A 121,896-nucleotide genomic window follows, 5' to 3' on the forward strand; every position below is an offset into this window, starting at 1 on the left:
TTTCACATGGAATGGAGCTATAGGGATTTTAAGATATGCAAAACAACTTTATTTTATACTTCCATTTTTTTTGTACTTAGAATGTCACAAATTAAATTTTAATTATTAAAATTAAAATTTTAATATTTTATCAATAAATTATACGTTCCGATCAAATCAATTGCATATGATAAAAAATAAAACCTTAAGTAGATGTGTCCCTTGGGATGTAACGAACTCTTTTTTATAACAAATATAATTTCGAATTCATCGAGGGTTAAATCAAGATTGTGAAAATGTTGTCGTGATTTGTTTTAGCCTGAACCCTTATCAGTTATATTTTCAATGAGAATCCATGAATAATTTACTACGTATCAACAAACTACAAACTAATACCGTGATTGATCAAAAACTGTCAGTAAAAAGGAAAAAAAAAAACTATATAGAACAGAAACTGGCACACATTAGCGTGCTTCAATGCACATGGCTAAGCACACAAGCCCATATATAGACATAGAGATATAGTTATCCCAAACTTTGTCTCTTTAGGTTCTATAGCATAGCCATCTCCCACATGCATGTAATAAATTAACGTATGTTTTTTTTTTTTTTAATATACTTTGAGATTATAAGGGATTCAATTGTAATTACAAAAAGTAAAATTTTAATATTTTATCAGTAGATTATTGATAATCTTTTTAGAAAGTAAGAAAGAAAGACTATACTTTTAATATTTGTTTAAATATCTGATTTGATTAACTAAGTTCATTTTCCTAGATAGGGTGGAATGAATGATTGGAACATATATTTTAATTTTCAGGATTCATTGGTAATGCAGGCAGGAGAAAGATGATGGTATATGTCTGGAGCAGGACGATGTGATGTGTTTAAGAAAGTGGGTGGTCCAGGAGAGTGAGCTTTGAGGCCCATTTAAGGATCTCAACTCATTCGGCCCAAAAGGGCCTAGGATCCCAATAAAGTTTAGAACACAACAGGCTTAGTGCCCTTTTGCCAGCCTGCCCTTCCTTCCCTGTAGCTAAAAACCCTAACAAAACCCACAACATCGCTCTTCGTTGTCAGCACCAAATTCCAAAGGAAAAAATTGTCCAATAACAATGAATGTAGTAATAGCATCATCTTCGATCGATTGCGGCATCGGTTGCTGGGACCTACAAACAGGGGCGGAGCAACTCCGTTACAAGACTTGCGCCTCTCCTCCACACGGCCTCACCTCCGTTGGTTGCCGTTTCCTTGCCTGCTCTCAACTTCGCGACCCCTCTGCCACCTCCGGCCACGTTTTTTATTGGTCATGGTTCAAGGTTTACTCTCTTAACATCTTCTTCAACTCTTTCCCCAAACCCTTTTTTTTTTGTTATTATATTTTCTTTTGTTTTTTCATAGCCTCAAGCAGAAGTTAAAAGCTTTCCCGCGGAACCAATTAAACCACTCGCTGCTAATAGCGAAGGTAGTTACATTGTTGGTGGAGGTTCATCTGGTGATATTTACTTTTGGGAGGTTAAATTCAATTCCTTTATTTACTTATTTATATTATTTTGAAGTCATTGGCTTGATTTGTTGATTAAAGCTAAGGTTTTTAGGTGGTATTTGTTTCACAATTTAGGTTGCAACGGGTAGGTTGTTAAGGAAATGGCATGCTCATTACAGGGCTGTTACATCCTTGGTTTTCTCCGAGGATAATTCGCTTCTCATCTCTGGATCAGAGGATGGATGCGTTAGAGTTTGGTCGCTTTTCATGTACGTGCTTCGTTTTAATCCTTGCTCCTATTTTCAGATACGAATTGCATATGTTATTTGATTATTGTGGTTTCTAATTGTAGATAGTTTTGTTTCCGATGTTTATTGTAAATTAGAATATTTGATGATGTTAGAAGGCAGCAGGCAAGTCATCTCTATGAGTATAGTTTTACAGAACATACGCTGCGTGTAACTGATATTGTAATGGGTTATGGTGGAAGCAGTGCAATTATTGTGTCGGCTTCTGAGGACCGCACATGTAAGGTTTGTTCTTCTTTTAGTTCAAGCCCAAATGCATGAATGTCTTGAGAGATTGGTAATTGAGGTGTTCTTCTGGATTGTGCATTAGAACGAAAAGATGGAAGCTTTTGGTGGCAAGTTATTGGCATTGGCATTGTCATTTAACCTATATATAGTATTTTTATCAGTAAATTGTGTTTTTGAACTGGTAATTGTAAAGCTAAGAAATGTCATGTGATGAAGGTAATATTTTCTGATTGGGAGATTGATGGTGAGGGATACTCCTAAATATTTGCTTAGCCATAGCATGGGTTGCTTGAGCAACAAATTTATATGGATTTAACTGTAAAGAGATACTTTCTTAGTGGAAATTAATGGACATTATAGTTCGTCACAATTTTGTCTGTGTTTTTATGACTAATCTATCATGCTGGTAGTAGAACCTTATTTCATGGAATATGTTCGACTTCATTTTGCAATTACCTGACTTGTTTGTGATGCAGTCTTTGTGCTAATATATGGCCTTAACCTTTCTATCTACTAGTTAGTTTGTAAAGGGTTCCTGATTTAATCTGCATTGCTAATAGGTCTGGAGCTTATTCAGGGGGAGATTATTAAGAAACATTGTGTTTCCATCCATCATTGATGCAATTGCTCTAGACCCTGGTGAACATGTCTTCTATGCGGGCAGTCGAGATGGTAAAATCTATATTGCTGCACTTAATGCTGAAAGTTCCCCTAGCAGCAGTTATGGATTGCACATCATTGGTTCACTATCTGATCACAGGTGTTATTTTGTTATTTGTTTTGGTTTTACCCATCTTTACAATATTTTCTTAAGTAATTCTGGCAGGGTAGTCTATAATGGTTCGTGTCATATCACTTTATACTTTCTTTTAGTCCTTAAAATGGTGCTATGCATGTACTCTTTACTTGTTGAAATCAACTAACTGTTTTATGGCCCAGCTTCCAAATTCTATAATTCATCCCCTAGATTGAAATGGACTTTATAAATAGTTCAAATTGTTATGCATCAAAAAAGAAGAAAAAGTTAAAAAAAAAAAAAAGCAATGCACACCTACATTAAGTTGCTTGTATGTCATAATTGTAGTTGTAGACTAACTAACAATATTGATGATTGATATTTTATATTGTGCGTTCCTCATTAAAATTTTAAATGACCTCTTGTTATATCGTTCTTACCCTTTTTACTGACAGTTTTATAATCTTATATTTGAACAGTAAGCCTGTTACATGCTTGGCCTATAGTGCAGAAGGAAATTTGCTACTATCTGGATCAGAGGATGGTTTGGTTCGAGTTTGGGATGTGAAAACACAAAACATCATTCGAATGTTCAGACATGCAAAAGGTTCCATTCAAACAACTAGATATATTTCTTGTTTTCAATGCAAGGCGCTGAATGGATTGCAAACTTTTGGTCTTTAACTTATATGCACGCTTACCGTTCACTTTTGCATCTTCCTCAAAATAAATCTCATATGAAAAAGCATAAATTCTGTTTCCTCACATTCCATGTTGTCCTTTTTTTCTTCCATGCTGCATGCATAAATATATTACTACTATCTTAAAGAAGGAAAATGGAGGGAATACAAAACATTCTATTGAGCAAGCAGTGAAACATTCAAAGGGAGAACCATGAAAGAGAAATGGAAAAGTAGACTAAGTAGTCAGGCAAGGTATGAAAAAATGCATTGTACATCCTGAAGGATTATCAGTTTTGAGCCGCTTGAGCTTTGGCACTTGGCTAAGATTTTGAAAAGTGCTGAGAATGACATAAGATTTTGAAAAGTGCTGAGAATGACATAAGATTTTGAAAAGCATTAATCTCCAACTCTTAAATAGAGTGCTTCGTTAATAGATTCATGCTCATGATCAACAAACCAAAGAATATAGCATAAGTGGGAAATTTATATTTTAATTTGCTAAAGCTAGATTTTATTACACAGGTATATTATCCTATTTGAGCTTATGATTTGTTTTACAAAATTTTGCATTTAGTGCTTCATTCTTCTATTTGGTGTGGCTTTTACTTTTCCTCTTTCCTACTATACCTTCACATGATGTTCTTTATTATTCACTTGCAAATCATTTAACTGATGTTCAATAATATTCAGGCCCTGTGAACAATATTCTCATTGTTAGACGTCCACTCCCCCTTGGTCGGGCAGGATCAAAAGAGCAAGCTTCCTCCAGAAGGCATGAAACATCACTTCCACCTCCACTAGAAAAATATGCAAATTCAACCGATGAGGACATGGATAATAAGGCTATCATTACTCTCCCTGCTACTAGTGACCTCCCTTCATACCTTAGTGCTCAGCTAATCAATGATCACGTTAAAGAGCTTCAGGTTTTCTTTACTGCTTATGGCATGCTTATGGACCATATAATTATTATGGTTTCATTTTCACTTGTTAGTGCTTATTACCAGGCATCAAGCAGGCCATCTTAATTTTGTTAACTTTATGTACTTTTAATAATTTGCTATATATATATATATAATTATATTCCATCTACTTGACACCTTTGTCTAACCTCTTCATCACCCCTTGTCTGCAGCAACAAAGCTCTTCTGCTGCAGCTGAAATGGAAGTGAAGAGACTGAAGCTTGATTGCAAAAGATCTATGCAGATGGTTCAGCAATTGAAAAACGTTTATGACAACTTGCAGGAATTCTGCGTCAATGAGCTCTTAGATGGAGAACAAATGGAAGGATCTGAAGGGAAGTCACTTTGAGACACTTTTTACGAACAAACCACAAGTTTTCTTGTTATGACAAAGACAGGTGTAACCCCCTTCTTTGCTTTAGTTCTTTGACTTTTTTTTTCTCTTTTCTAATTTTTATTGGAGAAGTAGTTTTCATATAGCTAGTTTCTTAAGTTTATGATAAACTACATTGTATCAATTACAAACAAGGATATCATAGCCAATTTTTGTGCCTTAATTATGAAGCATATTCTAGAAAGATTATGAAGATTCATGACAGATATGCAAAACGTTCTCTTTTATGAGTAATGTTCCTGCTATGCAATCCCTTTCAGTTGGTCGGAATTATCTTGGCAGCAAAACAACAAAACTGAGAGCACGTGCAATGCTAATGTGACTGCAAAGTTACTCTAATTTCCCTTCCATGGATTTAAAAAATCGTGATGCATCACAGACATTCAAGTATGAGATTTAATAAGATAAACTACAGATTGTATTTATAAATGTTGAAATAAAATTTGGATGTAATAATTTTTTTATTTGCTTTTCAATAATTGTTAGTATTTGATATTCAAGTTCTCCAAGAGAGGATAAACATTCGGAAGAGACATTATTAAAATTAATGCTATTTGAGTAAAATATACATGCACCCTTAGCATGTGTATAATAATTTAATTGTTTTCAAATAATTAATGTTATTGTTAGGGGCATTTGGTAATCCAAAAGATATAATGGTATTTTTTCTTCTTTAAAACCTTTAGTAGACAATTAGGGATATTTTTATCATTTTTATCATTTTTATCATGCTTAGTGTCATATTAACTTGGCATTGTCCTTATTTTCTCCTAATGGTCCCCCACAGCTTACTTATAAATATGAAAGTCCAAGCACCATTAAGGCAAGTTGAACTTTTTTTTTTTTCTTCCTACTTTTTTTACCTAAATCTTTTTTATTTATGTATTGGAATGGAAATGCAGGGGATACACCTTGCCTTTGCCTCTAACTGTCATTCTCTTTTGTTTTTCCATAAACACCCTCAGATTGGAGCTTGACACAAACATTTGGCATGCCAAGTAAAGGCTCTTTTTTTTTCATTAATCGACATAAAGCAATGCCGTTAAGGAAGAAAACTTTAGAAAAGGGAGAGATAGTTGTCTCGGCTAGAATAGAAACCAACCGTAGTCAGTATTCCATCCGATCGACCCAATCACAAGCGAACCTAACCATGGAACAATTTCGAGCCTTGACTGAATAAATATAGGTTCTCAAGCAAATGTTACAAACCATAACTCCACTTCAAATTTCAAAAGCACTTGATTTAATCACACATGATTGAAGAGCTATTGTTAGACAATCGAGCTACGAAAAGGTGGAAGTTTCTTCAGCTTCCAAAGAATAGAAGTACAAAACCCCAACCCACCATTACCTTAGCCACAATTCAACACAAGCTACGATCCAAAAATCCAAACAAATAAACCCTGAACCCTAACTGAATAAAGATTTAGAAGCTCAAATACAGGCCATGAAAAAATAGCTAAAAACGACAGTAGTAGCTTTTAAAGATAAGCTCAAGTTTTTGGAGATCTCATCATTCACCAAAGAAATTGACAAAGCCATGCCTTTTAAAGGATTTAAGATACCGACCTTGAAAACTTATGATGGTATTTCTTACTCATTTAATCATTTAGAATTTTATAGAACTAACATGATGATGTAAAAGGCAGACAAGGCTTTAATGTGCAAAGGTCTAGCCACTACACTAAAAAGCACAACTCGATCCTGGTACAATAGCCTAGAATTGGCATTAATTATGACATTCAAAGAGCTTAACCATTCTTTATTGTCCAAGTTTGTGAGTAGCCGAAAAGCAAAGAAGACAACCTTAAGTTTGATGTCAATCCACCAAGGACGAAAATGAAACTCTGAAGAGTTATGTTACGCGTTTTAATGTGAAAGCTTAGCAGGTTAAAAACCTAAAGCAGACGACCATTGTTGTTGCCCTGACAAGTGAACTTGGTGATAAAAAGTACCACTTGAAGTTAACTGTCTCTAGAATCGCCTAAAACTCTGCCCAACGTACTACTGATAATCGAGAAGTACATAAATGTTGAAGTTACAATAAAAATTAATCGAGGTGAGAAAGGCTTATCTCCTTTCCTTAGCAGTCAAAGTGAGAAAGGTTCATCCCTCATATTCGATGGTAAAAAAAGTAAATATTTTTGTGATCTTTCTCTAAGAAAGAGACAACATGGGGCTAAAAGCCCTAGTAAAGAAAAAAATTACATTACATTGAAAACCTTTCGAAAGAGTATTCTGATGCAAATTGAAAGAAATTTCAACCTGAGATGGCCAAAACCACTGAGACAAAACATAAGAAGAGATCTAACCAAAAAATGTGTCTTTCACAGAAATGTAGGATAACATTGAAGATTATGTTGACCTAAAAAATGAGATTAAAGCTCTGATAAGATGAGGTCAGTTGAAGATATTTGTGGGATAGAGAAGATAAAACCAATTTAAAATGGATTACAGGCAAGACCACAAAGCACTCATCCAGAGCGGAGAGGGAAAAACAGAACATGAAAGAAAGAAAGCCCAATAAGATGAGCAGATCCAATAAGAAGGTTGAACTAACAATAACAAGTCAATTTTGGGCTAATTAATGTAATCACTAAGGGTAACTTCACCTCAACTATGAAAAAGTTTAACCCGAGCATGGTTATGGCAATAGACACCTCGACAAAGAGAGAAAAAGATTAGAGAGATCAGTTGATCTAATTTAGCTCGAAAAATCTTAAAGGAATCCAACACCTACATAATGATATCATAGTGATCACAACCTTAGTATACAACTACGTAGCCAAAAGAATCTTATTTGATAATAAGAGTTTGATTGACATCAAGTACTACAACTACATGAAAAAAATAGAGATCGATGAAGATCAGTTAAAGTCGATCACCATCACACTTATGGAGTTTGAGAATGAGCAAATACTAGTCAAAAAAATTATCAAACTTCAATCTTCTTAAGGATTGAACCGATGATGATCACTTCGATCATAGAATTCATGGCCTGGATGTCTCATCAACTTATAACATGATATTGGGCCCACCTAACCAGTCTGTTATGCAACTTATAAACTCAGCTCTTCATTTGAAAGTAAAATTTTTAATATTTGATAAGGTTAAAAAGGTTCAGAGAGATCAATCTATAGCACGATAGTGTTATGTCATAATAATAAAAAATAGAACTGGGAAGTAGATGAGCAATTCGATAAAAACTGAGGTCAAAAGTAAAGAAGGACAACTATAAAAAATCGATGAGAAGTAGAAAGTCACCAGTAAGAGCACAGAACGTAAGATCAATTGACAAAAGCATGCTTTTAAGTTACTTCGAGCTCTTAGACGCTAATAAAAAGAAAATAAAAAATTTTGTCCTATTTTTAAAATTTTGTGAGGTAACACTAAAGATGACCAAGCTTTTAAGTCGGCATGAACAACCATATGTCATTTGGACCTAGCTAATACCCCGACCAAAATATAGTATGAAATGAAAATAACAAACCAATTTCACTACATACATATTCAACAAGTTATTCACAGCATACTGATCATCACGTCAAGATTTATTTTCGTAAGAAATGATCTCGACCTAATTGAACAAAAAAGATAATTAATCAAATATCAAACTCAGATGAAAATCGACTTGAGCTAGCTGAGGGCCTCGTAATAGTTCCATTCTAGGATAACATCCTTCAAAAACACATATAGATCAAGACTAAGCTTTAACACAAGGATCAGTTAATTCAACTTTTGAAAGATAATGTAGACTTGTTTGCTTGGACACCATCCAATATGCCCGGTATTAATACTAAAGTGATGGTTCATAAGCTACACACTAATCTCAAAGTAAAATTAGTTCAACAAAAGAAAAGAATTTTTGCCCTTGAAAGATAACAAGCTATTAAGGAAGAGGTTGACAAATTTTTTATTTCTTTAGGGAGGTCTACTATCATAAATGGATAGCCAACGTGGTAATAGTTAAAAAACATAATAGAAAATGGAGAATGTGTGTTGACTTTACTGACTTGAACAAAGCTTGCTCAAAAGATAACATTCCTCTCATTAGCATAAATCGGTTGATAGATGACAATACCGAGCATGGCTTCTTTAGCTTTTTGGACATCTATTCTGGTTATAATCATATCAAAATGCTAAAAGATGACAAGGAAAAAATAATTTTTATTACTAATAAAAGCCTTTACTGTTACAAGATAGTACTATTCGGATTGAAAAATATAGAGGTGACCTACCAAAGGTTGTTAAACAAGGCGTTTAAAAGTCAGATCGATTACAACATTGAGGTATATATAGACAACATAATAATTAAGAGCAAGAGTTTGGCTGAGTATTTGGAAGACCTCAGAGAGACCTTCAACATTTTGAAAAAGTATAATATAAGACTAAACCTGAGCAAATGTGCTTTCGAGGTCACATCGAAGAAGTTTCTCAATTATATGATCAATAAAAATAGGATAAAGGTGAACTCAAAAAAAGTTCAGGCAATCATAAATGTGAAAGCACCGACCTTGGTAAAAGAAATATAAAGATTAACTGGCAAAATAGTCATACTCAATTGATTCATATCCACGTTGTCAAAACGATGTCTGTCATTCTTTAAAATTCTCAAAAATATTTCTAACTTTAAGTGGACTCCTTGATACTAAAAAGTTTTTGAAGAACTCAATAATTTTTTATCTTCCTTACCTATTCTGTCTAAGCGAAGGTTTAATGTAATCTTATATAATACCAGCACAGATCAAACCATCAACTTGATCTTAATAAAAAAAAAAGGTCTATTCTGTAAACAAACTACTAACAGGGTCAGAGATTAATTACAGCAACATAGAAAAATTAGCTTATACTATTGTCACCTTGGTCAAAAAACTCAGGCCATACTTTCAAGCTCACATAATTCACGTACTAACTAATCAGTTATTGAGACAAGTTTTACAAAAGCTTGAAATGTCAGAAAGATTAATTAAATGGACGACAAAGCTCAATGAATTCAACCTATACATATTATCTAGATTGGCTTTAAAATCATATATACTTACAAATTGTCATAGAATTCACCTTGGTACACCCAAAAAGACAATCCGAGAAAAAAAACCTTGGATAAAGATGATTGAAAATTTTATGTTGACGGATTGGTCACAAACCACAGCGAAGAAGCCAACCTGATTCTGATAAACCCAGAAATGCTACAGTACCCATATGTTTTGATATTCAAGTTTAAAACATCCAATAATTAAATGAAATATAAAGCGTTGATAACTAGTATTAAGTTGGCAACTGAACTGAACGTTCAACACATTATTATGTATAGCAACTTTTAATTGGTAGTCAATCAGATATATTGAAAGTTTGAAACTCGAAAAGATGAAATTCAAAAGTATCTCGATAAAACACTGCCTTAGTAGTTGGCTTCAAAAAAATTAAGGTGAAAAAGATACCGAGGTTAGAGAATTCATTAACTGATTCTTTATCTAAGTTGACTTCAAGAATAACAATGAAAAGCCCGAACCAAGTCTTAGTAGAAGAGCTAAAAAATAAAATCACTGAAAATAAGCTTGTATGACAGATCATAGAGAAAAAAATCTGGATGACACAAATTAAAGCATACTTAACCAGGAGAGTATACCTGATGAAAAAATCCAAGCTAAGGCACTGATGAGAAAGGCCCCTCAATATTGGCCCACCATTGGCCAACAAAGTGCTTAGGCAAGGTTATTATTGGCCTACCATATGAGGGATACAACCGAACTAATAAAGAGATGCAACAAGTGTCAGAGATTTGCTCATGTCCAACATCTCCCCTCGAGCTTATTCCTATCATCAGTTCATGGCCTTGCATGCAATAGAGAATGGATGTTTACAGATCATTCACCTCGACCATAGGTCAGTAAAGATTTATTTTAATGGTAACAGATTACTTTATAAAATAGCTTGAAGTTGAGGCTTTGGTTACCACCACAAAGGCTTAAGTTAAGAAATTTGTGTAAAAAATAAAGTCTGTAGATTCGGTTTATATCGATCTATAATAACGGATAATTACAAAAAATTTAAAAATTTGAAGTTCAAAGAATGATGTTCAAACTTTTATATCAAGCTCAAATTTACATTGGTTGCCCACTCTTAGTCTAATAGGTAGGCTGAAGCTATAAACAAGACAATATTAGAACTTTAAAAAAAAAGACTCGACACAACTAAAAAGAAATAGGTCGACGAGCTACTATAAGTGTTATGAGCCCTGAAAACGACCATGAAGGTACCTACTAGTGAAACCTCATTCCATTTGGCATTTAGAACAGAGGTTGTCGTACCTATCAAAATTGACCTTCTGAGCTTAAGAGTTAAACTAGGATCAAAAGAAAGAAATGAAGAAATGCTTAAAGTCGACCTTGACCTCGACTTTGTTAAAAAATAGAAGGACATAGCCTTCATATGGATAACGACTTATCGATAAAAAATGGCTAACTATTATAATAAAAAGGTCCGACATAAGCACATCGAAAAGGGTGATCTGGTACGTAAAAAAGTAAAAACTTCAAACATAGATAATTAAAGTGGTAAATTAGCCCCGACCTAAAAAAGACTATACATTGTTTAAAAAATCATTCATGATGTAACCTACAAACTATAGGACTCGAATAGCAATATCATCCTAAAGATATGGAATGTAGATAACTTAAAAGTCTATTTTCAGTAGCTCGATCAAACCAAGCTCACACTTGTATTTTATTTTGTACTTGAATACATAAGTTAAATTATTCTCAACAAGCTTGTATTTATCCAATCTAACGAAATCTGACCTAGAACTTAAATGGATTCTCAAGTTAATTTGATCTAAGTGATCATGTAAATTTTCAATTTAGTTATCCGTGCTTAGTTCAATCAACCATGCTGAAACTTGAACAAAAAAAAAATTTATTTCATTTTTGGTAAGTACATCAGTTGTTGGTCAGGTAGATTATCCTTACTTGAGGTCATTACAAAAAATCGACCTCATATATCAATAAAAAATTTTCAAAATCAAAAACAAAAAATCAAAAGAATTATTCATCAACAACGTTGGTAGCAACAGCAGTAATGGTGGGACAGCACCTTCATTAGCAGTATAGCAGCAACGATCTCACCCTATTTGGCCTTCAGCATCTCATTTTTAGGCCCCAAAGCTGCCTCTAGCTCAACCTTTAAGGCCTTATCCCCATCTTTCTCTTTTTTTTTTCATCTTTTTTTAGTTAATTTGGATGAGTCCTTGATTTGATATTGTTGATATCAATATCAAAGAGGTCAAGGTTAAGAGTAGAGAATTTGATCTACACTTCGTCCTTGGCCAATTGGAAAGCACTGAGCACGTTTTTCCTTAAAAACTTTACCTTTATCTAGAGGTACTCATTAGAGGCTTTGAACTACTCCACCGTCTTTTTTTTAGGTCTTCTTCCCTCTTTCCCTAGCCTCAAGCTCAGACCTAACCTTGGTTATCTGAGCCTAAGTGTCATTGAGTTTGAGCTCGACTTACTCTTTTATTGAGTTAGTTGAGGTTTTATCAATCATGATGGCTTTTAGTTTCACTGTCAACTCATCAATTTTTTTCTTTGCTCAGCTTCCCATTTGTGGGATATAATGAGACTAGATCGAACATTGCCCAGCATGTCTAAACTTTTCATGTTTTTTTCGATCAAGGTAGCCATATCCTTTTCGACCCTCAATAATTGAGCCATTATAAGGTAGGCATAGTGGAAGGTTTCACCAATGTTTTTTAAGGGTTAAAGGAAAATTTTATGTTAGACTATACATAATGACCTCAAACTTAGCAAAATGAATAATACTAAGCTAAAGTCAACCAGTGTTCACTAAGAGAAAAGATTGTGACTTTGTTGAATCTCCTTATAACGGCTAGATTGGTGATAGAGTTATCAACAAAAGTGTACTCAAAGTTGGTAGAGATTCTTTCCAAGCTGGGCCTTAATACTTAAGCCTCTTTCTAGTGTGGAAGAGAAAGCCTCCACACATGGCTTTTTAGCAAAAAAAGGAAGTGGTGTTAGTGTCAAGGTTGAGATAGGTCTTGGTTAGCCGTAGCTTTTATTTTTTGACTTACGAGAGAGCGGTGTAGTAAGGTACTGATCACTTTGCCTCCCCTCCAAGATAGAGCCCCAAATTAAATTTTCTTTTAGCCCCTTTTAGGCTTAAGGGTGTGTTGGTACAACTCGAAGTTAAAGTCTTTTTCACTGGCCATCTCTGTAAAATCGAGCTAACGATTAGATAAAAATTAAGCTAAAATAAAATCTTATGAGATTACCTTAAACTTACCCTAATACTTTATTTTGTTTATTACTTCCGTGGAGGTTAGCTTATAGGCATCAATGATGACCTCCCTCCTATGGGTATATTCTAAAATTTTGTTCTGATATGCTAAATCCAATATGAAAGGGCCATCGATGCATTTACGAAAAAGCCTAGCACAATCCTTATTTTTTAAGCATATCAAGAGCAGCTGTAACCTGAGGCTCACCATCTTTATTTATCTTTTGCTTCTCAAGGTAAACGAATAGCAGTTTTTAATTTTTTATTGAGCTTGAGCAATTAGCAAGAAGTTTCTCGTTTGGTCGAGTTTTTATGTAATATCACTTGCTACATTGAGATATTTTTTAAGAAAAAAGAATTTCTTAAATAGAAGAGAGTAGAAAGAATGTTTAAATGCTGGCAAAAAATAATGAAGGCTACTATGTACCGTATAGAGTTAAGAGTGAGCTAAGTGATAATCAAACTGTAAGAATTACAAATTAAAACAAATAAGGGATTAAATGAGAATCTCAGACCAACCATGAAAGAATCTTAATAAACGTAAAGCTAATGTGGCTTCAGTCTATTAGTAACCTGGTTTGAGAAGTTCGATATTATTATATTGTACTCTTCTTTAAAAAAAGAAAAGTTGTACCTATGGCACAAACGTAATGAGCTAAACATATGTTAGGATAGTCTTCAGGATTTGTTCTGCCTTTTATTTCACTTATCACATCCTTGGGATCATGTCAAGGTTATAGGGAGTATATACAAGGAACTCAATGAGTTCGTCTTACACCATAGGGTCCTCTTTCCCATTGTCATTTTCCCTAACCAAGGTATTCTTTTTCTTTTATTCCTTTTCAGAATCCTATTTGTCAAAATCTTCACCGTTAGAAAACTTTAACTCCTGAGTAAAAGTAAGATTTTGAGGTAGTGCAGTGATTGAGAGCAACTCAATTTCGAAAGAAAAAAGGATGATGTAGAGACCATTCAAGAGAGAAAGAGATATCAATAAAAATTTAAAGAGGGATGGAAGTGATAACGGGAGCATCGATAAAGAAGGAATAAAAAAAGAAGAAGGTTGATGAGATTGAACCCCAGAAAGGAGAACAATCGAAGATGAAATAAGGTCAGCCATAGAAAATGAATCAACCTAAAAGATAAGGAAATAAGGTGGATTTTGCAAGTCGAAGTCAATTTAAGCACATAGCTCTTCCTTGCTCAAAACTCGTTCTTTTATTGCCCAAGAATTCTTTTCATTTTGTTGCTACCTTTCTTTGGACATCATATTGAACCAGTAGGCTATCTTTTCATACTTACAACCATCGATAATTAGTGGGATCAGATTGTCATCTTGCTGCCTGTGTTGACCTCCTTTAGGTTCTATTCGATAACTTTCGACCTCATCAAAACTCATACTAAAAGACTTAATTAAGAATACCTATAAAAAAGATATAAAAAACCTTTAAAGGTCGAAAAGCTTTTAAGATAAAAAAATTTCAAGATGAATCGAGAGCAAAGAAAGCAAAAAGGTGAAAATTTGAAGCCCTAGTGACTTTTTATATAGGCATGCCACAAATTAGATAGATGACATAGGTCATGCCATATGTCGGAGCACAGGTGAAAAATTGTTTTTTCATCTCCTTACTTTAAATTTTTCTGCTTAAACTACCTCTTTCCTTATTTAATGCTGTTAGATCAACCTAACTGGATGAATCTCAAGTCAGATCGACAGAATTGGATGACTTTCTGGGGTAAATTGAGAATATAATTTATCGTCATAGTTCAAAGTAAAGGCTCAAATCTAAATTTTTAAAATAAAATACAAGTTTCACCATAACCAGATGAACTCTAACACTAACCTCGAATCATTTCGAACAATTATCACCTCGGTAACCTTTAAGCTGATTATGCACTCAACCCAAGATGCATGTGTGATATCAGGCAACAACAAGGTCGAACCAAGGCTCAAAGCTAGTTATCCCCAAACATCGATTTCCCTTTATAACGTCCGCTTCAAATAATCAAACTTTCAAGTTTTCTCCTTTGGCCAATCTGTCCTACACCGGGGATGTCAATCATACATTCAATGATCTGATACTTAGATCACCTGGTGAAAGGCTAATTCTTCTTCTAACTCTCTCATTCTCTCTTTTCAGCTCTTCTTCTCAACCCTCTCATTCTTATCTTTGATCTTTTTTTCCTAATCTGAACTTAGCATAAACAAATGGCTTTTCGTCTATCCACTTTAAATTTTCATATTCAAACTATCTCTCTCCTCATTTAATGCTATTAGACCACCCTAACTGGATGAACCTCAGGTCAGACGAGCTAAACTGGGCAACTATCCGAGGTAAACCGAATGCCCGATTCACCATTAGAGTTCAAAGTAGATGCTCAAATCCAAGTTTTTAAAATAAAATACAAGTTTAACTATGACCGGATAAACTACAACACTAACCTCAAATCATTCTGAATAATTATCATCTCGGTAACCTTTAAGCAGGCTATGCACTCAACCCAAGACGCATGCGCGAGATCAGGCAACCATAAGGTTGAACCATGGCTCAAAGCTAGTTATTTTCAAAGACCGATCTTCCTTTATAATGTCGGCTTCAAAGAATCAAACTTTCAAGTTTTCTCTTTCAACCAATTTATCTTATACCAGAGATGTCGACCATACATTTAACGATTTGATAATCAGATCGCCTAATAAGGGGATAGAGTGTTAGAGACATTTGATGGTCAAAAGGGTATAATGATTTTTTTTTCTTTTTTAAAACCTTCAGTAGACAATCAACGGTATTTTTATTATTTATGTCGACTGATATGTCAAATCGATTTGACATATTCAGTGCCATATCAGTTCAACATTTTTTTTATTGTCTCTCGATGATCCCTTACAGCTTATCTATAAATATGAAGATCCATGCAACATTAAAACAAGTTGAACCTATTCCTTTTCTCTTTTTCTTACTTTATTTTTTACATGAATCATTTTAATTTGCTCATCAAAATACAAACACTGACACACACATTGCCTTTACCTCTAACCATCCTTACTTTCTATCTTTTTAAGAATAACCCCAAATCGAAATTTGACACCAACAGTTATTAAAGAAAAGTTTTAAAACTTTTTAATCATATCTTATCCGAATACAAGAAAACCACAAATTATAAGAATTATTAATCATTCCATACAAGATGATATGAAGTTGGATTTTCTGAATTATTAATTCAGTGAAAATATTGGATTTAACAATTTCTGAAAAGAAATCTTGGAATTGCTGTAGCAAATTCAAGTGGTAGGCCTGTGGGTATCAAATCCAGCGTTTTGATGGGTCCAGCAATGGTGGCATGCAGCAGAAGATATTAATATTATACTAAGATGATTTCATTGTTGCTCTTCTTAATAATGAAGGCTCCATCACCTACTTCTCAATAATGTTACTAGACTGAAATCTATGTACTTGAAAGGAAAGGTTGAATTACGTTACATTACATTGCTTGCAATAAGTTATATAGTGAATCATCAATTTTAGCATGTTATTAATTTGTACAAGAATTACCGTGCTTTTGATCTATGTTGTTCGGATTTTCATTTTCTTTCAAATAATCGTGTTTGACATATATTTAAGGGACATAAATATGAAAATCCCGCGTTCATGTCTGTAACGTACACTCGGATCCTACACATTTCCAAATCCGAGTAATGTTAGCTTTTCATTTAGTGATTTATTATTGTTTGTAATTTGTATAGAGGAAGCCGTTAATCACACGCGAGACGGGATGAAGCAGCGTGAGCAAAGTGCGTAGCCATCGGCCAAAAAAATGGCCTAAAAAAAATAAATGAGCATAGCCCAATATTTGCTATTTAAACATCTGAAAACCGCCCGTGAAATCACCACTCGTATCATGACGCACAGGCCAGTCCATATTAATTTGTGAAATTTTATACGTTTCATGTCTATCATATCTTATAATTTTATTTTATAAAAAATATTTCATTATGAATTTTTTTTCAAAATCAATTTTAATATATAACTTATATAAAATTTATAATTTTTTTTATAAAATCATAAAATTCTCTTTCACTTTAATAAAGACTCAATACTTTCGGTGATACAATATTAATATTCTAGAGTCGATTATAATATCTTAATTGATATTAATTTATAAAATATTATTTATTTTAATTTATTAAATTTCATAAATTTATCTAAAAAATTCATAAATTAAAACTAATATGAATATTTATATTTTAAAATCAACTCTATCACCACCAAACAAAGTAAAGTTTATCAAACAGTGAAGTAAATTAAAGCCTGCTGCCCTTGCTGCCCTCCTCTCCTCTCCTCCTTTCACTACCATAACTCTCTCTTCCTACACTCTTTTCCTTCCAAAGATACATTTTTGCCGCAATTTCTTTTACTCTTACAAGTTACAAGTAGTCCTGAAAAATGGGATCTGGGACAATAAATTGGAAAAAGGTAAATAGTTCCAAAGATGTTTTTGACTGTCTGTTTTGTGCAACTGGGCAACTAGAAAACGATCCCAAATTGGAAGTGTTGAAAATCATGTAGAGAGAGAGGTAGAAGTGGGACCATTTTTTATTGAATGAAATGATGTCTTTCTTTACTTCACTGAGAGCCTGCTGCCTCTGCAGTTCTCGATGAGCGAGGGAGTGAAGGAAGTGGGAAGAAGTAAGCCTTATTATAATAATAATAATGTTTTGTTCGCTATGTTGGATTGATATTATTAAATAGACTATGTTAAGAAACAAAAGCATTATAAATGGGATGTGGGGGAGAGAAGATAAGGTGATGCAACTGTGATAATGCAAAGTAATTAAAAGAAACGAACCCAACAACAAGATCTTTCTCCCCTGGATTCTTTTTATCCAATCGAACCTCTTCTTGCAGAGAACATGTCTCTTTATTCATGTATTTCTTAATATAAAGTTGGAAAATATCATCAAACACTTTATTGTTTATTATATTGACGTTTTACAGAGAGTAAAAGGGGTGCTTTTTTCCGCTTCTGATTAATTTGTCAATCTCAACAGTTGCTTTCGAATCAGGGCGCTGAAGGGTTTTCTGTGTTTTGGATTGGTGTTGCTGTTCCAGAAGAAAAAAAAAACGAACAGGCAACACCCAACTACACATGTTTCCTTTCCATTTTCTCTTTCTTTTCCGAACCCCTCACCTCTGCCAGAAACGACTGTCGTCTTGATGACACAGGTTCTCACCTGTATTTAAATTTCCTCAGTCAGTTTACCACACTTTACTGATACATTTAAACCTATCATAAACAGATAGATTTGCAATGATATCAGAAAATTAACTTTTCCATTAATAAAACTTTATCAGATATGAAATGTTTTAGGTGGGTTTTTGCTTCTGCATGCAAATAATCATTTAACTAATCATCAATATGGTTACATAAACTACAAGATAATGAAAGTTGTATCCCATCCCAAGAATATTGTCTTGTAAGAGATATAAATAATCCTAGCAAAATCGCTTTAGCTGTGAGTCTGTGACACATTGATGCCTGGCTTCAACGATATAGCAGCAGCAGCACTAGTATATATTTGTACTTTACGTGAAACGATTGCTCAAACCACTGTTCAGAAATTTACACCCATTTGTCACTTGAACCTTTGTGCTTATTTGGAAAAACCCATTAATTGAATGTGTTGTCTGTTACAAAAATGGCAAAATCAAACCTTTGTCGTTTGTAGGAGGGTTTTGCCTGTTAACGCCCCTCCTAATTCACTCCCCAGAGCTTTCCTTATCGACGTCTACATCATATCATTGTGTGTCCACGACCAGCCCCGCAGCTAAGGATGATCAGAATCTTAAAACTAAAATGAAATGTATTTATATATAGGGAAATTCTCTGTAGGTTAAATTTGAAAAAAAAAATTCCGTAAGCTACAAGCAACCAGAAATTCTTCTGCACCATTAAATTCAAAGAGCTAAGGTTAAATTTGTTGAATGCGATTTTCCCATTATTGTCATTCCATTGATTACAACTATGGGTTTGAATGAAAATTTTCGGCTTGTTTTGTTTTTTTTTTCTTTTATTGTGGATGAATATAAAATTTTATCAACATGGTAGAAAAAGCCTGTTAAGTTTTGTGCAGAGAAAGCTGTTGCAAACTCAAGAAAAACAGCGAACTCTAAGCTGCACAGCATATCGAAAAAAGAAAAATATAGAGAAACAAGAAAACATATAGTAGCACTTTAGGAGATTATCGTATTTTTTTTCTATTCACGCGAGTTACAATACAAATAATTTTATTTATAATATAGCATATTTTAGAATTCATGTTTTTATTTGAATTATCAGTTGAACTCAATTTCAAGTTCATATTTTATCCAATAGAACTTTAAAACCTAAATTAAAACTTCATTAATTAGTTGCTCATACTCTAGATCAAACACATTTCCTTCCCAACAAGCTAGCTTGGAGGGTTTTGAATATTAATTGAATGGATTTAGTAGCTGTCTTGCTCATCAAATTGACAATTGGTGTTTGAATTTTATTCTTCTTAAAAAACGTAAACAACTACTAAGCCAAGATCAGTTTGAGAAATGATTTGTTTTACCCTACCATTTTTAGCTATGTATGAAACTTAATTAATATGGGAAAGATGGGAAATTTATAGATAGCAGTATTGTTTAATCAATCTGAGTAATAATGATTAAATGAGAGCTTAAAAATGTTTGAGGATTTAATTAAGTTGAGCAGGCAGGGTAAAGTTCGTTACCAATTCCAGCACATGAAGCAGGTTGGTGTCAGAAACCTGATCTATCTCGAAAAGCGTTCCCTCTCTGAGCGGAGAGGAGTGAAGGGTGAAACTTGAAAGCATTCTGCAGCTATATCAAAGAAATTCAAGATAACCGGCCAACAACATGTAGAATAATACAGTAAAGGGGTTGGCCCCTATCACTGGACCATCTCCACTGCATCCCAATGGCCCCCAACACCGCCAAAACAAACTCATTTAAAGCGGTCTGGTGAGATTTCTGACCCCTGTCATGTGATTGTGGGGTTTTTGTGGTTTTGGGCTTCTTTTTAAAGAAAGTTATTGATTTTAACCCAAAGTTAAACCCCAACAGTTCTATTTTTCCTTTCCTTTTCTGTGACTTTCAGAGCAAAATAATGATTCATGCACCATTCAAAAAGCACTTATTGCATTCCCTGCAAGTAAACTTGTTAGATGATCTGAACCCTTCAAATATTGGTGGAGCCACAAATTTTTTCATCAATCCTCATTGGAGCTCAGCTGCGGGATATATTTGCAATCTTTTTTTTTTTTTTTCTTGAGAAAAGATTAGTAGAAAATGGTCCTTTTCATTGTTGGCTTTGCAAAAGCGACTAATTCAGATTTCCTGCAGCATATGCACTCTACTAAATATAAAGTAGAATCTAGAAAACAGGAAGCATTCTTTTACATGGGAAAATGGCCAATTTTTAATACAAAGGAAGATGCCAACATTTAATTTTTAATTGTTCAGATAAAATTTGTCAATTAGAGCATATGCTTTCATGATGTTTTTCTGTGTTGCAATTGTCATAAATGGAATTGTCTATCTCTAAGCATGCAATCATATTGTGCCAAGATAAAAACAAAAGCTCAACAACTTCGTGAGATTTAAAATAATAAAATAATAATAATCAATTCGGAAAAAGATTTCTATATATTTTTTAAATATTCAGCCACTTGGTTTATATAATCATTCCTCTAGATTGATAGCCTGTTCCCGATATATCAATATTTTATTCCTTTTTTATTTTTTGTTCTCTCATTACCCTTCCAAGTAAGTTATATCTAGCAATTTCTTTTCCTTCACTGCAAGTTCTGATAAAACTCTTAGTCTTACACTCTTCTCTTTTATCTTCCCCATCCCTCTGTCAATCAGTTTTCTCTTACTTCTAGCCTCTGCTTTTAAATTCCTACTCGTTTTTTTTCCTCTTCTTTCTTATCAAAGATAAGGGAGATAAAGTGAAAGAAAGAGAAAAATATATAGCCATGGAAATTGACCAGTTAAAATCGGCAACAGAAGATCAGATGGAGATGATGCTGATGATGCAGATGGACAAGCTGCCTGAATTCTACGGGGTTTACAACGGCGTCGTAGAATTACCCCCAACTGAGCTTGCTGGTGCAAGCAATAATGCCATGCCAAATTTTTTTGACAACCCACCGGTTGGCTCACCACCCCCATTCATAAACCAGCCAACAACTATTCCATTCACTGGTTCAACCCCGGTTCGGGAACAAGGAGCCCCAGGTTTCTTGTCTAGCCTTGGCAGTGCAAGATGGAGAGGCCGAGCAGGGGAATTATCAGGTGCAAATGCTTTTTTTACACCTTCTCAAAAGAAGAATTCAATGGCTGCAATGAGGGAGATGATCTTCCGAATTGCAGCTATGCAACCAATTCATATAGACCCTGAATCAGTTAAGCCACCAAAGAGAAGGAATGTGAAGATATCAAAGGATCCTCAAAGTGTGGCAGCAAGGCACCGGAGGGAGAGGATAAGTGAGAGAATAAGGATACTTCAAAGACTTGTCCCTGGAGGAACCAAAATGGACACTGCCTCGATGTTAGATGAGGCAATTCACTATGTCAAGTTTCTGAAGACTCAGGTGCAATCACTGGAAAGAGCTGCTGCTAACAGGCCAACTGGGATAGGGTTCCCTGCTGGAATGTCAAATGGGAGTTTTCTTCCAATGGGAAAAGCAGCATATCAACCTACTCAATACCTTCACGAATTCGGAGATGCTTAGCTAGCTCAATAAAACAAGAGTCTTAGTATAAACTCATTTTCTGGCGAATCTGTCAGACTTATTGGAATGTAAAAAAACTAAAACCAGATAATCATGATCATTCATCATCATCATCATCATCATCATCATCATCTGGATAATTGTTGTTAATTCTCTCCATGTTTAGGTCATGTAATCCATGTTGTATTGCTATCAAATTCAAATTCCTGAGTAGATAGCTCAACTGTTCAAAGAATTAATCAAAAGTTCTTAATAGAATGCATATGTTTCCATGCATCTGATACCTGACTCTATCTGTGACTCTCGTATATAAATTTGTAAAATTGATGTGCAATGCCACCTGTCTTATGAGCATCCATAGCTATCAGAAATGCATAATTCTCTAGCAAAAACAAAGAAGAATAATTAAACAACAAGGCCAAAAGCGCCGAATCCTAGACAAAAGTATAGGGCAACGACAGTGGGGTTGACAGGCTATGTCGAAGACTATATAATGTCAGCTACAAAAAATCTAGAGATAGAAAGAAAGAGGGAAAGGTTCCTTTCTCGAATCTTGATAGATAGACCTATACAAAAATTGGGACCTCATTAATTTGGCTTTAGTGGCATGAAAATTCCATGATATTGACCTAAGTAATGGACACAAAGGCAGAGCAGACCCCCAAATATGTACAGCCTTCTGCTAGTAAACTGTAACACGTGTTGAATTTAACATTAACCCATGAGACGTGTCAAGGTGAAATTTTCAAGGTACCAAATTGGGTGGGATTTAAGGTGATGTCATGGTTTATGAATTTCCGAGTCATTTTCGAGAGAGAAAGAGAAACAGGTTGAAGAGAAATGCATGGGGAAATCCACGTGAAGACTGACAAAGCGGTGGGATTTATAGAATAGCAATGTGGCAACCAGATAGCGTCGTTTTCCCTCAACACCTCTTCACGAGATACTCAAATCCACTCGGTCAACTAGCTCTCCTACGTCTCTCTCCACGTTGGACCCCTTGCCCCCTTCCTAATTAAGTAACTCATAATCGCAATTAATTTCCCTCAATCCCCTCCCAAATCTCCCTTTATCCACCATTTAACCTCTACATTTCGATACTTTATTCCACTAATTTATAGTCTATAGCTTTGCATATTTCAATTCAAGAGTTATCATTTCAATTAAACATTCATTCAGTTGAGTTTTTTTTATTGCCAATTGAAAGTATGTCTCAAATCACCTTCAAATTAAAGAGATGTTAAAGTTTCCAACATAATGCCTAATATATGTCAAATCGTTTTGTTTTCACACGCAACGAAGTGTTTAGTATTGATTTTCTTTCGATACAATCGTAGCTAGTTTTCGCATCTTATTACCTATTTTTTTTCTTAATAAAATTTTCATATCTTTTTCATAAGAATTGCTTGGCTTGAGATTTCAAATTCGATGTCAATGCAAAAGGATTGCTGAAATTTAGATTGTAAATTATCTTAATTTATGAATCTTGAAAAAAAATTATCATATGCTACTTCTTTTGCATAACATATATATATATATATAAGATCACAAGTATTTTTAAGCTTTACTTAAATTTAAACTCTATATTTTTCGTCCTAATAAGATCAAGGAAAGCTTTAGATAGTGACAATTTACAAGAAAATTGAGAAAAAAAAAAAAGCATGTCTTTTCCTTTTTTTTTATTTTGGCAAAGACATCTCTTTTCATGAGTACTAGTGAAACATAAAATAGGTATTCTATTTGAGGGAATGGGAGAATGGGAATGGTTGAATGAAACTAAAACGGCATTTTCTTGATGTGAGCTTTGATAATTTGGTAGAAGTATCATCAAAGAAAAAGGATGTCAACTCTGTTGTGAACTGGGCTTCTCCGGCCTCGTTCACGTATATGTATTTAACCTTCTAACTGAAACTTATTTGGAATTTTGGACCACTGGCCCTATCAGAAATTTAAACCAACTGGACAAATCTTTTGTAGCTAATAAACCAACCAGACTATCAAGAAAATGGCTTTAAATCTTTCCTAGAAGAGAATTTCAAACCAAATTAAAAAATTCGATAACATAATAAAACACCCCACAAAAATCCCAAATCATTTTTTTTTTTGGAATACAAAACTAGTTTTGGAAGCATAAGAAACCAAAGGCAAGAGTGCCCAATGTTAGCCAGAATGATGTAAAAGGGTAGGTTGCCTCCCATAGCAAGATTGAATTGGAGAAATGCTGATGTTTCCGAGCATCATTCATGCCTCACCAAAAACCACTTATTCCTCCCTACCCCGAATCCACCAGTCCAATCTAAATCAATCTAAGAGATATAAAACACAAAAAAAAAAAAAAAAAAAAGTGAGATACAATTATAAGAAATGGTCAAACATGTTATCAGAAAACCCATGTGAGATATCCCACTAAGATCCAACACCAGCACATTGAGGGATTACTGCATTTCAGAAAAGGGGAGCCCCATTGTCCTGTAAATTTAAGGCATAAACCAACCCCATCCAATCCCTAAGTGCACGGTATTTTTGAAGACACTGCTTTTATTATCCTTAAATATCTTATGGCTTGATTGATGCATGAAAAAAATGATGCAGAAATGGGAGATTTGAAGCAAGTTCAAGAAGGTTTTTCTAGCATGCAAACAAGCGACGATTGGAAAAGAACAATACACTCGCCATACTAATAGTTTTTGGATTGAAAATGTCTTGTTTCTGATACGCCATTATCTATGAGTCATGAATTTTATATATGCAATGATTCATGTCCGTATATAAATTATTGATTTCTACACCAAGATGATATATCACAATCACAATCAATGATATCAAGTTGGAACATGTTCTAATACCAACTATAACATTCAAAGTCCAATCATTAATGGCTTTAATATGATTTTTTAAGCTTTAACCACATGTGGTCTGTCAAAAGGTTAGTTTCAAAGTCCGAGTAGTGAGTGATCATTTGAACTATTTATATATTACATTCATATCCAATGTGAAAGGCATTAGATAAGTCAAATTAAAGCAATTAGAGGAGTAATATAAAGCACAGAACAACAGGATCAACCATGGGAAGCGAAACTGCTACTCTTGTCTTGTCTGGTTGATCAAGGAGAGACCGACCATGCTTCCTGGCTACCAAGTCTCTGTTACTAATATTTCTCCTGAGTCCTAACCAGCTTGATGCAAAATTACCAGTTCTGCCTTCTTTGTCTTAACTTCTTACACCTGGCAGGTAAACGTGAACATAGCTAGCTATATTACTATAAGAGACACTGATAGAACAAATTTAGCATTGTTCAATCCCGATGTGGAGGATCAGGGGGAGAAATAAATGATTTTTTATGATAAAATGAAATATGACCAACCAAAAACAGTAAATGACTTTATGTTACAAAAACAAAACATTAAAATATGTTTGTTGGTTGGTCGGATTAGACTTTAGTAAGGGAAAAGGGTATGGATCAAGGACACAATCTAATCTCTTGGGACAATATTCTTTTTCTTTTTTTCATCTAATTTGTCCTATTTGAAGGGTGGGATGTATTTAGGGTTGGCATGGGTCGGGTTCGGGGTGGGTTTTGCTCGTCCCGAACCCAATCCGACTTTATGCGTTATTAAATTCGAATTCGATCTTACTTGAAATTTTTTTTTAGTTTTTCATATCCGAACCCGACCTCCGACCCGATATTATATAAACAGTATCCGACTCGACTCGACCTTAAATTAATAAAATATTATTTTTAAAATATAAAATATTTAAAAATATCATTATATAAATACATATATAAATAAAAAATTAATTAAAAAATAATTTTTTATATAATATCAGATCGGATCGAATTTATCTAAAATCCGAACCCGACACGACCCCAATTATTTCCTAACCTTACCCGACCTAATCGACCCGAAATCTGAATTTCAAAAAAAAAAAAATTGATCCCACAAGATCGAATCGGATCAGAATCCGTCGAGAACAGGTTGAATTGCCGTCCCCAGATGTATTCTTGCTAAATCATGGAAAATTTGTCCCAATGTTGCTTCTAGAAATGTGAAAGCAAAATTTTAATGCTAGGAGGATCGGGGGATTTTCACAGTGTAAAAATTCAATGACCGACCAAAGTATATATTCCTTCAAATTTAGGGAGGAAAAAGAGGGTAAGTCAACTATGTTAGATATAAATTTTGTCGTCGTTCTTAATTTATTGACTCTGTAATATTAATAATCCTTTTCCTTGGATACCAATCATTGTATTTAACTAATTGGACGAAATGTCCAATTTTCCCTTTATATTTTCTTTTGAAAACTTCAATTCAATGCTAAGAATTCAATTGTGGACCTACTTCATCTATTACCATGTTTATTTTTTTTTTTATTTTCTATAATCGAGTGATTTTATTTATCCGAAAGAAGTTAAAATATAATTACACCAAAATTGCTTTAACCAATATAATCACAATACAAAAATCACACATCAAGAATAGTTCGTTTAAGCCTCAAGCTATATAAATATTGTTATTTACACAATCTACTGCAGTATGAGTCAAGCTATACAAAAGTGTTTTTTTTTTTTTCTTTATATTGTAGTTAAGAAAAAAATTCACTCTTTTTAAGGGTAAAGATCAAGAAATAAGTTGTATTACGTTTAATGAAAAAAAAATTATATTAACATCTTGTTAAGCATAGTTGTGAAGAAGGTTTTATTAAAAAATGAGAAGGGAAATAGAATTTTGTAAAATTAAATTTCATTTTGAATCAAAATTTTCATAAAATATATATTCGAATAATTTTAATTTAATTATTTAAATAAAAATTTAATTTTTGATAATCTCAAATAAAAAAAAAAATCTAAACGCACTTGTAAGCATCGTTGATCAAGCCCAAAAGTAAAATGTGACAAAATGATGAAACATCTAAAGCCTTCCATTCAACCCAAGGAACCCATTTTGTTCATATCCAAGGGACAGTCCAAAATCTTTGGTAAATGAACAGCTTGAGCTAATTAATTTATCAACAATAAAAAAGGAACTAGAAGTACAAGTCTAAAATGCAAAGCGTCTTATGTTTTAAGGGATTATTAAATCCTTGGTCTTTTGTTGAAGGATGTTTATTTCTTTATATATTAAAAATAATTGAATTTAGGTCTTACACGTCTATGTATTATTGTCTACTATTTCCTGCCTACCCTTACCATTAACCTTGACAAAGTCCTAACTCATTTGATTTGATCAAAAGGCATAAAATTAAAACCTTTGCTCTTAAATTTTACATTATTTATATATGCTCATTGCCATAATTTCTTTTTTCAGATTTTGGACCATTTATTATATATAATAAACTTCATTATCCTTGATGCTAATTACTTTCTTGACAATTAACCATATTATTACTTAGAAAGCATTGTATGTGCTCTACCCTTGTCACCTCATTTCTTTGATCGGGATTATATATACAACCTTCCCTGGTACAAACTCAAAAAGCAAAGCATCCAATAACAAGATCCCAATAATAGTGCACAGTCAAATTTGTTATACATATCCAATTTAGCACCGATGATATAATAAAAATATATTTAAATATAAAAATTTAATTAAATTTATAAATTATTCGAATCAGATATAAAAATATTCGAATTTAATTTGATTGATAAATTAAATTACTTAATTTAAATTCAACTCGATAATAATCGAATCAAATTTAAATTTTATTTAAATTAAATTTAAATAATTTATAAATAATAATATATTATTTATATCTCAAATATAATCGCTCCATCAAATTTGATGGAGCAAAAGTCTTGACTTGTGGCTCAGAGAGGGGGTTGTTATGCAGTCTTCTTCTTAATCTTTTCTTGGAACGCAAGTGATCCCTTTTTATTTGAACACGTGGCACATTTTGAAGTGTTTTATCACACGTGACTATTTTTAATGTCTGTGACAAAGAACATTCCTCAAGACAGCCTATAACTCCCACGTAACTAATTCCATTTCTCCCCCATATTATTGGCATATATTTTCATGGTTTATCTTAAGGATTCAAGTTTTCGAAATTTATACGAGCTATTGTAGAATTTTCAAAACAAAATTTTACAAGTTTTTGAATTAGAGTGTATTAGATGAGTACCTATATCATTTTTTTATTTAATTAATGTTACTTATCAAGATTAATGTGTGATTTGATTAAAAAATAAATAAATCAAATCCTAGACAGCACACCAAATAAGAGAATATGTATAACATACCAACAATCATTTTTTTTATTTAATTAATGTGTGATTTTATTTAAAAAATAAATAAATCAAATCCTTTATAGCACACCAAATAAGAGAATATGTGTAACGTACCAACTTTTACTGGTCAAGCTGAAAAAATTAATATATTATGTACAATTAATTAATAGTTGTCCTTTCTTGCTCTAACAAGTCCTAGTACATATAAAAAAAAATTAATTTAACATGAATGAATGAATGAATGAATGAATGTTCATGATTTGTTTGTTTATTGTTAAATATGTTTGTGTTCGATTTGTATTCATTAAAATATTATTTTATTCGTGTAAATAATAAGTGATTTGTATTCAATTCAATTAAATTAAACAAATTTATTTATAAAAATTAAACGAACATGTTTATAAACATATATAAATGAATATATTTATAAATAATAAATAAATTATAATTAAATAAATTTAAATAAATAAATCATAAACGAATATAAACAAACTCATATAAATATAAACGAACCTTAAAATAGAATTAAGATAAAAATATAAAAATATAATTTTATTAGTATTATTATAAATGACAGCAAATGAATAATAAATGAATGAATTTTAAACGAACTTTAAACAAATTTATTTATGAATATTAACGAACCAAACATATATCTATTTGTGTTTAATTTGTTTAATAAATGAATATAAAAATATTATTTAAAATCATTTGTTAAACTTAATAAATTAATATAAATAAATAAAAATCGAATATATTTATATACAGTTCATTAAAAACTCTATTCATTTACAACCGTGCCTTTTACTAAGCCATTTGAATTAGACCAACAAAAGACAACTATTAACCTTGAGTTGTTTAAAGCCAATTATTTCAAATAATTAAGAATTAATTCTAATTCTATTCTTTATCGTGTCATTTTCCTTTGTGCTCAAGGTCTTTCATTACGTATGCAACACAGTTAATTACCATTAATATAAATATAACAGCTCTTTATTGCTACTTCCTGCAAATTCATCTTCAGTTTTTGAGACGTTGACACAGCAACTCATTCTTCTTTCATTTGCTTCCAAGCCATGGCTAGAGATGAGAATTGTTTTTGCGACGATTATTTTCTACTCAACCCGAAAGAAGCAGGTTTCTTTGATCTTTTTCGCCTACTTTGTTCCTCTCAATTGGGAAATAGAAGATTCATTGACTTTCCAGGACAACAACAACATCAAAATTTTCGCTATAGATGGATCACCTTCATCTCCGTTCTTGTTCAGAAACTCCTCATGTTAGGGACAAAACCGATGGCACTGGTGGGGAATGTGATCGAGATGTGGCTAAATCTTTTATCAAGCAACAGCGGTCTTGTCGGTCTCCTACGAAATACTGTAACAAGTTTAGTCTGCTTCCCTTGTATTATCATTTTTTCTCTTGCATTTGAAAACACAAAATAGCTGCCTTTGATAGAATTTGACCCTAGTTTTGATTTAGGACTATACCCACCTTGGTTTGCATGAAAACTCATATTGTTGCATGAAGATCAATTGTTTTGTCACTAAAAAGGTTCAAAGGACAAAAACTCAGAGATGAGCTTTTTCATTGTGCAGTGAAATTAGTGTGGCCTCATAAATCATCGGCGACGTTCGCATCGTTGCTAGCATATATCGACACTCGGATTGATTTAGACAACAACATTAAACCTGGTGACAACAAATATAAAGCGTCCCTGGCTATGATGGCTGCGAAAATATCGTACGAGAATGAAGCCTTCATTAAAACCAAAGTCATAGAACATTGGAAGGTATGTTTTTTGCAACAAATGTTAAAAGGTGTTACTGATTATCATGGAATAAAATTAAATAATGAAAATTAAAAAGATAAAGCCAAGAAAAGAAATCAACTTTAGGGTTCCTCCTAATGAACAATAAAGTTTGAATATATAATGAATTAACCATTATTTAAACAAGAAAAAGTTTATTTTTATACTAAGACTTCATTTTAATAAATTAAGAGAGAGATTCATTGTATCGAAATTATCATTTTATCACGAAATTATTAAGAGTCCAATAATCAAACTACAACGCAAGTGCGGTGAAAACCTCTCCCATCGTTCATTCAAATAAAATCTAAAAAGAATGCATTTTACTTTCTTAAAGTCAAAAAAATAAAATTGACAACGATGATTGTTGTTCCTAATTTTTTTTCTTTCTTTTTTTTTTTTTTTTTGGTGCAGATGAAATTCTTGAAGTTTTATAATTTCTGGAACGGTACGTGAGATGCCACTTTATATTTCTTTTTTTTTTTTAAATTATATGACCTTATCATTTCCCAAGCTGGAAGTGGCAAAATCAACTTTACTGAACCGTGATCAAGTACCTAATATCATTCAAATATAGATAAATTTATAATCATTTAAATAATCAATTAAACATCATTACTGATCATGATCATAGATCCACAAATCATTGGTTTTTTTTTTTTCTTTTGTCTAAGCCAACTTGGTTTAATTCTTGCAAAAACACTGCTGTTTGAAGTCGTGTCTGATGATTTTTAAGTAGTTTAAAATTAATATATAGATATAATAATTTCATATGCAGACAAAGTTGCTATTAAAGGATTTGAAATGGAGTTAACGAAATAACCACGAATTCATTGGTTTGAAAATTAAGGATAAGACAAGTTTGGGCAGCTGGCTGTTGCCTCTTGTTTATTGTGTTTAATCTTAATGGCACTTTCCAACATGTATATGAATGATTTATGTAACTTAAACTATGATTGGTGAGAAGAAAGAAAACTGAGGAAACAGAAAAAGATGAAAGGAAAAGGAAGGAAAATTATTTCTTCATGATAAGAAAGATAAAAAATAAGATGCTAAGGGTAAAATCATAAATAAATTTTTGTAGTTAATTTATTAATTTAAGTTGAATGAATGTTTTTCTCAAGAAAATATTAAATTTGGAGGAAAAGGAAAAGTGCAACTTCACTTATTTTTCTTTTCTCTTTTTAGTTCTCTCTTTCCAAACCAAAAAAGGAAAAAAAAATAATTTTTTCTTCTTCTCTATTTCCCTATTACCAAACACAATGTTAAATTTTAGGATTAAAAGAAATATATACTATATAATTTAATATATTTAGTATAAGCTAATGAAAAAAGCAAGTCATGAGTAGGGATTTATTTGGTTTCTATATAATATATTCATGTTTCTGCTTTCAAAACCCAATCAATATAATTGGTTTAGGGTTAAAATTTTGTCAAATTGTGGATCCAAATATTCTCCCTGCACCACCATTTAGGCTTTTGGTTTTGCTTTAGACAAGAAGACCAAGCAAAGCAAAGACTAATTTGGTCACTTCTAAGCAAAAACATATGTTATACATAAATAGTTGCCTCATTTGGACCAAGCAATTAGTTTGGTTCAAGTGGCCATCAGGAAATAAAAAAAAAAAAAGATTTACATAAAGTTTCATAAATAAAATTCGTAATTTTTTTTATTAAAAATAAGTTAATAAAAATTAAAATTAAAAATCAAATCAATAGATTAAAGAATCTCATCACATAAATCAAACATCTAAATTTTGAAGAAAATTTAATAAATTTTTATATATTTATTAAATAGATATTTTTAATAAAAATATTAACTAAATTTTTATTGCTCAATAAATATCAATCAAATTTGAATTAAAAATAATATTTTTAATAATTTTTTTACATATTATTGATATTCACATCAAACTCTATTAATCTATCAATTTGAATTTTTTTATTAAAATTTAAAATTTTTATTTACTTATTTCTAACAAAAGATTTCACAAATTTCACTTATGGACAAAAACTTTATATAAATTTTGTCTCAGAAAATGAAATGTGAATATATCTCGTCAACTTTATTATACAGATGCTAAATATATTGACTTACATAATAATAATAATAATAATAATAATAATTTAAGAAATTATTATTCCATTGATTATTGACTTTTCAATCTATTTTAAGACTTCTTTTTTTGTTTTGTCGTTTCCTAATAAATTATCCAACTTGTGGATAGATCTATCCAAGTGGGTCAGAGTTCGGGTTCAATCCTGAATATTATTTAATTAATAAATATTAATTTTTAATCAATTTTAAAATAAAATATTAGTATTTAATTTATAAAAAAAAGAAAAGAAAAAATCTAAGCTTCTAAGCCCAACGGGTCAAGTTGGGCTTTGAGAAGAGATTTTGAAAGGCCTTTTCAGATTTGGCCCGATCTATAGATAGATTTACTTGTAAACTACAAACCAACTAATCAATTACAAACATTATTTATGCATTTCCTTGTCTCATTTTCACACTTCACTCTTATTACGGTCAACCGTTAAATTATAATTTGAGTAATTTGAGTAATATAACTCTACCGAAGCTGGTGGAGTTTTTAAACTTTGTTAGATTAGATCATTTTTATTATATTATTTCTTTCGTTTTAAAGTATTTGCTATGTAGTGCTTTTTACGAAATTTGTAAAAAAAATTTTAATTTTTACATATTTAATATTAAAATTTTAATTTTTTATAAAATTAAAATTTCATAATTTTTAATATTAAAAGTATAAAAATTATAAAACTTAATTTTAAAATATAAAAATTTAAAAATTTTAGAAATTCAAAAAAAAAAAATATGACATAATTTTGAGACATTCTAAAAAAATAGACAAAAAAAAAAAGAGATAAAAGGAAGTATAGACTATGCTGTGGTTTTTGGTAATTTTATGCACTACTTTACTTAAATCCTACTTTCGTCATTTGCTTCATAGATTACGAAGAACGTTTTTCAACTCAAGCCTTCATGCTCCAAGACACACGGGTTAACCCAAACTTGATTGTCGTTGCATTTAGAGGCACCAGCCCATTTGATGCCAATGACTGGCGGACCGACGTTGATCTTTCCTGGTATGTGCTTAAAGAAATCGGTAAAGCGAAGACCCATATTGGTTTTATGAAAGCTCTAGGCCTGCAAAAATACCAGGGTTGGCCCAAGGAGATTCAACTAGGGAATCACCAACATCAATTTGCTTACTACACTCTCAGAGAAAAGCTGAGAGTTGTTTTGCAAGAGAATCTAGAAGCCAAGTTCATCTTGACAGGGCATAGCTTAGGTGGGGCATTAGCAATTCTGTTTGTTGCTGTGCTAATTTTACATGACGAGGAATGGTTGTTGGAGAAATTGGAAGGGGTTTACACATTTGGGCAGCCAAGGGTTGGGGACGAGAAGTTTGGGGATTATATGAAGGAGAAGATGAGAAAATTTGATGTGAAATATTTCAGGTGCGTTTACAGCAGTGACTTGGTGCCTAGGGTTCCCTATGATGACAAAAACCTATTTTTCAAGCATTTTGGACCATGCCTCTATTTCAATAGCTTCTACAAAGGGAAGGTAAGTGCACTTCATCAGAGTTGAGTTTAATTTTGATTTGAAAACAAAAGGGATGGTTTTGAAAATAACAATTTTGCAATTCAGGTTTTGCCGGAGGAACCAAATAGGAATTACTTCTCTTTGCTATGGTTGTTGCCATACCACATTAATGCAATTTGGGAGCTTATTAGGGGTTTCATCATCCCTTACGTGCAAGGTAAAGACTACAAGGAAGATTGGGTTTTGAGACTGTGGAGGATAATTGGATTAGTAGTACCAGGATTATCAGCTCATTCCCCTCAAGATTATGTCAACTCTACCCGATTGGGATCCTTGCCCTCCGATCTTCAGCTTCCAGATCCGACACATTAACACACACTTTAAAAGAGATTGACAAAGATGATTCAATTCCATCAATATGTACGCAGAAATCAGAATTGATAGGTGAAAACAGATTTCTAATCGTAAGCAATGTGAAATAAGAGCTGCATTTGTGGCATTTATAAGTTTTAATGACAAAATAGAAATGCTTTGCATCTATTCGATCTCATCAATTCAATTACTTACGAGAAAAGAAGGTAAAAGAGATGAATGATATTTCTATTTCCGTGGCAAACTGTCATAGTAGGAAAAAAAAAAAACAAAAAAAACAAAAACTTGAAAGGTTGATTTACATACATACAAGCATACCGGATTTTATTAGTCAAACATTCAGGAAATCTGGAAGTACACCTTGATGGAGGTAATGGTGCTTCATTCAAGCAAAACTGCAGCTAACACCAATTTAGCGTCAAGTATAATAGTTGCTTCCTGTACAATATTGATCATCTCCAGTGGTCCCTGTTATTCAAACTGGTAAGAGATAAGATGAAACAAGTAAGCAGAAAATTACATTACCAGCATGGAAATAGAGTTTTTGAATGCTAAGAGTGGAGACATTTCCATTTTCTACATGCACTAAATTAAATGTAAAACAAGTAAATAGTTGTCTGTCTTGTTATTCAACAAGAGGAAGATGCACCTTAAAATGCTATAAAATCAAAACTTGAAGTAGCCTATTTACATGGGATGTTGAAGTGCCAGTTCAAATAACAAAAATAGCTAATATGTTTAGCAAGCGCATTGACCCGCATTTAAAGTGGAGCTTATTAAGGGGTGTCTCACCATTTTACACATGATCTTGGATCTGGATTACTCTCCATATCAAGGAATTATCCCATATGTACATATGGTTATATCTTAAAGTGCATTGCAATTCTTTCATAATTGCTATGATATGTTATCACTACCTAAACTAAGAATCAATGAATGATTATACCCCCCCCCCCCCTGCGGCACACACACAGAAACATAAAAGGGAGGAAAAATGAAAAATTCTTTAACCAGTATGCAACCTGCTATTTGCCAGAATGTCATGTTAACCCTCCATGCCATCATTTTTTTTTTTTTTTTAATTTAAAAAAGTAGAGCAAAAATTTTGAAAAGAAACCATTATTCCAAGCGGAAGTTACCCAGCATTTGAGGACAGATTGAACCAGTAAATGATAGCTAAGGCATTAGAATGCATGGCAGGTGAAGCAACCACTCAATGAACCCATCTGACTGGTTCTACGGAATGATATCGCCTTATGTGAGGTCATTGTAACTTGATGGGCCTGGTTGGCTAACATCGAACTTCTCATTTCTTGGGCTCTCTTCTGAGCTGATCTCAGCTTATTCATTATCTTATCCATTGATGAAGATCTCTTCCTTTCCAGCTTCATCTGAAATACATTGTTGTGTCAGTAATGGTGGAGATAATAAATTTCCCGGTCATGCTAGACATGTTGCATTTTCACCACAGATTATTAAAATTTGCAGTCGTGATTATCTTTTTTTAGTAGTTTTATCTTAACAAAGTATATTCTATTTAATAAATAAATAGAACCAAAACTTTTGCCCAGAGAAGGAGCAAGTAATGCTATCTACCGAATTCCAATTCATCATGATAGCTTCAACATCTACATGAGCAAGCTAGTTAAAAAAGGAATGGAAAGAAATATTAAAAATCATACTGCTGGAGAGATTTTTATTTTTACTGTATCAAGGTTGATCATTGACTTAAATATCTCTTTACAATTACTTCAATTGTGAATGGAGAAGTACTTAAGAAGAAAGCAACCTCTAGTTTCCTTATGGCTGCCTCAGCTTTTGCCTTCTGCAGGTTCTCCCATGCAGTGATTTTGGCCTCTTCTCTTTTGACCCTGCAAAGTGAAAGAATGAAGTTGAAATACGAATATCAATCAAATCTGTCCCGTAAACATTTCAATCTCTTCTTCTGTTCTTTGATATTGATCAGTTTTTGATACCTGAACATAAACATGAACAGTTCAGAAAAGCCTTTCACCTAACTAGGCTAGGATTTGCTTGATTAAAGTAACTATGCGGTTTTTTAGGCAGAGCTCTGAAACAAAAAAGGCAAATCCCACACATTCTAGCATCTCCAAACTCATGAGGCTCAAAATTTTTGCCAAATTAGGCATTATATTACAATCATTTAAAGCTGGTTTTTGAGGAAGAATGTGATTGGGGTTCAAACAGAACAAAAATGTTTGAGTGGAAACTGTTAGCTTTTATTAAGGGATCTTGGACTGCTTGATAGAGATTTACTCAATGCCTTGAGGCATTTTTATTAGTAAAGTTTAAGCAGTCACTTCCAAAGTTGTTGATCTCTAATCTTACAAAATTGACACAACAGGACAAAAGAAATAGAGGTGATGTAGTAGTGAAGTACACATACTTGGAAATGCTTTTTGGTGTCTCTGTCACATCCCAGGTTGATGTACGAGTGTCAATAGCTCTCTTTTTCCAGTCATCAACAATTTCTGTGCTCTTCCCAGTATGTCGAGTTCTATACTTCTTTGACCACCTAGTCATTGTGACTCTTTCATCTACCTGCACATCTCTCACTTCTGGCTTTGAGGAATGGATGCTCTGCAGTTCCATAATAGGTAGAGCAGAAGGGGTGGAAGGAGAGAAAGAAGGCCTTCCTTTGGGAGATGAGTGGGTGCTACCCTGTGGACTCATTTGGGTTGCCATGTCTCTTCTTGAAACAGTACGAGAAATATCAGTGGCTGCATCCTTGACAGCATCAAGATTTTCATCTGCATCTTGATGAGAAAACAATTGGAAAGATGAGACATGAAAGTACAATAGGCTTAACAATTACCATAATAACAATAACCTATCTCTTAATAGAACAAGAAGTTTAGATTTGGCGAATGGCCTATATTCATATTTCTTGGATTATATTAAAAAAAGAAACATCAAGTTCATGATTTGGCAAATGTAAAGAAATTCCTACTCTGCTCATGTCCACTTGCCAGGACATGCAGATTCTTTAATGTTTAAATGGTTTCTAGATTAAGGGGTATGTTCTTTGCTGTTATTTAATCATTATAACACTTAATTAGTAACTTTTTTGGGATAATTACATAGAAACTCATAAAAAAATATAACATTTAATAGAAAGGTTTTAAAATTTTTTTATCTTGATTTATCCGTGATGCATCAAATATAAAGTTTAATTTAAGATTAGATTAATTTGGATGCCAATACTATAAACATGGAGAACAAAACTATCATAATTGATCTCATAATTTTCAAAAGGCACTCTTAATGTGCAGATGATTAATTTAAGCCAAAGCCCATATTATTATTTAACCCAGAAATTTTGCATGATAGAGAAGGACATGTACCTTGTGAAGGCAACGATGGTGGATTCACTACCTCAGAGCATCCATGCACACTAACAGAACGGGCCATGCAAGGCTCAGTCCGAACAGCAAATCCTCCAGCATGGCTACGAGAATGAATAGTCAAACCATCAGCTGCAATTACACCTGCTGAAAAAGGAGAACCAGCCATGAAATCTCCTGTATGCCCCCCATCAAACATGTGCATGGCAGGCGAGTACAAAGAATAGTAAGCAATCCCAGGAGGGCCAAGTGGACCGCTCTTTGATTTTGGTCTTCTTTGTGGAGGCATGAGGGATTGCCTCACACCACCATCCCCAGAAACTGGACTAAAAATCCACCTCTCAGCATCTTCCCACTTTGAAGGCAAATTCCTTCCATTGTTAAAAGGCAACACTCCAGCAGCATTCCCCTGTTTCCTTCCACCATTGTTATGCAATGGCACACGTTCAGAATTCCAACCCTTCTGCATCCCAACACTCGCCTGATGATGATGATGATAATTGGGAGTCCCGGGGCTAGGAAATGCACCTGATTTCCGTGTTGCAACAGTGCTTTTCTTCACAGTCCCCAACCGCGGAGACGAAGCAGAGACATTGTTTAGATCTAATGAAGCCGGTCTTCGCCTATCAGGATTCTTCAACAAAGCCTCAGATCTAGTCCTCCTATCCTGACACTCTATATCCAAAAAAAAAAGAAACAATTCTGAATTATTACCTCTTTGACAAAATATTAAGCTAAAAAAAGAACAACTTCAAGAAGAAACTAAAGGGTACCTTTAAGTGCAAGAGAGAATGAGTTTCTTGCTGAATCTATGAGTTGATTTTCGTCCTCTTTGTGAGCTGCATCGTTTTCTCCTTTTTGAACTGCGTATTATCGTAAAAGAGAAAAAGAAGGGGTGACAATGACAATGAGCGAGTGAAGTTGAACTTTTTTTGGGCTTATTCGTTATTTTTCTTTCTTTTTTTTTGGGTGCAATTTCAATTTTAACTTTTTCAAAAGACGCTAATAATGAAAGAAAAATATTGCGGTACCTTTCACTTTTTCTCCTTTTCTGGAGAGACGACTGTGCTTTTGGACTGCTATAGCTTTGTTTGGATCTGGATCTGGATCTGGTCCACTCGAACTCTCATTCTGATCTCCTCCTTCGTGGCCTGCCAAACGCTGAAAAAGAAATTCACATTCCAAACATTAATTTTCTTTTTCAAAAAACAAAAAAACAGGCATACAAATTGATCAACATTTGACAATGACCGATCACAATGTAAAAATGTTACAGCTTTCCCTGCTTATGCATTGCACTGAAAAATTGATTAAAAAAAAAAAAGGTTGACAGAGTGGAGAAGTTACTAAAGAGAGTTCGGAGGCAAGAGAATAGTGATCGTGAGCATCGGAAGCGAAAGAGCAACGATCGACACTAGCGGAAGCCGAAGAGAAGAGGCTGAAATTCGATTCCAATGTGAATATAACAGAATCAGGACTCGCATCTCGAACTCCATAACCTGATCTCACAGAGCTTTGTTCTTGAAACCCTAACTCCGCCATTTTCTTCAAAGCTTTCACTTCTTCAATCTTCTTCTTCAAATTTCGGCCATTTTTTGCAATTTTTTTCCCATTTTCTGTTGCTCTTATATCTGTTGGATTGGAGTCAAAGACGAAGGCCTTTTTTGTTAGTGGGTTTGATGCTTTTAATGTAACGGGGTTTTTCTTAAGATGTTAACGTAACGGGTTTTGATTGCCTTGGACCTGGGATTTTGACTGTCTTGAAATTGACTGTAAAGCCCTTTGATTTGTTATTGTTTGGGTTGATTATAAGGGTATTAAGGACTTTTGGGTATAATCTTGTGGGAGGAATTACGGGGGTTGTCACGCTCCAAGAGTATTCTTTTTATAAAAGGGATGTTGATTATTCTTTTCGTTTAAGACAAATTATGGGCATTAAATGATGATGTCTACTGGCATAAAACGGTGCCGTTAAGGAGAATTTGGAAAAGTTAGTTAAAGGCTGGAAGGAAGCAGAAAAAATTGTCAATTTTCTTTTTAAGTAAACGAGTACTATATTCGAAGTTTTAGTGATTAAATTTAAAATTTTTAAACCCTTATTTTAGTATATGTGATTATATAATTCTAATTGAATTTTTGAAAATGAAATAAAAAATAAAAAAATATTAAAAATATTAAACCCTCACATTGAAGTCCAGCCAGATATTAATTTTATTTCATTTAATTATTTGTTGATTTATTTTATTGTTGGTTTGATTTTTTTTATTGAATTTCTTTTTTATGTTTTGTTAAAGATGATTTGATTATGATTATAATTTTTATTAATATATATAATTTAAGAAACACAAAATTATAAACAATCCAAGTAAAAATAATTATTCATATGTAAAAATTAGTAGTCATAATGGAATTTGAAATTGGCAAGAAAAGCCATCAAAATAAAGTTGAAATTGACCACATGATTAGAATTCCATTTATGAATTGAAAGAAAATTTGAAAATAATAGACTTTTTTTTGGCTGGGCATGGATTAACTTTATGATGATTAACTAGTAAGTAATGTTCACACCCAAATTAAACCCTACAGGAGAAAAAATAAAGGAAAAATATATTAGTTTTCTAACCTATGGATATATATTTTGTCATATTCAAAATATGAATTCACATGAAATTTAATTTAATCAATTCTTATAAATAAATTTAAAATTCAAAATTTAAAATCTATAACTTTTTTTAATCCTTAAACTATAATTCATTTATTAAAAAAAATATGAATTCCTCTTTTAGGCTTTTTGTTATCAAGATAAGAATAGTACAACGTGGTCAATAATACTATAATGTATTAATAAAATATTAAATAATTAATTTTAATTTTGATAACTTCAAATATAGAAAATAGTATTATAATTTCTGAACGTGAAACAGAATGATAAGAAGTTAGTCTACGGGGAAAACGTTGCTGCAATGTGTTTTTCTTGTATGTTATGGGCGGTGATCAATTCCTTTTGTCCCACCAAAAGAACCGTACTGCGTGGAGCTACCATCTTATTTCTTCCATGGATATTTCAACAGTTTTTCTTCTCAGCCGACATTTGATTTTTGCCCACGAACCTTCCTTCTTCTTTGCATGTAATCTTTTGATGCGATAAAACTAAAAGCAAGCAGCTCCAAGCTCTTGCAGACTTTTTTTCACATCAAACTTTTACTAGGTAGTACCGTTGAAAGTTCTTGCTTGTCAAAGAATTTTGTGTAGGAAAAGCACTGCTCGGCCCTACATTTATTATGTAAATTGACGTATCGTAGCAGAACAAAATGAAAATCCTCGAGAAAAGAAGTTGTCAGCTGTACTCTGCTACACGAAATAATTAATTGATTCATGAATCTTTTGAATCAATTACGAAAAATGAAATTCAATTAAATTTCGATTCAAACTTTGACAATGGATCTTGACAGACTTAATTCAACTTGATTATTCTTCTAACTCTTAAACTTAGTGACGAGGTGTGGAAATTGGTAATTTTGACGACCATCATTTGATAAAATGCTTTGATAAGAGCAACCCATGTTTGTCAGGTTTCTTGGTAAGTTGAAGGGCAGGCCTTTAACCATTCCTTTAGTCAGTTTGGTTTACGCTGCCCACGTGAGCTGGAGCAAAGTTGTTGCTATTATTACTGGTCAGTCAGGTTAGGTTTGTTGCATTCAACCAGGACTGGTCCCAACCCTTCTTTGGACTAGAAAGAAAGGATGGGAGAAGGAAGGTGGTTCAATTGTCACTTTACCCGAATTTATTTTCTGATACACTTCACACTGTTCACAGATACTGATTTGATTGGATTTTTTTTTGTTTTATTTTCTTTTGTTGTATCTCATGGCATCGACCCAGTCTGATGATCTTTGTCTTCTTTTCATAGCCTGAAAAAATGAAAAACCAAGCCATCCATGAACATGAGATCAATTTTCTATTGGATTCAACCTTTCGATAAACTCGATGGCCACCATTTTTGTATTGAAATTGCTTTCTCCTCTTGATACGTACATCTGCTTTATCTTCTTGGCACATGCTCTCGAATTATAATAAACTTTAAAGCTGTTTCGGTTAAATTCTTAAATTGTTTACAACTAGGTTATCTAGTTGTTGCAACTACCTTCTCAAATGCCTTTTTTAAACATGAAAAAAAATACTGCTTTTAGCAGAAATGATGAATCTTTTATACAACTTAACTAAATTATCTATGTCAAACCTTCCTCCACATAATAAGTTGTCATATCTCACTCTCATAACTACCAAAAGGAGGCCTCACCTAAACTTTTATAGTCAATCATCAATTTTAAAACACAAACGAATAAATTACAAATAGATGACATCCGAACGTTTGAGTCAATAATTAATGTAAATTCGAATATAAACGGTGACATATGCATGAGTCATGCTTGCGTATGTGCATGAGCAATCAGATGAAAAAGGTGGTGGTTGTACAAGCATAACTCGAAGTTAAGGCAATTCCAAAAATACAATGCAAATGCAACGACATCTGACTTGCATCAACCAATAGCTAAATGAAGCATTATATGCACGGTTTTAGGGTGTTGGTACAACACTCGGTGTCCCAAAAGAAGCAGAAGTTATAAAGACAAAGAAAGGCTGATTGCTACAACTATCATCAAGAAGAAGAGAAGAAAACTGGCTCACCTAATAGTAAATCAGACAGACCGACAAGGTTTAAATGGTTGACACACCATTATTGGCTTTTCAGAATAATTGCATTTGTCTTTGTTAAAAGTGTTGTTATCTACCTCTAAAAAATATTTAATTTTTTATAATTTTATATTTAAATTAGTTTTTTTCTTTACAATTATTATTTTTTTTAAATATGTCATAATTTTTAAGGGTTAATTAAAATTGATATCATCACACATCTAATAAATATTTAATTTTTTATAATTTTATATTATATTAATTAATTTTAAGTTAAATACTTATGAATCATCTTAAATATATAACATATTACATTAAATTTTTGTTGTCCAGAGACATAATTTTTGTACATCTTCCATGATCTATTCTCCTTGACATAAATATGCCAAGGTTTTAAGTTATTGTGATAACTCCTTAGCCTACATTATCAGTGAGATTGGCTTCGCTTTTGTGAAGAACATCAAAGCACTTAAATTACTTTCAATAACAGCATAACCAAAATTAGGGCCGAGGTGACCATAAAACAACATTTAAAATCATCATGTGGCTCAAGATCCACCAAAAACTTAACCCATTATCCTTCATCACTCCAAATGAATAATGCTGATTTATTGCCTTCAACATGACGATCAAGCACTTATTGTGCTGAATTATTGGGTATATATATAGGTTAAGAGTTTGAATGATATATAAATATTTACAAGTTATTTGAGTTTAATTTGAATAAAATTCAAATTTAATTTAATCATTGTAAAATCGAGCTTAAGCAGCTTGATTTATTGAATGAGTTAAATTTGAACTTTTTAATATATAACTTGAGTAATTCATAAGTTTAATATTATTTTATATTTTAATATATATTTTTATTATTTTAATTAAAATATTATTATTTTACTTTTATATATATATACATATATATGAATTTAAACTTAAACTCAAACTCAAGTTTAAATACAAATAATTGAGTTTAAAATTCAATAAAAAAATTAAATTTATTTTTTTATTTAAAAAAAATCTAATAAAATAAGTTTGAATGATTTAATTTTTATTTCAAATCAAAATCAAAATTGAAAACTCAATTAAACTCAAAACAAATTTAAAGTAATGAATTTCAAATTAAATTCGAATTTCCCTCGACTCAATTACAACTTGACTACTCGATTTTTGCTTAAAAAAAAAAAAAAAAAGTTGTCGGGACTAGAAGTTGGAGTAATATAGAGGCATTTTAGGCTAGGAGTGACCCATTTATATACCATGTCCAAGCCCAATATAATTCAAAGAAAAAGAGCCCAATACTTTGACTTTCTGGCGTTCCGTTTCTTTTCCACTGTCCAAAACAGGCGAGAAAAACGCGGCGTTTTTTGGAATATGAAGTAAAGAATATAGGAGAGGCTGCTAAGGGTTGAAGCAGCGAGAGGGCAGAAAAAAAGATGGAGGACGGAGAGATAGAGGAGGGAATGGTGGTGGAAGAGAGCTCACCAGCTCCGCCGCGGAAGCCTGAGAAATCTCCTTACGATATGCTTAAAGAAAGCAAAGCCTCGGTAGAAGAGATCGTCACCAAAATCCTCTCAATCAAAAACGAAAACAAACCAAAATCCCAACTCAGAGAACAAGTCACCCAAATGTTCCTCCACTTCGTCACTCTCCGCCAGGTCATCTTCCTCTTTATGTCTCTTGCAGTTCTTTTTACCCATTAAAAAAGATTACTCTTTTTCAAATAAAAAAAGAGAAATTGAAACCTAGGGTTTTGTTTTTTTATCCTTTTTTCTAGGCGAATCGTATTATACTGTTGGAGGAAGACAAAGTGAAAGCGGAGACGGAACGCGCGAAGGCGCCGGTGGATTTCACGACGCTGCAGCTTCACAATTTAATGTACGAGAAGAGTCATTACTTGAAAGCTATAAAAACTTGCAAAGATTTCAAATCTAAGTATCCTGATATCGAACTTGTACCGGAGGATGAGTTTCTTCGTGACGCTCCTGAGGAAATTAAGGGTTTGAATTTGTCTGATGATAGCTCCCATAATTTGATGCTTAAAAGGCTAAACTATGAGCTCTTCCAGGTAAATTATTAATTAAATCAAAGTTTGATGAATAAATAAACTATATTCTTTATCTAATGTTTTAATTTTATGAAAATTTTTTGAGACCTTTTTCATGTTTAAGAGAATGAATCATGTACTTTGAATTGAAGTAGGCAACTTTGTCTTGGTATTTAAAGGGATTAGCGAAAAAAAACATGCTATGCTAAGCATACCTTTGGATATTATTTCTTTCAGCGGAAAGAGCTATGCAAACTTCTAGAAAAGTTGGAACAACAAAAGAAAAGTCTTCTAGAGGTGATAGCGAATCGGAAGAAGTTTCTGTCAAGCCTGCCTTCACACCTCAAGTCCCTTAAGAAAGCATCATTGCCTGTACAGAATCAATTGGGTGTTTTGCATACTAAGAAACTGAAGCAACATCATTTGGCTGAACTGCTTCCACCTCCACTTTACGTGATTTACTCACAGTTCATGGCCCAGAAGGAAGCATTTGGTGAAGATGTCGATCTGGAGATCATAGGTAGTATGAAGGACGCTCAAGCTTTGGCTCGCCAGCAAGCAAATAAAGACAATGGTGAGTGATGTTAGTCTTACTTCCTGGCTTGTGCATAGTGCCATAGTTGATAGCTTTTCAGATGTTACTTTGTAGTTATGCTCTGTGCTCCAAGCAATACACAAGTAGCTGTGCAAAGGGGCATAATATCAACTGACATAAAGTTTGGCATTAATAGTTCAGCGAAAGATGGTGTGCTGCATTTAAGTTGAAGACAACCAATTTGTTATGTTTGCTGGATTAATATGGTTGCTAACAGAATTAACCAAGTTGTATTAGGTTAAACTCCATGGAGGATGAGTGTACTTAAAACTGTTTATTTCTACAAAGAATTCTCTTTAAGATGTATTTGATGTGTATTATATTTCAGTTTATCCTGTTATCTTGGCCTCTAACATGCTCTGCGCTTCTGGTAGCAGATGACTTTAAATTTTCTCTTTCACAAAAATTATGAATTGAGTATTGTTATTGTAAACTACCAGGTTTACCTACTAGCATAGAGAGCTCAAGGTTGGAGGATGATGGTCCAGATGAGGAAGATGATGGCCAGAGAAGGAGAAAGCGGCCAAAGAGGGTTCCAAGCAAGGAGTCTATTGACCAGGCAGGAGTCTATCAAGTCCATCCTTTGAAAATTATCCTTCACATATTCGATGATGAGGCATCTGATCCTAGATCCACAAAACTTATCACTTTGAAGTTTGAGTACTTGTTAAAGTTGAATGTTGTTTGTGTTGGGATTGAAGGGTCAACTGAAGGACCTGAGTCTAATATCCTTTGCAATTTATTTCCTGATGACACTGGCCTTGATCTGCCTCATCAGGTTTGTGTCTGATAACTGTTATGTGCCTTCCTTTCACCCTCACCCTCTCACTCTTTGTAGAGTTTTTCCTTTTCATGTAATAATGACTGTTCTGAATGATATCGCAGTCAGCCAAGCTCTTCGTTGGTGATGCTGCTATGTTTGATGAAAAGAGAATTTCACGTCCATATAAGTGGGCCCAGCATTTGGCAGGAATTGATTTCTTACCTGAGGTTTCACCATTGCTTAATAGCCATGAAACTTCAAACGGTGAAACCAAAAGTGATGCTGTTATTTCTGGTCTTGCATTGTATCGCCAGCAGAACCGAGTGCAGACGGTTATGCAAAGAATCCGCTCACGGAAAAAAGCAGATCTGGCTCTTGCGTGAGTCACTGCTCTGTATGTTTGGAGTTTGGATCTTCCAGAAAAGAGTAGGAAAGAAAATAGGACTGAATACCACAATGTGGTCAAATCTGAATATTCAGTTATAATTTCCTGTGCTAGGGTCCTTGTTGGCATCTTAATGATATAAAGTCCCTAATATGTGGTTTTAGTACAGATTTTTACCCCTCTGCCTTAGCGTAACTTGTTTGTTTGATGAATCTTTTGTGTTTGAATATTTTATAATTTTATGTAGGAACATTATTAGCTTGTTTTGTTTTCAATGTGGTATTTTTTGTTGAAAATTTGGAATTCTTTTATTGAATTACAGGGAACAGCTTGATTCACTTATGAAGCTTAAATGGCCTTCTCTGAATTGTAAAAGTGTTCCATGGGCCTCGCATAGCCCTTTATGCAGTTTACATAGTTGGTCATCTGTAGGATCCAAAGTCAACGAGGCTTCATCTCAACCTGTTGCTGATGCAGAACCAGTTCAAGAACCTATGGATGTTGATCTGGATGGAAGATCTGGTATGTCAAAGGAAGAGCTGGAGGGTTTAAGGGAAGATGGGGAGCTTCCATCTTTGCTTTCAGCTCCATCTGTCACAATTGATGCTAAACTTACTCTATTAAAGGAATCTAGTCTTAATCATTCCAAGCAGTTGGCTTTGACTTCAAAAAGCATTTTGTCCCCAGTCAGTAAGGGAAAATCACCAAGTTTCATAAAACGTGATGATGATTCTGACTTCATTCTGGAGACTGATAGTGATCTGGATGAGCCCACAGAGACAGAGACTGAAAACTCTGCTTCTACTCAGTGCTATGAAATCGCTGAAAAATCATGGGTGGACTATTGTATCAAGGAATTTATTCTTCTTTTAACAAGGAAAATGGACACAAGTGGGAGGAATATGAAACTCGAAGCCAAGGTTTCATTAATTACTTTGTTTTGTTCTATTATGTTCACTAACAATGGAAGCCTGACACCAAATTGATTTGTTGCAGGTTAAGATCAGTATGGAGTACCCTCTTAGGCCTCCTCTATTTTCACTGAATCTTTACTCTTCCCCTCTAGATAATTCTTCTGAGAATGACTATTCTGAGTGGCAAAATGAAGTTCGTGCTATGGAAGCTGAGGTAAGCAACCGATATTTCTGAAGTGGCTATCTCACATTAATGCATAGTGATTTGCTGAAGTTTTTCTCTGGGCATGGAGACATGGAATGACATTACAATGAAGCATAGTTAATTGAGCTCATGTTTCTTATGATGAATCATGGCATTGGTAAATGATAATGGTTTCACTTATTAAACATAGTGTTTTAGCTCCTTTTTTCCTGTTCATAACAGTGTGATATGCTTGCTAGTCGAATTTCTCCAATTTCTTAGTGCTCTCTTCTACTTGAAAGTGTGTCTCCTGAGGGCCACTATTACTTTTTCATAACCATGAGCAGTAAATTCTCATTCTCTTGTTGCATCATGTAGGTAAATCTTCATATGTTAAAGATGGTACCCCCAGATGTAGAAAACTATACATTATCACACCAAGTATACTGTCTTGCTATGTTGTTTGACTATTACATGGATGAGGCAACTTCATCTTCTGAAAAGAGGAAGAGCAGTTCTGTGATTGATGTTGGCTTGTGTAAACCTGTTAGTGGTAAACTGCTTGCAAGATCATTTAGAGGGAGGGATCGTAGGAAAATGATATCCTGGAAGGACATGGAATGCACTATTGGCTATCCTTTTTAGAATTAAGGTTCTGATCTGAAAGTAATGATGTTATTCTGCTGAGCTGCCAGTTTGCTGGATGAGGTTCAGAGGATGTAACTTGAAGATGATTCTTTAACCAAAGAAGGGATTAGGGATGGACCTTTCCTGCAGCTAAACAGTGAATCTACTAGTGAACGTGAGTTTGCTTTGACAACTTGAAGGGAATTGTTTCAATATGGAACTGACTCTCCAGATTCTTTCTGCCCCTTGCTTACACAAGTTGCATTGCTATCGGTTGAGAACCTTGGGGACTGGGGCCACTCTGGTTGTAATCAATTTTTTTTTCTTAATCACTCACCGTTGAGATGGAAAGGTAATGTCTTTCGCCCATATTTGTTGATTTGGGAATCAGTTTAATTGGTTTCTCAAATTTGGGCATACAGATAATATTCAGTATTATGAACAGGCGTAGAGACACCCCCGCACGCTGTTTTACTCCATTTCTCCTTAATGTATTTCTTTTCAATGAGCAATCAGTGGCTGAAAGCACAGAGATTGTGCATTTGATTGGTTACTTTTACAATATATTTATTTTCAATGAACAATCAGGGGCAGAAAGCGGAGATTGTGCATATCATTGGTTACTTCTACTAAGAGACTGAAGGATTAGATGGAAAAGACGTAAGCATAAGGATGCACTATCCTCACTACTCCATAAGCAGAGGCAGAGTTTACAAAACATCTATAGACCCGATCTCTACTACCCGAAACGCTGAATTAAGGTTGTCTACAAGTCCCATTCTGGTTACTAACAAAATGGTTACCTTAACTGGTTACAGAAGTAAGGATTTGCGTGAGCTTTCGGGGCCCGAGTGTTAGATTAAATTTTCGGCAAGTTTAGGTGCCCAGCACCAAATACAGAAATGAATAATTCATAACCAGTGTATTATTCTCATTGCATGTCTGAAACAGATGAGAAGAAAGGGAAAAAAATCCATGAATTTGTAAGGGTGCAGAAACACAGAATTAGTTCAATAAACGGGAACGGTAAGGGAACTCTGCGATGCTCTGAAATTTTACATATATGATGTAACTGATTGATCCATGATGTCCATAAAAGAAACAGATATAAAAAAAATACGACGAATATTGGAAGATTTTTAATCTACACAGCACTGATTCATCTCTCCGAATCTAAAGGAAGAACGACTACCCACCCTTAACTTAAATATGTACAACCTCCTGCCATACATAATTTAACCAAGAATCATAGGCATAACCACTTTATTTCACCATGGACTCGTCTGTGTTCTTCGCAAGCATTGCTTCTTAGCTCCTTGTTGCATATTCATCACCTCCACAACCTGTGGTTGTCAACCAATTTAAACAAGATTAGGAAATTGAACATTCAATGGTTGCCAAGTTCTATGCCAGTTTTCTAATACATAGAAGTCAATTATGATTTGCTAATAGGGGGGAAAACGCTGGAGTTTAGGGCTCGTGCATGTGGAAATTTCTTTTCAATGCTCAAATCTGATTGGATTGTGCACCTAAGAATTCTTGTAAGTGAACCAAATACGTCAAAACTAAATAAGCAAAGCAGTCAACCAGAGAGTGTACAGTGAAAGTAGATTTGAGATTAGTTACATTCAGAGGCTAATTCTTATGTTCAAGTTTAATGCCAAAATTAACACCATGTCAGTTGTTTAAGAGGGTTCCCAAAAATGGACTTGGACTATTCTAATTAGCTTTTCATGCATAACTAACTAGATTAAAAGGAGTACTGAGTGTGGCCCCTTGGGCATGGGGAAACATCATGGTAAGGGTGAAAAGGGGAAACAAAACCCATAGAACACTAAATATTCATGTACCATTCACTTAAGCAGCAGTTCCAGAATATTCATGACAAATGGCAAATCATAAATTGAGGGTTTTTAAAGGATTCCATGAGAAAACAGTATGATCTTATATGAGAAACCAATACCATTCCAGTAAAGTGGAACGATAATCATACTCAGATACATAGTGAACCCAACAGAAAAATTTTGGAATTTCTAGAGATGAAGAACTCTTTAATTCCTCTAACAAAGATGTGATTTTTGAAAGCATCTTGAGGGAGCATGCATAAGGATGATGCTTCATGATATTTGACGAGGGTAATCATATTAAGTTGTTATCAAATAAAAAGAGGAATGGCAAAGAAAATTTCTCGGCACCTGATTTTTCTGCATTTCCATGATTTCTGCCTGCAGCAACCAAATAAAGTCAATGAGAATATAAGCATGTGTTTGCCATAGCCAACAATTCCTAAATATTGTGTGCATTGAAACAAAGAAGGGAGAGAGCATACATGTTTCCTCTGCAATTCTTGATTCTCCTCTTTTAGCTTTGCAACTTCTGCTTCCAATTCCATTGTATACGCCTAGTAGAGAAGCAAAAATCAAAACCCATAAGAAACTTCAAACACATATTTGAGACACACCACAATTTTACCAGTTACTATAGGATAGAACTCTTTTAATTCGCTATAGTTATAACAAAATCAACAAGGGCAAGGATGTCAACCTTAATCAATGGTATTATTGATTCTTATATGATAGAGCGTCAAACTTCTCATCTTGTTAAAACAAATGCTTCGTTACATAGTAACAAGGATCCTTATAACTTCTCATGACATCAACTTTCAAAATCTTTCATCTCTTCCCATGTCAGACCGCTATCAAATTACCATACTGCAACATAATCTTCCAAGAAGTTTTTGGGATTCAGCATGTAACAGATAATAAAAGCAGGTCAATGGCAAGTAAAACTCATTAAGCCACAACTAGAGGAAACTGGGTGGGAAGGTGTTGCTTGAAGTATGGTAAAAACAGAGTATAAAATCTTTGAGATGTCTTGGCACCACAAAGTAAATGTGATATCTCAAGGTGGAACTTTATGTGATCCAGGCTATTTCTTAACTGACTTGGGAGGCATAAAAAGTTAAGCAAAATTCTCATTCAATTATAGGAACCAGAGTTGACATAGCCGGGAAAAGATTCAGATATTCAATTCACAGATGATAATAATGTATATTCCAAACTATCTACCTTTTACAATACGATAAACTAAAAAGCTATGAAGAAGGAAACATTACATGAATGAGTAAATAAAAAATATATTCACCTGCTTGCGAGCTCGTGATCTTGCAGCTGATTCTCTGTTCTTTATCATTCTCTTCTGCCTCCTCTCAGCAACCTTTTCCACAGCACTGCATCTTCTACCCCTCAAACTTCCATTAAACACATAAGGAACGGGCGAAACAGAGGAAGTATCTCCACTACTCTTCCCAATCCCATCTGATGAAAGGTGGTTAGCAGGTGATCCAGTTGTAACACTGACTGGCCCTCCTAAACCAACCATCCCCATCCCTCCACCTTGCAGTGCAGCACCCTGAATAAGACCATTATTCAGTCCCTGATCTCCAATCCCAGCAATTCCACCCCTAATTCCAGGACTCCCAAACTGAGCACCATTTTGTAAAGGTATCTGAGCTCCATATCCAACAACAGGTTGCTTAGGAAAAATTCGTTGCTGGTGCTGATGCTGCTGTTGAGTTTGCTGCTGAGTCAACTGGTGCTGGTTTGATCTAACTCCGTTAACGTTCAAAGGCAAATCGGAAGCCCGAATACCAATTTGATTACCACCTTCAGAAACCTTATTCCCCATCAAATTTGGACCTCTACCACCTTGTTGAAACCCAATTCCAAACCCAGTATTATTCCCGGATAGCAGTAATTCCCCAAAGAACCCCCCATTAACATCATTAACCTTCCCAACCAATTGGGTATCCTCTCTTACTACACCAGCCCTCACCAAAAACTCCTCCAAAGTCATCTCCCCTAAAGTATGCTGCCTTTGTGGCATATTGTTAGTGCCACCCACTGTTCCAATCCCGTCTATCCCTATTGAAAACTCCTTTGAAATATCTTTCCAAACTTCATCAACAGTTTTCTGACTAAGTGTCCTTGGCAAAGTCAAAGACCCTTGCCTTTGTAAACCTCCATTTCCCTCTACGGCACCATTGGAAGAAGCCATTGTTTGAGTTTCTTCAGCATTCCAAATGTTCTTCAACAACTCATCCATGTTCATTGACCCAAAATCTTTTCCTATTCCACCCATAGTGCTTTGAAACTCATCAAAGGTTAGAGAATAGATTGATGGCTGTCTAGTTAACCGATTATTCCCCAGCGGCTTATTCTCGCTGCCGTCAGCTGCCTGCTGTGGGTCACTTCCAAAGTTCTTGAAGTTCATGTTAGACCCCATTAAAATCTGGACAAAACAGTGCCAAATTCAAAAGATTTGATCCCAAAAATATATATAGATAGTCCTTTACTGCAATACTTCAGTGAAAGCAAAATAAATAAAATCCCAACAAATTTAAGGTTTATATTTTTCTCCTATATTTGGGAAGTTCACGTTTTTAATAAAACCCACAAATCAAGATCAGATAAAAACATAACCTTTATCAGTTTAAAATTTGAACTAAGAAAAACAATCAAAAACAAAAAAAAATTGAATGTAAATAACTCTCTTTTTTTTGTTCTTTAAGTGTTAGTGAAATCTAATGAAAACAGAAAGTTGGAAGTCTGAGCTAATGAAAACATGAGCTTTGCAATTCAGAAAATGAAAAACGCTTCAAAATTTAACATACCAAAGATCAAAACACAACCAAACCCAAAAAATATTAAAATAGTACAACTTAATTGATTAATTCTCCAAAAAAAAGCAAAAAAGAATGAAAACTTGTAAAATATAATTTAAAAAAGAAATAGCAGACAGCAAAGAGAAGCATGGGTTGGAGAGAAAAAAATAGAAATGACTGAAGACGAGAGAAAAATTAATAGAATACTAAAATATTTTTACTTATTTTTTTATTTGGTGTTTCTGGTGGCTTCTTCTGACAGCGTTTGGTTCCTTCTTCGCGAGTTAGGGCTTCGTGGGAGCGCCAAGTGTCCCTTATCTCCCTCTTTCTATTTCCCTTTTAGGACATTAAATATATAATTTTTCATGTGCGACTCCTTTTAATAATTTTGTTGGCCAGCTGGAATGTGGAGACGTGGACCAATGGCAAAGGCGTAGGAGGCCGTGATGTCAGATCGACTAATGGGGAACTGGTAACTGGGAGTTCTGGACCGTCCACGTTGCATGAAGGAACGGTGGTGATGTGTGAATTTTATGGTTTTGGATTGTAGTGGCGTTGTTGGTGGGTAGCGACAAGAGATAAATGCTAAAGAGCAATGGAGCACGCGTGGAGGAGGGGTATTATTGTCTAAAAGGATGTTTGTTTGATGTTAATCCGTTTTCCATACACACTTTTGGACATCGTTTAGGATTAATTTGACAAAAATACCCTTATTGCTATTCTGGCTTCATAGTTCATGCACGTGAAAAAATATTGATTTTGGTTAATACATTATTTATTGATGTATAAAATAATCGTGCAGTTTAAATAATGAGATATGTAATAATATTTCAACAACACTTGTGAAGCTACAAAATTTTAGAATTGAAAACAAGCTTAATTGAATTATTATCTTATACATTGTCCATCAAGTTTTTCAAATTTTAAATTAAAATATGTAAAAATATATATAATTACGCATTATATTTATCCTAAATTTAAATTTTTTTAATATAATAAATAAAAATTTAAGTTTTTTACTATATTGATTTGTTAATGTAAATTTAACCGATAATTTTACCAATTCCTTTCTGTTAAAACATAATCACATGTTAATAATCTTGATAACGAAATGTTAATTTTGTTAACATGATTTTTTTTTATCAAATTTGAAAAAAAAAAATATTGATGTTAATTTTTGTATGTTTGTGTGACATATTAATCAAACAAAATTTTGAAAGGAATATATTTTTTTTAAAAAAAGAAACTGATAGAAAGATGAATTTTCAATGCCAATTCATATTTAAAAAAAAAAAAATTTAATTTTGATGTCAAATTCATAATTTGTCAACCATTCCCTATGAGTTTTCAATGCCAATTCATATTTAAAAAAAAAAAAGTTTAATTTTGATGTCAAATTCATAATTTGTCAACCATTCCACCCCCCCCCCCCCATTCTTTTTTTTTCCTTCTTTTGATTAGTAGCATAAAGTACAACCTAAGTCACGAAAGACCGCCGTTACCTAAAAATAGATTTTTTTTTTTTTTTTTTTGAGTTTTGTGTTTTGGCCAATGAAATTTTTGGTTTAGAAACTGATCCATTTTGTATTTGATTGACTGAAATCAAAGCCACGCTGCCGAAAGCACCATGGACAAACGCGGAAGAACGACAGTTACCACAAACAGAAATTCTAAAAGGATTTTTCAAAGTCATCGAAAGCGGTTTTTCACCTAATTTCTACTTGTCAAGAGGATAAGGTCCTGCAAGCCAAATGCAGTACGTTCTCTTTTGGTTCAAAATACCCAAAAATAGTATATATTTACAAGGACTTACTAATAAAAAAAATATAAATAAGAATTATACTTTTTTTTTATACTTTTTTTTTTGAGAAAAATAAATCTTTTTGTTAATATTACTATTTGCTTATATACACTACTTGATCTTAATAATAGTTAGTTGGTGGGTAAATATATGCCTCGATTAGACAGATGATCGAATCAAAATCAAAAAGATTTTACTGCTTACTTAATAACCTAATTACTAGATTTATAATTATAAAAAGGTGATGAAGTTGTTGTAGACTTAGGTTTACATGGTGTTAATATTTAATTTTCGTAATCTGTTCAATAATTATGTGATTTATTGAGAGAATGTTAATCGAATTTATGATAATTTTAAATATCAAAATAAGAGATTAAACAGAAATTAAAGAGTAATAAAATGAGCAAAAGAAGTACATTAAATTTAGTGAACTGAATTGACTCTTTGAAAAAAAAAATTTTTTTTTCATTCAAGCTCAAAAATATTAAAAAAAAGGACAAAGATGCATACATTAAATGGATTATTCAAGACGAGATAGGACGTGGGGGGTTGCTTGTAGACGAAGGCCATCTTAGCAAAAGACAAAAACTCTTTCACTATACTATTTTTCACATAAAGAAACACCATTATGAATTTATTTTCTTTATCAAGGAACATTTACAACACGTTTGGATCAACCAATCGCATGGTATTGGTTAGGATGTTAACTCAATTGAATAAATTTCGAAACTTGGGGTAAGGATTTTCTCTTTTAATTTTACCTAATAAGGACTTGTGGTTCCGACACTCCTAAATTGAAAGCAAAGAAAGATGAGAGAAGTAGACTTTATAACATCCGACATGATTACATCCAAATTTGGTAGTTGAATAATATGAATCATCAATTCATCTGAAAAAGATTGTATGTCGGCACACTTTGAACCAGCCGACGGTTGCTTGGATGGATGTATTACTAGCATATGTTTTGAATATTCCACAAAGATATGAAGACACTATTACTCAATTGAAGAGATAAATAGGAGCAAAAATAAAATTATATAAATAATCTACCCTAGGTATTAAAGTATAGGATATAAATTTTGTTATACAAGATTTAAGACTCAATTGTTATATCATAATAATAATTAAGGTTTAAGATCCAAACTGAAACTAAACTCATGAAATCTAATCATAATATTTACATCATCATTCAATGGTACAAGATCAATATGAAATAAAAACTCAAAAACCTAAGTTGAATACACTAATATTCAATAATACTCTTTTAAGTTGCCTCCTCTTCATATTGAATATATCGTTGACTTGAGTATCCTAACATAAAATCTCCTTTTAACATTTAAAAAAAAAATTTTTTTTGGGCAGATCTCTACTATCCTAACGGATAATCTCTCTCTCCACATCGACATCTATAGTTTCAAAAAATCATCAACAATTTATTTTTTCAAAGTTTGAACATGCAGGTTTTATGTATCACTTTTCTCTCTTATTTTCTTTATTTTAATTTATGAAAACAATATGTTAATCTAGTTTATTTAAAAAAGACAAAATGTCATAAATCATAGAAACAGCTAGACAAGCGTGACAAGGTCACAGGAAAAGGTAAGAACAGAAAGAGGGCAAAGAGCATTGTGAAGGCTTCTCTCATCAGTTAGAATTTATGTGGTTGATAATTGGTTGTTATCATTTAATTAAAGCATATAACTTTGAATCTTTTCATATATAATAAAGAGAGAGACTATACTACAAAATAGAAATAGCCTAGTTGTAGTCACTATTAACATAGAAGAGAGCAAGCTGAGATCAAATAAAACTCTTTTTTTCCCTCGTTTATTTAGGCTTATCCCATTTGTGGAGGATGGCTCATCCTTTGGTAACCAAGCCTACCCATGAGGATATCACGGGTAGTCACTTTCTAGCATTCAAGCTGAACTTTGGGGCCTCAGCTATGGTCTTATGCAGGGAAAAAAGTATGGTTTCTAAGGGCAGAAATCAGATAGACACCACTTTGTTTATACTTAAATATATCTCTGAGGCAGTCGAGTCTTTAACCAACGTTCTTAATTTTTTGTGACCTCTACTCTTATTGCAGGTCACTTGGGGAAATAAGGCAACATTATTGTAGACCACAGCCACAGCTAACAAAGGAGTGGTATTGTTTTCACCATTTGCATGAACCTAACAATACGTCTGATACATTATTGACTTCAAGTTATGGGCGATCCTTTTCTCCCATTTCCTAGTAAATCTTTGGCCCCAATACAAAGACAGAAAGAAAAATAGGTACCTATTAGAGCTGCACATGAAATTTGGCAAAGATTTGCAAATTGTCGAGGTGAAAATTTGGTAGACCAGTACCTAATACCCGTTAGTGCCTTGTGGTGGGAAAACAATCAGCAAGAGCCAGGTAAATGAAAAATAATCATAGTGAATAAGGAAATGGCACAACTATGCAATTCACTATCTTTGTCAGTTAATTAACTGCCAAGGCAACTGACATCTGTCTTCCATTTTTAGAGGAAAACAAAAAAGGACAGAGAGCACCACACTGACATCTGTCTTCCATTAATATAATAAATGAGTGTTCTCTAACAAACAGACAATTGACACATTCTCATAAGAAAAAGATCAACTTCTTGACTTGAACTATAAACAATCTCGACACATTTAAATGAAATACCATGACAAGTACTCTGTCTTACAGTCATATTAGAAGTAAACTCTTGATATAGTTTGTTAGTCAAAGCAGAATGTGTGTGTGAGTGTTGAGAGAGAAAGCAGTCCCAAATCAACATAGAAAAATAGTGACATCCTATTCCTTGACAGAGGTACTATGGATTAAGGATATATGCACATTTGGCTTCAGACCAGTTTACCAGTCAATCCATTCAGCAGAAAGTATAATCTTTTAGGAATATGTTTTTCCAGAAACTACATCCAGCATTTAACTTTTATGAATTTTAAATAATTACTTTTAATTTCTACAACATTATTGGAGCTCATAAAGGACATATTACAAACAATAAGAACGAAGTTTAAAAGATCCTCTAAAACATAATAATATAAACTGGTTGACAAGTTCAGAGTATTACCCTCATCATCTCCGTTTACGCCTTCGGAAATGTCTGTGAATGAAGCTGTCAGCATATAGAGGATAGTTCTTTCTGATCAGGCCCTTGATGCATTTCCAGTAAGAAAAGTCAACCAGTTCTCCATCTTTTTGAACAATGAACAAACATTTTGAGCCTACAAAGTCAGGATGGTAACCAACCTATCAACCGAATATGAGAAGCGTTAATTATTTACTTAATCAAAACAAGTTGGCCAAACAGGCCATGGTACCATTTAACTTATGTAAATTCCAAAATAAAATCTTAATTACTTAAGAGGCTTCCTCTCTTTTAGCTAATTTTCCCCCTAAATTTCGTAAGTCCGTTCATTGATCTTGTAATTTTATATCAATTTGAAAACATTAACTGGAGAGATCCCTTCATCATCACAAGTCCACAATCCCATAAAAGAATAAAACCCTTTAAATTGGCTAGAATCTGAGAAGGTTGCATAGGTGGAAGAAATTTCGTTTGAAAAGTAAATATTATGTGGCTTTTGGACCAAGGTGATCTGTTCAAGTTGCGAGCTATCTGTGTCAATGGAGAGATGAAGAACAACCAAGCAAGTCTGAGAAAGAATGTTGGACCAATAATATCAAGTGCCATCCCCCTGGTAAAATTCTGATTATGTGCAGCATTAACTGCAAAACGTAAAATTAAACGACCTGGGTTTTGACGCTTTATGGCACAAAGAATTTAATCAATATTTAGATAGGAATTTCAATTCAATATTAAATAGGTTGCCCACCCATTAAAAAAGGTGATGAAAGCAATCAAGCAATTGTAATTTCACATTTTCACACTTCAATTGTAATTCCTACCTACTTCAATATTTTGTACATGATCTCATCAAGAAATGAGAAGCACAAAACCAATGAGGAAATAAAATTACAGAAAACAGAAGTTTAAGTGATGATCCTTCATAGGGGAAGATTAAAGCAGAAGGTAAAGGCGAATGTTTTATTAGAAGAAAATGTGAATATCCACTGTAGAAATTCCAATAATCGGTCAGCCTACTGCCTATAGTCTTTCTAACTAAAACTGAGAATGAATTTCACGAAATTTTGTACATTCGAACGAGCTGTTGATCAAAGAACAATTGTTCTCTACTTTGCCTCCCTATATCTACTAGTTAACAAAGGCAAAGCGTTCACATTTGACTAAGACTCACATGTGCAGTTAAAAATTAATAAAAATTCAGGAAAAAAAAAGATTAAATTTCAGAATCTTCAAAAGAAGTACTACTATAACTGATTTAAATCGGTTAGTTCAAGCTTCCAATTAAAATAAATTCCAGCGATCAAAATTCCAAAAAAAAAAGAAAAAAAAGAAAAAGGACAACAAACATACAGCAATGTAATCAATTCCGCAACCAATTTTCTTCTCAGACTCTGGATGGTAAGGAAGCAGCCTCTCAAGAATCGTCCTTTCATGCTCTGGACTCAGTCTATCTCCACTTTTATATCTGCAATAAATTTACAACATTACCATAAAAAAGCTTTTTTGTTTTTTTTTTTGAATAAATAGCTTCGAGAATTCGAATTAGGGAAAATAAAATTAAAGCCAAGAAAATTAAATTTCTTACTTTCCAGAATGAAGAATCAGTCGAACGAAGCCAACGAGAGGAACAGTGTCCTCTAAAATCCTATCTTCCCAATCAATCCATTCACCTCTATTTCTTTTTCCCTCACTACCCTCCTCTTCTTCTGAAATTCCACCACTGTCCATCGCTGGCAACATACTCGGCTTCCCCAACAAATCAGGTCCGCTGCCGATTCTCCCGCCGTTGGGCCCGGTCCTCAACGCTCGAAACCGAACTCGGAGCGACGTCGTTTGGTAGAAGGGAGAAGATAAGATCATCGGGGAGGAAGAGAAGGAGATAGGGATAGAGCTACGCTGAAGGTAGGACGGTGGTGGCTTGAGAATCGAACTCATGACAATTTGAGTGAGTTAGTGAGCTTTGAAGTAGCGTTGGAGAAAGAATCGGAAGAGTTAACGGTCACATTTCAACGCCCGTGCAAAATATGAATAGCGTTTTGCCATTGCAAAGGAAATCTTAGCTGAAAAAAAGGTAAGACCGCCTGTCTGTCCTACTAGGCGCCATTTATTTTTCCATTTTATTTTTTATTTTTTTCTTTTTGTTTATTTTAATTGGACAGATAATGGGCCTTGGGTTGATAAATAAGAGCCGTTAAGGTCCAATCCCCGGTTAAGAATGGAACAAATTGATTTTTAGCGTTTTTTTTCTAATTACAAGTTTAAGAGAATTACAATTATAATTAAATATTATATTATTAAACAATCAAATAAACAAATTAATCATCAAACTAAAATTTAACTAAATAATTTCAAGATAAAATTAAACTAAACCTAGATAATAATACTTAAACCTAAAACTTCAAGGTTTTAAAATTTTCTTTGTGCTATAAAATCAAAATTTTATTGGCTTCGACATTATATTTTTTAGATATAAAAAATAATAAAAATTATTATCCCCATTTTATTTCATTTTTAAAAAATTGACATCTATTTTTTTAGTAATTGTAATTTATCGGTCTCACATTTATTGGATTAAAAAATTAAATAATCTTATATATCTAAATATATTATTATATAATTTGAATACGTATGATACATAGATCTGTCTGACTTTATGTTAACCATTTAGTTTATGAGAATATTTGGGTCCAACAAGTATGAGATATAATAGATATATATATAAGAAAATTATTATAGGCAATATACAATATACTCGGCTTCTTTGAAATTACTACTAATTTCCCGTACTATCTCCAACTAAACTTGTTTATAGCATAGTCTGTTCACAGATACGGTGACTTTAGCAATAAACTATTACTGATGACTCCAAGTCTCCCATATGTTAAACTGGGAAATATATCTGATGAAGAAAGCAATATCACAACTTGGATTTTAATAAGAATTGAAAATTTTATTGAAGAATTTTAAGCTATTGAACCATTCAAACTAATAGCATCTTTAGTCCACTCTTTAAATAGAGAATTCAAACTTCTGAGTTTTGACTAAGCTATATATTGAAATTAGTTGATGATCATCAACTTGCTAAAATTTTCTGGTCTGAAGTAAGATATATTAATGTTCACCTACCTCTAAAGCAAAGATGTGTTGACTTCAGTAAGAATAGTTGATATCAGATATATGTAGTAACCCAGAAGTTTGATAACTATGATAATAAAAAAAAAAAAAAGTCCAAAAGAAGAGAAATTTGGGTGGTTACTGGATAATAGAAAAGTCTAAACTTACTTTTTCAACTTATATTTGCGACAATAATATTAATATTAGTTCTATAGTTGATGATCATCAACTTGCTAAAATTTTCTGGTCTGAAGTAAGATATATCAATGTTCACCTACCTCTAAAACAAAGATGTGTTGACTTCAGTAAGAATAGTTATCAAGATATCAGATATATGTAGTAACCCAGAAATTTGATAACTATAATAATAATAATAAAAAAAAAAAAGTCCAAAAGAAGAGAAATTTGGGTGGCTCCTGGATAATAGAAAAGTCTAAACTTACTTTTTCAAGTTATATTTGTAAGAATAATATTAATATTAGTTCTATCTAGCGTTGAAGCACTATTTGGAATACTTTAAATGAAGATTCGTAAGCCAGATTTTCTGATCTTCTACTTGTTTTCGAAAGGTCCTTAATTTTCCTGGCTATTCCAGTTATCTGGGGTGTCCAACATTGCTTGAATTTTTATCCCCTTTTGAAGTAATTTTTCCTGATCTTTGTCATTCAAACAAGGTGTCTGAAGATTTAATATGTCTCGGGTTACATCTTTCTTCCTGCTTTTGCCATTGATAATGAGAATAATTGCTGAATCCAATGGCTGTGTAATGAAACGTGAGACAACCAGGAGAATAGGTGTCGTTATTGACTACAGCTCTCGTGCCGGGAAGGAGCAGAGAATAGCAATGGAAATGGCAATCCAGGATTTCCATCGCTTAACTTGCTCAAAGCAGCTGGTTTTGCGCTTCAAAGATTCTCATGGAACCTCAGCTCAAGCGGCTTCTTCTGGTAATTTTTTAACTCTAACATGCATAAACTTGTCAGAAGTAAATGCATCCACAAGAAAATACAGTCATTCCTGTTTAGTAGATGAAATGACATCAAAATGTCAATACCTATCTCAAACTTGAGAACAAAATACTATATAGTAGCATTATTAGTTATCTTGTTAACTGGTTTTGTTACTTGCAATTAATAAGATTATGTCCATTTTGCTGTTCAAGATCAAGGCAAATAATCGCTTATTCATTTTTTTTCCATGTATTTCACTGTCGTCCTGAAGTTTCCCAACTTGAATTTGCTTCAGAGTCACCAACTCACCATATCAACTAACACGATTTAAATCCTACAACATCTACTGCAGCATTGGAGCTCATTGGTAGTGAAAAAGTGCAAGCAATCATCGGAACAATTAGACCACAAGAAGCAATTCTAGCATCTGAGATCCAGAAGGCCACCAGGGATTTGCCTATTATTATATCCCTAACTTCATCACCTGCCACGGCAGCTACGTCATTGCGCAACCAATTACCATTTTTCGTCCAAATGGCTAATGACATCAACGTCAACATACAATGCATTGCTGCCATTGTTAAAAACTTCCGGTGGCGAAAAGTGACTGTAATTTACGAAGATAACAATGATTTTTCTACTGATTCTGGACTCATATCTCTGCTCTCTGACTCACTTAGAGTTGTTGGTTCAGAGATTGAACATCATCTAGCTTTCCCTCCTCTATCGTCTCTCTCATACCAAAATGGTACCATAGAAGGGCTCAAGAAACTGAGGAGCAAGAGCAACACGGTCTTCATAGTAGTAAAATCCTCTATACAGTTTGCTGTCTTGCTTTTTGAGAAGGCTAAGCAAATGGCTATGATGGAAAAAGGCTATGTATGGATTGTCACAGATGAAATTGCAAGCCTTCTTGATTCTGTTGATTTTTCAGCTCTTTATAACATGCAAGGTATACTTGGTTGCAGAACCAATTTTATTGACTCAAGCAAGTCCTTTAGACGATTCAAAACAAAATTCCGAAAGAACTATGGGATGAGATACGCTGAAGAAGAAGAGTATTCTAACCCAAGTATTTTTGCTTTGCAAGCTTATGATGCAGCTTGGTCAATTGCTCAAGGCATGAAGAAATCACAAGCAAATGCCACATCCAGAGAATTATTTAAACAACTATTATCAAGTAATTTTGAAGGTTTAAGCGGAAGAATAAGATTCGAAAATGCCTCATTATTGCAACATGGAACCTTTCAGATCATTAATGTGGTGGGTAAAAGTTACAGAGAGATAGCGGTTTGGTCACCAGAGTTCGGATTCAGAGAAAACTCTGATATACATGAAGGAGAGAACTCTAGATTTGGCAACAGGTCCATGAAAGAATTAGGCCCAATATATTGGCCTGGCGGATTACAAACTGTTCCAAAGGGATGGACTTCCGGTGCAGAGGACAAGCCACTGAAAATTGGAGTTCCTGCTAGGGGAGCCTTTAATCAGTTTGTGAGGGTGAATTATGATCAAGACAAGAATGGTTCATACGTCACAGGATTTTCTATAGAAGTGTTCGAAGCAGTTGTTAAGCGCCTTCCTTATCATTTGCCTTACATGTTTGTTCCCTTTTATGGCTCATATGATGATATGGTGGAAGAAGTCTATAGCAAGGTCAGATTTCTTCTTGCCTTTTGCAAATGCCCAAATTGAACCTTGTTTGACTAGAAAACTGCTACACTTCAAATGTTTCACTATGTTATAGTTATTTTTATAATCTTCAATGGTGAACACTGATAGATTCATGTAAATTTAATAGGAATTCGATGCAGCAGTTGGAGATACAGAAATACTGGCATATCGGTATCAGTATGCAGAGTTTTCACAGCCATATGTTGAGTCAGGACTTAGTATGGTAGTGACTGTAAAACCAGATAATTCAAAAGAACGGTGGATTTTCATGGAGACATTTACAAGGAAAATGTGGCTGATAACTGTAGCGTTGCACATTTTCATAGGATTAGTCATTTGGCTAATTGAACGTGAAGAAAACCCTGATCTCAAGAGGTTTGGGGCTGTGCTTTGGTTCTCTATCACCGTCATATTCTTTGCTCAAAGTAAGCCTCAGTTATAAGTCATTTAGTTTTGATTTTGTTCTCCATAACATGTAGGAGAAAAATCTGAAAAATTTTCACATGCAGGAGAACCACTAAGGAGTAGTTTATCTCGATTTGTGCTGGCACCATGGTTGTTTGCAATTCTAATCATATCAGCAAGTTTCACGGCAAGTCTTACCTCCATGTTGACAATGTCACGCCTCCAACCATCTGTTTCAGATATTAAATCACTTCTGAGAACAAATGCACATGTTGGATGTAATGGGAATTCATTTATTGTGAGGTATTTGATCACTGTCGTGGGTTTTAAGCCAGAGAACATCAAGAAAATTGATTCCATTGATGACTATCCGGATGCCTTTAGGAATGGAGATATTCAAGCAGCTTTCTTTGTTGTCCCTCATGCAAAATCCTTCCTTGCAAAGTACTGTAAAGGGTACACCATGACAGGGCCTACCTTCAAGCTTGGTGGTTTTGGCTTTGTAAGATTTTTAATAAAATGTTTTGTCAACTCTAATTATCTACTTATTCCCATTAATTGATCTTTTGCAAAATATTTTTTTTCTCTCCTTTAGGTGTTTCCAAAAGGTTCTCCTCTGGCATTTGACTTTTCGGAGGCAATCCTCAAAGCAACAGAAAATGGAGAAATGCCGCAATTGGAAGAATACTTACTCTCCTCTTACAACTGTTCCTCTTTTACAGGCATTAGCGATAGCTCAAGTTTAGGTCCTCGCCCATTCGCTGGCCTATTTTTCATATCAGGTGGTATCTCAGCCTTTGCTTTCCTAGTCACTGCTGTGCGTGTGGTCAGGAGGCACGACGATTTCATAATGGCCAAGCTAAATGGAATCCGACGTAGGGGCATTTACATTTCTCACTGAATCTTACCAAAATGTCACATTTGGGTTCTTCCAGGGAAATCCTGTCCCGTGAACAAATAGTCAAGGCAGTGTTTTGATGACATAGATAGAACAAAATCCAATGAGTTTGAAAACAGATTGTTTGCTTCTTGGAAAATTCTTAAACATAACCGTGCATACGTCTGATGACCTTTTGATGTAAATAAAGGAATTAATACTCTTAATTATGAAATTAACGTTCCAATTCACCAATCAATCTCATTTCTTTTTTGCTGGTAAGTTGCAATCAATCTCATAGGCGAAAATGGTCCAATACACTCTTTACAATTTCTTTCTGGATTCCTACTTCAACCTTTTGACTGAGCTAAGTGATCAACTTCTTACCATTTTCCAGCACTTCCTGGAAAAATCCAAGCTCACAAGTCGCTAGCTTGCATGAAGAAAAGAAACTCACCTACCAGGAAAAAACATAAGATGCCTCGACTAATATATAAATATAGTCATTAAAATATCACATATAAAGTGATATACTAATTATAATGCAGAATTTTAAAAACAATAGAAGGTTTAAGGCAGTGAGAAGTTTCTTTTGTTACTGCAATTTACGAACACAACAATGATTTTTCTGGTGATCCCGGATCCTTATCCCTCCTCTCCCACCTTTGTCATCTCTCTAAGACCAAAATGGTGCCATCAGGGAAGAGCAACAGGGTCTTCATGGTAGTTTTCCTACCTAATTGTATTCTTCAGAATATTCTGAATCTGCTCCATTGGAAAAAATCCAAGGCAGCCTAGCTGGGGCCACAGATTTATTTAATAATAAGGGCATCTTAAATCTTGTGTTGTCTTGTACCCCCCATAATTTATGCCAATATGAACTAGGCCCCACATTAAATTACCACGTGGCATGTTGCTGTTAAATTGAAACATTTTGATCCGGACCATGTCGGATGGCGAGTTGGGATCGAACATACCAAATTCACCCCCCCCCCCCAAACCACGCCCGTCAACATCAATCTTAATTGACCTCCACTCCACGCGAATTCATTTCCCAACAAACTCAAATTTTATAGGTTGTCTGCCATTCCACGAAAACATTCTCACACCAGAATTTGTCAATTTTCCCACCTTTGAATTAATCGAAACGCGTAAAATCAAGCGCGAGAAAAAAACGTAAAAAAAAAAAACCCCCGGCGCGACTAGGGGTGTAAATGATACATTAGTACTCGCAAGCTACTCGGGTTCGATTCGAAAAAAACTCGAATTCGGTTCGATTATTGTCGAGTCGAGCTCGAGCTCGAGTAGCTCGACTTACCGATCGAGCCGAATTCGAGTATTCTTATATCTGACTCGAGTAGCTCGCGAGCCTAATCGAGCTTTTATATTTAAATATATTTTTATTTTTTTTAATTAATAAAATATTTCGAATCCGAGTTCGAATTCGAGTTCGAGCATGAATAATCGAACTCTTGTCGAGTATACGAATCGAGCTTATTTTTACATATTAATCGAGCTTAATCGAGCGAGCTCGAGTAGCTCGAATTCGATCACGAATCGAGCTCGAGCTTAAAAAATAAAACTCGATCGAGCTCGAGCCGAGTATCGAGCCCGGAGTTGTGAGTCGAGCTCGAGCTCGAGCTTCTCACTACTCGGCTCGGCTCGGCTCGTTTACAGCCCTAGGCGCGACCCTTAGCTTTTCTATATCTCCGCCGACACTGCTAGTCGCCAGTTCATAAAATCTACACCAAATTCCACGCACCAATTTTTTCTTGGCTCTTGTCTGAAAAGAAAAAAATAGCAAAAAAGGTTTCCAATAATCCAGTTCGTGCGAAGAAAACGATGGCGTTGATTACACTCAATTCCCAAAAAAAACCAAAAAGAAAAAAATAAATTTTTTATTTTATGTGTTTTGAAACCTTCCTAAAGCCTAAACAGAAAGAAACAATGGCAGTTTTGACAGATAAAAAGACAGCCTTGCAAGGCGAAGCCGTATATATGTAATAATAATAATAATCCGGCGCAAGCCAAGGCACACGCTCACGCCTTAACATTTGGCAGTTCATTTTAATACTAATTTTAATATTTTTTTTCTTCTTTGAGTCATTTTCACAGACAACTGACAGGTGACAGCTCCTAGATCTCTCCTTGATACTGTGACACCGAACAGGCTTCATTTTTCAGCTTTTTTTTTTCTTTGTATTTGAAGTGGTTGTTATTATTACTTATTTTTTTTATTGAAAGTTGAAACTTGGTATTTGGTGAAAAAGAAAAAAGCTTTGATTGGAATTTTGTGAGGAAAAATGGACGGAGGAGATGGGACGGTGAGATTAGGAGCTTTGAATTTGAAAGCGGGTCGAGGCTTTGATTTGGATCCGGATGTCTCCGTTTCTTCGCCGGTAACCCGGCAAAAAGCTGCCGCTGCCAAACAATTCATTGAGAATCATTACAAGAACTACTTGCAAGGATTGCAAGAGCGTAAAGAAAGGTAATTCTGGTCCGTACTTTTGTTGCATTTATAATAACCATGTGCTCTTTTATTATTTTTTTCCTAATTTTGTAGTTGAATTAATTTGTTTTAGGTAATTATTGAAATTATGATGTTAATAAATGGATATTGTTAGCTTAGATGGAATCTGCTGTGATGCTTTTGAGAAATGAAAATATGTAGTTTTATTGGATATTAACTGTTGTTTTAAGACGGCGAGCACTGCAAAGGAGAGCTGAGGAAGCTCAGATTTCGAGTGAGGAACAAGAGGAGATGATGAGGAATTTGGAAAGGAGAGAAACTGAATATATGAGGCTGCAAAGGCGTAAAGTCGGAATTGATGACTTTGAAGAATTAACTGTAATTGGAAAAGGTGCATTTGGCGAGGTATAATTCAAATGTTTGCTATATTAAAGCTCTTGATCTTTGCTTAAAATTTTCAGTGAATTGACCTCATTGGGGGTCTTTTAACTTGTTGATGCTAATGTATATAATTATATGGCTTGACAATTACTATTGTTTATATGTAACAAATGCAGGTTAGGTTATGTCGTGCCAAAACTACGGGAGAGATTTTTGCCATGAAGAAGTTAAAGAAATCAGATATGCTTAGTCGTGGACAGGTAATGCACCAAAATAATACACTTTGAAAATAGAATTGCCTTTGTTGCTTATATCAACCTTTTTTTTTTTTTTTTCACAGGCTTTGTTTTCCCTTTTGTACTTAGTGGTTTCATTGCTGGATTAAACATATGATTTCAAAGATTGCTAGAATTCCTTAAAATGATTGGTAGCTTTCTTATTTAGTTGAGGAAATATCTGCATGGTTATTGCCTTACTTCCTTTTCTTTCAAACCCCCTGTTTATTTTGGTACTATGGTATTATTGGATTCCGGTTCAATGCATAGGCGGTTGGCAAATACTCACTGCAACTTAGAAAAATCTTAATCCTGCTTGGTTTGGAATGGTTAGGCTCTTTATGAAACCGTGGATTATGACACAAACCCACACATTAAGTTTAAAGTGTTATCCTTATTGTTTACTTTTCTTCAAGGTTGAGCATGTTCGTTCTGAGAGAAACTTACTTGCCGAGGTTGATAGCCGGTGCATTGTAAAGCTGTTCTATTCTTTTCAAGATTCTGATTTCTTGTACCTTATTATGGAGTATTTACCTGGTGGTGACATCATGACACTACTGATGAGAGAAGATATTCTTTCTGAAGATGTTACGCGTTTCTATGTAGCAGAGAGCATTTTGGCTATTCATTCAATTCACCAACACAACTATATTCATAGGTATTGCATTTTGTTAACATGTTTCTAAAATTACTAGATGGATTTTCCTGAATGTTGTCATACCACATTTTAATAGATGAGGGATAGCCTTGACTAGCCACAAGGTTGTCATACATTGTGCTTGGGCTGGAGGGAACTACATGGGGATAAGAAGATACTTTAAAATACTTGAAACTAGAATAGTCTCTTTGCAGATATTTACTCTTTAAGATGTTTTGCTTGTAGGGACATTAAACCAGATAACCTAATACTAGATAGGAATGGGCATTTGAAGCTTTCAGATTTTGGGTTGTGTAAACCCCTAGATGACAAATATTCGGCAATTTTGTTGGAAGATGAAGAGTTAACTTCCCAGGAATCTACCAGTGAAACTGAGGTCCCATCGGGCTCTGAAAGACCGCCTTGGTTGATGCCAAAAGAACAACTACAACAATGGAAACGTAATCGCCGTGCACTGGTATTATCTTTATTCTATTTGCAGTTACCTGCACACAGTTCATTTGATAACTTTTGTATTTTTCTGATTTTACATTTGTTAAATTTCTTAATCAGGCATGTTACTTTCATTTAGTACCAGCTAACATCTGGCTTTTGCAGGCTTATTCAACTGTTGGAACTCTTGATTACATGGCTCCTGAAGTTCTATTAAAGAAGGGTTATGGGATGGAGTGTGATTGGTGGTCTCTAGGTGCAATCATGTATGAGATGCTCATAGGCTATCCTCCATTTTGTTCTGATGATCCTCGGATAACATGCCGCAAGGTGGCACCTAGTTTTTGGTTCCTAGTTATTCTGTTAGCCTCCTTTGTTCGCTAGGTGGTAATCTTTCTCTGATGCACAGATAATCAACTGGAGAACCTGCTTGAAATTCCCTGAGGAACCAAAAATATCTTATGAAGCTAAGGATTTAATTTGTCACCTGCTTTGTGATGTTGAAACCCGTCTAGGCACCAGAGGAGTAGAAGAATTGAAGGTAATTCCTTTTAATGATAATAAATGTTTCTTATAATAAGTATTATATATTAAAGTTCAGAGAGTTCCATTTATGTTTCTACACCTTGTTAGTTTCAAGATACCTTTTGCATCAAGCATTAATGATAAGTAAATACATATTTTCCTGGCAGAAGACTGCATTCTAGATCTTAATTGTTTAGATTGACAAACTTGTTGCACCATCTGTTCGTGCAATATTTTAGTATTGGATCAATTTGTTTATTTTCTTTGTTTGAGCTTGTTGCTATTCCTTTTTTTCTTTTTTAATTTTGAAGTCTTGAATATTTATCAGGCACATCCATGGTTCGAAGGTGTTCAATGGGAAAAGCTATACGAAATTGAAGCTGCATATAAGCCAACAGTCACTGGAGACTTGGACACTCAAAATTTTGAGAAGTTTCCTGAAGTGAGTACTTTGAATGCTAATGCATCTGATTCGTACCCTTTGAATGGGTTAATAAGGTTTTTACAACTCTTAAGACTCATCATACTCTTCCTACTTTGGAGCACTTTTAACTCAATAAAGCCTCTTTTCCAATGGTGAATATTAAGAGTTTCTATAAATTGGAAGCTGTCTCCCTGTATTTTGGTTGAAAAGTGGTATAACAATTTTGATTACTTTTGCTTGTTGCTCCATCTGAAACATTAAGCAGCATGAAGGTTTAATGTGTTTTTGATGAAAGTTTGGAATTCTTTTTTTTTTCCTTTCTTTAAAGCTCTACTTTTATACGTTTTCAGTAAAACTAATTTTGTTATTTCTTGCTTTTTGGTAGATTGATGGCCCTCCGTCCACAATACCTCAAATAGGACCGTGGAGGAAGGTAAAGACCTTTGCTCCAATTTCGTTTTCTTTCTAGAAAGTTTTTGTGGTACTGTGTATATTAGATTGATGCTGAAACTTTGTGATATGTTTTTGTTTATTTGATGGCACAGATGTTGACATCGAAAGATACCAATTTCATGGGATTTACTTTTAAGAAATCAGACATAGTTAAATCACTTGAAAGTTCAGGTATACTTCTTTATACATACGTGGGAGTGTATTTGGAACTGTCATGTAGTAATATATAATTATTTTTTGGAATTCATCAGATTGATTTAAACCAATTGCATTTTGCTAAAGCTACATGCACTTTCCTTTGTACTGTTAAGCTTTAATGCTGTATCTTCAGTAAAGGCTAAAGCTGCTTGCAGTTTGGCTTCTACACGATGATGGACATTACAGTTTGGTTTCTTCTTCATTCACAAGTTGTGAATGGCTTTCAATTGAGAAAGTCTGTGTATGGCAAGTTTTGGCATCTTATTCTCATTTTGCAGATCTACTATACAGTAGTTGAGGAGTTGCTTTGTGCTTATAGTATCTTGTGATAGGTTTTCACACAGCAGTTATGGTGACTGTTCATGTAGAGAATTTTATGATGGCATCATGGGATGCCAAACATGTTATGATTCTGGATGTGGACTCATTAATTTAGATATGCATTGCAGGTACTGACATGAGATCCAACGAACCTTCGAAAGCCCCATCTCTTATTTCCTTGCTAGGTATGATATTTTTCTTTTCTAGAAGATCCTCAGCTTCATGGGGAAGAAAGCTTGTTATGCTAGTGTTTTTCACTGGAGAACACTGAGACACTGATGAAATTTAGTCTTTGGAAATAAAGGAACATTATCGTTATTGCTTGTGGCTGATTGCTGATTGATCCAAAGAATATATCTTCATCACAGTAATCAACCGTAGATGCCTCATTTAGCATTGAAATACCTATATGGTATGCAGATGAGAGCCAGCTAGTTGCTCTATTTTGGTTTTGTTTTCTTTACCCCTTTCTCTCAAGTAAGCAAAATATCATAATTTCATTTGTCGTAAAACTATTTTTCTATAATATCTAGAATATTTGTTTAGCATATGACAAACTGGAATGTTCGATTTCTCCCCCACTTTCCTCTTGTTGTCACGTTCTTTCTGTAGCTAATTTCAGTTTATGAATCGATTGGAACTGAATTTAGTTAAATATGTAACATTTTTTCTTTACTTAAAAGAAAAAAACGTTATACTGAAAGATCCATCCACACTTGTCCATATCAAAATAATTTCCGTGTCTTTTTAAAAGCTGGAAAATACATGCTTCATTTGATTATCGGATCGATTCTACTGATGCAGGTCAGATTGATCTTCAAGAAACGGTAATACCAGAAGGTGAGCAGAAGCAGGAAACTTGAATCTGTTAAGAGCAGGTGATCTTAGTTTTCATCTCCAGGTGTACCCTAAAGCCCAAAGATTATCACATGAGAGATTGAATTTGTCATGAACTGCTGCTGCCTGGAGACATGAATAAGGTCAACTAAAAAATTGGAAGTCCTCTTGACCACTATCCTTTTGTTTCCCCAAATATTGTGCTGTATACTGTAAAGCCAAAATTATGTTCAATCCATTTTGAGAGTAATTTTCCCCGGAAGTTAAATTTCCCTTGTTAAAGTTACCAAAAATTTTCATTTGAAAAGAATTTCTATGTATATCCAACAAATCATTATCAAATCCATTCTTGTCTGTGAAAAAGTGGTTCCTCCTGCTGGACCACAACTTCTTTTGCCCTTTGAAATTTGGAATGTGAATACAAATTTTAATTTATTGCTTTTTGAAAAAATAGGATAGGAGAGGTTATTTTATTTTAAAATTAGGTACGTCGGTGAATAATTATATTTCCTCTTTTTTTTTTTTTCTTTCTTTTTTAAGATGTTTTAATATTGTATCCTTTTTTTTATATTTTAAAATTATATTTAATGATTTTTTTACTTTTTAACATTAAAAATTATAAAATTGTAATTTTATAAAAAAAAAAATTAATATTAAATACATCAAAATTAAATTTTTTTTTTAGACTTTGTAAAAGTCGATAGATGATACATAAAAAAAAAAAAAAAAAAAAGACTGGTGTGAGTGAAAATTGAATTTAAAATTATAAAAACTATACCTTTGAAAACATTGCTTTCCTTTGGAAGAAAAAGCGAAACCACGAGCCTCACGCGCCTCGCAAAAATCTCTTGCGTGAGCGAATCGCAAAATGTGATGATCAAGCAATTGACCGATTCTTCAGCATTAATTTTCATTGGTCAGATCAGACGCAATGATCTGACATATAGCTTTGTCTCCATTCATAATTTTAACTTAAAAATTGATATTTCTAGTTTGATACAATTCAATTAAAAAATCCACCGTCTTTCCTTCCCAACTTGTATAAATATTCATTGAATTATTGGTTCTATGTTCTTCAATTCTATTGGGGAAGAATCCGCCCACTGAATCATTTTCCCTTTCCCAAAGTAACTAAAAATATCCAGAACTAGCTGATTAAGTTGCGAATTTTATTTTTAAAGTTTAATAATGCAAAATATCCATAAAATTATGTTCTTAAATACTATTCACGTGATTAATTAATTAATGGTGTATGATCCTTATAATCATAAATAATTAATATTAATTATTAAAATATAATTAAATAGATTGCTTATAACCAAACGAATGAAGAAAAAAAAAACAAAAAAAGAAAAGGATAAAATAGTGTGGCCACGTAATCTTATCTCTGAACTTAAACAAAGTAAAAAGAAGTAGAGAGGTAGATATTTTGAAGACCAACAAATATCTGGCGCTTTCGCCACGCCTATGAAGTGACGTGGCAATGAAAAGGTCCCATGACACTTGTAAAAGCGATGACAACTGTAACGCTCTTTTGTCCCGCCCCTCAAACCCCACCTTCCCATTATATCTCACCTGCCATATCTCCTCTTCTATCCTTGTCTCTCAAATATTTCCCTTTCTCTATTTCTTTTTTAAGATTAATTTTATCGTCTTCTAATCTGCAGAATTTGGGGCATCTTTTTTATTGTGTTTGTTTCTTCGCATGGAGGGTTTCGGGAGAATTGAGTCTCGGACGAGTTCAGAGGCCTCCGCCCCTGAGTTGACTTGTGAGAGGTCACCCGGGTTTGCTCACCAAGAACAAATTCCAAGCTTGGTAAATAAACCCTCTTCTTCTTGGTTATTGATTTATGCATCAAGGAATGTGAGTAATGGGTTCCTTTTTTTTTTTTTTTTTTCTGGTTTAAAGGAAATAACTTTGACATGGGTTTAGCTTGTAAAGAAGCTAAATTTCCAAATTCACTTTAGAGCACCTAATATACTAATAAACCATTTTTACATGGTAAATTTTCATAATTTTCAATCATGCATGTTCTTTTTATTTTCATTTATAACGTTTCTGTTGAGCATTAAAAAAGAAAGTTCTAAGAAAAAGTCAAGTAGTTATGATTACATGTTTCTAACTTTTGAGTTAGGTACTATTAATTGAGGACTTGTAACATTAATTTTCTATCATCACATAGATTTCATAGTGTTGATGCAAGCTGTACATATTGTTTTTTAATTGATTGTTTGCTGTTCTCTAATCTGGTTGTAAAGGATTATGTGTTTTCTTGGCTTTTGCGAAATCTTCTGATCATGTGTAGTGTTAATGATAAACAACAGGATTCTCTAGTGACAGAATCTACCTCTACAGAATGGACAGATGAGAAGCACAGTTTATACCTTAAATCTATGGAAGCATCATTTGTTAACCAGTTATATGATTCTATGAATTTTCTTGGTTGGAACTCACGGAAGAAGAAGTTACCAGGATCAACATCATCAAGGCACGCACATTGTACCGCTTCTGGCCAGGTTCAAGACTGATCTCTCATCTCTGCTTCTTGAATCTTGATAATGGTTGCCTCTCCGTTCCCTATGCAAAATCTTATTTAATGTTTGTTCCAATCTTTATTGCAGTTTAAAGTTCTTCGAGGTGGCTGCTGGAAGAAGATCAATTTTGAAAGACCTGGATTTCAACTAAGTAAAACGGATGACTCTAACTGTTTTGTGGCAAGTCCTTGGATTCAGCACTTCAGATCTGGATCTAGGTCTCGTGTTTTAGCCTCCTTGAGTCTTCAAGATAGTGCTTCATCCGAAGGTAAAACAAACAATTTAAACATGAAGAAATCAATGTTCTGGTATCAGGTTCTTAAAACACTTTCATGCATGTCATCTCCAGATTGTGAAAATGACATTATTGGCATTTGGCAGTAAAATAGATGTCTGCAGTGGTATTTTGGTGTGTTCATGGTGATTTCATCTAAAATATGTGTTTTTGGTGCCTGTAGTGGTACCTGAGTTAACTCATCCAATCTTAGACTTGCTCGAGATTAATAATTTAGACTTATATGGTTGATTTGTCAATGTTTCACTTGAAGTGCTCTCAGTTCTGTTTTTAACCTCTACTATATCATGATTTCTATCTATTTATGATAGCAAAATAAATATTTATTCAAGATTATCAGATGCGTATTTTATACTCTCTCTGTATGGTTCAAAATGTTAAAGTTTACCGACTGCGATTGAGATTAGCTATTAGTCCTTTTCATACTCTTTTGATGTCTCATAACCATGGTATATTGTTATATTTATTTGATCCAGCTTCGCTGGATTTTTATGTTTGTAAGTGAGAATAACTGTGAGGTTATTGGAGCTGAGGTTTTGGGTAAGTGCTGAGTGCCTATGCTTGTTGTTAGGACTTAGGAGGCGTGCATATATTTGTTTTTATTACATTGTCTACCAATGAATTTTCTGTGTACTTGATGAATTTCTTTATTGCAAAATATGTACTGCTTAAAGTTACATCATCTAGCTATCAAAATAATCAAACTCTAAGAGATTGGTTGTTGCAGAAGTGTCAGATCAGAACTTTGTCGATGAGGAACAAGGTGAAAAGACTAGCAGTGAATGCAGCTCCAAGAAGCTGAAAACTCTGGCAACTGATGCTTCATGCAATGATCAGGTAAAATTTATTAGCATTGATCCTTTGATTATAACTAAGAAAAAACATAAATCACATTTTTTAGTCCTAATTTTCTGGCATCTTTCTCATTTTGTTTTAAGGTTGTTCCATAATTTGAAGCTTCTTTTACCAGAAGTAGCTAAGCATGTATCGCCGTAGCTTGATAAAGGGCTTCCACCTGGGAAACTCATTTTGAAAGCAAATATTTTGTGTAATTACATCCTGATACAGTGAGCAAACCGAAGGAAACTCAATAGATATTAATATTTGGTGACTTCTGTAACCTAGATTTCAATTACTTAACGCTTGTGTTACCTGCATATTCATGTATACTTGACACCAGCAGAGACAGAGAGATCGGAATAGTTCATGCAGGGCAGTTTCTTCTTGTAAATATAGCAAGTGTGGCATTTTTATTTAGTTCTAGAAGGATGAGTTTTGAGTCGAGAACATTCCATGTTGATCTACTGATCATGTTCTTTCTGTCTATCTGTACATATATTATTCTCACTATCATGCAATTTTTGAATTTTGAATGTGATATATTGTTGTCCTCGTGTAGTGTAATAAAGGTTTGTAGTGAAAGCTACAATGAGTAAAAACAATGCATGAATTGCTGCATTGCACAGAATTGGTTGGCACAACCATCGCCAACTCTGTTGATTTTGCAGTTAAAAGAGAGTGTTTTTAGGTGAGTTTTGTTGCTAGTTGAGAGTGTGAGTTAAGGGATGCAACTTTATCTTGTCTTGATTCATTGCAAAAGGAAAAGGAATAAGTAAATTTTGGAATTTGCTTTATGGTTGGCCTAATAGTTGAGCTACTACTAACCTTCTTGAGGGACAATCTTGGTTATTGGTTTGTGAATTCTTGTGATGCAACTTCATGCAATTCTTGTGAAAGTATACTGGTCAACCGAAAGCACCATAAGAAAATCACCTACGTGAGGGGTTTTTAGGTTTTTGAACTCTATCAACGAGGTTAAATTACTTCGATTCAATCGGTATGGTTCTAAATGACTTCGATTAGATCTAAATTATTGTAATTCAATTGATTACTTCGATTCAATTGTAAAAATCGTTGAATTTACTAATTGATCTTTGAATTTGTTGATAGACGATTTTTATTATCAACAGTTTGATTTTTTTTATTAGTAGTTTCATCGAGGACGACGGAATTCTTTATTCTAAACTTTTCAACTATCCAAAAAAAAATTTTCATGTACTTTTGTAAACTTAATCCAAATTTTAAAATTTTATTGATGGTGTTTAAAAAAAAAAAGTTCAATTTTTTGAATAAATAAAATAACATTTTAACTTTTGATAAAAATGGGAAAAAAAAAAACATTCTTCTTTTCTCACCAAAGTAAATTTTTTTCCTTCTATATTATAAATAAAAAAAAGTTTAATGGCCAGTATTATTTGGAAAAGGAAATTTAGAATTTTCTTTTCCTAAAAAAAAAATACTAATACGTATGAAACCTCAAAAAAAAAAAAAAAAAAAAAAAAAAACACATGCTGATCACTGTTCTCAATTCTTAAAATTGGAATTTTTTACCCTAAAACCAAAAAAAAAAGGAAAAGTATTAATCCCGAAATTTATCACCCAACCGTACCTTAAAATATTGAAACTGAAAGCATATTCTGGAATCTTGGTCCACAGTTCAAACAAAGAAAACTTTCGAGTTAACTCGTCCTTGATATGTAAAGGGCGTCTCTTTTTCCTTCTTTCCGTGTCAACCTAGGGTTTCCAATTTTCATTTTTTTTTTCGAATTTCTCTTACCTTCTGGTTATTAATCTTCAACATTTCGTTTCCCCCAATCTTTTATCCCTAACAGTTTCCAATTCGCTCTTAATTCCTAAAATTCACAATGCCGCCATTTTTATCGACCTCGAAGGTGGTGCGGTCTGTAATATTCCGTAGAAATGTGATAGATCGTTTCATTAGGGACGCCAATAACAGATGGCGTTCCGGGAACTTCGATCAAATCCGATGGATTACTGGCATTCCCGGTACCGAAACGCCGTCGGTTCACCCATTACTCGGTCCACGCAAAGAGGATTCTAATTTATCATTAAACAATTTTTTCAACCATTACACTCTCCAAAGGAGACGATTTTTAGGCTGCGGTGACGGCGAAGAAGGCGGCGTTTTATCAAAAGTTTACGAGGAAAGGATCGTCATGGGGTAACTTTATCAAAATCTTCTTTTATTTTTGTTAAAGATTTAAGTTAGTATAAGACTTCTTATTGGATTAAGGCATGTCGAATACGCAAATGTAAATGATTTTGTTGATAATTAGGTATTCTCCGGAGCAGTTATTTGATGTGGTTGCAGCTGTGGATTTGTATAATGGATTTGTTCCTTGGTGTCAGCGGTCTGATATTATCAAACGGTATCCAGATGGATCGTTTGATGCTGAATTAGAGATTGGTTTTAAGTTTGTTGTTGAGAGTTATGTTTCTCATGTAGAATTAAGAAGACCAAAGTTTGTAAAGGTATTAATAAACTTTACCCTTATCTTTAAATCAGCTGTTTTCTCATTGCTTTGTTTTTGTTCCGTTTTCTTTGGGTTGATGATATATTTTATTAAGATATTGCATATTGATGCTTGAAAATGTTGCAATATGCTAAATTTATGAACTTTTTTTTTCTCGAAGTTACTTTAGGAATTGATTTTAATTTCAATAAGCTCTTTGGTTGTAAACCTCTTTGTATGCTTTGGCATTCCATGATATTGAATGTGAGTGAGAACATATATTTTGTGCATGCTATAGTGTATTGGAATTTAAACTTCATCAATCCCAGTTTGCACTAATTGTAAATTGTTAAGCCTTCATTATCCTAATGTTTTGGGAATAGATCAGTGCTAATGTAGATTTGTTGCCAACCAAGGATCTGCCAGCTATAAACCACTGACTGTTCAGCTATTTGTAACTTTATGAGCATGTTTTGCGGCAACGTCATTTTGAGTTCTATATAATGCATTTAGGGGACTCAGATACCAAATTTTGGATTAGGTGGAAATAGACATGATTGAGATGTAGTATGTCATGGTTTTTGGTTAAATTTCACCAAAACAGGAATGAAGCAATTGGACAACTGCACCCATATTTCTCTCTCACTCCCCCCTCCGAAATATTAAATAAGAAGCCATTGCCATGAAATATGAATTTAGAGAGAAAGCACCTTATTTTCAGTACAAACACAAACTTGAAAGTTTACTGAATGTTCTGGAGCAGCCACATTTGCGTTTTCAATTATCTTATAATGAATTTTTATTTGTTTGACCTGCATGGTTTTGGAGTATATGTATGATCTCTTTTGCTTCTTGGGATTGAAATGGCCATTCAACTACATATAGATCATTTTTAATTAGGATTTACTGTTGGCTGGATAAATAAAAGGAAACTCTTCTGAGCCTCTGTCTATACCATCTGTGGGCTACTATTTTATACTTGTGACTTATTGCAAGGATATAGCTTGGCTTGTCACTCCAAATATGGTCCTTTTTTGTTAGTGCATTTAAGTTTTTCTCCTTATCATTTGCTGATGATCTGACCCTGTATTATTTCTTTGCAGTCAACTGCATCAGAAAGTAGCCTTTTTGATCATTTGATAAACATTTGGGAATTCAATCCTGGACCAGTTCCAGGAACTTGCAACCTTTACTTTCTTGTCGACTTTAAATTCCAGTCACCGCTTTACCGGCAGGTAATGGCTGCATCGGGGGGTTGGTAGATCATTACCCATGCTATGCATGAGTATGGTGTTGCATGACTACTGCATATAAATTATTCTTCTTCACATCTGCATTTCAGCATTGAATTTCTCATGAACATGTTTAACAACCATTGATTATGACCTGTATGTTATTTTTACTTCACTTTCCCTTGCATGATATGCATGTGACAATAACTCTGCTGTTTTTTCATTTGAATTATCATGTCTTTTTTCCTTTGATAAAAATTGTGCCCAGTTCCTGAATAGTTGCTTTTATATTCTTGTTTGTTACCTGATTCTTTCTCACTTTTGTTCGTTCTAATATAAATGCTGCCCGGATTGTATGACCTTTTAGTGCATTTTATTGCCTGAGAGTGCATACCTTCACTTGTGAATACATTTAGCCAAACTTATAAATCTTCAAGGAACAATAGAATTGGGTACTTTTGACTTTAAAGGGTTTCTACATGTTTTTTTTTTTTTTAAAAGAGATAATTCTAGAACTTTCTTTTCTTATGGTTCATTCTGCTTTATAATCCAAAGTTTTAAAGATTGAAAATTTTATCTGAGGTAGCTTGACTCATCCTAATATTGTGATGTCTAACAGGTTGCATCCATGTTTTTTAAGGAAGTAGTCTCTCGATTGGTCAGCTCATTCAATGAACGATGCCGATTGATATATGGCCCTGGGGTTCCAGTCCTTGAAAACTCTTATGGGGAAAGGACATGAGTATTTGTTTATGGAAGCACCCTTTGAAGTGCGGTGAATTGCATTTAAATGCAGCTGGGATTGCAAGGATACTCTCGCAATGCCTGCTGGGTAGTTTTTGTTGTGTACTACCCAGCCATAAAAAACTTGCCTTTAACCATATTAGGTATTCGTTTGATCTTGTTCCCTCATCCAATTTCCACAAAGATCAATTGATATTCAATCAAATTCTCGGATTTTGCTATTTTTTACTTTCTACAGTTCTTCACTTTATAACTACTGATTTATCAACAATGCACTTGTGTCATTCCACAGAATAATCAATATAATATAATAGTAAGACAATTTGTCACCTTAAGGGCGGAGTCGTCGGGTGAAGTGAATTTTATAAGATGGATAAAGTTATGAATGAGTATTAAATGAATGAATTATAAATTATAGAAATGATGAAAAAATGTAAGGATATAAAATTTATTGATTTAAAGGTTTAAGTTACAAAATAAGAAAGCATATATGAATTTTAATTATCAGATTAATAAATTTTTTGTTTTCATTTGTTATCTTTTCTATAAGTCAAACTTTCATAGTATTTGAAGTATAAATGTATTAACTAAAGTAATATTTATCTTTAACGTTTTTAGTTTCAAATTTATGATATGTGACGAACAAATAATTTTTAATTATGTTTGAGGCATAAGATTAATGATAAGATAAGATGATAATCATTTTATTTCATGTTTGATTTATATTTAAAGAGAAATATGAATTGTAAGGAGGATTAATATCTTTTTGGCATAGAATATTTAATTTTCTCAAAGTAGAAGAGATTATTTTTAATTAATGGGATTAAATTTATATGTTCAATTATATCCTTAAAAATTATATCAATAATTTAAATTGTATAAATTTTAATGAAATATAATTTTGGTAAATAAATAAATTATCTTATTCTAATTCTTGCATATATCAAATACAAAATAAATTGATATTATTTAATATAATTCTATTCATAATATCATCTTATCTTATTATATCATAATCTAATAGACAAAGTATAACTTTTAAACATTATATTAGTTATCTAATTTATAATTCAAAAATAATATTTTAATGTCATATTTAATGTATAAGATGATAAATGAGATAAAATAATCATTTTATATCAGGTTTAGTTTATAATTAAAAAAATTGATAGGATTATGAAGAGAATTAATAATTATTTTGACATATGATGATTTAATCCTCTCAAAGTAGATAAGATTATTTTTATTAAATAAGATTAAATTTACATATCTTATTATATCTTAAAAATTATATTAATAATTTAAATTATATAAAATTTAAAAAATAATATTGATAAAAAATAAAATAATTTTATTTTAATCTTTATATACATCAAACATAATATAAAATAATATTATTTAATTTAATTATATTTATAATATCATCCTATTATAATTTTTTTAATACAAAAACATCTTAACTTTTTTAAATTATATCACATTAAATATTTTAATATAATTTAATAATCATTCGAATCATTAATAATTCATAAAATGTTAGGAATGCAACCCCAATCCCTCGCTTAAACTTGCAAAGGATTGGGTGTTTTAGGCCAAGGTGTTGGGGTTTTTAAATTTTACCACCGTTAGGAAGGTTAGCGACGTCCGAGAGCAAAAAAAAAAAATTGTTGAAGGTATGATATACGATTTATTATTATTATTTTTGGTAAAGTCGATATTCATATTCCCAAGTTATCAGAAGTGTAAAAATTATGGACCATTCGATTTGTATAATTGACACTGTTTTTTTTATCTCTTTCGAAACCCTAAAATCTACAGCAAAAGCAAGAAACAGATATGCCACTTTTCAAAGGCAAAAAATATTATTTTCAATAAAAGATAACATATAGAAATTTAAAGGCCAAAACAAATGACACCCCCAATTTTCTTATCTTCCTTTTTGCTTTAGTTTCTCCCACTTTGTCACTTTGTCAATGAAACCCATACTTGTTCTATTTTCTTTCCACGAAGAATATTATTTTGGATTAACTCTTTATAAAAAATTCAAAATTTAAAATTTAAATGTCCAAATTAACCTTTCAAGATAAAAGTAACTATGATAAATCTTAGCCCACTATAAAATATCTTGCCCATGCCTGAAGGCACTCGAAAATCAACAAGCCACGTCATGCTGGTCCACAAATTTATCGACTCAAAAAAGATAATGCGTTAACAATCTCACAGTAAAATAACATGCAACTTATCTAAAAGTAAACCATCAATCTGAAAAGTTTCCTTGATGGTAAATTCAACAGACAATGAGCAGGAGTTTAACAATTTTCCCATAGAAACAGCCGCATCAGATCATAGATTTTTTTCTTTACAAAATAAAACTATTTTTTATTGCAATGCGTGTGGCGTTTAGATCATAGCCTGATCCCGTGCCAGACTAAACAATAAATTCTCAGTCAGCTACCTGCCCTGCCCCTACCTACATAATAAAATCACCATCGTGTCGGCAAGGAAAAGCAATTTCAACAGTAAGCCAAAGCCAGTTTCTGTTTTCATTTCTTCTTCTTCTTCTGTTTCTCTTATTACTTTGGTGTCATAATGGCTAGTACTGAGTTGAAATCTGATAACATGTTTGAGATGATGAAAGTTCACTTGGCTTCTGACGCTGGTAAAGAGCTCACCAAGAAGATCGGCCTCGTTTACCAAATCAATATTGCCCCCAAGGTTAACCCTTTCTGCTTTCCTTTTCCTTTTATTTTTTTAATTTAGATTTTAATTTGATTTGAAAGCTTGTTTCTGATTCTTGGATTTGTTTATGACTTATAGAAAATTGGGTTTGATGAGGTTTCTTATATTGTTGATCTCAAGAAAGGAGAGGTTACCAAAGGTTAGCCCCTTTTCTTACTTATCTTGTTATTCAATCCTGTTCTTGTTCTTTTTTTGTTTGTCTTTGTGTTGAATTTGTTTATCTTTTTCTTCCTATTAATGAAATTGCTGCTTTTTAAATTGTAATGATGGAATAGAGTTTCAAGCTTCTATATTTTGCATTGTATGATCTGCAGAAGTTTTGTTACATAAGATTTTCTTTTTATTGAAAATTGAAATGGTTGCTTGCAAGTGTCTACCCACTAGCCCATTGGACCTTGTAGCTAGAGTTAAATTTTGTAGCCAGTTGGGACTCTTCTCTGTCCTTTTATTATGTCTTTTCTATCATCTTTATTTGGTTATTCAACTCTTTCTATGACAATGGTAGCAGAGCATACCCCATGTCGTTATTCAATAGCTTCACCATTTTTTTTTTTTGCCATGGTAAAAGTGCTACTAATTTTTTTGAACTGGCACTGCTTTCCATTATTAGCTGTTCGATGGCAAAGTCCATTAATTTTTCACGCAACTAGCAGGTTAGGGGGTTACGAGTTACCTAACTCTCTTTAACATATGGTGTTCTTGTGTTGATCATAAAACATTCTGTCTGTTTCAGCAAGTTTTTGGCCATATGAAACTGGTAATTATGACTGTTCTATTTGTATGTGGTTTAGTGTTTATCTCGGTGACTTGCTCTTGGATATTCAAGTATGGTTACATTATATGATCAGTTCGCTCTTCTTGTTTCATTAATAAAATACTGCAATTTTCATTGTAAAGTTGTTCATTATCCTATTACCCTGATCTTTAGGTAAATATGAAGGGGGAAAGCCTGATGCTACCTTTTCCTTTAAGGATGATGATTTTATAAAGGTTGCAACTGGGAAGATGAATCCCCAGATTGCTTTTATGAGGTACAATTCTCCAATGTCTATTTCCTTACTCTTTATTATGAGTAATTTCTTTTGTTTATGTGTGATTGAGAGAGGGGGGGTCGGGGCTTGTAATATATGGAAGCTGCAATGTTAATCTGCTTAGGTTTGTCTAACAATTAATACAACGGCATTGATGATGCAGGGGTGCAATGAAGATTAAGGGGAGCTTGAGTGCAGCTCAGAAATTCACTCCTGACATTTTTCCAAAGCCTGCAAAGATGTGAGCAGAGATGCTAATGTACTAGTGTATTACTAGGTTCTTTTGTTGCAAAAGCTAAAGTTAGAAAAATATAAAAGGAAGCCATCTGTCAGCCTCTTTCATTGATAGCACACTTTATCATTGCTTTATATACTAGGTTACCAGATAGGAAGGCTGGCTTCTAATCGTTAAGGATTTGGATTATAAAGCTCCACAATCCTATTTGTTGATCAATTGGAATATGTTTCATTGTTTGACTAAAACTATATGCTTTGTTGGATTCACAATTGCCTCTTTGTTCGGTTCATATTGTGATCAGATGCTAATTTGGCATGTCATGCTCACCTGCTGTTCCAATAGATCCTGTTAACTTATTTTCAGGGATTGATGTGTTTTGCAACTTTCTTTTGGGTCTTGGGGACCTTATAACATTTGCATGATGGGCTTGCATTGGTGGTCCTTTTGGGGTCCAACCAAGTATCAAGATCTTTGTTTTATTACATCATCTTTGTTTTCATATTATATTATTCATGTTTCATATTTGTTTTCTTTCTTTTATCATTTTGCTGGTATATTTGAAGATATGCCCAATGTAATGTTAAATACTTAACTGCCAACCCAACCAGGTTTACCAGTGTTCTCATGGCGTATTTTTCTTCCGTTAAGTCACTTAAAGCTGGAATTAGATTCTAATGCCGTCACTGTCCATTAATTCTGGGGACTTATGTTCACTTGAACGCCCTTTTTTTTTTTTTTTAAATATATTCATTTCAAAGCTTAAATTTATGTAAATAGATATATGTGAATGCCATATTAGCAGTACTCAAAAAGTGTAGATGAGCAATATTTTTGAAAATGATTAATATTGAAGAAGGATTTAAATCAATGATTCAATATAGAAAATAAGGGAATAGCGTTATGGAAACAAAACTAACCAGGGGATGGAGAGAGTTGAGCTTAAAATTACGTTAGGACTCTAGGAGTTGAATATCAAAAAATGAGGGGTTAGAAAGATTTAAATGAAATTTCTTAAATGAAATTCATGAGTTTTTTATTAAAAATAATTAATAAAAATTTAAATTGAAAATTTAAATCTCTAGATTAAAAGTTTTTGCTTATAAATTATGAAAAATTTAAAATACTTTTGAAAATTTTTGATATATTTTTGATAGATATTTTTATTAAATATTAATCAAATTTAAATTATTAATTGAATTTTTAATAATTTTTATGTATTATTTTTATCAGACTCTATCAATTTGATTTTGTATTGAAGTTTTTATTGAGTCGTCTCATTAAAAAATTTCATTTAAAATTTGCCTCGCTGCAAGTTTTCCTTTCTCAGTTTCTCCTATAAGGGAGGGCGAATTGTTGACCTTTCTTCTTTTTTCTTTATTTATTTATTTAGGGGTCGATCTGTTGAACTTTCGCTAATCCAATAATTGTAACTGGTACTTCATTTATTTCCATTGCTTTTTAGACAAAGAATTTTCAACTTTGATTATTTTCTCCTTCTCTTTTATTCAACAAATTCAGTTTCTCCGAAGGAGACTTGTTGACCTTTCTTATTCTTTCCTTTTTCTTTTTTTTTTTGGGGGGGGGGGGGGTAGACTTGTTGACCTTTCGCTAATCCAATAATTATAACTTTTAAGTGATTTTATTTCCTTTGCTTTTTATATACAGAATTTTTACCTTTGATTATATATATATATATATATTTTTTATGTAATAACTTATTTTTTTCAGATACAAGTTATACTATTAATTTAAAATCCATTAGTTAACTTGAAATCTCATATAAATTATAAAACATTTACCAAAACTTTGTGATTTGAAAAGTCTGCTCAATACCAGACATGAATCTCACTTACTTGGGACATCACTTTTGATGATTTTATTGCAGGAGGCTGTAGAGACATATTTTTGTATTTCTATTAAAATATAAGATATGTTATTAACTCAAAAACAATTGGTTTCAATTAACATAGAATCTAGTGTAAACCACAACACATACATTCAAATTTCCCAACATGAGAAGCCTATGCAATAAATTTTTTAAGATAGTCTTTTTTTTTTTTTTAATGGGGTTGATGAGAATAATCAGTGATCCTTATTTTGGTAATCATTCCATTAATTTCGGACTTAAAACTATGGTTAATATATATTTATTTTGAATTTATTGATTCCAATCAAAATTCCAAAGTTCATTTATCTTCTCCCCTTCAACACGTAATTCATTCCAAGTCCATGAACCACCAATTACGCACATGTTATGAAATCCAAAGCATACTGATGATGCCCAAAGAAAGAAAGGCAAAAATGTTTACTTCACTTTGTTTCATCTCTCTTTTCCTCTTGGTCTTGTCTCCTTTTGCATCTTCTACCTTGTTGTTCCAGGTATGTCTTTTCTGCCAACTGGCAGAGACCACTTTGGTTTTGGTTAAAACATGATTTTTGATGTTTGAGGATTTGAATTTGATGTAATTTCAGGGTTTCAACTGGGAATCATGCAACAAGACAGGTGGATGGTACAACTTTCTCCAGAACTCCGTTTCTGATATTGCTAACGCTGGTGTTACTCATGTTTGGCTCCCACCACCCTCCCAGTCCGCTGCCCGCGAGGGTACTGGTCTCCAATTGAATTCTTCATTGATCAAAGATATGTCAACCGATGTGAATAATTAGATGAATATTCTGATTAATCTGTCAAAGGATATAGTTTTGATTATTGTGGCAGACGGCTTTTTTCTCTTCTATAGAATTCAGGGCTTGTATTTGTTTGAAATTTTCCTGTCATAGCAATCTTTGACTGTATTGACTATGTTCACATTCTAAAGGAGTTCATCCTTTATTCAGGATACTTGCCAGGAAGGCTATACGATCTTGATGCATCAAAGTATGGATCTCAGGCTGAATTGAAGTCATTGGTTGATGCTTTCCATCAAAAGGGAATCAAGTGTGTTGCTGACATAGTAATAAACCATAGAACAGCAGAGAGGCAAGATGACAGGGGTATATATTGCATTTTTGAAGGTGGAACTCCGGATGACCGTCTAGACTGGGGACCATCCTTCATTTGCAAAGATGATACTGCCTATTCTGATGGCACTGGGAATCCCGACACCGGACTAGGCTACGGCGCTGCCCCTGACATTGATCATCTAAATCCGAGGGTACAAAAAGAATTATCAGATTGGTTGAATTGGTTAAAGACTGAAATTGGATTTGATGGATGGCGTTTTGATTTTGTAAGAGGCTATGCCCCAAGCATTACCAAAATCTATATGGATCAAACTTCACCAGATTTTGCAGTTGGGCAGAAATGGGAAGACTTAATTCTCGGACAAGAAGATTCACATCGTACTGCACTAAAAGATTGGGTTGAAGCTGCTGGAGGGGTTGTTACAGCATTTGATTTCACTACAAAAGGGGTTCTTAATGCCGCAGTGAAAGGGGAGTTGTGGAGGTTGAAGGACTCCAGTGGGAAACCTCCTGGAATGATTGGAATTTTACCTCAAAATGCTGTTACTTTCATAGACAGTCACGACACTGGATCCACCCAAAATCTTTGGCCATTCCCATCTGATAAAGTAATGCAGGGATATGCTTATATTCTCACCCATCCTGGCATCCCTACCATAGTAAGTTCACACTGGCAAAAGCAATCAGCGTTTTCTTCTTAATATACTTGGTTAATGGTGTAGGTTGTTAAATGCTCAGCCTAACGGAAAACTTTGTTTCTTCCTGTGCAGTTTTATGATCACTTCCTTTATCCTTTCGGTTTGAAGGATGAGATTAATAAACTGGTGGCAATCAGGAACAGGCATGGGATTAATGCCACAAGCACAGTTAATATTCTGGCTTCTGATTTCAACCTTTATATGGCTTCTATTGATGATAAAATCATCATGAAGATTGGGTCAAAGCTGGATCTTGGAAACCTTGTTCCTTCCAACTACCGGCTTGCTACCTCAGGGAACAACTATGCAGTGTGGGAGAAGAGTTGACAACTTGAAATAAAAAAGACTCAAATTGGTCATTTGGAATTGTCATTTAAGTGACGTTCTAAAGAGTGTCCATCGTTGCATCTTTTAGAACTAATTTGACAAGTCCTGTTTACTTCTTGTTTAAAGGGCTAAGCAAAATTCTTCTTACTTTTTTGGCAAAATACTTCAATTTCTAAATAAAGAAAAATCTATTAATGCTGGTCTAGTAATTATGAATTATCATCACTTTTTCTCTATTCTTTACAATCTCAACTTCACCGTTACATGTTTTTTCTTCCTAAACAGCTTGAAATGATTGGATGAAACACTGAAAGCCAAACCTTATGTAAAGCTGCTCGATGATACCAAAGATGAACAATGGAGACTAAAGTATTGGGATAAGATGCAAATTGAAGAGTTTATTTTTATTTTTTAATTTTCCTTGTGCACTTAAACCCTTTCAACCCTCAAGTTCCAGAAATCTGACCAACATCCATACCATTTGACCTAATACTCAATTGTTAAGAGTTTGTTTTTCTTAGCAAAACGAATAGTCTTTGGAGGTCATATATCAAAAATTAAAAGTTTTTATTATTTTTTTCTCAAGATTTCTATTTACTAAATATTGCTTTGAATGCAGCATGCATATATTTTTTTCTTTTCTCGTGTGGATGAAGGTTGGCCGCAATCGCATCTTATCCGCTATGTTATATATTTCTCGGTTGTCAATATTATTATTGTCTATTATCTTTCCATCATTCTCAAACTCAGAAACTTTTTGTAGTACCTCTGGATGTTGTTTCGATATTGGCCCATGATCTACGATTTTTGTGAGGTGGATTTCCTTTGACGTAACAAAATGTACAGAATCATATTGGCTTTTGTATAGTTTTAAACTTTAAAGAGTTCTGAGAATATTACCCAAAAAAAGAATCCTACCTGCATACGATGAGACTTCTTGTGAAAAAGGTCTTTATCATTTCCGCGTTTTCACTCCTGCGTAAGTACGAGCACCCATGATTAAGAATGTAAATAATACATTAATATTTATAAGTTATTCGGATTCGATTCAAATAAAATTTGAATTTAATTTGATTATTATCGAGTCGAGCTCGAATTCGAGTAATTTGAATTATTGATCAAATCGAATTCAAGTATTTTTATACCTGATTCAAATAGTTTACGATCCTAATCGAACTTTTAATTTAAATACATTTTTATTATTTTAATTAATAAAATATCTCGAGTATATGAATCGAGCTTATTTTTATATATTAATCGAGTTTAATCGAGTGAGTTCGAATAGCTCGATTTCGATAACGAATCGAACTCAAGCTAAAAAAATAAAATTCGATCGAGTTCGAGTCGAGTATCGAGCCGCGAGTTGAGAGTCGAGTTTCTCACTGTATCAACTCAACTCAGCTCGATTACACCCCGACGCATGACCCACTTTCTTGACGAAGAAAAAAGTCACACTTAAAATTATAAGAATACATCAAACAGTTTATATTTATATGTTATATCTCATTTGATTCTAAAAATTTAAATTATTAAATTTTTAAATTCTTCGTGTATATATAAGATATTTTATTTAAATTTTTTAACGATATAAAATTTTTTACTCATATGTAATCTTATATCAATAATTTATTTCATTCATTTGTGAGTTTTAATTAAGTCTCTCATCGATTTTTCATGTGAGTAAATCCTATCAACATCTATATTGAGTCAAATAAACTCACATTTTTAGTACGCTTATAGATCAGACCACAGCATTCAACTTTATTATTTAAGTTGTTTCAGTGCTCTTTCAAACTTGCACTCATCCTCCGGTCTGTTAACAATCTTCTTCAACAACACCACAACTCGTAATCTTAGTTCTGATATCAATTATTGATGAAATAAGTCACATTTTAAGTCATGAGAGCACACCAAAAAAATTTATACATACATATTAAACATTATTTGAACTAAAAAATTTAAGCTATTAAATTATTAAATTTTTTATATATACAAGATATTTCATTCAGATTTTTTAATTATACAAAATTTTTAACTTACATATGAATTTTATCTCAATATTTGACACTTCATCAATACTAATTTTTATCAAACTTATTTCTTATTCGAACATTACAACTTTTAATTTTATTCTAATGTGTTTATCAACCTAATGAATACTTGCATTTTCTGTTGTGCAGTTCTATGATCAATTTGTTGATTGGGGCTTAAAGGATGAGATTACTAAATTGGCAACAATATGGAACAAGAAGGCTAACTTCCTCACGACTTCTGTATGAATATTAGTGAAATAAATAAATGTCCAACCCTAGTAATTTTAATTAACCTCATGATCCTTTCCAGGTGACTAGTGTTCAGCTGTCAGCGTATCGCCATCATCTGCATGCCATCACGAAAATGCAATTGTTACGTGAAACGCTTTAAGGGGAAATAATTAAGTATTTTAGATATGAAAGCAGATTATTGAGATATAAAAACGTTAATGTTGCACCCTTGACAAATCGATTTTGAAAGGAAAAAATAAGGATCATGTGACACAATCATATCTAATTACATTTTTATAAAAATAAAAAAATAAAAAAAATAGTAAATAAATTAAAACCGTTGAACAACGTAACAATCCAAAGGCTAGAGTAGAGAGTAAACAGTATGAGGTTGTGTAATTCAGTTGGTCTCTCTTTCTTCCATTCTTTACTAAAATCACAGCTTCAAACCAAAACACTAAAATCTCCGTTACTTATCTTCCGCCAATTACTACAATCCGATCTAAAGCCATCTGATCTCACTTTCTCTCTCCTTATCAAAGCCCTTGGCTTCATCTTCTTCGAATTCACTAAAAGCCAAGATGGAAGCCAATCAAATGCATACCCATTTATTTAAATCCGGCATTATTCAACTTGTTTACATTAAAACTGCTCTTCTAAGCTTATATGTGAACTTGGGTTGCATTAAACATGCTCGCTTTTTGCTTGAAGATATGCCTGACAGAGATGTTGCTTGGAACGCTTTGATTTCTGGGGACTGAAAAAATGGTTATGAATTTCCTGCATTTAATATTTTCATTGAAATGGTTAGAGAGGGGTTTAGGCCTCAAGCTACGACGTTGGTTGGTTTGGTTCCGTTTTGCCCTGCCCTGCCCCTAAACAATAAATTCTCAGTCAGCTACCTGCCCTGCCTCTACGTACATAACAAAAACACCGTCGTGTCGGCAAAGAAAAACAATTTCAACCGTAGGCCAAAGCCAGTTCCCGTTGTTATTTCTTCTTCTTCGGTTTCTCTTATTATTTTGGTATAATAATAGCGAGTACTGAGTTGAAATCTGATAACTTGTTTGAGATTATGAAAGTTCACTTGGCTTCTGATGCTGGTAAAGAGCTCACCAAGAAGATCGGCCTCGTTTACCAAATCAATATAGCCCCCAAGGTTAACCCTTTCTGCTTTCCTTTCCCTTTTTTTTTTTTTTAATTTAGATTTTAATTTGATTTGAAAGCTTGTTTCTGATTCTGGGATTTGTTTATGACTTATAGAAAATTGGTTTGATGATGTTTCTTACATTGTTGATCTCAAGAAAGGAGAGGTTACCTAAGGTTATTCCCTTTTCTTACTTATTTTGTAATTCAATCCTGTTCTTGTTCTTTTTTTGTTTGTCTTTGTGTTGGGTTTGGTTATCTTGCTCTGCATATTAATAAAATTGCTGCTTTTCAAATTGTAATGATGGAATAGAGTTTGAAGTTTGTATATTTTGCATTGTTTAATCTGCAGAAGTTTTTGTTACAAAAGATTTTCTTTTTATTGAAAATTGAAATGGTTGCTTGCAAGTATCTACCCACTAGTCCATTGCTCCTTTTCCTGTAGCTAGAATTAAATTTTGTAGCCAGTTAGGACTCTTCTATGTCCTTTTTTTGTATGTCTTTTCTATCATCTTTATTTGGTTATTCAACTCTCTCTATGACAATGGTTGCAGAGCATACCCCCTTTCGTTTTTCAATAGCTTCACCATTTTTTTTTTCCCATGGTAAAAGTGTTACTAATTTTTTGTCAGCTTGCACTGCTTTCCGTTGTTAGCTGTTCAATGGCAAAGTCCATTAATTTTTCACCCAACTAGCAGGTTAGGGGGTTACGGGTTACCTAACTCTCTTTAACATATGGTATTCTTATGTTGAAGATAAAAGATTCTGTCTATTTCAGCAAGTTTTTGGCCGTATGAAATTGGTAATCATGACTGTTCTATTTGTATGTGGTTAATGTTTATCTCGGTGACTTGCTCTTGGATAGTCAAGTATGTTTACATTATATGATCAGTTTGCTCTTCTTGTTTCATTAACAAAATACTGCAATTTTCGTTATAAATTTGTTCATTATCCTGATACTCTGATCTTTAGGTAAATTTGAAGGGGGAAAGCCTGATGCTACCTTTACCTTTTAAGGATGATGATTTTATAAAGGTTGCAACTGGGAAGATGAATCCCCAGTTTATTTCCTTACCCTTTATCATGAGTGATTTCTTTTGTTTGTGTGTGTTTGAGGGGGGGGGGGGGGGTTTCGGGCTTGAAATACATGGGAGTTGCAATGTTAATCTGCTTAGGTTTGTCTAACAATTAATACAATGACATTGATGATGCAGGGGTGCAATGAAGATTAATGGGAGCTTGAGTGCAGCTCAGAAATTCACTCCTGTCATTTTTCCAAAGCCTGCAAAGATGTGAGCAGAAATGCTAATATACTGGTGTATTACTAGGTTCTTTTGTTTCAAAAGTTAAAGTTAGAAAAATATAAAAGGAAACCATCTGTCAACCTCTTTCATCGAGAACACACTTTATCATTGCTTTATATACTAGGTTACCATCTAGGAAAGTTGGCTTCTAATCGATAAGAATTTGGATTATAAAGCTCCACAATCCTTTTTGTTGATCAATTGGAATCTGTTTCTTGGTTCCACTAAAACTATATGCTTTGTTGGATTCACAACTGCCTCTTTGTTCAGTTCACCATGTGATCAGATTTTCAGGGATTGATGTGTTTTTAAACTTCATTTTGGGTCTTGGGGACCTTATTACATTTGCATGATCATTTGGGGTCGAACCAAGTATCAAGATCTTTGTTTTATTATATCATCTTTGTTTTCATATTATGTTATTCATTTTTCATATTTGTTTTCTTTCTTTTATCATTTTGCTGGTATATTTTAAGATATGCCTAATGTAATGTTAAATACTTGACTGCCAACCCAACCAGGTTTACCAGTGTTCTCATGGCGTATTTTTCTTCCACTAAGTCACTTAAAGCTGGAATTAGATTCTAATGCTGCCATTGTCCATTAATTCTGGGGGCATATATATTCACTTCAATGCTTAAATTTATGTAAATAGATACATGCGAATGCCATATTAGCAATACTCAGAAAGTGTAGAATAGCAATATTTTTAAAAATGATTAATATTTAAGAAGGATATAAATCAATGATTCAATGTAGAAAATAAAGGGAATTGCGGAATGGAAACAAAACTAATTAGGGGATTGAGAGAGTTGTAACGGTAATAGGATACAAGGAGCTTAAAATACATCAGGAGCTGAATATCTTGGTATAGAAAGATTTACATAAAATTTTTTAAAATGAAATTTGTAAATATTTTTATAAAAAACAATTAATTAAAATTCGAATTAATGATTGAAAATTCTTGTTATATAGATTAAATATGTGAATTTTGAAAAAAAATTTAATAAATTTTGATTTTTTTATAAATATTTGTACTAAATATTAATCAAATATAAATTATAAACTATATTTCTAAAATTTTATTTATATTAATTTTTTATTAAACTTTATCAATTTGATTTTTATTTAAATTTTTATTAAATTGTTTCAACTAAAAGAATTTCATTTAAATTTTGCCCCGCTGCAAATTTCCATGTTCAGATTCTCTTATAAATGAGGGAGAATTGTTGACCTCCCTTATTCTTTTTCTTTTTCTTTTTTTTTGGGTTAGACTTGTTGACCCATCGCTAATCCAATAAGTATAACTTTGACTTGATTTATTTCCTTTGCTTTCTAGACAAAGAATTTTCGCCTTTGATTATTTTCTCCTTCTCTTGTATGCACCGAATTTTTTAAGATAGTGATTTTATGGGGTTGATGGGAATCCTTAGTTTGGTAATCACTTATTGATTTCAGACTTAAAACGATGTTTAATACATATTTATTTTGAATTTTTTGATTTCAATCAAAATTCCAAAGTTCATTTATCTTCTTCCCTTCAATACGTATCTTCTCCTCATCAACACGTAATTCATGCCAAGTCCTTGAACCGCCAATTACGCAAACGTTATAAAATCGAAAGCATGCAGATGAAGACTATAAATGGAGGATAAGACTCTCCCCCAAAGACAAGAAGTTAGAAATGTTTACTTCACTTTGTTTCATCTCTCTTTTCCTCTTTGTCTTGTCTCCTTCTGCATCTTCTACCTTGTTGTTCCAGGTATGTCTCTTCTGCCAACTGGCGGAGACCAATTGGGTTTTGGTTAAAACATGATTTTTGATGTTTGAGGATTTGAATTTGATGTAATTTCAGGGTTTCAACTGGGAATCATGCAACAAGGCAGGTGGATGGTACAACTTTCTCCAGAACTCCGTTTCTGATATTGCTAAAGCTGGTGTTACTCATGTTTGGCTCCCACCACCCTCCCAGTCCGCTGCCTGCGAAGGTACTGATCTCCAATTGAATTCTTCATTGATCATAGATATGCCAACTGATGTGAATCATTAGATGAATATTCTGATTAATCTGTTAAAGGTTATTGTTTTGATTATTGTGGCAGATGGCTTTTTTCTCTTCTCTAGAATTCAGGGCTCGTATTTTTTGAAATTGTCCTGTCCTAGCAATCTTTAACCGTATTGACTATGTTCACATTCTAAAGGAGTTCATCCTTTATTCAGGATACTTGCCAGGAAGGCTATATGATCTTGATGCATCAAAGTATGGATCTCAGGCTGAATTGAAGTCCTTGGTTGATGCTTTCCATCAAAAGGGAATCAAGTGTGTTGCTGACATAGTAATAAACCATAGAACAGCAGAGAGGAAAGATGACAGGGGTATATATTGCATTTTTGAAGGTGGAACTCCGGATGACCGTCTAGACTGGGGACCATCCTTCATTTGCAAAGATGATACTGCCTATTCTGATGGCACTGGGAATCTTGACACCGGACTAGGCTACGACGCTGCCCCTGACATTGATCATCTAAATCCAAGGGTACAGAAAGAATTATCAGATTGGTTGAATTGGTTAAAGACTGAAATTGGATTTGATGGATGGCGTTTCGATTTTGTAAGAGGCTATGCCCCAAGCATTACCAAAATCTATATGGATCAAACTTCACCAGATTTTGCAGTTGGGGAGAAATGGGAACCGTTATCTCCTGGACAAGAAGATTCACATCGTGCTGCACTAAAAGATTGGGTTGAAGCTGCTGGAGGGGTTGTTACAGCATTTGATTTCACTACAAAAGGTGTTCTTAATGCCGCTGTGCAAGGGGAGTTGTGGAGGTTGAAGGACTCCAGTGGGAAACCTCCTGGAATGATTGGACTTTTACCTCAAAATGCTGTTACTTTCATAGACAATCATGACACTGGATCCACCCAAAATCTTTGGCCATTCCCATCTGATAAAGTAATGCAGGGATATACTTATATTCTCACCCATCCTGGCATCCCCTCCATAGTAAGTTCACACTAGCAAAAGCAATCAGCATTTTCTTCTTAACATATTTGGTAAATTGTATGGGTTGTTAAATGCTCAACCTAACGGAAAACTTTGTTCTTCCTCTGCAGTTTTATGATCACTTCTTTGATTTCGGTTTGAAGGATGAGATTAATAAACTGGTGGCAATCAGGAACAGGCATGGGATTAATACCGCAAGCACAGTTAATATTCTGGCTTCTGATTCCGACCTTTATATGGCTTCTATCGATGATAAAATCATAATGAAGATTGGGCCAAAGCTGGATCTTGGAAACCTTGTTCCGTCCAACTACCAGCTTGCTACCTCAGGGAACAACTATGCCGTGTGGGAGAAGCAGTGACAACTTGAAATAAAAAAGACTCAAATTGGTCATTTGGAATTGTCATTTACGTGATGTTCTAAAGAGTGGTCATCGTTGTATCTTTTGGAACTAATTTGATAAGCCCTGTTTGCTTTTTGTTTAAAAGGCTGAGCAAAATTCTGCTTACTTTTTGGCAAAATACTTCAATTTCTAAATAAAGAAAAATCTATTAATGTTGGTCTAATAATTATGAATCATCACTACTTTTTCTCTGTTCTTTACAATCTCAACTTCACCGTTATTATATGTTTTTTCTTCCTAAACAGCTTGAAATGACTGGATGAAACATTGAAATCCAAACGTTATGTAAAGCTGCTCGATGATACCAAAGATGAAAAATAGAGACTAAAGTATTGGAATAAGATGCAAATTCAAGAGTTTATTTTTCTTTTTCTTTTTTTAATTTTTAATTTACTCTATGCACTTAAATCCTTTCAAACCCTTAAAGTTCAAAAAATCTTACCAACATCCATGCCATTTGAGCTAATACTCAATCGTTAATAGTTCATTTTACTTAGCAAAACTAATAGCTATTTGAGTTCATATATAAAAAATGATAATTTTTATTATTTTTTCTCAAGATTTCTATTTCCTAAATATTGCTTTGAATGCAGCATGCACATATATATATATATATATGTATGTATGTACACATCTTATCTGCTATGTTATATATTTCTCTGTTGTCAATATTATTATTGTCTCTTCTGTTTCCATCATTCTCAAACTCAGAACCTTTTTATAGTACGTCTAGATGTTGTTTTGATGTAAGATGGCAGTGTTATTAGCCCATGATCTAGGGTTTTTATGAGGTGGATTTCCTTTGACATAAAAAATGTACCATTACCTTTGTTTTTTTTTTTTTTTTATTCTTTTTAAGATTATGCCTGTTAAAAGTTACAATGGCATTGTGGGTACAGAATCATAATGGCTTTTTTATAGGTTTAAACTTTAAAGAGTTCTGAGAATATTAGCCAAAAAAAGAATCCTACTTGTATATGATGAGAATTTCTTATAAAAAGGTTTTATCATTACCGCGTTTCCACTCCTTCACAGGCACGGTACGTATGACCCACCAGAGACCCCAATTTGGGCGGTCCTCATTCGCCAGTTCCCACTCGAGCATCGTGGGAATGGAAGACTCTTTCGTGGGAAAGGACGTCCTTTTTGTTTGTATGAGGTTCACGAACCTGATGACTGATGAAGTCGCAATCCATTATTGTATTTGCCAGAATCCACCTCTGCATGGCGTATATATCCGCAAGATAAGTGTTTTAGTGTAAACACTTCCCTGATTATTCTCAGCCGGAGTCCAACATCTTTGGCTATAATATCCAGGAATGTAATAAGAGGATAAGATCAATGACAATAATTCAATACAGATAACTAATTTGTTGTGAGTCAAGAGTGAAGAAAATAATAACCAGAGATGAATCCAAAACATCTTTGTCGATATTTTTCCTGTTGATTTTTGTCTAATCCACAATACAATCATTGCCTTTTATTTACGGATAAACCTTTCTTGTTTACTTTTGCTGATTTTTTTTTCTAGAGTATCTCAGTTTATGTGTTCACAATGTGCATTGTGAATCTTGAAACAGGCATTGATGCCTTTCTCACCAAGCTTATCTTGAATCTATATATAAAGCCAGCAGCATCACCAAGCTCATCTCAAGAGGCTAAGAGACCAAGTCACCTATAGAATGATTTCTCTCACATCACTTTGCTTCCTTTCTCTTTTCCTCTATATCTTGCCATCTTTAACATCTCCAACCTTACTATTTCAGGTATAGTCATTTATTCCTCTCCCCTTTCTCCCCTTATATAGAGATATGTGGAACTCTGAGGCTAATTGTTGCTCAAAACTTTGATGACATATAGGGGTTCAACTGGGAGTCATGTAACAAGGCAGGAGGATGGTATAACTCTCTCAAGAATTCCATCCCTGATATTGCTAATGCTGGAGTTACTCATGTCTGGCTTCCTCCACCCTCCCAGTCAGTTGGACCCCAAGGTACTTCAAGTTTCAAGTGTCTATTAAGGCACTGAATGTGCTGATGTTTTCAACTATCCAAAAAAATATATATATATTGTGCTGATGATGCATTGATGCCAATTAGGATTTCTATTAGTTATTACTGTTTATATGTTTAAAAAGAAAAACTGAAAGAGATTTTACAGTTGACCAACCATGAAAGAGAAATCAGAATGTGAATATGCATCACCTCTTTGTTTCCTTGCTATCTCCTTTCTCTCCCTTTCCCTCTATTTTATTTTTATCACTTTCAGTTGGCTTTCTAGGAAGCAAATAACAACCATTGCTTTATGTCTGCTGTCCTACTAAAATACAGGATATCTCCCAGGAAGACTTTATGATCTCGATGCATCAAAGTATGGATCTCAGGCTGGATTGAAGTCGCTAATTGAAGCTTTCCATCAGAAGGGAATCAAATGTTTAGCTGACATAGTAATAAACCATAGAACAGCCGAGAGGAAAGATGGAAGAGGAATATATTGCATTTTTGAAGGTGGAACTCCAGATGATCGTTTGGATTGGGGGCCATCATTCATTTGTGGAAATGATAGGGAGTATTCGGATGGTACAGGCAATCCTGACACTGGACTGGATTATCAACCTGCTCCTGACATTGATCATCTCAATCCAAGGGTGCAAAATGAGTTATCTGATTGGATGAATTGGTTAAAGACTGAAATTGGTTTTGATGGATGGAGATTTGATTTTGTAAGAGGTTATGCCCCAAGCATTACCAAAATATATATGGAACGAACTTCACCAGATTTTGCAGTTGGGGAGAAGTGGGAAGATTTTTCCCTGGGGCAGAATCAAGATTCGCATCGTGGAGCTCTGAAAGATTGGGTTCAAGCTGCTGGTGGGGTTGTCAAAGCATTTGATTTCACCACAAAAGGGGTTCTCAATGCTGCAGTACAAGGGGAGTTGTGGCGGCTGAAGGATTCCAATGGGAAACCTCCTGGAATGATTGGACTTTTGCCTCGAAGTGCTGTTACTTTTATTGATAATCACGATACAGGTTCTACTCAAAGGCTTTGGCCTTTCCCTTCTGATAAAGTCATGCAGGGATATGCTTATATTCTCACCCATCCTGGCACCCCATCAATAGTAATTTCTGTCAACCTTATTTCTTATTCGAATATTATTTAATTGGATTATTATGTGTTTATCAACCTAATGAATACTTACATTTTCTGTTGTGCAGTTCTATGATCACTTTGTTGATTGGGGCTTGAAGGATGAGATTACTAAATTGGCAACAATAAGGAGCAAGAATGGAATTAGTGCCACGAGCACACTTAATATTCTAGCATCAGATTCTGATCTCTATGTTGCTGCAATTGATGGGAAAATCATTATGAAGATTGGCCCAAAGTTGGATCTTGGGAACCTTGTACCTTCAAATTACCAGCTTGTTACCTCAGGGAAAGACTACGCGGTATGGGCAAAGAATTGAGATAGAAATCATTGTTCCAACGGAAATGTCGCCAAAAGATATTCTAAAGACTATTTTTGGCTAAATTTATCGTAACTTCTGTATGAATATTAGTGAAATAAATAAATTCTAATACTAGTAATTTTAATTAACCTCATGATCCTTTCCAGGTGTCTAATCTGCAGCTGTCAGCATAATGCCATAATCCGCATGCCATCAAGAAAATGCTATCATATCTAATTACATTTGTATAAAAATAAATAAATAAATAGTAAATAAATTAAAACCTTTAAACAACGTAGCAAACAGTAATTTTGTTTTGAACTCTGAAGACGAGACGCTCCAAAACTCCAAAGGCTAGAGAGTAGAGAGTACAGAGTATGAGCTTGGGCAATTCAGTTGGTCTCTTTTTCTTCCATTCTTTACTAAAATCACAGCTTCAAACCAAAACACTGAAATCTCCGTTACTTATCTTCCGCCAATTACTACAATCTGATCTAAAGCCATCTGATCTCACTTTCTCTCTCCTTATCAAAGCCTCAGCTTCATCTTCCTCAAATTCACTAAAACCTAAGCTGGAAGCCAATCAAATACATACCCATTTATTTAAATCCGGCATTATTCAACTTGTTTACATTAAAACTGCTCTTCTAAACTTGTATGTAAACTTGGGTTGCATTAAAAATGCTCGCTTTTTGCTTGAGGATATGCCTGACAGAGATGTTGTTGCTTGGAACGCTTTGATTTCTGGGTACTCAAAAAATGGTTATGAATTTCTTGCATTTAATATTTTCGTTGAAATGGTTAGAGAGGGGTTTAGGCCTCAAGCTACGACGTTGGTTGGTTTGGTTCCGTCTTGTGGGACGCCTGAGTTAGTGTTTCAAGGGAAATCTGTTCATGGATTTGGAGTTAAAGCAGGGTTAGATCGGGATGCTAAGGTGAAAAATGTGCTTACTGCAATGTATGCAAAGTGTGGGAACTTGGAAGGGGCAGAAAATTTGTTTGAAGAAATGGTAGAAAAAAGTGTAGTTTCTTGGAATACTATGATTGGTGCTTATGGACAAAATGGTTTGTTGGATGAAGCGATAGTTGTATTCAAGAAAATGAGAGAGCATGCTGTGGAAGCAAATTCAGTAACAATTATGAGCCTTCTATCAGCTGATGCTGACCATGAGACTATTCATTGTTTTGCTATTAAAACCGGTATTGTCAACGAAGCTTCTGTAATTACTTCTTTAGTTTGTGCATATGCGAAGTGTGGAGGTAGTGAATCAGCCGAATTGCTTCAAAAGTCATTGCCTCAAGAAAATTTGGTTTCCTTGACTGCAATTATCTCAAGCTATGCTGAGAAAGGGAACGTGGATATGGTGGTAGCATGTTTTGCTCAGAGTCAGCGACTAGATATGGAATTGGATGCAGTTGCAATGGTTAGCATTCTCCATGGGGTTAAAAATCGTGCTTACATTGATATTGGACTTGCTTTTCATGGTTATGGAATAAAGACTGGTCTATGCATAGATTGTTTGGTAGCAAATGGGCTGATAAGTATGTATTCCAGGTTCAATGACATAGAAGCTGGATACTCTTTGTTTTCTGAGATGCAAGAAAAACCATTAATCAGTTGGAATTCAATAATATCTGGTTGTGTGCAGGCTGGAAGAGCAGGTGATGCCATGGAGTTATTTTGTCAATTGAAAATGTATGGACATGTACCAGATGCCATCACCATTGCTAGTCTGCTTTCTGGTTGTTCACAATTGGCTTATTTGCGGTTTGGTAAGAAGCTTCACAGTTTTGTCCTCAGGAATAACCTAGAGGTGGAAGATTTTATTGGTACTGCTCTTATAGATATGTATATCAAGTGTGGAAGCATTGATCTAGCAGAAAGAGTGTTCAGGAGCATCAAACAACCATGTTTAGCAACATGGAATACAATGATTACAGGTTATGGTATATGTGGATTTGAAAATAAAGCGCTTACACATTATGCTGAATTGCAAGAAAGAGGGCTAAAACCTGATAAAATCACATTCTTAGCGGTTTTGGCTGCTTGTATCCATTGTGGTTGTGTTGATAAAGGAAGAAGATACTTCCAGATTATGACAGAAGAATTTGGTATATCACCAAGTCTTCAACACTGTGCAAGCATGGTTGCACTCCTTAGTAGCGCTGGCTTCTTTGAGGAAGCATTGTTATTTATCAGGAATATGGATTTCGACCCTGATTCTGCTGTGTGGGGAGCTTTACTAAATGCTTGTTGCATCCGCCAAGAGGTCAGACTTGGGGAATATTTAGCCAAGAAATTGTATCTCTTGGATTACAGAAATGGTGGCCTTTATGTGTTGATGTCAAATCTTTATGCTTCCAAAGGGATGTGGGATGATGTAGCAAAGGTGAGGCAAATGATGAAGGACACTGGAGGGGATGGCTGTTCAGGAGCTAGCCTGATTGAGTTGACTTCATTTAAATAAATGGATGCCATGCCAGGCCACTCCAGTGTATTTTCTTACTGACAAGACCCAAAGAATTGGTCTGGGCCAGGATTAGTTGCAACCCAAGTTCACCCATTCCACATCTAAGGGGTCAACCATACGGTCCATAGTACCCAACCCGATAATAGCCGGGAACCCGTAAAATAGCCCGTTGAGTAACCCACTTCCTTTCCTCGTCGAAACCCTAATAAACGTGAAAAAACCTTAAAACCGCAACTTTCCCAATTTCAAATTTCGAAAATTGGCGGTCTTTGCTCACCCATTTCCCTTTTCCTTCGATCCCGCAAGAAAGAAACCCATTTCCCAAATTCTCAATTCTCTTTGACAATGGGTGGTGCTCACAGTCGCGAGGATCTGATTTCAGACTCAGACGAAGAAGAATATGAAGAGGAATATGAAGAAGAAAACGAAGAAGAAAATTACCAAGATTTCAAAGACGATACTCCGGAAAGATCTTTGTCAGGTCGAAGAACCAAAATGCCGTCGTCTCTCGACGAAGTGGAGGCTAAGCTCAAAGCCCTGAAACTCAAATACCCATCAGCCAACACCCAAAACCCACCTCTCAAAAACGCCGTAAAGCTCTACCTTCACATCGGTAGCAACACCCCTAAAGCCAAATGGGTCACTTCCGAGAAGCTCACATCTTACTCTTTTATCATGACGTCGAAAATCAACTGTCAGGATGGAGAAGAAGAAGATGCAGATAGCGAAAACGTGGAAAATGGGGAAGCTTGGTGGGTTTTGAAGGTTAGTAACAAAATTAAAGTGAAAGTCGGGGTAGAAATGCAGTTGAAAACTTTTGGAGATCAACGTAGGGTTGATTTCGTGGCGAAGGGAGTTTGGGCAATGAAGTTTTTTAGTGATGAAGGGTATAGGAACTTTGTTAGCAAGTTTAATGATTGTTTGTTTGAGAATATTTATGGGTTTGAGTCGAATGAGGCCAACAAGGTTAAGGTTTATGGGAAAGATTTTATTGGGTGGGCCAAGCCTGAAGCAGCTGATGATTCTATTTGGGAAGATGCTGAGGATGCTTCGTTGAAAAGTCCTCAATCTGCAACCCCGGTGAAGGCAAATCAGGATCTGAGAGAGGAGTTTGAGGAAGCGGCAAATGGAGGGATACAAAGCTTGGCCTTGGGGGCATTGGATAATAGTTTCTTGGTGGGTGATTCGGGTATCCAAGTTTGTAAGAATTTTGCTCATGGGATTCATGGTAAAGGTGTTTATGTGAATTTTGATCATGGGAATCAGAGGAGTACTTCAAAATTCGTGCATTCTACACCGAAGAAGGCGCTTCTTATGAGAGCTGAGACGAATATGCTGCTCATGAGTCCTATGACTGAGGGGAAGCCTCACACAACAGGGCTTCATCAGCTGGATATTGAGACTGGAAAGATTGTTACTGAGTGGAAGTTTGGGAAAGATGGGACTGATATTACAATGAGGGATATTACGAATGATAGCAAGGGAGCACAGTTGGATCCATCAGGAGCCACATTCTTAGGATTGGATGATAATAGGCTTTGCAGGTGGGATATGCGAGACCGGAATGGGATGGTTCAGAATCTTGCTACTAGTACCCCTGTTCTGAATTGGGCACAAGGGCATCAGTTTTCAAGAGGGACAAACTTCCAGTGCTTTGCAACCACAGGGGATGGCTCTATTGTTGTTGGGTCTGTTGATGGGAAGATTCGGTTGTATTCAACCAATTCTATGAGACAGGCAAAAACAGCTTTTCCAGGCCTTGGGTCGCCTATCACTCATGTTGATGTTACCTTTGATGGGAAGTGGATATTGGGTACAACTGATACCTATTTGATCCTTATCTGCACCCTTTTCACTGACAAGGATGGTAAGACAAAGATAGGTTTTAATGGGCGTATGGGAAACAGGATTGCAGCTCCAAGGTTGTTAAAGCTGACTCCCCTGGATTCACATTTAGCTGGGACTAATAACAAGTTCCGAAATGCTCAATTTTCATGGGTAAGCATACATATACTCTTATTCAGGTTTAACTGCATGTTTCTTGTGCTTTTAGCTGCTGAGCTATGTATAATGTACATGATGTAGTTATTTCTAACTCACCATCTGATTTGGAATGAAGAGCTTAGTTGGCAGGATGTAACCAGAGTTATTCGTTGATTTGTCTTGCTGGAGTTATTTGATATCCCTTGATTTCTGTTCTGGTGCCACGAGAATTTTAGTTACTCTGCTTTGCATTATTTATTGATGCATTGGTTATGGAATTGGTGCAGTCTAGCATTTTATTTGAACTCCTAGGTTTAAGATCTAAAACTGATGTGGTTTGGGATATTGCAATTACACATCTTGCCTCAATTTCATTATCCCTTGGTAGAAACATGGTATTAAAATTTGTTGCACTTAGTTCTTTAATATGCTGAATGATTAACTTGATTTTGAATATTCTCAATATGCTGATTTATCAACTTGGTTTTAAGGTTAACACATTTCTCATTTTGTAGCATTCTTTTGTCCAACTTGGTTAAATATTAAAACTAAATCTGCTAGGCTGCTTTATTCACTATTTTATATGAGAAAAAAAGATCTTTCTTTGTCACATACTGAAGATGAGAATGAGAGTGCCAAGCTATTGAAGTTTCAGGCAGATCAGGGTCTCCTCAGGGGCTTGACCTAGGCATAGCAGTGCCAATTCAATCGAGAAGAGAGAGAGAAGCAGTCAGGCCAAGCTACTTCCTTTTGCTTTATACTTCTTTATATATGATAGGGTAGAACAGCACCATCTCTGTCCTTAAAAGTTCTTTAGTCAAGCCTTTTCTGTTTAAGTTTCTAGAATGCCGCCAATAAAGTGTGATGGATGTCATGTGGTGACTGGAAAGCACTAATAAGAGTAAGGAAAGACTCCATTTTCGCTTAATAGATAGCTGACCATTGTGCTTGTCAAACATTTTCTCCCTTTTTAGGACTCAGATAACTGTTCTTTCTGTGATTTTCACAGTTCCATGAATGAAACTTTTAATCATGAGTGTTGCTACATTACATAGGTCACTGAGAATGGGAAGCAGGAGCGCCATCTGGTTGCAACAGTAGGCAAGTTTAGTGTAATATGGAACTTCCAACAGGTGAAGAATGGGTCTCATGAATGCTACCATAATCAGGAGGGTTTGAAGAGCTGTTACTGTTACAAGATAGTCCTCAAGGATGACTCCATTGTTGATAGTCGTTTCATGCATGACAAGTTTGCAGTCACTGATTCTCCTGAAGCCCCACTGGTTATTGCCACCCCCCTAAAAGTCAGCTCATTCAGTATATCCAGCAGGCGGTGACTTGCTCAGATACCACTCTTTATTTGGTCACTTTCCAAATGTTACCGAAGAAGTCACTACTGCATTCGTAGAGCTTCTCAATTGTATTTTCCTTGTTAGATTAGGTGTGTCTGCAAGTTTTTCTGGCAAAGCTATTATTGTAATGATCTCGCTATTTGCTAGGAGTTTCTTGTGTATGACTCCTTGTGTTATCTGTTATCAATTACAATCACTGTTGTTTTAGTTCTAAATGAAGCAGTTATTGCTTCCTATGTCACAAAAGTGAATGGCAACTGGCTAGACTTCTTTATGTTGGAGCATTATGTATCTCCATATTTCGAATCCTTTATTGTGATTGAATCAAGCTGTGTCCAAAGATCTTGAAATTGTAGAAAACCAAGACTTTCAATGGCTAGGAAGGGGCAAGTCAATGGCTATCATGTTTTTAACATATGGTGGCATTTTGGTGGTAGTTATTGACGTGGACGCCCTGTATGCCTCCAATTAGGAATTGTTGATAAACAAACAGACAAAATTACCCCAAAAGAAGAAAAGAAAAGAACAGAAACAGAAGAGGAAACAATGGCCGTTGCAGTTGGAAGAGGCTTCTCTGTTCAAGCTTGCTCCTCTTCTTCATCCATATTTCATAACAAATGTGCAAACACTCATTGGGTGCTGCAAGCACATAGTGGCCCATAGTAAATGTGCCTCTCGACGTCATGGACAAATTGCCTTTCAAGCACAGCAGCCCAGCGGAGACCAACTTGACTCTCTGGACTTGACCCTACTTCTATCCGGATGAAACTTGAGCCAGTGGCCCATAGGAAATTTTCTAGATAATAGTTGAATTTTGCAACTACTCGATAACTTTTTTCTCGGTTATTTTTCCTAATCCAGTTTGGCTGGAGATTATGGGTTTAACCCGCTTAAGCTAGGAGAGAAGACCCAGAGAGCTTGAAGTATATGTTCAGGCGGAGTTCGTCCATGTCGCTTTGCTACGGCAGGAGTTGCCGGAATATTCTATTCACTGATGAGACTCCAAATATTATTCCAGGGCACAACCGTTTGTATCCATTTTGTTTGTTGGTTGGAAACACATATTTCATAGTTTTTTTTTTTTTTAAATAAAAAAGTCATGAATTGAGAATAAGGGAATAAATTACAAATATTGATATTTAAACTCTATTCTTATTAAATGCTACTTTAAGAGTGATTCTACAATTTCATATTTCCTTATTTCATAGTTAATATCATTCAATTTTTGTTTTGAAAAGAAAATTATAGGTTTGAAATTTATTAAAATAAATATAATATGAATAACGCAAACTTAAGAAAACCAGATTCTTTCATTCATAACAAACTTACATCACTTCTACAAGAGTTGGTCCAAGCGTCTCAGCCTATACAGACAGAACAATCTTTATTACTTCCTCCGGATCCTCCAGCCATACATGATACAGTAAGCAACAATATATTCTCAAATTTATCATACATCAAATAATCACTAGAATTTACAGTCGAGTAAAAATCTGTCGAAACTTATCGAACATTTATGGCAGCTGTGACAACCCAGATAAAAGGAAGGTAAATTCACAACAGCAAAGATAACACAGCACTTCATTGACTACTTACTTACGCGGGCTTGGATGAATTTGATTTCTTTCTGGACAAAAACATGAAAATCTTTGGGAACAGTGACTTTTTCTTTTTCTTTACAACCTTTGGTTCCGGGGATGATTCAGTTTCTTTGTTATTCACATCGACATTTGCCTTCGGGCTTGCTACAGAGGCAGCAGGAGCAGCGGGTACAGGTTCAAAGTTCATCGTTTCTTTCTTTCCCTCGATACTTTCTCCTGGAGGGTTTCCTCCATGATTCAATTCAGTAGCCTTTCGCCGCTGCTCATGTTCAGCTCTCCACTTTCTCAATTCCTGTTCTACACCTAATTTCCCTTCCTTGGCCTTCTCAGCCTTCTCCATAGCAATTTTTAGTGCTTCCTTTCTTTCAGCCATCTCTCGATTTACTTCTTCCAGTTTTTCCAAGCTTCTTGACTCGGATTGCTTAGCTACCTCAATTTGAGAAATGGCAGCTGCCACCCTCATGTTGGCCTGTTCCTCTGCCTCATGTGCACGTTTACTGAGGTCATAGTACTCCCCTAAGGAAAGCGTTACACCAGCTGGTGAATCCACATCATCGGTGCTTTGAGCTGATTCACTCTCTTGCAACGCTTTGATAGCAGCTAAAGCTAACTTCTCTGAAGCCTTGGTCGCCTCTATCTCCTTTTGAGCTGCAAGTAATCTACTCTCCATGGTACTTGCTCCAGCCTTTGCTTGCTCTGCCTCTTCCTTTGCTTTGCGCAGCTCTTCACGAGCCAATTGAGCAAGTGACTTGGCCTCATCAGCCTCTTTTGCTGCCTGCTGCAGTTGTTTGGGCAGCTCCACCATTTTCTCTCTGGCCTCTTTTTCCTTCATTTGGACTACAGCTATTTCTGACCGAGTATTGTCCAGCTCAGCTTCCAGAGAAGCAACAGCAATCGATGCCATGCCTTCTCTCTGCTTAATGGTGGCAAGAGCAGAGTTTTCCTTTTCAAGCTCTGATTTTAATGAAATAGCAGCCACCTTCAGACAATCCACTTCTGCAGTTGCTTTTTCTATATCGAGCTTCACTTCTTCAAGTTCCTTCTTTGCTGAAGCAATCGCAGCTTGAATATCAGTGTGAGTTCTTTTCCTTGACGTCTGTGACTCATCAATGGAATGTCCATTATTTCCCTCCTTAAGTTTAGATTCCATATAAGCGGCTAATTCAGCTTTCAAATCAAATAGCAGGGCAGAAGCAGTGTCTAGCTTTGATTTCAGATCCTTTGCTGAATGGATTTGCTGATTGAGTTTCTGGAGCTCCTCTTCAGCCTGTTTTAGTTCCTTTTCCCAATGGTGAGTATCTTGGTCTCGGGCCATGGCTGCTCCAATCTTTTTCTCTTCTGCCTCCAAATGGGCAGCATGTGCAGACTCTAAGGACTCCTTTGTGGCAATCAGCTCAATAGTCAAATCTTCCACAGTCTTCTCAACCTCTTTCGAAGCAGAAGCAGCCTCTTCTGCTTTCTTAACAGCTACATCTCGCTCAGTCATCAAAGAAGTGTATTCCTTTCGTAATGCTTCCAACTCTTCTTTAACAGATTTCAGCTCTGAAACTGCAGCTGCGTGCCTGGCTTTAGCAACCTCAAGCTGTGCCTTTGCTGCAACACTAGCCTCATCAGCAATCCCTTGTTCCATCTCCTCCACCCTGAGCTTGGCAAGTTCAGAGTCTTGTTTTGCCTGATTCTCTTCAGTTTGTGCTCTCTCCAGGCTTAGCTTTAGTTCTTCTATAAGTCTCTTTGTGCTGTCCAGCTCCTTTAATACTTGCATTTTTGCCTCTTCAGCATCCTCTGACCGTTTCTTATATTCAGGCATTTCCTCCTGAACTTTCTTAAGCTCTTGTTCCACAAGCTTGCGTCTCTATAGCCCAAAAATAAATTTTAAGTTACATTTAGTGGACATGAACAAAGTAGGCAGAGAAAAAAAGAAAATTTTATAATGGTCATTAATAGTTGATAGAGACAAACAAATTCACGATAAATAGCATTCACTAGACATGAGAAAAATATATTGCAGCAGCATAGATTAAATTAACACCACTACAAATAAATCTAACATACCTCCACAGTTTGCATTTTATGAGCTTTCCAATCAACAATTCCTCCAAACAAGGAAACAGCTTCTTTAACAGATTCGAAAGGTGCAGCCGTATCAATAAGACCTCTATTTAAATCAACTTTCTCTGTCTGTGTAGGACTAACAGATTTTGGGGAATCAACGGTAGAACTGATAATCTTTTGACGAGGCAGAATAAGATCATTGATTTGGGCTACATGATTCCCATTTTTAGCAACTCCTGCCTTAGAGTCAATGACCTTGGGAGAGGATGAAGTATCTTGAATGGATCCAACAGCAATGATGCCAACTTTAGGAAGGGGCAAGGTAAGGTCACCTGATTTCACTTCATGGGAGGAAGCAGAAGGCAAAATCATGTCATTGTCACCATCGACAACAGAAGAACTGACAGTAGAACCGGCTTCTTGAGATTGCTGAACATCAGAAACACCATGTATAGATCCAACAGAAACCCTGGTGACATCTATAGGGGGTAAAGAACGCTCACTGAGTGGTCGTGCATGGTCATCAGGATCTCCAACCTTTGGGTTAGAAGCAGGAGGAACAATCATGTCCTCAGTATGAATATGTGAAATACCAACAGAACCAGTATTTTGAGATAGCTGTTCATCAGAACTGTCATGTATTCCCCCAGTCCTAGAACCTTCCATCAGTCTACCCTGATGATCTGTCTCAGTTTGATCAATGACAACAGATGAAGTTGAAGTTGCAGTATCTGTTATATGGTATTGTCCTCTAATTGGGTCATCAGAAGCATTTTGTAAAAAGGCTGGTTTGGAACTTTCCATTACTGACAAATGACTGTCAGGTTGTTTTGTTCCATTTGTAATGGAAATTGTTGGAACTTCACGAGAATTATGGTCAGTATCTATATAAGATAAAGAAGATTCTGAATGATGTATCTCCTCTGCTTTTACATTCTCCATATGAGAAAACAGCAAGGAGTCCCACCAAAGTGTCTGAAACCAAGAAAACAGAAACAATGTAAGGGACGGTAAAAAACTCACAAGAAATCACTGCCTAATCCTTCTAATTCCTGACAAAACAGTTAATATGAAAATCGGCAATTATATGTTAAACATACAGAGTAACTTTCAGCAAAACAGATTAGTGTCTACAACTGCAATCTTCTATAGTAGATCCTGAATTAAGTTAAGCAGCATCTAAATTCTACATTTTATGGCAAATATATGAGGTAGAAAACAAATTTTGACCAAATAAATCAGGATTGCAAGAGTAAACAAGCATTAAAAATCACGAGGAATCTGGAAAGCAAGAACAGTTTGTCATTTCAAACTTGTTTTCCATCTATGTTTAAGCTAACACGTGCACTAGTTTATGTGTCCCATCTCTAACCAGCCACAGATGTTTAATTTAAGATTCAATCAGCAAACACCTCAACAAGGATTAATAACATCAAGGTATGAACCAACAATTTCAAAAAATACTAATGGAGGCAACAGCTCAACAAATTTAATTACATGCAAAAGCCCCCATTTTGGGCTAACTTCACTAAAAATTTTCAATAAAATGGAAAAATACAATCCAATCTTTATCCCAAATCTCAACAAACATCAAAACCAGAAGGCCATTAAATGATGCAAACTAAGTTCAGGCCCTCAAGTTAGAGGTTCCACAATGATACTAACTAGCAATTTAATCCGCAAACAAACGTTTCTTAGATCATTCATCTGCTAAGAGCACACAATCAAAAAATGCAAACATCAAATAACCAAATAAACTTCTATACCTTAAAAGATATTCAAACTTAATCCTGAAAATTTCACAAATGAATATGGTACATTAAATCCACTCCAAATTCATAAATTTAAGCATCTCCATTTCAATCCCATTTATTTTCTTATTAGCAGATAAACCATATTGGCAGATTAAAAATTTTTCTAGTATTTTCAAATAAAAAGTTCTCTTTTTTCCCCCAAAAGAATCAATAATTTTTAAGATAAGGAGGCAAATTATTATCTAGATAATTCGCTAATCCTGAATTTGATTGCAAAAAAGTTGTGCAAAATAATAATTAAAAAAAAAAGAAAAACGAAAGCTCACAGCAGGCAAAGGAAGCCAATATATTAATTAAGATGCCATAATAGATTTGAATTTTCGATTGTTTCTGCAATTAAATGGAGCAAAAATGGAAAATAAATGAAGAAAGTAAGCCTGATTACTTAAGTCAACGTTATAATAAATTCATCCAACTCAAACGCCAGCAATTTCAAAATCCTCAAAGCTCCATTTCCAAAGCTAAAAACATAAACATACGATTTGCAACTTAATTCATAACTAAAGCATCGATTACACATAGATTAATGGAAAAAGGAAAAAAAAAAAAAAGGAAAGGAAAGCAAAGAAAAGAACTTACCCAGGTTAACCAGAAACAAAGAGACGAAAAGCGGAAATGAAGTGCTTATTAATGATTTCTGAAAAATTCAAGACATGAAAATTAAGTTGAGAAACAAATGAAAAATCATTATTAATTTACAAATATATAAATGAAGGTTGGGAAAATTTAGTGCTAAAATTAGAAAAATAGAGAAAAAAGGAGAGAACACAACACACGTGCCTCTTCTTACAGACCAGATCCATCTGTACTCTCTTTCTTGTTTTTTTTTTCGTTTTTTTTGTTGTCTTTATCTTTTTATTTTTGAATTCTGAAGTGGAAAATAAAATGTGAAAACAAAAGGATAATAATTGTGCTTTGTTTAAGGGAATCTCATCTAGGATGAGCAAAAAGGGCAAAAAAAAAAAAAAGTTGTTTTGAGTTTTGACCACAATTTGTGGCTAAGGCTGAAAGGCTTCGATGGCTTAGCTCAACTCAGCTGGCTTTTAGAAAAAATTAGAGATTGCTTTATTCTAAAATTAAGGGAAAGTCATGTGTCTAGCAACATCATTGACGTGACGAGGGAAGCAGAGAGGAGAGAGGAGAAAGAATGACGGAAAAGCCCCTCAAGCTAGCGTTGGAGAGTGAGGCCTAAAAAGTTATCGACGAAATCAAATCAGGAACGTTGATAAAAATCGAAACCAGAAAAACATGAATCCCGATGTTGTTGTTGATTTTGCGTGGAAGAGAAAGTTCTTTGCAGTGGCAGTAGCATAAGAAAGAAAGAAGGAAAGAAAGAAAGAAAGAAGGGGTAATCATTGGCTAAAAAGGAAAGGGCAGCTTGGGAGTCGTGGAGATTCCCTTCTCTACTAGCAATGTTGAACGGACAAACCTGCCCACTTGAATTCCTCGTCGCAAGCTCTAATTGTTTGAGCTTCTGTAAAATGTTCTGCCTCTGCCAAACATCGTCAGAGAAAGGACATAATAACTGTTTCTTCAAACTATTAGTACTTTCTAAGTATAGCCTATGAAGAAATAAGCAACTCTTCAACTAACGAATGAATTTGTTCCATTTTCAGTTGCTTTTATCATTTTTATCCAACATTATGCCTGGAAGCTTTTATTTAAATGCTGAATTCAGAACCTGAGATTTGGACAAGACCAGAACAACATGTGACACAGGAAAGAACACATTTCTATTTGGGGCAGCTATAAGCCCAAAATATCACCAGGCCAGGCCCTACCTGGATTGACCTAACCAGGAGTCATGTTCTCTCGAAGTTGAGCTTAATCCATTTGCGGACTGGATTATACTGATATAGTCCTTTTTTTTCCCTTCTTGACTGGTATATTCATCAAAATCAAATATTAGTTGAATTGCATGACTTGATATTGACTCGCGGTATCTGATATCGGTTTCAATGGACCCTAAAATTCCATATAAATATATATATATACGGCTTTGTTAGGTGTACCTACATAAATCTGCTCAACCAAACTTTGATATCACATTTCTTTCATTAATCACCATCATCTGATCTAAATCTTGCCTTGCACCCAAATAATCAAATTTCTAGAGACCCTGCTTCCAGGATAATCCCTCTGGTTGTTGAGACTAGCAATCAAGGAGGATAACTTAAACCAGAGCAGTTCGTTAGTGAAAGGAAGTAATTAAACTTGTTTTTGCAGCAAATGATTGGATTTGGCATTTAATTTTCTTTAGTTGGCAATTAAAGTCCTTTGTTTAATGGTTGAAACTTGCATGTGAATTCAAACCCAATATTTATTTTCTTCGAGCTATGTACACTCCTTATTACACTAATTGAACTTCAAATGGGGAATTCTTGTTCCTGTTGTTTATACTTTCTAGATTCTATAACTGTGAAAAGTAGTTGACGGAAAAATGTCAGTAAATTGGTTTTCAGAAGAAATCAATAATCTAAAAAACATGTGCCTCTCATTGATGTCTTTATGTTCATCACCAAGTACAAAAAACTTAAAAACAATTCTGGTGCAAATATAACAATGATTTCCAGTACCCTAAACCCTACACATAAAGAATTGTCCGATCTATATTATTTCATATAATATAGCATATATCAATTCTGCATGGGAATAAATCATCCTCATCAATTTTTTCATCACAAGAGATCGTGTCAATTATTAGAACTTTTGGGTCAAGTTCTGATTTTTACATCAGCTCCAAGGGGCTACAAAATTCTAAGTGGGTGACTTCTTTGTTTTGGAAAATTGATAGCAGCTTTACAACCTACTAGCAATTAGAAAATGCAAATTCCCAGTTGGGATAAGATAATATAATTAAGAAAGGAGAATCAAGTAAATTCTCTGCTGCAAATATTGTACAGAGTGACCCGTAAGGCTGTAACCAATGTCTCATACAAATAATATGGTATAGCTATGATCAACACATAAATTATATGGAAAACATCTCAGTAATGTGTTCCTACGAAGGAAAATTAACAAAAATATTCATCAGAAGAAAAGGAAATTGAAAGAAAGAAACATCACAAATTTATTGGGTCAAATTTTTTCGTCTTGGATCTGTAATATATATCTTCCAATGCTCGTCTTTGAACCCTGCCTTTCCAGCCTTTTTTCTATCCCAATCCAATTCAATCTTTCTTCGCTTTGTTAACCCACAAAACTTCTGCAACGTCTCATCCATGGCGTCATGAAACTTCCACCATCTCTGATGGGCCACATCGCTGGCATAAACACGTTGATCCCCTATATTCCAGTTACAATCATAGTCCCTGTAACAAAGCCAAGGCTTCAATCCCAAGTAATGAATCGCATAAAGTTTTGGTGGGTCAGATCCAAAAAGCTGGTTCTTTAAACCAGATTCTACCGTGCTGTTGGACCAAAAATTCTTCAGAAAATTCACTCTCCTTGGTAAACGGTGCCACCAAACGAACACTTCATTCAGAAAACCTTGGTCCCCTCCATTGTACGAGAATATTTCTTTACGTTTGTTCATTAATAGTTTAAATGTGCAATTTGATGGCTCAATCACCATAATCCCTGAATTAAAAATCCAAATATCGTTGCCTGTAGCTGTCATTTGAGGGAAATGGAAAAGGAGATCAAGGTTTTGTAAAACAATGATGTCTGCATCAATGAAAATGACCTTGTCATAATCCGTTAGCTGCCAGAGCCTGAACTTGCTGTAGTTGTATTCATTGTAGGTGCCTTTCTCAGCCCGAGGGTTTCGGATTCTTTTGATGAAGCGAAGCTGCCAACCGGCTGCTTTCAGGGCGTCGCACTTTGGTTCAGAGATGGACCTGTCTAGGAGAAGGATCAGGTCTCGGTTGGTTCCGGATTTTAGGAGACTTTGGGCAAGGGCTATGGCACCGCACACGTATGATTCAGAAGAATGTAGCACTGTGGCATAGGCTTCACGCTTGGAGTTCCTTGTTGCCTGTTCGATCGTGGAGACATCAAACACTTCATCGTTTCCTGAAATGATTAATCTGCTTGTTTATTTCTTTGATTTTGAACTTTGAACTAGAGAGTTAATGCATGCTAAGAAAATTGTTTCGGAGAGGTCCCCCATTGGCTTAGTTGATTAATGATTCCTAACTAATGAAAACAATTAGTCGAACATGTGACTTTTACTTTTGGAAACTAGCAGTGGCGCCTGCTGTTTAAAATTGGATGCTGGTCCAGCATTTTCCAAAGACAACAAAAGCATAACTACTGCATCTTAGACTTTGTCCGCAAGCAAAGTCAATTTTCATTTGGAAGTTGCTAATCATATCAACATCAACAAATAATTCCTCCTCCTTATTTCATACTATTTTTTTTCCTTCTTTCATTTTCATCTGCCTACTTTTGTTCTTCAACTACTTGCAGAAAGCTCAGTTACCATAATCTTTGAAAATTTTGACAGAAGTGGTGAAGAAATTATGAAAGGAAAAGAAGGGGTTGGTAAAACTTTAGGTCATATGAAGAAAAGTGTGTTTTGACTTTTAGCACCTGTAGCTTTGTGGATAGAGCGCATGTTTCGTAAGCAGAAAGTCATAGGTTCGATCGGTTCACTAGTTCCTATTTTTGTTTGGTTGCTGAACTTTCTATGTTTTTCTTTCTTTGAGTAAAGCAAGAAAATTTTATAAACCAAAAAAGAAACAAAACCTGGAATTAAGATCATACCTCGTCCCCATACTGGCAAAGCTAGCTTGCAGGAACCAATAGGCAAAGAAACTTTTTGTTCTAATCTTGCTACTTCCGGTTCATAGTACCACCACTCATCTTCCTGTTTCACCAAATCATTGCATCGAAACACTTCTAACATTGGCCTGCACTTGCTCAGGAACACCACTTTTGTTCTCCAATTCCAGTCCCTTTTCCCATTTTTAACTGCTAGATTTGCTGCTATCAGGTGAACTTGAAGCCTGAACACGTCCCTGGCCCATCCGTCTACAGGGTACTCACAGGGCAGTTTTGCCACAATCAAGTCCATGTTATCGTACGTATTGAAGTCTGGCATTGGCATCTCAGGGCACCTTGGTCCTTCAACTTCTTCCTCTTCGTCAATCCATTCAGGAAACAAATGTTGCCATTCGAAAAGCTCCGAGACTCTCTCGAAATGGATTGGAATTGTTTCTCCATGTTTTTCCCAATCGCTATAATCATTATCTTCGAAGTTTACCATCCCAATCTTCAATCCTCCTCCAATCTCATCAATGAAGGTTGGCACTTCTAACATGGTCAAATTTCTCTTAGGCTTTGGTTTCAGGGCTTCATCTTCGAAAATCGCCTCCATCTTCACCCCTTTTTCCACCTGCATCAATCACATTCACCAAATATGAAATCGCAGAGAACAGACAAACAAATCTTATATATGGAAACAGGAAACAAACCATTGCAACATTGAATTGAGTCAGCTCACCTTACCTTGTGATGGCACTCACGCAAGGAGCATTTAACAAGCGATGCAGCATTCTCAAAATAAACTGAAGAAGATGGGCGCAAAAGAAGTGATGCATAGATAACCAAAAAGAAAGCAAGAAAAACCAGGTTGATTCTAATAACCAAAGCTTTTGAAGGAGTTGCCTTGATGATTTTTTGAAGGCAAAGTCCTTCACCCATCCTTAAGCAAAGCTGTCCTACCTCAATGCAAGCTCAATATATATATATATATATATATAGATGTAGGTATAAATTATAATTATAATCGTAACCACTTTTTCATAGTTTAAAATAAAGTACAATAATAATTATAATGATTAGAAATTTACAGTATTTTTGGGGGGTGTAGTAGTTAGAGAGCCTAATAGAGATAGGGTGAAATGTAGAGTAAAACTCAAAAGAAGTCGGACCATTTAAAAAGCTCCATCTGTCGTTTCCTTTTGCATTTAGTTTCCTTCCCTTTGAGACAAAAAGGTCGGAACAAATAAAGCTTCTCTTCTATTCCCATCCCATGCTGTTGGAGACAATTTCCCATTTCCCAACGTACACCTTCTCCACACGCTTAAGTACAAACTTGTACAATAATTTTATACATTTTCTTTTTTCATAAAAATTATTTTTCTTCATTTTCTCTGAGATGATACTTGAAATTGAGTTAAGAAAAATGTTTTACTTCAAAATTTCATAGTTTACCTCTTTATTCTAAATACTTTTAAATAAAATTTCTTCTATTATTAATAATTGTATAATTTATTATAATGTTAAATACTTAATTTCAATGACAGAATTTAATCTTTACAATCCCTAAGTATAAAAAAATTAAATTTTAAATTCATTTTTTATATATTGAATTAGGTTATTCGCAAAGAATTTTACCTAAATATTGCCATATGTATGTTTATAATTACAATCTGATGTAACATATTAAGTCCAAATTCATTGTCCGAAAATTTTCTTTCCAGATGAAGCATAACACATCATCTACCCTATCCCACCAATAAAATGTGGCAACCCTTTCCTTAATTTTTCCCATTGCACAACTTTACGTACTCAATCCCACCAACAAAAGGTGGCAACCCTTTCCCAAATTTTTTCCATTGCACAACTTTACGCTAAAAGGGTATAATTATCTTGTCAACTTTTTTAGCTATAGTTTAACATTTGAGCATATGAGAAATTAATAAAGCCAAGAAAAAAGGTAAAAAGAGTCGGATAAAATTTACATGATATTTATTTAATAATAAAAATTTTATCAATATTTTTATTAAATATATCTATTTAATAAATATATTAAAATTTATTAAGATTTTTTTTCAATTTTACACGTTTATTTATGTGATAAAATTTTTTAATTTTTTAATTTTGATTATTAATTTTAATTTTAATTTACTTATTTTTAATAAAAAATTTTACAAATTTTACTTATAGAAGTTTTTCCCAAAAAGTAAGGTGATATTTTCACGAGAAATTTAGGTAAATAATTACAATAGGAATTTTGTTATTAGGTAGATTAGCAGGCCTTCTTCCAACAACTAGTTGGTTGACTGTCAACTTCTTGCATGCATTGAAATGTCTCTTTTAGCCTTTACAGAAATATTCTAGGCTGCACCAATATCTGCTTTCTGATATGCAGTTTTTCCCTTTTTATTTTATTTATTCAATAAATAAAAAAATTAAATTGTATGTAATGATTTATTAAGGATTTAGGTTGGCCATCTGTATTATCAAAACTTTGCAATGATTTCAAAGGCAGTTAAGTACATGACCAAAGCCAAAATGAAAGGTTAACCATCGAAATTCCGCCCCCAATGTCAGAATGTTGATAATTACCAACAGGGTTTGGAGTCCTGATTTTTTTTTTTTTTTAATTTGGATAAGAAGATATTCGAACCTTATCATTTCATAAAAATTATCATACATTAATCACTAAATCAAATTCTAGAAGCTTGATATACCATCCTACATATTTGGTGAATAAATTATTAACTAATTCTTGATATATTAGGCGTATGTCGGATTGCCTCATCTTTCCGAGGTCAAGCAAAAGCGGTTAAAGAACCTTAAGCATGAGTACTTGAGATCAGCAAATCAAAAGGGAGAAAAAGGGGAGAATGCATGAAAAAGAATTAGAAAGAGTAGGGTCTTGGTCGCTTTGCATCATATATGGGTACTTCTAGTGGATTTATGAGGGAATTAAGAGTAACTTATGGCAAATAATGTGCAAATAAATTATCTGTTGCCTTTTCCTAAAGCTCTTCCTTGATGATGAAGACATCCAACTATTATAAGTAAATGTCCAGAGACAATTGTCAATTCCAACTAGTAGTTAAACCAAAATCGTTTCCACATATTAATGCTTTTTAACAATTTCCTCATTCAAAGTATAGATGCATATCAATGACCAACTCCTAGGTTTTCCTTACCTATTTCATTTTTTGGTAACATATGGAGAACCCATTGGATCTTGGACTAAACAAAAAGAGGTAGCTCACTCTTATCACATAAATCCGATCTCTCCCATCCCGAGTTTGAATTCAAGATCTTTGAGTTGATGTAATTGCATTTTTTATGCCATCAAATGGACATGCGGAAGCAACATGCATACTGCCTCATACTTTCACCACATCTCGGATGTGTTGAGAATAGCTTTTACCAGGTGGAATGAATATTAGATCCTCCCAGCCTGAGTTTTTCTCACTCATCTGTATCAAGACAAAGAGGAATAATCTGATTTCAATTCCATTTTGTACATATTACATAAAACTAATCAGCGATTAGATCCTATACCTCCATTTTCTTTAGAACATCTTCCAAGCTTCCAACCTGCTCAAACAGATCAGATCAAATGAATACTAAGAAAAGCAAAACAAAAAAGGAAAATTATACCATTAATAAAGCTAGTACACAGCGATGGAACCATTGAAAGTGTTAAGGAGAGAGGGGGGAGGGGGGTTTTGATATGTAATCACTCATCCATGGTATATATATGATACCATGATACGTTGAGAAACACCGGGTCCTCTTGATGCCCTTGAAACCTTTGAAAGTTCCCTTTCAATATCTTCCTGCACCATAACAAGCAAACAATAGAAACTAAGTTATGCTTAACAACAATCTTTAAATCCATACTGAACAGGAGAACAGCACCTATAACAGCTTGATAGATCAAGCAAACCTTATTGAAATATATTGGGCAGAACCGTTTGTTTTGCTTCCTCACAACAAGAAGGTCAGACTGTAGACAGAGACATTAAAAACAAAAAAAATGAGATCTAACATTGATTTGTGGTAACATAGAAATTATCACAGTTCAGCTCCTTCATGCACTCCTAATATAAAAACAGTATGTCAAAAATGGCAATATCTTTCAGAAACTGTGGAGAAAGAAAATTTCCTGATTCATCAAATTAAAATAATGCTGGGAATGGTTCCCCTATTAACAACAACAAAATGAGAGTCTCTCTACACTAATATTCTATTGCTAATACAGAAAAAATTGCTAATGATTAAAGGGAGAAAATACAACATGGCTACAATGAGTAACCACAGACACACATAAATAAGCTTTTGGTAGCCACTAGCCATTCATGTGATGCTTTGTATGCAATCATGAAAGGATTATCCAAGCTGAAAATGCCTTTTAACCATATTTCCACTCTCAAGGACATCATACATATTTAATAAAATAAATATCCTACCTGGAAAACAGGAACTCCATCAAACCCACTTTTGATATCACCAGCTTTCAGCTAATAAACATGAAAAACTAATGTGAGTAATGGTGTAGAATTGTCCAACTAAGAAAGATAACATTTTCATTCATGTATGAATGAATCATTATCACAACTCCATTGAAGCACTGTTGTCTTGTCTAAGTACCCAACATCCAGTCCACATAAAAATTGAAACCCTGACCAAAAATCTCTCTTACTCCTACATGATTATTGAAACCCCCTGTCTTTTATTTTCTTTTTCTTTTTCTTCATTGCCTTCAAATTTCTTTTAAGAAAATGGCAATACACAATCTAGATGAAGTAAGTCTACAGCATTGAGTAGCAATGTCAAGCTATTTTGGGATAATGTCATGTCCCCTCTTAAGAACGACCTTAAAACCAAATTGCATGAAACACTAACCTCTAATGCATTCTTTATTTGAATTGGATCCGGTAGAAAACGAAATGCAATTCCTTCAACCTTCAGTGAATATACCTATAGCATAAACCAAGTATAAAACCAGCAATCATAAAAATCAACATTGTTATTTGCAATCCAATTTTAGTTAAAGTTTTAATTTCCATAAATAAATGATAAACCAGTAATTTAAAAAAGAGTCACCTGATCAAGTGTAATCGGCACTACTTTGGCATTACGTCTCAGTTCGCTTCTCCGTAATCGAACCTATGACATAATGAAACCAAATCAACACAAAAAGCTTCGAATTTTGCTCTGAGTTTAAAAAATTTAACTAACCTGAGCGAGTAATGCCTCGGCGTCTTCTTGGCGAAAGCAAAGCAAGCTAATAGACTTGGCTCCATTGGGATCAGAGATAAGCACGAACTCATTGTTGGAGTTGCTCACTGTGTACACCGCGGTACCGACTAGAGTTTTGGCAACCTGCTCGGGACTCAAGGTGGCAACTGCCGCTACCGCAGCATTCGGCTGAGAGATCGAAGCGAAGAGCGGACGATGCCGGAAAGTCTCCAGTGGGTAAAAACCGAAGGCGAAGGTAGCGGCTAGACGGTGGGTGTGGTGAAGGCGGGTAGCGAACTCGGCGCCGAGACGGTGGATGAAGGTGGAGAGGGATAAGAGAGGGTTTGAGGGAAATGGAGGAGGTTTTGGGAATTCCATTTTTGTTCAAAAAATGAAAAATAATGATGCAATTTACGAGCTTGAAATCTGTGTTTTTTTTGTAACGTTTGTTTTTCATGGTCCAAATGGTCATAGTCCCATGAAGTGTTTGGCAATTATTTATGGGCTTTAGCCCAATTTCATACTCATTTGTTGGATTGGGTTGGGAGTCATTTGATTTTGAAAAGTTACCAATAAAGATTGTACCTTTGGTAATTTGATAAGATCATAAATAACGTGAGAAACTATTTTACGGAAAATTATCTCATTTACTATATAATTTCTAAACTTCACTAGAAGAGCTAGAAGAAAGACACGTACTCTTTAGAATGTATTAAAAAATAAAAAAATAAAAAAATAAAATCAAATACATTTATCAATTTCTGAATTTTATTTTATGAAATTTATAAAATTTATAGATAATGTATAAAAAAGGGACTCAAGTCATTTGATATACAATGAGAGGTCCTCTTTTCATCGTATAAAATATTTTATATTTAAAATTTAACACTTTTAGGTCTAATTATTTGGATATTTCTTTTAATATTAAATGAAGTAAGATGAATATTGAAGGTTGCCGAATAAATTCTTCAAGTAATCTTTTACTTAATTCATATGAATTTGATAAAAATAAATGAAAATATATGGATCGAGACGTGAAATTCCAATTGTATAGAATAAATTCACTACCATTATTAATAGTAACAATAATGAGGGGGACTTAGAAAGGTAAGGCCTTTGTACTTACCGTTTCTCGTCAATCTCGATGGAATTAACACAACATTTCGTGATCTTTAGTTAAATGAGGGTTTGGATTCCATCGCATTTTTAGTTTAGTGTAGTTGATTTCATTGCATCATCAATTAAATTCAAATACTAACTTCAATAAAATTCATTTAGTATAAAATTTTTTATAATTTTTTTTCAATTTTTGTTATAGTAAATTAATTTTTTTAATTGTATTTATAATAATAATTATTATTATTTTCAATCTCACCATAATCAATCACATTACTTATCTAAATGAATCCGAAGATTTTTAGGGCAGGGATTTATATCTATGATAAAAATTTTATTTATTTATTTTTTGTTCAGTTATCATGTAGAAAGACCAATCTTTGATGTTAAACTAATGTTAGAAGCAAATGTATGGGAGTGTGACACTCGTGACAATGTTCTCTTTATTCTTCCACCACCAAAGGAGAGAGATAGATATTGGAGTTAGTTAAGATCCTTCCACGAGGGCATGTCTTCTCTTCCCATGTACACTTTGTAATTCCTTTTCTCTATGTTGGGTTTAATTTCTTTTCGTCTGTTAACCAAAAGAAGCTTAAACCTAATAATGAAGACGGATATTCTGATTCTCTCAAGGGAACGTGCTTCACCTTCCATTGTTTTTGTCTATAGTTTTCGGTTCCCTTTTATCATCACATTCAAAGCTCTACGCTTTTGTCTTTAGAGCCCCCTCCCATCGCTATTTATTTTGATTCAAATCTCGCATAAAAATTCTTCCCTAACTATATTGGGAGCTAGCCAAAAGATTATCATGATATTCCTAACAAGTAAAGACAAATAAATTTGGTAATTGAAATTATCTTTATTAATTATTTATTAAAATTTATTTTATTAATGATCTCATATATTTATCCTTT

At 34.2% G+C, this 121,896-nt stretch overlaps 21 protein-coding genes and 1 pseudogene across 44 annotated transcripts; 16 read left to right on the forward strand and 6 right to left on the reverse strand.

Annotated features, from left to right (window-relative positions):
• Nucleotides 1-983: 983 nt before the first annotated feature.
• On the forward strand, nt 984-5,370 carry RID3 (Transducin/WD40 repeat-like superfamily protein). Of its 5 annotated transcripts, none has more exons than XM_089767359.1 (9): nt 984-1,298; nt 1,381-1,494; nt 1,601-1,734; nt 1,851-1,998; nt 2,562-2,761; nt 3,217-3,344; nt 4,111-4,346; nt 4,667-4,781; nt 5,038-5,370. In XM_089767359.1, the coding sequence occupies exons 1-8, from the start codon at nt 1,095-1,097 to the stop codon at nt 4,730-4,732; spliced, it is 1,230 nt and encodes a 409-aa protein (XP_089623485.1). In that variant the 5' UTR covers nt 984-1,094; the 3' UTR covers nt 4,733-4,781; nt 5,038-5,370. The 5 variants fall into 5 exon arrangements, with proteins under 5 accessions (XP_089623485.1, XP_022768749.1, XP_022768748.1 ...); XM_022913012.2 differs by having other exon boundaries at nt 986-1,298; nt 4,556-4,781; XM_022913014.2 differs by lacking the exon at nt 5,038-5,370 and having other exon boundaries at nt 4,667-4,981.
• A 15,443-nt stretch (nt 5,371-20,813) lies between these two features.
• Nucleotides 20,814-22,130, forward strand: LOC111312600 (transcription factor HEC2 pseudogene; annotated as a pseudogene). Its single transcript, XR_016346069.1, has one exon. The product of XR_016346069.1 is annotated as a transcription factor HEC2 pseudogene (transcript).
• A 6,943-nt stretch (nt 22,131-29,073) lies between these two features.
• Nucleotides 29,074-33,931, forward strand: LOC111310838 (triacylglycerol lipase OBL1-like). The gene is made up of 5 exons (XM_089767379.1): nt 29,074-29,467; nt 29,680-29,873; nt 30,306-30,339; nt 32,864-33,483; nt 33,568-33,931. Exons 1-5 carry the CDS (start codon nt 29,158-29,160, stop codon nt 33,832-33,834), a joined length of 1,425 nt encoding a protein of 474 aa, XP_089623505.1. The 5' UTR covers nt 29,074-29,157; the 3' UTR covers nt 33,835-33,931.
• Nucleotides 33,932-34,037: 106 nt separating this feature from the next.
• Nucleotides 34,038-38,880, reverse strand: LOC111312601 (uncharacterized). 4 transcript variants are annotated; one of them, XM_022913017.2, is made up of 8 exons: nt 38,547-38,880; nt 38,231-38,360; nt 37,973-38,062; nt 37,200-37,874; nt 36,242-36,611; nt 35,624-35,705; nt 34,974-35,225; nt 34,038-34,302 (listed from the first exon to the last, which is right to left on the reverse strand). In XM_022913017.2, the coding sequence occupies exons 1-7, from the start codon at nt 38,739-38,741 to the stop codon at nt 35,019-35,021; spliced, it is 1,749 nt and encodes a 582-aa protein (XP_022768752.2). In that variant the 5' UTR covers nt 38,742-38,880; the 3' UTR covers nt 34,038-34,302; nt 34,974-35,018. The 4 variants fall into 4 exon arrangements, with proteins under 4 accessions (XP_022768752.2, XP_089623499.1, XP_022768753.2 ...); XM_089767373.1 differs by having other exon boundaries at nt 36,242-36,605; nt 38,547-38,879; XM_022913018.2 differs by having other exon boundaries at nt 34,038-34,314; nt 36,242-36,605; nt 38,547-38,878.
• Nucleotides 38,881-43,303: 4,423 nt separating this feature from the next.
• LOC111312603 (THO complex subunit 5B-like) lies at nt 43,304-47,956 on the forward strand. Its single transcript, XM_022913021.2, has 8 exons — nt 43,304-43,546; nt 43,666-43,956; nt 44,173-44,509; nt 44,971-45,308; nt 45,416-45,672; nt 46,001-46,598; nt 46,675-46,806; nt 47,155-47,956. The coding sequence occupies exons 1-8, from the start codon at nt 43,325-43,327 to the stop codon at nt 47,419-47,421; spliced, it is 2,442 nt and encodes an 813-aa protein (XP_022768756.1). The 5' UTR covers nt 43,304-43,324; the 3' UTR covers nt 47,422-47,956.
• A 473-nt stretch (nt 47,957-48,429) lies between these two features.
• On the reverse strand, nt 48,430-52,408 carry LOC111312604 (ABSCISIC ACID-INSENSITIVE 5-like protein 5). 3 transcript variants are annotated; one of them, XR_016346081.1, is made up of 5 exons: nt 50,548-52,268; nt 49,948-50,126; nt 49,733-49,804; nt 49,599-49,628; nt 48,430-48,746 (listed from the first exon to the last, which is right to left on the reverse strand). XR_016346081.1 is itself a non-coding variant. In XM_022913023.2 (5 exons), the coding sequence occupies exons 2-5, from the start codon at nt 51,685-51,687 to the stop codon at nt 48,672-48,674; spliced, it is 1,317 nt and encodes a 438-aa protein (XP_022768758.2). In that variant the 5' UTR covers nt 51,688-51,693; nt 52,288-52,408; the 3' UTR covers nt 48,430-48,671. The 3 variants fall into 3 exon arrangements, 2 of the variants coding, with proteins under 2 accessions (XP_022768758.2, XP_022768757.2); XM_022913023.2 differs by lacking the exon at nt 49,948-50,126 and adding an exon at nt 52,288-52,408 and having other exon boundaries at nt 50,548-51,693; XM_022913022.2 differs by lacking the exon at nt 49,948-50,126.
• A 4,343-nt stretch (nt 52,409-56,751) lies between these two features.
• On the reverse strand, nt 56,752-59,066 carry LOC111312605 (protein DCL homolog, chloroplastic-like). 2 transcript variants are annotated; one of them, XM_022913024.2, is made up of 3 exons: nt 58,560-59,066; nt 58,325-58,439; nt 56,752-57,135 (listed from the first exon to the last, which is right to left on the reverse strand). In XM_022913024.2, the coding sequence occupies exons 1-3, from the start codon at nt 58,907-58,909 to the stop codon at nt 56,962-56,964; spliced, it is 639 nt and encodes a 212-aa protein (XP_022768759.2). In that variant the 5' UTR covers nt 58,910-59,066; the 3' UTR covers nt 56,752-56,961. The 2 variants fall into 2 exon arrangements, with proteins under 2 accessions (XP_022768759.2, XP_022768760.2); XM_022913025.2 differs by having other exon boundaries at nt 56,752-57,110; nt 58,560-59,050.
• Nucleotides 59,067-60,779: 1,713 nt separating this feature from the next.
• On the forward strand, nt 60,780-62,767 carry LOC149520584 (glutamate receptor 2.7-like). The gene is made up of 3 exons (XM_089748152.1): nt 60,780-61,134; nt 61,227-61,256; nt 61,391-62,767. The coding sequence occupies exons 1-3, from the start codon at nt 60,780-60,782 to the stop codon at nt 62,731-62,733; spliced, it is 1,728 nt and encodes a 575-aa protein (XP_089604278.1). The 3' UTR covers nt 62,734-62,767.
• Nucleotides 62,767-64,131, forward strand: LOC111311367 (glutamate receptor 2.9-like). The gene is made up of 4 exons (XM_089748172.1): nt 62,767-62,784; nt 62,840-63,137; nt 63,192-63,619; nt 63,713-64,131. The coding sequence occupies exons 1-4, from the start codon at nt 62,767-62,769 to the stop codon at nt 64,016-64,018; spliced, it is 1,050 nt and encodes a 349-aa protein (XP_089604298.1). The 3' UTR covers nt 64,019-64,131.
• Nucleotides 64,132-65,097: 966 nt separating this feature from the next.
• On the forward strand, nt 65,098-71,374 carry LOC111312606 (uncharacterized). Of its 6 annotated transcripts, none has more exons than XR_016346087.1 (14): nt 65,100-65,190; nt 65,678-66,482; nt 66,695-66,869; nt 67,022-67,105; nt 67,537-67,778; nt 68,004-68,235; nt 68,376-68,540; nt 68,620-68,751; nt 69,064-69,177; nt 69,545-69,592; nt 69,705-69,783; nt 69,966-70,056; nt 70,260-70,316; nt 70,936-71,084. XR_016346087.1 is itself a non-coding variant. In XM_089767394.1 (14 exons), the coding sequence occupies exons 3-14, from the start codon at nt 66,298-66,300 to the stop codon at nt 70,992-70,994; spliced, it is 1,572 nt and encodes a 523-aa protein (XP_089623520.1). In that variant the 5' UTR covers nt 65,116-65,190; nt 65,678-65,994; nt 66,110-66,297; the 3' UTR covers nt 70,995-71,374. The 6 variants fall into 6 exon arrangements, 2 of the variants coding, with proteins under 2 accessions (XP_089623531.1, XP_089623520.1); XR_016346088.1 differs by lacking the exon at nt 70,936-71,084 and adding an exon at nt 70,436-70,583; XR_016346089.1 differs by lacking the exon at nt 69,966-70,056 and adding an exon at nt 70,436-70,608 and having other exon boundaries at nt 65,102-65,190; nt 70,936-71,374.
• Nucleotides 71,375-72,568: 1,194 nt separating this feature from the next.
• On the forward strand, nt 72,569-75,176 carry LOC111312607 (cold-regulated protein 27-like). 2 transcript variants are annotated; one of them, XM_089767422.1, is made up of 5 exons: nt 72,569-72,832; nt 73,294-73,485; nt 73,591-73,771; nt 74,526-74,635; nt 74,737-75,176. In XM_089767422.1, the coding sequence occupies exons 1-5, from the start codon at nt 72,674-72,676 to the stop codon at nt 74,746-74,748; spliced, it is 654 nt and encodes a 217-aa protein (XP_089623548.1). In that variant the 5' UTR covers nt 72,569-72,673; the 3' UTR covers nt 74,749-75,176. The 2 variants fall into 2 exon arrangements, with proteins under 2 accessions (XP_089623548.1, XP_022768767.2); XM_022913032.2 differs by having other exon boundaries at nt 72,569-72,784.
• A 1,148-nt stretch (nt 75,177-76,324) lies between these two features.
• On the forward strand, nt 76,325-79,316 carry LOC111312608 (uncharacterized). Its single transcript, XM_022913034.2, has 4 exons — nt 76,325-76,820; nt 76,936-77,131; nt 78,216-78,347; nt 78,964-79,316. Exons 1-4 carry the CDS (start codon nt 76,504-76,506, stop codon nt 79,084-79,086), a joined length of 768 nt encoding a protein of 255 aa, XP_022768769.2. The 5' UTR covers nt 76,325-76,503; the 3' UTR covers nt 79,087-79,316.
• A 2,207-nt stretch (nt 79,317-81,523) lies between these two features.
• Nucleotides 81,524-83,365, forward strand: LOC111312609 (sterol carrier protein 2). Its single transcript, XM_022913036.2, has 4 exons — nt 81,524-81,803; nt 81,906-81,966; nt 82,756-82,858; nt 83,022-83,365. Exons 1-4 carry the CDS (start codon nt 81,678-81,680, stop codon nt 83,101-83,103), a joined length of 372 nt encoding a protein of 123 aa, XP_022768771.1. The 5' UTR covers nt 81,524-81,677; the 3' UTR covers nt 83,104-83,365.
• A 1,938-nt stretch (nt 83,366-85,303) lies between these two features.
• Nucleotides 85,304-87,822, forward strand: LOC111312610 (alpha-amylase-like). Of its 2 annotated transcripts, XM_089767444.1 has the most exons (5): nt 85,304-85,475; nt 85,569-85,701; nt 85,935-86,719; nt 86,831-87,079; nt 87,369-87,822. In XM_089767444.1, the coding sequence occupies exons 1-5, from the start codon at nt 85,326-85,328 to the stop codon at nt 87,378-87,380; spliced, it is 1,329 nt and encodes a 442-aa protein (XP_089623570.1). In that variant the 5' UTR covers nt 85,304-85,325; the 3' UTR covers nt 87,381-87,822. The 2 variants fall into 2 exon arrangements, with proteins under 2 accessions (XP_089623570.1, XP_022768775.2); XM_022913040.2 differs by lacking the exon at nt 87,369-87,822 and having other exon boundaries at nt 85,307-85,475; nt 86,831-87,290.
• A 1,956-nt stretch (nt 87,823-89,778) lies between these two features.
• LOC149520585 (sterol carrier protein 2-like) lies at nt 89,779-92,073 on the forward strand. 2 transcript variants are annotated; one of them, XM_089767452.1, is made up of 4 exons: nt 89,779-90,508; nt 90,613-90,672; nt 91,468-91,530; nt 91,710-92,073. In XM_089767452.1, exons 1-4 carry the CDS (start codon nt 90,425-90,427, stop codon nt 91,725-91,727), a joined length of 225 nt encoding a protein of 74 aa, XP_089623578.1. In that variant the 5' UTR covers nt 89,779-90,424; the 3' UTR covers nt 91,728-92,073. The 2 variants fall into 2 exon arrangements, 1 of the variants encoding a protein (XP_089623578.1); XR_016346096.1 differs by lacking the exon at nt 91,468-91,530 and having other exon boundaries at nt 89,980-90,508.
• A 927-nt stretch (nt 92,074-93,000) lies between these two features.
• On the forward strand, nt 93,001-95,374 carry LOC111312611 (alpha-amylase-like). Of its 2 annotated transcripts, none has more exons than XM_022913041.2 (4): nt 93,001-93,561; nt 93,655-93,787; nt 94,020-94,804; nt 94,915-95,374. In XM_022913041.2, the coding sequence occupies exons 1-4, from the start codon at nt 93,484-93,486 to the stop codon at nt 95,164-95,166; spliced, it is 1,248 nt and encodes a 415-aa protein (XP_022768776.2). In that variant the 5' UTR covers nt 93,001-93,483; the 3' UTR covers nt 95,167-95,374. The 2 variants fall into 2 exon arrangements, with proteins under 2 accessions (XP_022768776.2, XP_089623633.1); XM_089767507.1 differs by having other exon boundaries at nt 93,423-93,561; nt 94,001-94,804.
• Nucleotides 95,375-96,777: 1,403 nt separating this feature from the next.
• On the forward strand, nt 96,778-98,806 carry LOC111310839 (alpha-amylase). The gene is made up of 4 exons (XM_022910224.2): nt 96,778-96,974; nt 97,069-97,201; nt 97,539-98,326; nt 98,424-98,806. Exons 1-4 carry the CDS (start codon nt 96,891-96,893, stop codon nt 98,673-98,675), a joined length of 1,257 nt encoding a protein of 418 aa, XP_022765959.2. The 5' UTR covers nt 96,778-96,890; the 3' UTR covers nt 98,676-98,806.
• A 158-nt stretch (nt 98,807-98,964) lies between these two features.
• LOC111312613 (protein CYPRO4-like) lies at nt 98,965-104,791 on the forward strand. Its single transcript, XM_022913043.2, has 2 exons — nt 98,965-103,126; nt 104,167-104,791. The coding sequence occupies exons 1-2, from the start codon at nt 101,474-101,476 to the stop codon at nt 104,446-104,448; spliced, it is 1,935 nt and encodes a 644-aa protein (XP_022768778.2). The 5' UTR covers nt 98,965-101,473; the 3' UTR covers nt 104,449-104,791.
• On the forward strand, nt 99,035-101,125 carry LOC149520586 (Tetratricopeptide repeat (TPR)-like superfamily protein). The gene has a single exon (XM_089767481.1). It carries the CDS (start codon nt 99,035-99,037, stop codon nt 101,123-101,125), a length of 2,091 nt encoding a protein of 696 aa, XP_089623607.1.
• Nucleotides 104,792-105,754: 963 nt separating the features above from the next.
• On the reverse strand, nt 105,755-111,527 carry LOC111312612 (protein WEAK CHLOROPLAST MOVEMENT UNDER BLUE LIGHT 1-like). Of its 2 annotated transcripts, none has more exons than XM_089767473.1 (4): nt 111,360-111,527; nt 110,510-110,567; nt 108,117-109,091; nt 105,755-107,916 (listed from the first exon to the last, which is right to left on the reverse strand). In XM_089767473.1, the coding sequence occupies exons 3-4, from the start codon at nt 109,056-109,058 to the stop codon at nt 106,060-106,062; spliced, it is 2,799 nt and encodes a 932-aa protein (XP_089623599.1). In that variant the 5' UTR covers nt 109,059-109,091; nt 110,510-110,567; nt 111,360-111,527; the 3' UTR covers nt 105,755-106,059. The 2 variants fall into 2 exon arrangements, with proteins under 2 accessions (XP_089623599.1, XP_022768777.1); XM_022913042.2 differs by lacking the exon at nt 111,360-111,527 and adding an exon at nt 110,711-110,749.
• A 1,223-nt stretch (nt 111,528-112,750) lies between these two features.
• On the reverse strand, nt 112,751-115,608 carry LOC111312614 (UDP-glucuronate:xylan alpha-glucuronosyltransferase 2-like). 2 transcript variants are annotated; one of them, XM_022913044.2, is made up of 3 exons: nt 115,382-115,608; nt 114,638-115,268; nt 112,751-113,944 (listed from the first exon to the last, which is right to left on the reverse strand). In XM_022913044.2, exons 1-3 carry the CDS (start codon nt 115,574-115,576, stop codon nt 113,001-113,003), a joined length of 1,770 nt encoding a protein of 589 aa, XP_022768779.1. In that variant the 5' UTR covers nt 115,577-115,608; the 3' UTR covers nt 112,751-113,000. The 2 variants fall into 2 exon arrangements, with proteins under 2 accessions (XP_022768779.1, XP_022768780.1); XM_022913045.2 differs by having other exon boundaries at nt 112,865-113,944; nt 115,377-115,512.
• Nucleotides 115,609-117,655: 2,047 nt separating this feature from the next.
• LOC111312615 (protein TIC 22, chloroplastic-like) lies at nt 117,656-120,288 on the reverse strand. Of its 2 annotated transcripts, XM_022913046.2 has the most exons (8): nt 119,867-120,287; nt 119,732-119,794; nt 119,531-119,605; nt 119,095-119,145; nt 118,572-118,631; nt 118,390-118,461; nt 118,184-118,219; nt 117,656-118,098 (listed from the first exon to the last, which is right to left on the reverse strand). In XM_022913046.2, the coding sequence occupies exons 1-8, from the start codon at nt 120,242-120,244 to the stop codon at nt 118,006-118,008; spliced, it is 828 nt and encodes a 275-aa protein (XP_022768781.2). In that variant the 5' UTR covers nt 120,245-120,287; the 3' UTR covers nt 117,656-118,005. The 2 variants fall into 2 exon arrangements, with proteins under 2 accessions (XP_022768781.2, XP_022768782.2); XM_022913047.2 differs by lacking the exon at nt 119,095-119,145 and having other exon boundaries at nt 117,862-118,098; nt 119,867-120,288.
• Between the last annotated feature and the right edge of the window lie 1,608 nt (nt 120,289-121,896).

This window comes from Durio zibethinus, chromosome 1, assembly GCF_047325235.1.
Source record: "Durio zibethinus cultivar Kanyao isolate XHJ-2024 chromosome 1, ASM4732523v1, whole genome shotgun sequence".
In the NCBI taxonomy this organism is placed as follows: domain Eukaryota; kingdom Viridiplantae; phylum Streptophyta; class Magnoliopsida; order Malvales; family Malvaceae; genus Durio; species Durio zibethinus.

Coding starts and splice junctions, on each gene's coding strand:
- RID3 (XM_022913012.2), top strand. CDS start 1,095: ATGAATGTAGTAATAGCATCATCTTCGATCGATTGCGGCATCGGTTGC. Junction 2,762..3,216: donor GGTTCACTATCTGATCACAG/GTGTTATTTTGT, acceptor ATATTTGAACAG/TAAGCCTGTTACATGCTTGG. Junction 3,345..4,110: donor AATGTTCAGACATGCAAAAG/GTTCCATTCAAA, acceptor AATAATATTCAG/GCCCTGTGAACAATATTCTC.
- LOC111310838 (XM_089767379.1), top strand. CDS start 29,158: ATGGCTAGAGATGAGAATTGTTTTTGCGACGATTATTTTCTACTCAAC. Junction 29,468..29,679: donor CCTACGAAATACTGTAACAA/GTTTAGTCTGCT, acceptor TTCATTGTGCAG/TGAAATTAGTGTGGCCTCAT. Junction 33,484..33,567: donor ATAGCTTCTACAAAGGGAAG/GTAAGTGCACTT, acceptor TTTGCAATTCAG/GTTTTGCCGGAGGAACCAAA.
- LOC111312601 (XM_022913017.2), bottom strand. CDS start 38,741: ATGGCGGAGTTAGGGTTTCAAGAACAAAGCTCTGTGAGATCAGGTTAT. Junction 38,361..38,546: donor TTGCCTCCGAACTCTCTTTA/GTAACTTCTCCA, acceptor TTTCTTTTTCAG/CGTTTGGCAGGCCACGAAGG. Junction 35,706..36,241: donor ACACCAAAAAGCATTTCCAA/GTATGTGTACTT, acceptor TTCACTTTGCAG/GGTCAAAAGAGAAGAGGCCA.
- LOC111312603 (XM_022913021.2), top strand. CDS start 43,325: ATGGAGGACGGAGAGATAGAGGAGGGAATGGTGGTGGAAGAGAGCTCA. Junction 44,510..44,970: donor GCAAGCAAATAAAGACAATG/GTGAGTGATGTT, acceptor GTAAACTACCAG/GTTTACCTACTAGCATAGAG. Junction 46,599..46,674: donor ATATGAAACTCGAAGCCAAG/GTTTCATTAATT, acceptor GATTTGTTGCAG/GTTAAGATCAGTATGGAGTA.
- LOC111312604 (XM_022913023.2), bottom strand. CDS start 51,687: ATGGGGTCTAACATGAACTTCAAGAACTTTGGAAGTGACCCACAGCAG. Junction 49,629..49,732: donor AAGAATTGCAGAGGAAACAT/GTATGCTCTCTC, acceptor TGGTTGCTGCAG/GCAGAAATCATGGAAATGCA. Junction 48,747..49,598: donor TGGAAATGCAGAAAAATCAG/GTGCCGAGAAAT, acceptor TGACAACCACAG/GTTGTGGAGGTGATGAATAT.
- LOC111312605 (XM_022913024.2), bottom strand. CDS start 58,909: ATGAGTTCGATTCTCAAGCCACCACCGTCCTACCTTCAGCGTAGCTCT. Junction 58,440..58,559: donor CTGATTCTTCATTCTGGAAA/GTAAGAAATTTA, acceptor AATTTATTGCAG/ATATAAAAGTGGAGATAGAC. Junction 57,136..58,324: donor GCGGAATTGATTACATTGCT/GTATGTTTGTTG, acceptor TTCGGTTGATAG/GTTGGTTACCATCCTGACTT.
- LOC149520584 (XM_089748152.1), top strand. CDS start 60,780: ATGTCTCGGGTTACATCTTTCTTCCTGCTTTTGCCATTGATAATGAGA. Junction 61,135..61,226: donor AGATGAAATGACATCAAAAT/GTCAATACCTAT, acceptor GCAATTAATAAG/ATTATGTCCATTTTGCTGTT. Junction 61,257..61,390: donor TTTTGCTGTTCAAGATCAAG/GCAAATAATCGC, acceptor CATCTACTGCAG/CATTGGAGCTCATTGGTAGT.
- LOC111311367 (XM_089748172.1), top strand. Junction 63,138..63,191: donor CGTCATATTCTTTGCTCAAA/GTAAGCCTCAGT, acceptor CATAACATGTAG/GAGAAAAATCTGAAAAATTT. Junction 63,620..63,712: donor AGCTTGGTGGTTTTGGCTTT/GTAAGATTTTTA, acceptor TCTCTCCTTTAG/GTGTTTCCAAAAGGTTCTCC.
- LOC111312606 (XM_089767394.1), top strand. CDS start 66,298: ATGGACGGAGGAGATGGGACGGTGAGATTAGGAGCTTTGAATTTGAAA. Junction 67,779..68,003: donor CAACACAACTATATTCATAG/GTATTGCATTTT, acceptor TTTTGCTTGTAG/GGACATTAAACCAGATAACC. Junction 69,784..70,259: donor TAAATCACTTGAAAGTTCAG/GTATACTTCTTT, acceptor TATGCATTGCAG/GTACTGACATGAGATCCAAC.
- LOC111312607 (XM_089767422.1), top strand. CDS start 72,674: ATGGAGGGTTTCGGGAGAATTGAGTCTCGGACGAGTTCAGAGGCCTCC. Junction 72,833..73,293: donor TGATTTATGCATCAAGGAAT/GTGAGTAATGGG, acceptor GATAAACAACAG/GATTCTCTAGTGACAGAATC. Junction 73,486..73,590: donor ATTGTACCGCTTCTGGCCAG/GTTCAAGACTGA, acceptor TCTTTATTGCAG/TTTAAAGTTCTTCGAGGTGG.
- LOC111312608 (XM_022913034.2), top strand. CDS start 76,504: ATGCCGCCATTTTTATCGACCTCGAAGGTGGTGCGGTCTGTAATATTC. Junction 76,821..76,935: donor GAGGAAAGGATCGTCATGGG/GTAACTTTATCA, acceptor GTTGATAATTAG/GTATTCTCCGGAGCAGTTAT. Junction 78,348..78,963: donor AGTCACCGCTTTACCGGCAG/GTAATGGCTGCA, acceptor GATGTCTAACAG/GTTGCATCCATGTTTTTTAA.
- LOC111312609 (XM_022913036.2), top strand. CDS start 81,678: ATGGCTAGTACTGAGTTGAAATCTGATAACATGTTTGAGATGATGAAA. Junction 81,804..81,905: donor AAATCAATATTGCCCCCAAG/GTTAACCCTTTC, acceptor TATGACTTATAG/AAAATTGGGTTTGATGAGGT. Junction 82,859..83,021: donor CCCCAGATTGCTTTTATGAG/GTACAATTCTCC, acceptor TTGATGATGCAG/GGGTGCAATGAAGATTAAGG.
- LOC111312610 (XM_089767444.1), top strand. CDS start 85,326: ATGAACCACCAATTACGCACATGTTATGAAATCCAAAGCATACTGATG. Junction 85,702..85,934: donor CCAGTCCGCTGCCCGCGAGG/GTACTGGTCTCC, acceptor TCCTTTATTCAG/GATACTTGCCAGGAAGGCTA. Junction 86,720..86,830: donor ATCCTGGCATCCCTACCATA/GTAAGTTCACAC, acceptor CTTCCTGTGCAG/TTTTATGATCACTTCCTTTA.
- LOC149520585 (XM_089767452.1), top strand. CDS start 90,425: ATGAAAGTTCACTTGGCTTCTGATGCTGGTAAAGAGCTCACCAAGAAG. Junction 90,509..90,612: donor AAATCAATATAGCCCCCAAG/GTTAACCCTTTC, acceptor TATGACTTATAG/AAAATTGGTTTGATGATGTT. Junction 90,673..91,467: donor GAAAGGAGAGGTTACCTAAG/GTTATTCCCTTT, acceptor TCTGATCTTTAG/GTAAATTTGAAGGGGGAAAG.
- LOC111312611 (XM_022913041.2), top strand. CDS start 93,484: ATGTTTACTTCACTTTGTTTCATCTCTCTTTTCCTCTTTGTCTTGTCT. Junction 93,562..93,654: donor CTTCTACCTTGTTGTTCCAG/GTATGTCTCTTC, acceptor ATGTAATTTCAG/GGTTTCAACTGGGAATCATG. Junction 93,788..94,019: donor CCAGTCCGCTGCCTGCGAAG/GTACTGATCTCC, acceptor TCCTTTATTCAG/GATACTTGCCAGGAAGGCTA.
- LOC111310839 (XM_022910224.2), top strand. CDS start 96,891: ATGATTTCTCTCACATCACTTTGCTTCCTTTCTCTTTTCCTCTATATC. Junction 97,202..97,538: donor CCAGTCAGTTGGACCCCAAG/GTACTTCAAGTT, acceptor ACTAAAATACAG/GATATCTCCCAGGAAGACTT. Junction 98,327..98,423: donor ATCCTGGCACCCCATCAATA/GTAATTTCTGTC, acceptor TCTGTTGTGCAG/TTCTATGATCACTTTGTTGA.
- LOC149520586 (XM_089767481.1), top strand. CDS start 99,035: ATGAGCTTGGGCAATTCAGTTGGTCTCTTTTTCTTCCATTCTTTACTA.
- LOC111312613 (XM_022913043.2), top strand. CDS start 101,474: ATGGGTGGTGCTCACAGTCGCGAGGATCTGATTTCAGACTCAGACGAA. Junction 103,127..104,166: donor GAAATGCTCAATTTTCATGG/GTAAGCATACAT, acceptor TACATTACATAG/GTCACTGAGAATGGGAAGCA.
- LOC111312612 (XM_089767473.1), bottom strand. CDS start 109,058: ATGGAGAATGTAAAAGCAGAGGAGATACATCATTCAGAATCTTCTTTA. Junction 107,917..108,116: donor ATAAAATGCAAACTGTGGAG/GTATGTTAGATT, acceptor TTTGGGCTATAG/AGACGCAAGCTTGTGGAACA.
- LOC111312614 (XM_022913044.2), bottom strand. CDS start 115,576: ATGGGTGAAGGACTTTGCCTTCAAAAAATCATCAAGGCAACTCCTTCA. Junction 115,269..115,381: donor TGCGTGAGTGCCATCACAAG/GTAAGGTGAGCT, acceptor TGATTGATGCAG/GTGGAAAAAGGGGTGAAGAT. Junction 113,945..114,637: donor TTTGCCAGTATGGGGACGAG/GTATGATCTTAA, acceptor TAATCATTTCAG/GAAACGATGAAGTGTTTGAT.
- LOC111312615 (XM_022913046.2), bottom strand. CDS start 120,244: ATGGAATTCCCAAAACCTCCTCCATTTCCCTCAAACCCTCTCTTATCC. Junction 119,795..119,866: donor CCGAGGCATTACTCGCTCAG/GTTAGTTAAATT, acceptor ATTATGTCATAG/GTTCGATTACGGAGAAGCGA. Junction 118,632..119,094: donor ATGGAGTTCCTGTTTTCCAG/GTAGGATATTTA, acceptor CTCTGTCTACAG/TCTGACCTTCTTGTTGTGAG.